Source organism: Stegostoma tigrinum, unplaced genomic scaffold (assembly GCF_030684315.1).
Source record: "Stegostoma tigrinum isolate sSteTig4 unplaced genomic scaffold, sSteTig4.hap1 scaffold_235, whole genome shotgun sequence".
Classification (NCBI taxonomy): Eukaryota; Metazoa; Chordata; class Chondrichthyes; order Orectolobiformes; family Stegostomatidae; genus Stegostoma; species Stegostoma tigrinum.
Window position 1 is genome coordinate 218,440 of NW_026728169.1, and position 140,277 is coordinate 358,716.

The following is a 140,277-nucleotide window of genomic DNA, read 5'->3' on the forward strand; positions in this document are numbered from 1 at the left end:
TCCAGGGGGAGATAGTCAGAAATAGGAAGGATGCAGTAACAATATCGGGGCTGTACTACAGGTCTCCCAACAGCGAGCGTGAGGTAGAGGTACAAATGTGGAAACAGATAATGGAAAGGTGTCGGAGAAACAGGGTGGTGGTGATGGGAGATTTTAATTTTCCCAACATTGACTGGGATTCACTCAGTGTTAGGGGTCAAGACGGAGCATAATTTGTAAAGTGTGTCCAGGAGGGTTTTCTCGAGCAGTATGTATGTAGTCCAACTCGGGAAGGGGCCACACTGGACCTGGTGTTGGGGAATGAACCCGGCCAGGTGGTTGATATTACAGTAGGGGACTACTTTGGAAATATCGACCACAATTCCGTACGTTTTACAATACTCATGGACAAGGGTGGGAGTGGCCCTAAAGGAAGAGTACTAAACTGGGGGAAGGCTGACTATACCAAGATTCTGCAGGATGTGAGGAATGTAAATTGGGAGAAACTGTTTGAAGGTAAATCCACATTTGGTATGTGGGAGGCTTTTAAGGAGAGGTTGATTTGTGTGCAGGAGAGACATGTTCCTGTGAAAATGAGGAATAGAAATGGCAAGATGAAGGAACCATGGATGACAGTTGAAATTGTGAGATTAGCCAAGAGGAAAAAGGAAGCATACAAGAGGTCTAGGCGACTGAAGACAGACGAAGCTTTGCAAGAATATCGGGAATGTAGATCGAATCTGAAACGAAGGATTAAGAGGGCTAAGAGAGGACATGAGATATTGCTGGCAAACATGGTTAAGGAAAATCCCAAAGCCTTTTATTCATACATAAAGAGCAAGAGGGTAACTAGAGAAAGGATTGGCCCACTTAAGGACAAAGAAGGAAAGTTATGTGCTGATTCAGAGAAAATGGTGACATTCTTAACGAGTATTTTGCATCAGTATTCACCAAGGAGACGGACATGCCAGATGTTGAGGTTAGGGATAGATGTTTGCTTACTCTAGGTCAAGTTGACAAACGAAAGGAGGAAGTGTTGGGTATCCTAAAAGTCATTAAGGTGGACAAGTCCCCTGGTCCGGATGGTATCTATCCCAGGTTGCTGAGGGAAGCGAGAGAAGACATAGACGGGGCCCTAACCTGTATCTCTGCAGCATCCTTAGACATGGGTGAGTTCCCAGAGGACTGGAGACTTGCTAATGTTGTACCCTTGTTTAAGAAGAGCAGCAAGGACAATCCAGGTAATTATCGACCGGTGAGCCTGACATCACTGGTAGGGAAGCTACTGGAGAAGATACTGAGGGATAGGATCTATTCCCATTTGGAAGAAAATGGGCATATCAGTGATAGGCAACATGGTTTTGTGCAGAGAAGGTCATGTCTTACCAACTTAATAGTATTCTTTGAGGACGTGACAAAATTGATTGATGAGGGAAAGGCTGTAGATGTCGTGTACATGGACTTCAGTAAGGCGTTTGATAAGGTTCCCCATGGCAGACTGATGGAGAATGTGAAGTCACATGGGGTCCATGTTGTGCTAACTAGATGGATAAAAAAACTGGCTAGGCAACAGGAGACAGAGAGTTGTAGTGGAAGGGAATTTATCAAATTGGAGACCTGTGACCAGTAGTGTTCTACAGGCATCTGTGCTGGGACCACTGTTGTTTGTGATATATGTGAATGATTTGGAGTAAGGAGCAGGTGGTCTGATCAGCAAGTTTGCAGATGACATTAAGATTGGTGGAGTAGCAGATAGTGAAGTGGACTGTCAGAGATTACAGCAGAATATAGATAGACTGTAGAGTTGGGCAGATAAATGGCAGATGGAGTTCAATCCGGGAAAATGCAAGGCGATGCATTTTGGAAGATCAAATTCAAGGGCGAACAATACAGTAAATGGAAAATTCTGAGGGAAAATTAATGAACAGAGAGACTTGGGTGGTTAGGTCCATTGTTCCTTGAAGGTAACAACGCCGGTCAACAGGGTGGTCAAGAAGACATATGGCATGCTTTTCTTCATTGGGTAGGGTATTGATTACAAGAGTTGGCAGGTCATGTTGCAGTCGTATAGGACTTTGGTTCGGCCGCATTTGGAGTACTGTGTACAGCTCTGTTTGCCATATTACCAAATGGATGTGGATGCTTTGGAGAGGGTGCAGAGGAGGTTCACCAGGTTGTTGCCTGGTATGGAGGGTGCTTGCTATGAAGATAGGTTGAGTAGATTAGGATTATTTTCATTAGAAAAACGGAGATTGAGGGGGGACCTGATTGAGGTCTCCAAAAACATGAGGGGTATAGACAGGGTCGAGAGCAAAAAGCTTTTTTCCCAGAGTGGGGGATTCAATTACTAGGGGTCATGAGTTCAAATTGAGCGGAGGAATGTTTAAGGGACACATGTGTGGAAAGTTCTTTACACAGCGGGTGGTGGGTGCCTGGAACGCGTTGCCAGCAAAGGTGGCAGTTGCAGACACGTTAGTGTCTTTTAAGATATATTCGGACAGGTATATGGATGGGCAGGGAAAAAATGGGCCCAGACCGTTAGAAAATAGATGACAGGTTAGACAGAGGATCTTCTGGATGTGAGTTTGCTCGCTGAGCCGAAAGGTTAGTCTACAGATGTTTCATCACCATTCGAGATAACATCATCAGCGAGCCTCCGATGAAGCGCTGGTGTTATGTCCCGCTATCTATTTATCTGTTTGGGTTTCCTTGGATTGGTGATGTCATTTCCTGTTCTTTTTCTCAGAGGATGGTAGATTGGCTCCAAGTCAATGTGTTGGTTGATGGAGTTCCGGTTGGAATGCCATGCTTCTAGGAATTCTCGAGCGTGTCTCTGTTTGGCTGGTCCTCGGATGGATGCATTGTCCCAATCAAACAGGCAAATGGACAATCAAATGGACAAACAGGCAGAAAGCTAGCCACCAGGATACATGAACATCAACTAGCCACAAAAAGACATGACCGACGATCACTGGTATCCTTACATGGAGATGAGGAAGGACACCACTTTGATTGGGACAACACATCCATCCTAGGACAAACCAAACAGAGGCACGCACGAGAATTCCTCGGAGCATGGCATTCCAACCGGAACTCCATCAACAAACACATTGATTTGGAGCCCATCAACCATCCTCTGAGAAAAAGAACAGGACATGGCATCACCAACACAGGAAATGACATCACCATACCAAGGAAAACTAAACAGATAAATAGAAAGCGAGACGTAACACCAGCGCTTCATCGGAGGCTCACTGATGATGTTACCTAGAATGGTGACAAAACGTCTGAAAACTAACCTTCCAGCTCAGCGAGCAAACTCACATCCAGAAACTCAAGTTGAGCTACAAATCTTCACAAAACTCGCTTACAGAGGATCTTGATTGGCATAGGCTTGGAGGGCCGAAGGGCCTGTTCCTGTGCTGTAATTTTCTTTGTTCTTTGTTCTTTGACCCATGGGCAAAGGCTTACAATTAGAGGCAATAAATTTAAAACTGAAATGAGACGACATTTCTGCAGCCAGAGAGTGGTGGGCTTGTGGAATTCATTGCCACGGATTGCAGTGGAGGCCAGGACGTTGGATGCCTTCAAGGCAGAGATCGACAAATTCTTGATCTCACAAGGAATCAAGGGCGACAGGGAGAGTGCAGGGAAGTGGAGTTGAAATGCCCATCAGCCATGATTTAAAAGGCAGAGTGGACTGGATGGAACGAATGGCCTTACTTCCACTCCTATGCCTTATTGTCTTATGGTCTTATACAGTTAATGCTGGGGCTGTGGGGAATGTTGCTGAATAAAGAGACCTTGGGTGCATACACGGAGTTCCTTGAAAGTGGAGGAGCGTGTGAGACAGGGTAGGGAAGGACACATTTGTCATGATTGCCCTAATCAGTCAGAGCATTGGGTATCGGTGTTGGGATGGCATGTTGCCCCTGCACAGGGCATTGATGAGGCCACTTTAAGAATACTGCACACATATCGGTTGGCTCTGCTAAAGGAAGAAATTTGTTATTTTTGAGAGGGTGCAGAAAAAAGATTTACGAAGATGTTCCTCGACAGGAGGGTTTGAATTGTAGGCAGAGGCTGCATAGTTTGAATGGTTTTCCTCTGGAGTGTCAGAGGCTGAGGGGTGATATGACAGATGTTTATAAAATTTCAATTCTATGAATATTCTGAATAACCAAGGTCCATTTCTCAGGGGGAAGGGAGACCAAAAGTCAAGTGTTAAGTTGAAAGCTGAGAGCGGAACAACTTAGAAGGGAACTTACAAAGGTCAAAGAACAAAGAAAATTCGGCCAAACCTGGTCAAGCCCAGGCAGGTGGGAATAGGATAGTTTGGGATTATGTTTGACAAGGGCTGGTTGGACTGAAGAGCTGTCTGACCCAGTAACTCTTTCACTAGCTCCATTCCCACCTCCATGTATTCTCTGGGATGTACCAGAGCAAAGTACCAAACTTCAGGCAGTCCGATTACATTGCACATATTGTAGCTCAAAACTGGGCATTCATGTGGTGATGTAAACCACAGCAGCAGCAGAAGCAGAATTGTGTTCAACCACAATCTGTAACTTTTTGTCCCAGAGAATCCCTCAGTCTATGGTTACCATGAAGCTGATCAATGGTTCAGTGACGAGCGCAGGCAAACACGCCGGGGTCAGAACCATCTGAACCTAAACTGATGCCAGCCCATTATAAATGCCAGATTTGGCTGCTTGCATTCCAAACAGCAGAACCGACACATTACACACAGGGCAAAGTGATTGCAACAGCAACAGACCAGAAGTCCTGCCACAACCAGTCATAAATGGTGATTGACAGTTAAACAACCCCCTGGAGGAGAGGGCTCCACAAATATCCCCATCCGAAACAATGGAACAGTCCTCCACATCAGTACAAAAGTCAAGGATGTAGTATCTGCGCCATCCTCAGCCAGAAGTATTGAGTGGATGACTTAGCTCACCCTCATCATGACCCCCGACAAAATCACAGATACCAGTCTTCAACCAATTCAATTCACTGCACATGATCCCAAGAAAAAGATGATAAACTAAAGACACGAAGAAGGTAACTGGCCCTGTCGCCATTCCTGCAATGGGACTGAAGGCTTGTGCTGCACAACAAGCCGTGCCCCTGGGGAAGCTGTTTCATTCCAGCCCCAACTCTGACACCCACCTGGCAATGTGGACAATTACTCCGCTGAGCCCAGTCCCCTAAGAGGAGAATAGTTACAATCTGACCAACTGCCACACCCTCAGTCTCATCAAGATCGTCGAATTGTTGGAAGTTGTTTTTGACAGAGCTGTCAAGCAGCACAGAAATAACCTGCTCAGTGTGGGTTCTGATGGGTCCCCATGTGGAGATGGTGCTGCTGTGGAAATATCATTAGATTACTAATCCAGACCAGGCTAATGCTTTGGCAGCCAAGGAATGTAAAGACAATTAACAAAATACCAAAATTTCAAATCTGATGTCAGTAAAAGTGGGCCTTGAAGCCAATATCAGTTGTAAAAACCAATGTGCTTCAACAATGTACTTTCAGGATGCAAATCTACTGTGCTTTCCTGGTATGTCCTAAAAGTGACTCCAGACCCGTGTTGAACTCTTCAATGGTCTCTGAGGCAGGACAGGCTGCAACATGACCTGCAAAGTTTTATACTCAATGCCCAGGCCACTGAAGGCTGTCATGCCATATGCCTTATTGACTACCTTTTGCACCTGTGTCGCCACTTTCAGTGATCTGTGTACTTGGACACCCAGATCCCACTGCCTATGAGTGCTCTTCAGGGTTCTGCCATTTACTGGATATTTTCCAGCTGGATGAGACCTTCGAAAATGCATTACCTCACATGTTTCCAGATTGAACTCCATCTGCCATCTCTCTACCCAAGTCACCAACCTATCGATATTCAGCTTTGTCCTTTGACAGTCCTCATCGCTGTCCGCAATTCCAACAACCTTTGTGTCATCAGCAAACTTACTAATCAGACCAGGTATATTCTCCTCCAAATCACTTATATATATGACAGATAGCAAAGGTCCCAACACTGATTCCTGAGGAACGCCACACTTTTGATCTCAATATGACCCAAACTATCTACACACCCTTCCCCAGACTCATCATCCACCACGTCCTTCTCTATGGTAAATACTGACACAAAGTGCTCATTTAATACCTCGCCATATTCCTCTGGCTCCGCATATAAATTCCCTTCCCTGTCCTTGAGTGGGCCATCCCTCTGCCTGGCTACCTTAATTTTCCTTAATCTTGTTGGTCAATGACTTTTCATGACCTCTTTATAGCCGCCCTGACTCCTCGTTTAAATTTCTTTCATCTTTGCTTGTATTCCACCCTCGCTTCGTATATTCCCATCCTCCTTGCCTTAATAAATTCTTCCTTTTTCTTTTTAATTAGGCTCACAATATCTCCCACTATCCAAGGTTCCCTAAACTTGCTGTACTTTCCCTCATCCTTACAGTAGCATACTTGTCCTGAGTCCCCAGCAACTTACACTTGAAAGACTCCCACATATCAGATGTGAATTTGCCCTCAAACATCTGCCCCAATCTACATTCTTCAGTTCCTGCCTAATATTGTTGTAATTAGCCTTTCCCCAATTTAACACCTTTCACTCGATGACTACAACTATCATTATCCATCAGGACCCTTAAGCTTACTGAATTGTGATCACAGTCTTTGAGCTATTCCCTTCTTGAGACACCGACCACCAGGGCAGGTTCATTCCCCAATATTAGGTCCAGTACGGCCCCTTTCCAAGATGGGCTGTCTACATCGTGATTCAAATAGCCCTCCTGGATGCTTTTTACAAACCCTGTCCCATCCGATCCCCAAGCACTAATTGAGTCCCAGTCAATGTATGGGAACTTAAAATCACCCACAACAACAACCTTGTTTCTTTTACATCGTGCCAAAGTCTGGCTACAAACCTGTTCTTCTATCTCCTGCTGACTGTATGGAGGCCAATAGTAAACCCCAAACATTGTGATTGCAGCCTTCCTGTTCCTGAGTTCTACCCATATTGCCTCGCTGTATGAGCCATCCGAGGTGTCCTCCCATGGTACATCTGTGATATTCCCCTTAGCAAGTAGTGCAACTCCCCCACCCATTATCTACCTGCCTCAATCCTGCCTGAAACACCTGTATCCTGGAACGTTAAGCGATCAATCCTGCCCCTCCCTTAACCAAGTCTCTGTAATAGCAACAACATCATAGCTCTGAGTTACAATCCAAGCTCCAAGTTCTTCTGCCCTACCTGGCCTACACTTCTTGCATTGAAGCAGGTGAACTTCAGTCTACTAGATACGCTTTGAACAGCAACCACTCCCAGACTGTTCTTTCTCTGAGCCTTACTGGCCCTATTCTCTAGTTCCCTTTCAGTCCATTCACTTTGCATTGATTCCCACACCGCTGCCAAGCTAATTTCAATCCTCCTGAGTGACACCAGCAAACCTTCCAGCCAGAATATACACCTAATATTTTCAAATCCCAAAACATCAACTTTCCTGAACCTCTGATACTGCCTGGCCTGTTGTGATCATCCAACTCTACACCTTGTTAACTCATATTCCAGCATCGTCAGTTCCTACTATCTCTGAGGAAGTTCTGGAATGAAACCAGTTCACTTGATGACCATTGTCAGTACTGGCCTCTCCCTGGTGCATACATGGCGCGCTCTCTCAGTGTTGAAAATGCCTTCCTCTCCTTAGTTTATTTTCCTGGCTGATAAACTGTTATATCTCTGTGCGGTCACAATGAACTGAAATTTTAATGTGCCCACACTGAATAGAAGTGGTTGACAATGTAATTGCACAATTTTCTGTACCACAGTCACAGTAACAGCAACAACACTATTGCTGCTGGAGGTGACTGGGGATGTTGGGGATGAGATGGCCTTGTGGAATTATTTCTAGACTATTAATCCAAGGACCCAGGTAATGACCCACACCCCAATTCAAATCCTGCCACGGCAGATTGTGGAATTTGAATTCATTGAAATACCTGGAATGATGAAACTATTACACCATCATTGATCATTGGGGAAAAAAACACCTGGCTCACTAATGGCCTTCAGGGAAGGAAATCTGCCATCCTTACTTGTCCTGGCCTACATGTGACTCCAGACCAACAGCAATGTGGTTGACTCTCAACTGCCATTTGGAATGACCAGTCCAGCCACTCAGTTATATCAATCAACACAAAGTCTCACAGAAATGACACAGGGCTGACCTATTTACCAGCAATATACAGCATGTGTACGGTAGGGATGCAAGAAAAAAGCTCACAAACACCTTCTCAAGGGCAACGAGGAAAGGGAAGTAAATGCTGGCCCAGCCAGTCACACTCACAAACCATTAATGCATAAAGAAGATGACCACATTCAGCAAAGACTGAGGTGACACAGCTTACTTTAAGCAGGGACTTAGAAGTATATCTACATGGGCATGATATTCAGGAATATGGGAAAAGGCAAAAAAAAGTAATTAATTTCACATTTTATTTCCATCCCATCTGAGCATCAACAACCCCTTTTTTTGCTTATATTTGTCTCTTGCTGTCTCTTTCTCAATTTATTCAACTCATTCCTTCCCCATTCAAAACAAATATCCCTGTCAACAGCATAAATCACAATACTTGCCAGCAGATTTCAGTTCTGAATTTTTTTCAGTCGACTTGAAATGTTAACTCCATTTTTATTTCATCAGAGACTGCCAAACTGTTCACTTTCCTCAGCACTTTGTTTTATTTTTGTTTCAGATCTCTGACATAATTCTTTCTTTGGTTTTACCATTTTTAAAATAAATTTCACAGGGTGTTGAAATCATTGGCAAAAGAAACATTTAATGCCAGTCATTAATTACCTTTAGCTATGACCATTCTACAAGGCAGTTTGAAGCCAGAAACATTTTGTGGGTCTGAATTCACACTTAATTCACCCCGGGTAATAACGTTAGATTTCTTTACCAGAGGAGATCAGTGAAATGAGATCGGTTTTTTGACAAATTGCTGCTGGTTTTATGGTTGCTACAGGTGAAATTGGCCATGGTTACAATTCTTATCATTAGAATGAAAGTCCGACCACCAATTGTGGTAGGATTTGAAACAATATCTGTTATGTAATAACCAGTGTCTCTGCATTACCTGCTGATTGACTTAACTACTCTAATATGGAGTCCCTATCGTTAGTTAGTTGGAAAACAAGAACAAGGGTGTGATCAAATTATTTGTAACTTGGAAGACTGGTCAGAAGACAGCTGGAAAAATAAAGCCTGAATTTTACCAAGGCACAGATAATGGTTTATCCAGCCACAGCGCAGAGGCAGAGGGGGAGAGTGCAGATATTATGGAGCTGGTGTCGGACAAATTTGGTGATGGAGACAATAGTAAGGCATAAATCAAAAAAGGCCCTCAATGTTGTGAACAAGCCTTGTTCTCAGATGCTTGCGAAGGATGAGTCTGAAATTCATGGACATTAAAGCGAGGTTTTAATTGAAACTGAAGATAATTGTTTAAATCTTTTCCAAATACAGGTAACAGAAACGGCAACAAAGTTGTATATGCCTTGCGGCAGTAGTGACTGGACAGAGATAGTAAGGCTTACCAGGAACACCAACAACAGCGAGAATGGGATAGTAACCAGCCTGAACAATCATCAGTACACCTTCTATTCGAAGTGGCAACGTTGACCAAGATGCGGCAAGATAAATAAGACCTGAGGATAAACCCCTGCCCATTGTTGTAACATTCCAGTCTATTGTTCTCAGATTCTGATCCATTGTTGTAACATTCCAGTCTATTGTTCTCAGATTCTGATCCATTGTTGTAACATTCCAGTCTATTGTTCTCAGATTCTGATCCATTGTTGTAACATTCCAGTCTATTGTTCTCAGATTCTGATCCATTGTTGTAACATTCCAGTCTATTGTTCTCAGATTCTGATCCATTGTTGTAACATTCCAGTCTATTGTTCTCAGATTCTGATCCATTGTTGTAACACTTCAGTCCATTGTTCTCAGATTCTGATCTCTCTGCCCCCTCTCTCTGCAGCTGCCGATCCCTGTTAGTGCTGTCAGTGTTGCCGGGCAGGAATTATCTCCAACAGGAGGCAATCCAAAAGGTCCACCTTGATATTCAATGAGATAATCAACTTCTAGTGAAAAATATCCTGTGTGTAACTATTCATCAGAAATTCACCAAATCATTGAGTCAGAAAGTTGTGAAGAATGGAAGCAGAGGCTTCAGTTCACTTCATCCATACCAATTACATATCCCAAATAAATCTTGTCCCATTTGGTAGCTTTTGACCCATATACTTCAAAACCTTTCCTAGTCACATACCCATCTTTTCAAATGTTGTAATTGTACCAAACTCCATTACTTCCCCTTGCAGCTCATTCCACACACTCACCTCCCTCTGTGTGAAAATGTTACCCCGAGGTTCCTTCTAAATCTTTTCCAGCTCACCCTAAACGCACAACCTCTAATTTTGGACTCATACATCCCGCTGAAAACACCTTGTCTAGATACCCTATCTAATGTCCTCCTGATTTTATAAATCTCAGTGAGGTCACCCCTCAGACTTCGAACCTCCAGGCAAAAGCCTATTCAGTTTCTCCCCGCAGCTCAAACCTTCCAACCCTGGCAACATTCTTACAAGTCTTTTCTGAACCTTTTCAATTTTCACAACATCCTTCCGATAGCAGGGAGACAAGGAGTGCATGCAATATTCCAAAAGTGGCCTAACCAGTGTACAGCCACAACAGGACCTCCCAACAACTACACGCAATGCACTGGCCAATAAAGGCAAGTTGTACCAACTGCAACAGTAGTAGACTCCGAACTTTAAGGGCATTTAAATGGTCATTGGATAAACATGTGGATGATAATGGAATAAAGTCGTTTAGGTGGACTTCAGATTGTTTCACATTTCAGGACAACATCGAGGGCCGAAGGGCCTTCACTGCACTGTAATATTCTATGTTCTATGATAAGTGCTTTCTTTACTATCCTATCTTTCTCTGAATCCACTTTCAAGGAACCAGGCGCCTGCACATCAGGACTTATTGCTCAGCAATACTCCCCAGGGCCTTACCATTTAGAGCACAAGTTCTGCCCTAATTTGATTTCCAAAATGCGACATGTCCGATTTTTTCAAATTAAATCTACCTACCATTCCTTGGTCCATTGTCCCATCTGATCAAGATCCCATTTTACTCTGAAGTAACCTTTTCCAGTGTTCACTACATTTCCAATTTGGTGAACTTCTAGCTGGAAGTTTTCAAGGTCAAATACTGCCGGTCTAGCTCCACTAAAATCCCAAATGAATGAAAACGAAAGTCTGATTTTCCAGAAAAAATATTGATCTATAGAGCTAATTGCTGTATTTGATGTTGTGGGATATATTTGCAAAATGCAGTTCATGCATAACGTGAAAGAAAAAGCCAAATCACAGCTCAAGTCACAGATAATTAAAGACAACGTAGCATTTTTTGAAGCAGCTGGAGGAGCACTCAAAATGCCATGCCTAGTGGGTGTCGACGTCAAGGTAAGTGTGATTAATTTAGTTTTGTTTTTTTTATTGGAACAGACATGTTGAGCTGAAGGTCCTGTTTTTATGCTGAATTGCTCTCTGACCTTAATTTTTGAAAACAGAAAAAACAGTCTCACAATTTCCATAATATGTCAGCTTTTGAGCTCCAGAGAGCCTGTTTGGCCAGCTGTGTTCATCCAGCTTCACACTTTGGTATCTTGGATTCTCCAGCATCTGCAGTTCCCATTATCTCTGATCACAATTTCCATATGTTGTGAGCATCAAGTGATGATGATTACAATCTCCAAGACCAGACAGCATCCTGGCTTGAATCTATATCATTGTCCATACACTGACACTTCTTCAGAATCCTGAACATCTCCATGAAACATATATTAGTGTCCCTGGGTTTCACCATCATATTCTGAATGGAAATTAGACATATGCAATAATTGCTGGTCTTGCCAACAAAAGTCATCTCAACAGTACAAATAAAAGTAATCTGTACTATGAAGGACATATATTCAGCCCAATCTGTTCACTAAAGCAGGTTTATTGAGATTTTAACTTTGTTCTATGTCTCTGATCTTGCTGAAAAACCATGAAACTTTCCTGAGTATTTTCATAGTGTTGTTCAAAAATCGTATTTGCAAGTTGTACACATCATTCTGAAAGGCAGCGCCTTCGTGGCCATGTGAAAACTTGGATCAGGAGTAAGTGATTAGAAAAATCAAACCAAGCCTGGCATGCGGTGAGCTCTTGAATGATGTGGCCTCAAATAAACATTCCTCTCCACCCCTTATAACATTGGTGTGTTATTGTTAGTCAAGAGTCTGTCTGCCTCTCTCTTAAGAATATTCAATGATGTATCCTCCATGTCTCTCTGGAAAGACTTCCATCAACACACAATCCTTTGAAAGTGTAAAAGAAATAAGCCACCATTGTCTAACTGACATATTCTCCAGTTTAACGGTCCATCTTGTGGTGTTAATCTCTTGCACACATGGAAATCATGTTTCAGCACTCAACTTGAAAAGACTGCTCAGAATATTTTGCGTTTAAACAAGATCATGTTTCATTCGCCTGAAGTTCAATAAATCCAGGGCCAGTCTGGTCATGATTTGCTCTGAAGATAAATACTTCTCGAAGGAATCACTTCAGTCAATCATTTCTGGATGGCTTCGGATTTCATCATGCACACAGCCTAATGCAGTTTCACCGTTACTCTGGAAAAGTGTCCAAAAACTGCCCTCTTCAGCCATGAGACTGCTCGACCACATCCTGCAGCAAACCAGGTACTACAGCCACATCACCTTCCTTTGTACCTGCCTATGGAACCAGATCATCCCCATTGGACTACAGTCCACGTTCAAGCCTTCCCAACTTGGCCCCAAACGTGACAATGTCTACATCCAGAACATTACAACACTTCAGAAGTGTTTCTCCCAGCGACTCCTGAAACACATACTCGCAGCAATGCGACAGCATCTCCAGGCACTGCAATCCAGCCTACCTCATCTCAGAGCCTCCCTCTCTCAAACCTACAAAGGACCTCTCCTGTTTTTTATTCTTCATAGGATCCAGAACCTGAACTCACAATTCTACTTAGCTCTGGTGGACACAAAAAACCGTAAGTACAGTAAACTTCCTGGTGCCTACCTTCCAAAACGGGCAGCCTACACCTCCCAAATTCCCAACCCTACCCAAGAACTCCCCCACAATGTGCCCGCAGCATTGGCCATGTGGCCACTGTCGGAGCAACCAGGGATGACTTCACATCCTCCACCGCCGGATACACCGTTTCCGGGACAGCAAATGCCACAGCCGCCATTTCCGAGTCCAACACCACAGACACTGAGAGCACACCGACCATCACCGCTGCTGCCTCCTCCGACCCCGCTCCTCCCACCACCAATGCAAACGGCGCTCCGCCCACCACCGATGCAACTCCGCCCATGCCAATGCAACTCTGCCCACTGCTGACGCAACTCGACACACAACCATCTCCGATGTCCACAGCCAGCACAGCCAGCAGCTCCAGAGGAGACAGAAACACTGAGCCCTGTCGAGTCTTCACCATCCCCACAGACCTCCCCCTTACTGAGGACAAATGATCAGTCCTCAGTAAGGGGCTCACCCTTGTCCCCCTGCACCCACACATCAATCAATACCGGTTATGCTTGGACGTTCAGTAGTTTTTCCATTGCTTCTCCCTCCATGCTTACTTCTCTAACCGTCAGCCTAACACTCCGTCTGCTGACCCCTTCATTCAGCTCTAATGCACTCCCTCCTCCTGGGCACCATCCCAAGGTCTCCGACCCTCCCTCGACCTCTTCATCGCCAAGTGCCACCGTGACATCAAACGCCTCAACTTCTCCACCCCTCGCACTCACTCCAACCTCTTCCCTGCAGAACGTGCAGCCCTCCACTCCAATCCCAACCTCACCATAAAACCCATGGACAAGGAAGTCGCAGTTGTAGTATGACTCACTGACCTCTACAACACTGAGGTTACATGCCAACTCTCCAACAGAACCTCCTACTGCCCTCTTAATCATGACCCCACACCCGACCACCAAACCATCATGTCCCAAACCATCCACAACCTCATCACCTCAGATGACCTCCCACCCACAGCTTCCAACCTCATCATTCCCCAACCCTGCAACGGCCGCTTCTATCTCCTTCCCAAAATCCACAAACCTGCCTGCCCTGGTTGACCCATTATCTCTGCCTGCTCCTGCCCCACTGAACTTATCTCCACCTAACTGGAATTCATTTTTTCACCCTTAGCCCAGGAACTCCCTACCTACATCTGTGACACCACCCACGCTCTCCATCTCCTACAAAACTTACAATTCCCCAGCCCCAACACATCTTTACCATGCACGTCCAGTCCCAATACACCCGCATTCCCCATACAGATGGCCTAAAGGCCATCCGCTTCTTCCTATCCCGCAGGCCCAACCAGTCCCCCTCCGCTGACACCCTCATCCGCCTAGCCAAACTTGCCCTCACCCTTAACAACTTCTCTTTCAATTCCTCCCACTACCTACAAAAGGGGTGGCCATGGATACCTGCAGGGACCCAAGCTGGGCCTGCGTCTTTGTAGGTTATGTGGAACAATCCCTCTTCCATACTTACACAGGCCCTAAACTCCACCTCTTCTTCCGTTACAGTGATGGCTACATCGACGCCACCTCATGCATCCACGAGGAGCTCAAACAGTTCATCCACTTCACTGACACCTTCCGCCCAACCCTTAAGTTCACCTGGACCATCTGTAATGTCTCTCCCTCCTTCCTGGACCTCTCTGTCTCCATCTCCTTCAACCACCCAGAAACCAATATCCATTTCAAGCCCACTGACTCCCACAGCTACCTGGAATACAACTCCTCCCACCCACCTTCGTGCAAATATGCCATTCTCTATTCCCAATCCCGCTGCAACTGCTCCCAGGATGAGGAATTCCGCCCCTGTACATCTCAGATGTCCTCATTTTTCAAGGACCGCAACGTCCCCCGACTCAGTGGTTGAGAACTCCCTCGAACGCGTCTCCCACATTTTGCACAACTCATCCCTCACACCCCGTCCCATCCCTTGTCTGCTTTCCGGATGGACTACTCTCTCCGAGCCTCTCTTGTCCACTCCACACTCTCCTCCAGCCCCACCACACCCGGCACTTTTCCCTGTAACCGCATAAAGTGCTCCACCTGCCCCTACCCCTCCCTCTCCCCCCCACTCATCTCGATCAAAGGCCGCACATCAGCTAATGTGGTAGACTGCATCCACTGTTCCCATTGTGGCTCCGCTACACCGGAGAAACCAAGCGGAGTCTTGGTCACAACTTTGCAGATCACCCATGTTCGGTTCGCACTAAACACTCCCCCTCCCATTGCTCGCCCCATCCCCCTTTTATGAAGAAGGGTCGAGGCCCGAAACACCAGCTTTTGTGCCCCTGAGATGCTGCTTGTCCTGCTGTGTCCATCCAGCTCCACAGCTTGTTATCTCACACTCTCCAGCATCCGCAGCTCCCATTGTCTCCCCCTGATTGGTGGAAGAATAACCCCGCCCACCCGCCGCACGAATGACGTGACCAAAAACAAAGCCCAGCGGGTCTCGCAGCTTCTGTGACGGAGTAAATACAGCTGACGTTTCGGGTCCGGGGATTCTCGCTGAGAAATGGGCCCCGCCCTTGTCCTCTGATTGGTTGGAGGAGAAGCATTTCCGGTGCCTTTTCTGTCCCGCCTCTTGCTTGCTATTGGTCGTTAGATGTCAACCGGCATCTTCAGCTATGGAGCATGCGCACAGCTCATTATGACTGTGAGCATGCGCACTGGGAGAGATATCCCGAATGCAATGGTCCTCCCTGAGAGCCACAAGCGGTGAGGACAGGTTAAAGGGGAGGGCAGCTTCGGTGCTGTATTCCAGCAAGAGGGCTGCAGGGTTGCTCAGTTTAGGTCTCAGGTCCCAAACAGGGGTCTTCTGGTGCTGCGTGTAGGTTGCAGAGAGCCTCAGGCTTCTTCCCTGAAACAGGCCGAGACTGTCCTGTGAGAGGGAACGTCCTGTCAGCTTTTACCCTGTCAAGCCACTTCAGAATGTGATTACAGCAATGAGAGGTGTTCTCTTTAGAGCAGAACTCAAATGTGTACTCATTGGTTAGAGGTCTTTCCACTGTGTCCTGTGTTAGCACCCGCGCTGAGTTTTTTAAAAATCATTTTGGTTTGAATCTGAGAGTTGAACGGTGACGTCTGGACTGTGAGCAGTAGTTGTGCTAAAAATACAATACAAAATCAATTATTGGTTTCTGAGGCCAGGCCTGGAAGTTAATTGGAGGTTGTTTATTATTCAAAAACTGTGTAGACTCTTTTGGCCATCAATAAGATTAGCATCTGAGAACTGGTGCCAGCAAGTTTGGGAGGGAATGTGGTCAAACAGAATGACTTTAAAACTGGGCCAAATGCGCATCTTTGACACTGAGCCTCTGTCACAGCAGCTGGCTGCTGGTCTGACCGAGGCTCAGAGAAAGACCACAGAGTGGAGGGAGAGAGCTGAGCAGGGTGGGGCCCTGTGGTTTGGATATTGGGGTTATTCTTCACCCATCACCCCACCACAAAATCCAGCCAGTTGTTTATCTCATTGTTCCCTTCCCCAAATTTGCCCCCTTTGTACCTGCAGCCCCTATCCCACCCCTTGCTTCCCCCAGTATCAGCAAACTTCCAAAGATATTTCTGACATACTCTCTTACTTTTCTCAGAACATTCAACAACTTGAAAACTGGATGAAAATGAGAGACAGAGCAGCCACTGCAGAAGCTTCCAAAATCACTCTGCACGTTCTTGAACTGCTGCAATCTGCGTAGTGAAGTAGCTCCCATGTTGCAATTTGGTAAGGAGTTACAGGATTTTCATCCAGTGGTGATAAGGTTGTGCTGTTTTTTTGTATCAATTATCGTCATTTTGTTCTTATGTTCCACCCTTCAACAGAATGGAAACATAGAAAATAGGAACAGGTGCAGGCCATTGTAGCTTTCGATCCTTCTCCGCTAGTCACTTTGATCATGACTGATCATTCTACTCAGCCTCTTCCCGCTTGAGAGCCAGACCCTTTGATTCCTTAAGCCCCGACAACTATACATATTATCTTCTTCTTGGAAGCATCCAGTGTTCGGCCTTAACTGCTTTCTGTGGCAGCAAATTTCACAGGGTCACCAGTCTCTGTATTTTTTTTTTGATTTCCTCATTTCAATCCTTTACAGCCTAGCCCATGCCCCTAATCTCTGACTCCCTGGTCATTGACAACATCCTTCCTGTATTTACCTAGAATTTTATTGGTTTCTGTGAAATCTTTCCTCATTCTTCTAAACTCCAGTGAATTTCATCCTAACCAATCCATCCTATTCTTATATGGAAGTCTTGCCATCCCAGGAATCTGTCTAATCAACTGCTGTGAACAGCCTCCAGAGCCAGAAGTTCCTTCCTCAGATAAAATTTAGAAATTTACACATACCATTCCAGGTGTGGTCTCACTAAGATCCTGTACAATTTCAGCAAGACATCCCTGCTCCTGTACTCAAATGCTGTCACTCTGCAGGTCAAAATACCATTTGCCTTCTTCACCCCCTGCTCCACCTGCATGCTTCCTGTCAGTGACTTGTGTTTTCCTAGTTTTGTAATCCAACTTGATAATCTCGAACTGAGACACATTTCTCATTTAAATGACTAATTGATTGTATAAATACCTGGGATCCACCATGGACCACAGTACCACACTGGTCACTGGTCGGCATACAAGAAGTGACTGTTACCTTGTGCCAAACAGTTCTGTATCCCTGTGAATACCCAATCTCTCATGCTTTAAATGTACGTGCTAATCTCTTCTGTGGGACCTTTGAATTCCTTCGCAAAGCCGACATAAGCCACATCCACTGCCTTTTCAACTCTAAATGTTGCATTCTTGAAACATTCCGGCAGTTTTGTCCAACATGATTTCCCTTTCGTAAATCCATACTGACTCTAATTCTGTCACTGTTTTCCAGTGTTATTCTAAGGTTCATAGTTCTCAGGCTTCTCCCACATCCCTTCTAAAACAAAGAGATAATATCAGCCTCTCTCCAGTCATCTCACACCCACCCATATTTATAGATGATACGAATATTTCTGCAATTTCCTCCCTTACTTCCCACAACATCCTCAGATACACTAGATCAGGTACTGGAGATTTGTCAACCTTTATATTTTCTGAGACATTTAGCACTTCGTCTCCTGTAATGTGAACTATTTTCAAAATATCAAAAATTATTTGAGTTCTCTAGCCTCCTTCATTACAACTTGTCCATGCCGACCAGGCTTCCCAAACTGAACGAGTCCCACTTGCTTGAGTTGGGTCCATATCCCTCTAAACCTTTCCTATTCATGTACCTGTCCAAATGTCTTTTAAATATTGGAAGTGTACCTGCATCTACCACTTCCTTTGGCAGTTCATTCCACATAGAAACAACCTTCTGTTTGAAACAGCTTCCCCTGGTTTCCCTTCAAATCTTTCTCCTCTCCTGTTTAAAAAATACCTTCTAGTTTTGGACTCCCCGATCCAATGGAGAAGACCCTTGCTGTTCACATTATACCCCTCACGATTTTATAAACCTCTCGAAAGCCACTGCTCAACCTCCTATTTTCCAGTGAAGTCCCAGTCTCTCCTCATAACTCATACCCTCCAGTACTGGTAACCTGTAGACTGTAAGTGCAGCATGAAGCCACCCAGAGTAGAAAGCTAATCCAGCCACGAGAAGCATCACCTAACCTCCACCTCTTTGGCCCTTCGTCAAATAGTCTGGCAATAAGAACTGCCCAGATTCTGACATGAACAGGGAACGTTTCAGTTTGCTTTCTGCAGCCCCCCAGTCTTGAAATTCCCCTCGCAAATGAAAAGGGATCTTCCAGTCACCTTAGGTGTACTCTTCATGATTTTATAAACATATAAATCACCCCTCCATTCTTAGACTGCAGTGGAAAAATGCCTCAACCAATCAAACCTCTCGTTATGATTCTCAACCTCCATTCCTGGCAACTTCCTGCTAAATCTTTGCTGAATCCTCCCCGGGTTGATGATATCCTTCGAAGAACAGGAGATCTGAAGTGGACACACTACTCCAGAAGAGGCCTCACTGATGTTCTGCACAAGTTCAACATAACGTCCCAACTCCTATACTCAAAAGGTCTGAGCAGTGAAGGCAAGCAGGCTAAACACCGACTTCACCACCCTTTCTACATGTGATGCCAACCTCACAGAATTAAGGGCCTGAACCCTGAGGTCTCTCTGTTCGACAACACTAACCCCAAGGCCCTACGTTTAATTGTACAAGTCCTGATCTTGTTTGTTTTACCAAAATGAAATACCTTGCCTTTATCCAAATTAAACACAACCTCCCATTCCTCAGCCTCTTAACCCTATAAATCAAGATCTCTTTGTAAACTTGGACAGCCTACTTCGCTGTCCACTATCCTGCCTATTTTGGTGTCATCTGCAAACTTACTGACCATGTCTCCACTATTCTCATCTAAATCGCTTTTTTTTATATAAAGTCAAACAAAATTGGAGTGAACACTGACCCCTGTGGAACACTTCTGGTAACAGGCCTCCGGTCTGACAAACAACCCTCTACCACCAGTCCCTGTGCCCTGTCACTAAGCCATATTTGTATCCAGTTGACAAGCTCCCCCGAATCCCATACGATCTAACTTTACTGATTAGTCCACCTTGTTGAACCTTGTCAAAAACTTTACTCTTGTCAAAATAAACTACGTCCACCGTTCTGCCATCAATAATTTTCTTTGCTACTTCTCCAAAAAACTCAATCAACTAATCATTCCTTGACTCTCCAAATGCATAAATCCTACATTTGACAATTACCTTCAACTACATGCCCAAAACCGAAGTCAGACTCAGGTCTACAGCTCCCAGGCTTCTCCTGATATTCCTTAAACAAAGGCACAATTTTAGCCACTCTCCAGTCATCTGGCACCTCACTCGTAATTATAGATGATACAAATATTTCTGCAACGTGGCCCCATGTTTTCTCTTTAACTTCCCACAACATGGTTTGATGCACTAGAGCAGGACCTGGAGGTTTAAAGTCAGAGTGTAATACAGCATGGAAACAGGCCCTTCGGCCCAAACTGGTCTGTGCTAACTATGGTGCCCACTCAGCAATTTCTAACTGCCTGCATTTGGTCCATATCCCCCTCTAAACACTTCCATCCATGTACCTGCCAAAATGTGTTTTAAACGTTGCTATTGTACCTGTCTCAACGACTTCCTCTGGCAGCCCATTCCAAATATGCACCACTGTCTGTGTGAAGAAGTTGCCCCTCACGTCCACCTTAAATCTGTACACTCTAGTTTTCCATTCCCCATCCCTGGGAAAAAGACTACGTGCATTCATTCTATCTATGCCATTCATGATTTTATTCACCTCAATAAGTTCAGCCCTCATTCTCCTCCATTGCAAGGAATAAAGTCCAATCCTGGCCAACCTCTCCTCAGAACTCACCTACTATTCCTAGCAACATCCTTGTAACTCCTCTTTGCACATTTTCCAGTTTAACTTTGCCTTTCCTGTAACAGGGTGACCAAAACTGTACACCACACTGCAAGTGTGGCCTCACCAATGACCTGCACATCTTTAACACAACATCCAAACTCTTATATGCAATGCATCGACTGAAGAAGGCCAGCATGCTAAATGCTTTCTGAACCACCCTGTCTACCTGTGATGCTGCTTTGAACCAACTGTGCACTTGTGTTTCTCGGTCTCTCTGTTTCACAATATTCCTCAGAACTTCACCATTTACTGTATAACTCCTACCTTGGCTGAACTTTCCAAAGGCCAACACCTCACACTTAGCTGCGTTGAATTTCATTTGGCAATCCTCAGCCCACTTCCACATCTGATCACAATCCCCCTGTAATTTTTGATACCTCAGCGATACCTCTTAAATTTGCAGGTGATACAAAATTACTAATCATGGCATATACATTCATATCCAGATCATTTATGTAAGGGACAAATAGCAAAGATCCCAGCATCGACCCCCGTGGCACACCATTAGCCACAGGCCTCCAGTCCGAGAACCAACATTCAGCCATCATGCTATGCTTTCTACCATCGACCCAATTTCGAATCCCATGAGCTAGCTCTCCCTGGATCCCACACAACCGAACCTTCATGACTAGGCTGCCATAACGTACCTTGTTGAAGGCCTTACTAAAGTCCATATAGACAGCATTCGCTGCCCTAACCTCATCAGTCCTCTTGCTTAACTCCTCAAAAAACTTGAATAGATTTGTCAGACATGATTCCTGTGCATAAATCCATGCTGACTATCCCTCATCAGATCTTGAATATCCCAGCTTTGGTTGATTGACTCCCTGAATATCATCTCCAATACCTTGTCTACCACTGGTTCACTGGCCTGTAGTTCCCTGGCTGGTCTTTGCTACCTTTCTTAACCAATGGGACAACATTAGCCACCCTCCAGTCTTCTGGAATTTAAGTCGTGAGAAAAGATGAAGGGAAAAATCTCTGCAAGGGTCTCTGCAATTTCTTTCCCAGCCTCCCACAGTGTCTAAAGATGGACTTCATCAGATCCAGTGGAATAATCAACCTTAATGTGCTTTAAGGCTGCAAACGCCACCTCGATGGTCCAAAACATACCCACTTGCTTCCCTTGTTTCCTTAGCATCCATGATTCTCTGCTTAGTAAATACTGAGGAGAAATATTCATTGAAAATCTCCCCCATCTCCATGAACAGTTTTCAAACCAAAATATTTCCACCCCTGACTTGTCCCCCGTCAATTTCTTTCTCAACAGTGAAAACTGATGAAATATATTCCTTTCAAATCTCTCTCCTCTCCTGATGCTCAACACAGAGTTAATCTCTTTCATCTTTATGGAGCCCTGCTTGCTCTTTCGGTGCTCACTTGCTTTTAATGCACTTGTAGAAACTCTTTGAATTATTCTTAAGCTTATCAACCAAGGCAGTTTCATGTTTCCTTTTTGCCATCCTGATCTCCTGTTTAAGAATGCCCCTAACACTGTTTACACTTTCAAGAGATTCATTTGAGCCAAGTTTTTTTTATATATCTACTAATTCATATATTTTTTTATTCTTGACTAAAACCCGAGTATCTTTTTTCACCATTGTTCTCTAATCCAACCAACCTTACCTTTCACTCTTTCAGAGACATAATGACTCTGAATTGTCACCTTTTTGAAAGCCCTCCCCGCACTTATCAGACATCCTTATACCTGCCGTCTACTCATGTCAACTTTTGAAAGTTATAAAAACAGAAGCTGCTGGAAAAGCTTAGCAGGTCTGGCAGCATCTGTGACGGACAAATCAGAGTTAATGTTGCGGGTCTGTTAATCCTTCTTCAGAAGTGTTGAAAGTTCTTTTCTTATAGCATTAAAATTTGCCTTACTCCAATTAAAGCTTTTACTTTTTCTGGAAGGCATATCCTGTTCCAAAATTGTTTTAAAACTGATAGTAATTCTGTCACAAGACTCAAAGTTTCCCTGTACTGTCACTTCAGTCACTTGCTATGCCTTATTTTTTTTCCCATAGGAACATCGATTTATTGATAAAGAAAAATTTCTTGATCGCATTTCAGAAAATACTCCCCATCTAAACCTTTAACACAATGGCAGTCCCAGTAAATGTTTGGAAACTGAAAATCACCAACTATTATAACCTTGTTATTCTTACACATATCTGAGATCCCTCTGCATATTTGTTCCTCAGTTTCCCTCTGACTATTCGGACACCTATGGTACAATCCAATTAGATGATTGTTCCTTTCTTATTTCTTATTTCTAATTTCAACATATGTTTTCATGGGATGATTTTTCAGAAACATCTCTTCTAGTGATAGCAGCAATGTTTTCCTTATTTTTAAAAAAAATCCCTGCGATTGGCCCATATTCGCTCCAAACCATTCAAATTCATGTCCTTATCTGAATGTTTTTCAAACATCGTTACTACCCACATCCATCACTTCCTCTGGCAGTTCGTTCCACACACTGAGCACTCTATATAAAACAAAAAAATGCCCGTCATGTCTTTTTTAAAATCTTTCTCCTGTCATTTTAAAAATATGCCCCTGGTTTTGAAATCCCCAACCTGAGGGAAACGACCTTTGCTATTCTTTATCTGTGTCTCTCATTATTTTTTTTAAACCTACATAAGGTCATCCCTCAACCTCTTACCTTCCCGTGAAAGAAGTTCCCGCCAATCTAGCGTATGTTTATAACTCAACGCCTTCATTCCTGGCAATATCCTGGTAAGTGTTTTTCCAAACCCAATCCAGTTTAACAATATTCTTCCCACAACAGGATAACCAGAGCAGCACGCAGTCCTCCAGAAGAGGACTCGCCAACATCACTTCCCAACTCCTGTACTCAAAGGACTGAGCAATGAAGACAAGTGTACTAAATGCCTTCCTCACCACCCTGTCTACCTGTGATGCAAATTTCAAAGAAAGATGTACCTGAAACCCGAGGTTTTTTTTTTCTGATTTGCAACACTACCCAGAGCCCAACCGTTAATTGTGCAAGTCCTGCCCTTGTGAAGTATTGCGTTGTGGTAAAACAAACATTTATCCAAATAAAATTCAATCTGCCATTCCTCAGCCCATTGCCCCAATTGATTAAGATCTCTCTGAAATCCAGAAAACCACGAGGCCATCTCCCTTGTTATGACAACAAATAATCATCAATGAAAAGATGTTCTGCTTCATTTGTACAAGGAAGGTGTCAAACCAAATCTCGAATACTGTCTGCAGGTTTTGGTCTTCCGTTCGTTTATTCAAAGTGGCTCAGAGGAGGTTTACAAGATTGAAACCTGGAATCAGTGGGTTGTCTGAGGAAGATGGATTGGGCAGGAAAGAAGGAAAAGGATTTGTCAGGAGCTGCTGATTAAAACAGGAAACTGATGTGAGCCAGGATATAGGGTGTATTGAAGTAGAGTCTGTTTGGGTTCAGCTGAGAAACACCAATGGGCAGAAAATGACCTTAGTGCTGCATATGGACCCCAAGCTGCAGTAATATTGGGGAAGGCATTAGGGTGGAATTGAGAGATACAAGGCATAAAGTTATGGCTTTAATTACAGGTGACTGCAACCTACTTATCAATTGCCCAAATCACACTGTAGCAGTACAGTGCAGGAGGGATCCTTATTGTCTATATGGTACAATTTTATGAATCAACATGTTGAAGAATCAGATGGGTATTGTATGATGAGGATGGAATAATTGACAATTCAGTTGAGTATGGGCCCTTAAGGATGGATGAGTGACCACAATAGGATAGAATTCTTCACAAAGCTGGAGAGTGATCATGGGATGTGCGGGAGTGGAATGTCTTATCGTGGGAGCAGATGCGACGGAGGCGGAGGAATTGGGAATAGGGGTTGGAATTTTTTGCAGGAGGGTGGGTGGGGGGGTGGTGTATTCTAGGTAGCTGTGGGGGTCAGTGTGCTTGAAATGGACATCAGTTACAAGCTGGTTGCCTGAGATGGCGACTGAGAGGTCCAGGAAGGTGAGGGATGTGCTGGAGATGGCCCAGGTGAACTGAAGGTTAGGGTGGAAGGTGTTGGTGAAGTGGATGAACTGTTCGAGCCCTCTGGGGAGCAAGACGCGGCGCTGATACAGTCATCAATGTACCGGAGGAAGAGGTGGGGTTTGGGGCCTGTGTCGGTGTGGAAGAGCGACTGTTCCACGTAACCTACAAAGAGGCAGGCATAGCTGTGGACCATGCGGGTGCCCATGGCCACCCCCTTAGTCTGTAGGAAGTGGGAGGAGTCAAAAGAGAAGTTGTTGAGGGTGAGGACGAGTTCAGCTAGGCAGGTGAGAGTGTTGGTGGAGGGGGACTGGTCGGGCCTGCGGGACAGGAAGAAGCGGAGGGCCTTGAGGCCATCTGCATGCGGAATGCAGGTGGAAAGGGACTGGACGTCCGTGGTGAATATGAGCTGTTGGGGGTCAGGGAATTGGAATTCCTGGAGGAGGTGGAGGGCGTTGGTGGTTTCACGGACGTAGGTGGGGAGTTCCTGGACCAAAGGGGAGAAAATGGAGTCCAGATAGGTGGAGATGAGTTCGGTGAGGCAGGAGCAGGCTGAGACGATGGGTCGACCAGGACAGGCAGGTTTGTGGATTTTGGGAAGGAGATAGAAACGGGCCGTGCTTTCCCTGAAGGATAGCCGTGAGCCAGATGATTTTTTTTTCCTGACGATTGACAACGGTTTCATGATCATCATTAAACTCTTCGTTGAAGATTGGTAGTGAAAGACTGGTCACGAAGAATATGGGCTCTCCTTACAAGCAGAAACAATGAATTTATAATGGGGTGCAAAGTGATGGCAGACCAATTAAATATAACTGAGGTTTTCAAGAAGGAGGATACAAATAATGTCCCAAAATTAAGGGGATCTCAGGGTCTAATAGGAAGGTGGAATCAGTATTAGTAGGAAAATGATATTGGAAAAACTAATGGGATAACAGGCAGATAAATCTCCAGAGACTGATAACCTTCATCTCAAAGTACCTTAGGAAGTGGCTGTAGAAATAATAGATGCACAAGTGGTTATCCTCCAAATTCTATACACCGTCAGTTTTTTATGGATTGGAGGATTGCTAATGTAACCCCAGTATGTAAGAAGGTAGTCAGAAAGAAAACAGGGAATTTGCATAAAATTGTTGGTTGGAAAAATATGTTAGGGTCAGCTATAAAAGATGGAATAACAGAGTCCTTGGAAGATAGTGTCAAGGGCAGACAGAGCCAGAAGAGCCTTTTTCCGTGCTGTAGACTGTGTTGGGCGTGAATTCCCTCCACGCCACTCACCATCCTGACTTGGAAATGTATTGCTACACCTTCAGTACTGCTGGTTCAAAATCCTGAATTCTCTGCCTAACAGCATTGTGTCCACCTACCACTCATGGGCTACTGTGGTTTATGCAGGCAGATCACTGCCACCTTCTCCATGACAACTAAACTCAGCCAGCAATGCCCACAGGGTGTTTTTTTTTAATTATTAAGGCCAAGTGGGAATGTGGAATCGAAGCGTAAATAGATCAGCTTTGACCTTCTTGAGGCTCGAGGGACAGAATGGACAACTCTGATTCCTAATTTGTGTGTTCTCTACTCCGATTTAAAATGCATCATCCCACTAGGAATGATGTTTTCCCTGTAAGTTAGAAGGATGACGGCTGATGTGATTAAATTTTTTCCAATGTTAATTGAAGCTGTTTGGGGTGTAGAGAGGAACTAATCCACTGGGTGAGTGAAGTGGGAATACAAACCCTGAACCCCCTCACCCACAGTAATCAGACAAGACTCGAGTTTCTTTGTCTTGCGGTTTATTCAAACAAAGGAATGAGGAACAAGTGTAGGCCACTCGGCCCCTCGACCCTGCTCTGCGACTCTATAAAATCACTGCTGATCTAATTTCAACCTCAGCTCTATGTGCCTGCATATCTCAGAATATCTTTCATCGTCTTGGTCAGCAAGAATCTGCATCCACTGCCTTTTGACGAAGGGAGTCACAAAGGTTCTCAGCCCTCTGAGAGAAAAGAAATGTTCCTCACTATTTCAAATGGACTCACCCTTACCTTTAAACAATGACCCTCAGTTCTAGATCCTTCCAGAAGAGGGACCACGTTTTCACCATGCATCTGGTCAGGTCCCCTCAGGAACTTTCATGTTCCAATTTAGTCTCCTCTTTCTTTTCTCACCTCCAGAGGACACAGGCGAGCCTGTCTCGATTTTCCTCTAGATTTTCTTTTAAGGCAATCCACTCATTCCAGGTATTAGTCCACTGAATTTGCCCCGAAATGTTTCATAACCTTCTTTAAGTTGGGTGACCAGAACTGAACACAAGTACTCAAAATGCAAATCTCACCAGTGCAAAAGGGGAATTAATTATCGAAAGGAGGACCATGAATTCCGACTTGCTTACAGGAATGCATTTTCAGCAAGCCTCGGTCATTTACACGTATCCAGTTACAGAGTGACACAGGTTATGGTCAGATAGGTGTACGGTTTGTATTGTTACACCGACAGCATTGTTGTGGTCTCACTCAAACCTCCCACTCTGGCTCTGCACAAATAATGATTGGCTCTGCAGCCAGTTCCCACAGCCTGATTTGTCCTGTATTTTTCATCTTCTGTCCTTTCAAAGATATCAAATGATCCAAGTGGAATAGCTCAACAAGACTGACAACATCGTGAAGGAAAAAAAAACAGAATTTCTGTTTCGTGTCTGGTGACCCTTACTCTCAACTTGAGAAAGGGTCACCAGACCTGAAACATTCACTCTGTTTTTTTTCATTCACAGATGTTGTCAGTCCTGCTGAGCTTTTCCAGCAACTTTTATTTTCATTCCTGACTTGCAACACCCCGCAGTTTCTTGTGAGCCAGGTGACAATCCGGCAGCTTTCATTCTACTTTTACTGTATTAAATTTATTTTCCAGGAAATTTGAAAGGGAACATTTACTGACAGGCAGCTCAACTCAAACACGGGATCAAAAACTGCCAGGGACACGTAATTCTCAGGAGCTTTGAACATGGAAGGAACAAGCATCGTTTACAGTGAAGAGAAACCATACATGTGGTCTGTGTGGACAAGCCTTCAGTCAGTTGTCTGGCCTGTCAGTACGTAAATGCAGTCAAAACAGGGTGACAACAATGACATCAAGCAGCACTTGCTTTGTAATATCATAGTGATGGATCTCAGTTTGAGTTAAGCAAGGGCCACTCATCTCCTCTCCTCCCTACATTCTTGGTGCAAACATGGACCAAACAGCTGAATTCCAAATGTGAGAGTGACTATCCACTATCTTAAGGCTCCATTTGACAGAGCATTGTATTAAGGAATCATGACAAAGTTAAGTTCAATAGGAACCAGAGAATATTATTCTTCCATGGATAGCTGGTTTTTAAAAAACATTGTGTCTTCAGACCTCACTGGATTGAAACAAGGTGAGTTTATTCAAACTTGTACCACATACACGCGGAAGAGGTCTATCAGCCGAGCTCGGAGACACTTCCATTTACAGCTACTCAGAAACAGCATATTAAGGCATTTTCACGTCAGAAGGGTTGCATGTAACATTGATATAAAATAAATGTATATGTAAGTTCTTACAACAAAACAGGATGCTGTTCAGTTTCTGACAAAGTTCTGAGTCCTCTAATTTCAACAGGACTGCCACTTCCATACTATCTTCAGAGCTTCTCTACCCCACTATCAGCTCACAGCTGGGCGAGTAATATTTACATGACTGTTATACAGATAGTTTCAGAGCCCTAAGTAACTGTTGATGTTTCGCTGTTATGGACCTTCAGTTAAACTGTCTGAGGCATGTGAATGTGAAAACATCCCATTCATTTATATACTTCTATAAATTAAAATCTTTTGTCTGCATTTGATTCCTGCACAGAGACTTTAATTTATAGAAGTAAACTCTTATCCACCTACACATTGATATGCAGGCACTACCCTGAAGCTTCCTGCCCAGTTAGGAATTCAGTGTAAAGCTTTTGTAACTCCTTTTCTTCTCACACATCGGTCTGCAGACACTGTCTTAAGATTCCTGACTGAATTAAAATCCGAATCAAACTGTTTCAATAGGGTTAGCTGGGGAAGTTTTGTAAAGGTGTGAAACCTCTGAAGCATGTAACTTCTATCGCTGACAAAGGGACCAGGGCACTGACTTTGTTCTAGTCAGACACACTGGCAACTTGAAATCAGAATCTGTCCCGGCCAACAATTCGAAATCGCCTCCTGCCATTAGCAGCTGCTTCACTAGCAATCGATACTATATCCTGGTCTTTTATATTGTTGATGGAATAACTGTTTGGTATCCTGTTTTTGTCTGTTGTAGTAATTGTTTTATGTATCATGTCACTGTAAGTTGTGAAATCGTTTTATGTATCATGTCTTTTGTAAACTATAAAAAGCGGGGACTGTCCGCTGCTCGGGGAGAATTACTTGAGACTGTGCACTCTGTGCTGGGTTGAGTACAGTAATTCTCCACAGCTTGCACTTAGCTGGTTATAAAAGGATTTGTGTTTTTCTAAACAGGCCAGTGTCTTGTTATTGCAGTAAGTCCATGAGGGTCTCCGAAAACGAACTTGACAACATCACAGCTCCGGAACTCAATCCCTCTACCAATAAAACCTAACACACCGTAAGCCGCCTTGACAGCACTATCAACCTGGGTGGCAACTTTCAGGGGTCTATGTAGATGGACACCAAGATCCCTCTGCACATCCACACTACCAATATTTGTTTTCCAATGACCCAGTCTTCTGCCTTCCTATTATTCCTCCCAAAGTGAATCACCTCAAGAGTTTTGAGAAGATTTGTAGCTCAGGTTGAGGTTCTGGATGTGAGTTTGCTCGCTGAGCTGGAAGGTTTGTTTTCAGACATTTCGTCACCATTCTAGGTAACATCATCACTGATGATGTTACCTAGAATGGTGACGAAACGTCTGAAAATGAATCACCTCGCATTTATCCGTATTAAACTCCATTTGCCAAGTTTCAGCCAAATTCTGCAGTTTATCCAAGTCTCCCTGCAACCTGCAACATTCTTCCACACTGTCCACCACTCCACCGACTTTAGTGTCATCTTACTCACCCATCCACCTATGCTGGCGGCCAAGTCATTTATCAAAATGACAAACAGCAGTGGTCCCAAAACAGATCCTTGAGGCACACCACTAGTGACCTGACTCCAGGCTGAATATGGTTATGGGGAAGTCTGTGCTATGATGGAAGGATAATATAACAGTAAAGTACATGAAAGCGATTGCAGAACATGGTGGTGCTGATGTATCTGTGAGTCCTGGCACATGAATCCTATAATTTTAGTCTGCGCATGTAGCCACTGATTAAGAAAGTATATGGAATGGTGCTGTTTTATGCAAAACCTATCTCTATAATCATTGGATTGTTATACTACACCTGTACTGGGCTTTACTAAGACCACTCCCGATATATTCCGAGCAGTTACAATTCCCGAAACTGAAAACAAAATGCAATTGCTTCAGAAGCTTATCAAATTTATTTCATGTTACCCATTCCTGGAAGGAAAGTCTTGTCGAGCCACAGAGTCATACAGTTCAGGAACAGACCCTTTGGTCCAACCCGTCCATGCTGACCAGAATTTCCAAACTGATGTATTTCCATTTGCTAGCATTAGGCCCATAACCCTCTAAACCCTTCCTATTCATGTATCCATCGTGGTGCTTTTTAAATGTTGTGACTGTACCAGCCTCAACCACTTCCTCTGGCAGCTTATTGCTTACACACAGCACCCTCTGCATGCAACAGTTACCCTTCAGGTCTCTTTAAAATCTCCTCCGTCTTTCAATATCTCTATGCACTCTATTTTTGCACACCCTCACCTGAGAAAAAATGACCTTGGCTGTTCCCTGTATCACGCAATATTCAGAGAAAAATTGCCATCTTTCAGCCCCCCGAAGCAGTCTGTGTACATGTGTGGGATGACAACAGTCAAGCTTATGCTGTTGAAGTGTCGGTAATATTCATGTAACAGTACAAAGTTATACACTGCTCATGTCCACGGTAATAATGGAGCAGTTTTTCCAGCTCTTCAAGCTGGTTTCAAAGGAAGGGGATGAAGCCATTTAGCTCATCAAAACTATTGGGAAATAAGGGGCACAGCCCATTCACTCTCTCCTGCCTATTACACATGAAGGCAAGGAGTCTCGACAGCACATCGAGCTGTTAAACAGGTACCGGGGTCATCCGATCAGGTCCTTGAACCTTGTCCCTGGGACCAGGAGCCGGCCATTCCGACCCTCAAGCCACATAAACAGAAACAGAAGGATGTCATTGATGCTCCAGCATGACAAACCAATGAAGCAGAGAATGCACAGACTGCTCCATGTGGTTTCTCCTGGTGCCATTGCTCATGGTACACACATGTGACTTTAACGTCAGAACAAAAACAAAGTCACTGGAAAAACTCAGCAGCTCTGGCAGGATCTGTGAAGGAGAAAACAGAGTTAATGTTTCGAGTCCGGTGACTCTCTCTCAGAACGGTTACTTTAATGTCACTTGCTGATGGTTAGGAGGGACAGTGGATGATAACGGAATAGTGTAGGTTAGATGGGCTTCGGTTTGTTTTCACAGGACGGTGCAACATCGAGGGCTGAAGGTTCTGTACTGCACTGTAATGTTCTATGAATCATATCAGATCGCATGGATCAGTTACAGCAATAGCTGGAGGCAAAGAAGAATTTACAGGAGCGAGGGAATGTGATGAATATCTGTTCCGGGGGTGGAAATACTGCAGATGCAGTGAGGTTGATGGGTTACTTGTAGGAAATGTAGGATGGGTTGACAGGCAATGCAGGAGTCTCCTGTAGCCATCTCAATCTCAAACGATTATGCTGTTTTGGGGAATTCGGGCGTGACAGACTCTCGGAGGCATATAGCACTCAGAGCCAAGTTTCTGGTAGCCATACTGTCTCTACTGTAATGAGGATTACATCAGGTTCCAAGTGATTGATTTCAGGGAACTGTCAAGGCAGAAACACAGGCAGACGTTTCTGCAGCCAACAGCAAGACAGCAGGATAGTGTGTTGCCTACAGAGTGCGAGGGTTAAGGATGTCTTGGACAGGGTAAATAATATTCTCAATGGCTCGACAGACGAACAGGAGATTGTTGTACACTTTGGAACTAACAACATAGGACGAGAAAATGGATGAGATTTTGAGGGTAGCACATGGGAAATTAGGGAAGGATGTATGAAAGTTGGTTGCTGAGTACAGTAATACCTGGATTACTTCTGGTGACACGAACTAGTGAGGTTTGGAATAGAGAAGATCGAGCAGATGGACTCGGGGCTGAGGAGCTGATATGGGGGAAAGGATACACATTTCTGGATATTTGGAATCTCTTCCGGGTTGAAGTGAACTTTACAAAGAGGATGGATTGCAGTTGAATGGGAAGTGGCCTAATATTCTGGCATTGAGAATTGTTCTAGCCATCCAGGAGGATTTAAACTGGTAAGATGGTGAGGGTGGGATGCAGGGTTGGTGCAGATGGATATGCTGGAGGGATCAAGTGACATTGTGAGAAAAGGGAGCAGTCTGAGTCTGTTGCAGTAGTTTTTTTTTTAAAAAAGCAAGTCAAGTAGGCAAAGCAGGCTGGAGCAAAGCAGAGAATGAGGTAGGTATGATAAGTTAAACTGCATTTATATCAATGCACGTGGCCTGATAGTATTGCAGCTTAACTCGGCACGGTTAGTGACTTGAGACTGGGATAACATAGCTATCAGAAATGTGGCTCCTGGATGGACAGTCATGGCAGCTTAACGTTCAAGCAGATAGCTGCTGTCAGACAGGTCGAAAACGTTGCAAAGGAGGTGGGGAAGAAGGGCGATGACATTTTTGATTTGGGATAACATTCTGGCTGTACTTAGGGAGGATATTCCTATGAGTATGATCAATGAAGTTATTTGGGTGCAATTGAGAAATAAGAAAGAGTTGACCACATTGTAGGAATTGTACTCCCCACCACAAAAATAAACAGTCAGTAGTTCAACTGAGAAGCAAATTTGTTAGGATATGATAGTTATGTGTTAAAATAATAAGGTGGCCACGGTAGGGGATTTTAACTTTCCAAAAATAGACTGAGCTTGCCATAGTGTGAAAGAATCAGATAGAAGGAGGGTTCTTCTGTGTATGTTCATGAATTTTTTTTGTTCAGCATGTGGATTTACCTCCAAGAGAAGGTTAAAGAATGAATTAGACGTACTCTTGGGGAATAAGGCAGGGAAAGTAACCGAGTTGTCAGTGGGGTAGCACTCTGGGGCAAAGAAAATCCATAATTTTATTCATTTTAAAATAAGTATGAAAAAGAATTGACCTGACCTAAAAGCTAAAGTTCTAAACTTCAGCAAGGTCATTTTGAACGATATTAGCCGTGAACTGTCAAAAGTTGATATGAATGATATTCGCAAGTAAAGGGATGGCTTGCAATGGGAAATCGTCACAAATTTATAACGAAATTCCAGCGACAGTACACTTGGTTAGGATGAAAGGCAAGGCTGATAGGTGTAGGGAATGCTGGATGACTCGAGAAATTGAGTTTCGGATCAAGAAAAAGAAGGAGGCATGTATCAGGTATCGACAGCGGGGATTGCATGCATCCCTACAGGAGACGAAGGAAAGTTGGAGTATACTTAAGAAGGGAATCATGAGGGCAAAAAGTGGTCATGAGAGAGTTTCAGTAAATAGGGTTAAGGAGAAGTCAAAGGATTTATGCAAATACATTTTGGAGAAAAGAGTATATAAGGAGAGAATGGGGCCCCTTAAAAATCAGCAAGGTTGCCTATGTGTGGAACCGCAGGAGATGAGTGAGTTACTAAAATGAACAAATTGTATCTGTGCTTTCTGTTCAAAGCATACGAACCTGAGGGAACTCGGGGAAATAAACAGCAAGAAGTGTCCACGTTACGGAGGTAGTGGTGCTGGCCCCTTAAAATGTATAAAGATGAATAAATCATCAGGATCTGATCAAATATATCCTCAGCATTTATGGGAACCTAGGGAACTGACTTATGGGCACCTTGCTGAGATATTTGTATCATCGATAGCCACCGATGATGTGATGGAAGGCTGAAAGTTGGCTATCATGGTCCCACTATTTAAGAAAGGTGATCAGGGAAAGATAGGGAACTGTAGACTGGTGAGGATGACATCAGTGATGGGCATATTGTTGGAGGGGATTTTCAGGACAGGATTTACATGTATTTGGAAAGGGAAGGGCTGATTGAGGACTGTCAGCATGGCTTTGCGCTGGGAAATTGTGTCTCAATAACTTGATTAAATTTGAAGAAATGATGAGAAGGATTGATGGAGGCAGAGTGTTAGATGTTGTCTATATAGGTTTCAGTCAGGCATTCAACAAGGTTCCACATGGTGGACTGGTTAGCAATGTCACATCACATGGAATACAGGGAGAACGAACAATTTGAATAAAAATTAGCTTAAAGGAAGAAGACAAAGCACAGTGACAGAGTGCTTTTCGAAATGCAAACCTGCGGCCAATGGTGTCCTACAACGACCAGTAATGGGCCATTGTTTTTGTCATTCTACAATGATTTCACTTTTAAAACAGGAGGTATAGTTGGTAAGTTTGCAGATGACACTAAAATTGGTGATGTAATGAACAATGAAGCAAGTTATCTCAGGAAAAAATTGATTTGAATTTCCCACAGTTCCTCATTTTCACTATTCACCATGTTCCCTGCTATTTCTGGAAGAGTTTCTGTTCCTCCCTTCATGGAAACAGAACATCACATTCACTACACCAGGCAGGGCTGGCGTTTGTCATGTTGTGAATATATTGGAGGTCGGCACTCTGGCACATGATGGATAAGTCACCCACTGCTGCAAAGAAAGTTCTAGAATGAGATAACAATGTGAAGAGCTGGATGAAGCGCCCAGACCCGAAACATCAGCTTTCCTGCTTCTCTGGTGCTGTCTGGCCTCCTGTGTTCATCCAGCTCTATACCTAATCTCATATTCCAGTATCAGCAGTTCCTACTATCTCTGAGTAAGTTCTAGAATGAAACCAGTTCACTTGATGCTCTTTGTCAGTACTGCCCTCTCCCTGATGCATACATTGTGTACTCTCCCACTGTTGGAAATGCCTTTCTCTCCTTAGTTTATTTTCCTGGCTGATAAATAGACATATCTCTACACAGTCGCAGTGGCCTGAAATATTAATGAGTCTGCTCTTCATAGAAGCAGTGGACAATGTAATTGCACAATTTTCTGTATCACAGTCGCGATAGCAGCAACATGTGAACCATCGTCAATTACCTTTAACTGTGACCATTCCACAAGGCAGTTTGGAGCCAAACACATTGTTATGGGTTTGAATTCACACTGAATCCAGACCAGTAAAACGTTAGATTTCTTTATCAGAGGAGATCAGTGGAATGAGATCGGTTTTTTAGTCAAAATGCTGCTGATTTTATGGTTGTTATTACTGAAATTCACTTTCGTTACAATTCTTATCATTAGAATTTAAGTTCTACCACCAACTGTGGTGTGATTTGAAACAATATCTTTAGAGTAATAACCTGTGTCTCTGGAATTACCTGCTGAGTGACTTAATTGATCTGACATGATGTTCCTATCGTTGATTACTTCAGAAACAAGAACAAGGGTGTGATCAAATTAATTGTAACTTGGAAGACAGGTCAGAAATGAGCTGGAACTATCAAGTCTGAATTTTACCACGTCATAGATAATGGTTTATTCAGTAACAGTACAGAGGCAGAGGGGGAGAGTGGGGACATTATGGAGCTGGTGTTGGACAGGTTTGGCGATGGAGACAATAGCGAAACATAAATCAATAAAGGCCCTCAATGATGTGAACAAGTCTTCTTCTCAGATGCCTTTGAAGGATGAGTCTGAAATTCATGAACAATGAAGTGAGGTTTTAGTTAAACTGAAGATAATAGATTCCATCTTTTCCAAATGTCGGCAACAGAAACAACAATAAAGTTGAATATACTTTGTGGAAGTAATGACTGGACAGAGATAGAGAGACTTACCAGGAACACCAACAATAGCGAGAATGGGATAGTAACCAACTTGAATAACCCACAGTACACCAAGTATCCGCTCTGGTAATGTCGACCTATAGTTAGTAAGATAGTAAAGACCCGAGGATAAACTCCTGCCCATTGTTGTAACATTCCAGTCTATTGTTCTCAGATTCTGATCCATTGTTGTAACATCCCAGTCTATTGTTCTCAGATTCTGATCCATTGTTGTAACATCCCAGTCTATTGTTCTCAGATTCTGATCCATTGTTGTAACATCCCAGTCTATTGTTCTCAGATTCTGATCCATTGTTGTAACATTCCAGTCTATTGTTCTCAGATTCTGATCCATTGTTGTAACATTCCAGTCTATTGTTCTCAGATTCTGATTCATTGTTGTAACATTCCAGTCTATTGTTCTCAGATTCTGATCCATTGTTGTAACATCCCAGTCTATTGTTCTCAGATTCTGATCCATTGTTGTAACATTCCAGTCTATTGTTCTCAGATTCTGATCTCTCCGCCCCCTCTCTCTGCAGCTGCTGATCCCTGTTAGTGTGTTTGCTGATGTCTCACTTGTACTGTGGGATAACACACTGAATGGAGCCCCTTAGTAATAGGAGAGGGAAAGCCTCCTGTGACACAGTTCGAATCTGTGGAGACTGACATCAATCACAGTCACCGAACAAACAGTTCCAGATAACGCCTTTCAATACACCTTCAGTGAATCTTCAGTTCACAATTAAAACTGGACTGGATTGCACGTTAACATCGTTGGCTGTAGGTCTTATATACCATTAGCTATTGCTCTAATGACGTCTGTCGTGGGGGAGAATGATGGATGTTTTCATTTTTCAGGCTAAATGGCTCTGCCCTGTTGTCCATGTGCAATGCTGTAACCACCTGCACCAACACCCTCCCCCTCCAAAAAAGAACACAATCAAAATGTTATTACTGTGCTGATTACTCTGACACAGCCAACCACAACAAAAAATAATCGCTGGGCATAGTCGGGCTGACCTTGCAGAGTAAGTGTGGTTTCCTCGCTGCTGTAATAAAACAACAATGTATCTTCAACATGCAAAGTTCTTCATTGCAGTTTATGTGCTTTAACACACTAACATTTACATTTCTTGATTCAATTGACCAAAACTAAAATCAAATGCAGCGTGTACAATGACATTGTCATTAAACATCATGGACGAAATAGTCAGGGACAAAATGAATGTGACATTGGTTCAGAGACGAGTGGAATGGTGGCAGTGGCTGTAGTGACTGGAGCGGAAGACAGTAATATCCCAATGTCACCAGTATTTAACTAGCACTTATTCTGACAGACAGAATGAAATGCAAAGCAGAGCAAGTCAATACGTTATACTTGGGAGATGGAGTGCCAAACAACAATATGATCATAGTATGATAACTTTAAATGTGATGTAGGAAATTACGTATTATGTATACACTTTTTAATCATGGGGTATCCCCAGGATATTCAAAATTAAAAGCAGATCAAGATTTCAAAATGTTAGGTGTATCTCGAGATGACAGAATAATAATAGTAGGAATACAGTTCATCCCCAGCCGGTACAGAGATGATGGGCTGAGTGACCACAGCTTTGCTGTAAATATTCTGAGATTTGTATGAAAAGTTTTCAGAGCCTGAGGGGAGATGCTTTCAGTGAAGGGCACGGATTGTGCTGTCATGAGTCATCTATTTCTGTTGTCTCATGAAGTGCAGCCACCTCTAAAATTACTTTTAATCAAAATTGATTTCCAGATATTCATGCATTTAGGATGATATTCGCATTTTTTTGGAACTTAAAAGAAGAAACAGACACTGGGGCATGATGGGTGTAATCGGCAGAATAACGCTAATGGAAACAGGAATGGATGATATTGTCAAAATCCGACCAAGCTGGGCCAGTCCAGAAAAGCAAAATGCTGGAGATTATGGAAATTTGAAACAGAAACAGAAATTGGTGGAGATGAGGCAACATCTGGAGACAGACTTTGAGTTAACATATCTAGTCTGTTATGAACCTGTTCTGAAAAAGTCATATTACAGATGCTGCTGGACTGGATAAGTTACATTCCAGAATTTCTTTTCTTTCTTTTGGACTGTCACAATTTGTCTGATCTGGATCAGAACAATAAAGCTGCCATTTGAGTTGACCTTCAAGTATTTGTGAATGATCATTAAATGAGTCATTGCAAAGTTTCCGCATTAAAGATCCCTAATATTGATGCCATGTCGCATTGAGATAAATTGCCAAGAATGGATTGAACTCAGTGCCACTGATATCGCATGGTCAGTCCTCTGATTGAAAACGATGAGGATCCTTACCACAATGTCATGCCATGCTCCTGATGTTGCTGGGCTTATACTCATTTGGCAAAGTCTTACCTTCCAAGACTTTAGACTCAACTTTGAAACCATAAAGTATCTTGATATTCTTAATAAGACACACTCATCCATGCATTTTAGCAGGCACGAGCAAGGACAATGTTTATTTTTCATCAAGAGCTCTAGAGAACGTAACATGAAGCTGCCTTCCTGAAACGCTTCCAATCCAAGTGGTGCAGAAGTACACACAGAACTGTTTATAAGGGGTTCCAAGATTGTGCAGGATTGTCTCCAATTTGCATTGATCACGTTTTTACTTCGGGTCCATGATGCCATAATGAGTGAAGTAGCATGGGCGGCATGGGAAGTTACTCTGATCTCACTTCAAATGATATTGGAACACCAGCTGAAACAATAAAGAGTGAAAGTACAGAACACTGTGCTCACTGTCCTCACAAAATTCCGAAGAATTTTCAGTATAGACTTGCAATTCTGTCAGGTGATGTTTGTCCTATTTGTGACGAGGCTATTTGGTGTCTGAAATGTACTGCTTAGGAGGATAGCTGAGGCAGGTAACATGCCAAACTATAAAAAGCATTTGGATCACCTGGTAGTGCAGTCTCAATGAGATTTTTCTCAATTGTCTGATTCTATGTGGTAGCAGCCATGAAAGGCCTGATATATTCCAAAGTACTAGCCAATGGCACTTGTTTGTCTGTTCCATCAACTGTGTTCAGAAAGTTTTTTTCAAAACCGCATCTCTCATAAAGTATCAGCACTCACTCAACCTGGGACTGCCCAGCTGTCTCTGAAAACATCCAGCTTTTTTCAAATGGTCAGTGCCAGATTATTCCAGCTGTTAATCACCGTTATTTTAATGAAGCTAATAAAATGGATACAGCTTTCCCTTCATTAGAATAATGTATTTTAGCTGTTATGTTGTCATTCCTCAAAAGAACAATAAACTCCTTGTTCCCAAATGCACATTTTGATGATGTATTTGTTTTCCTGCCAGTTCTTAACCTCCACTCCCTTCCAGTGCTGTTTCCATGATCCGGTTCCATGTTTGTGTCACTCGAATATGCATTGTCAAAGAGACTGTTTCTGTTTGAGCCAGGATTGTGAATGCTCACAAACTAACAGAACATATTGACAGGAGATTAAAACATCAGCAACCCAACTGTACTGAAACCGAGTCCTCAGCACCATTTCATGGTCCTCAGTTACTGCAGTCATCTGTGTCGTTATTCCAAAAGATGTGGGCACCATTCAGGTTTAGCTGATGAATGGCTAACAAGAGTAGTCCTTCAGTGCTGTCTGGCAGGAATTATCTCCAACAGGAGGCAAACCAAAAGCCCTCCCTTGATATTCAATGAAATAATCAACTTCCAGAAACAAATATCCTGCATGTAACTATTCATCAGAAATTCACCAAATCATAGAGTCAGAAAGTTGTGAAGAACGGAAACAGAGGCTTCAGTTTCACCTCGTCCGTGCCAACTACATATTCCAAATAAATCTTCTCCCATTTGCCACCATTTGGCCCATATCCCTCTAAACCCTTTCGAATCACATACCCATCCTTTCAAATGTTGTAATTGTACCAAAATCTAGCACTTCCCCTTGCAACTCATTCCACACACACTCACACCACCCTCTGTGTGAAAAAGTTACCCCTGACGTCCCTTCTCAATATTTTCCAGCTTACCTTAAACCCACACCGTGTAATTTTAGACTTCCCGACCCCAGTGAAAACACCTTGTCTGGATGCCCTATCTATTCCCCTCCTGACTTTACAAACATCAGTAAGGTCACCCCTCAGCCTCCGAATCTCCAGGAAAAAGTTTATTCAGTTGCCCCCTGCAGCTAAAACCTTCCAACCCTGGCAACACCGTTATAAATCTTCTCTGAACCCTTTCAAGTTTCACAACATCCTTCCGATAACAGGGAGAGAGAATTGCATGCAATATTCCAAAAGTGGCCTAACTAGTGTACAGCTGCAACAGGACCTCCCTACTACGATACACAATGTACTGGCCAATAAAAGCAAGTTGTACCAAATTCTTTCTTCACTATCCTAGCTGCCTCTGAATCCACTTTCATGGAACTATGCGCCCACTAACAGGACACGTTTTCCAGCAATACTCTCCAAGGGCTTACCATTTAGAGTACAAGTCCTGCCCTAATTTGAATTCCAAAACACAGCACATCACATTTATTCAAAATAAACTCTATCTACCACCTCGTGGCCCAGTGTCCCATCTGAACAAGATCCCATTGTACTCTGAAGTAACCTTTTTAAGTGTCCACGACATTTCCAATTTGGTGAAATTCGGGCTGGAAGTTTTCAAGGTCAATTAGGGCTGATCTAGCTACATTAAAATCCCAAATGAATTCAAAAGAAAGTCTGATTTTCCCGAAGATTATAAAACAATGTAGACATTTGTAATGATCTATCGAGCTAATCACTGTCTTTGATGTTGTGGGATATATTTGCAAAACGCAGTTCAAGCATAAAGTGAAAGAAAAAAGCAAAATCTCAGGTCACAGATAATTTAGATAACTCAGCATTTGAGAAGCAGCTGGAGGAGCATTCAAAATGCCAGAGCCTAGTGGCTGTAGACTTCTAGGTAAGTGTGATTAATGCAGTTTTGTTTGTTTGACTGGAATAGACATGCTGAGCTGAAGGTCCTGTTTGTCAACTGAATGACTCTCTGACCTTAATTTTTGAAAACAGAAAATACAGTCTTACAATTTCCATATGTTGTGAGCATCAAATGTTGAGGATTACGCTGTCCAAGGCCACACAGCATCCTGGTTTGGATATATATCATTGTCCATTCACTGTCACTTGCTCAGAATCCTGTACTTCTCCATGAAACATATCTGTTAGTGTCCCTGGGTTTCATCATCATATTCTGAATGGGAATTAGACAGAGGCAATAAATGCTGCTCTTGTCAATGAAACTCATCTCACCAGAACAAATAAAAGTAATCTGTTCTATTAAAGACATATATTCAGCCCAATCTGTTTACTAAAGCAGTTTTAATGAGAATTTAACTTTGTTCTATTCCTCTGTTCTTTCTGGAAAACCATGAAACTTTCCCGAATATTTTCATAGTGCTGTTTAAAAATCGGATTTGGAAGTTGTACCCATTGTTCTGAAAGGGAGAGCCTTCGTGGCCACATGAATTCTTTCCTTATTTTCCAGTTTATGAAGACAATAGACGTACAAACTTGGATCAGAAGTAAGTGATCAGAAAAATCAAACCCAGTCTGCCATGCCATGAGTTCTTGAAAGATCTGGATGTGGCCTCAAATAAACATTCCTCTCCACCCCTTATAACATTAGTGTGCCATTCTTAGTCAAGAATCTTTCTGCCTCTCCCTTAAGAATATTCAATTTTTTATCCTCCATCTCTCTCTGGAAAGACTTCCATAAGCACACAATCCTTTGAAAGGGTAAAAGAAATAAGTCACCATTGTCTAACTGAGATATTCTCCATTTTACAGTCCATCCACTGTTCACAAATGGAAATATTGTTTCAGCATTCAACTTGAAAAGACTGCTCAGAATATTTTGGGTTTAAACAAGACCATGTGTCATTCGCCTAAAGTCCAATAAATCCAGGGCCAGTCTGGTTATGATTTCCTCTGAAGATAAATATTTCTCACAGGAATCAGTTCAGCCAATCATCTCTGGATAGCTTCTGATTTCATCGTGCCCACAGTGCTCTCAATGCAGTCTCACCATTACCCTGGAAAAGCTTCCAAAAACTTCCCTCTTCAGCCTTGAAACTGCTCGACCACATCCTGAACAAACCAGGTACTACTGCCACATCACCTTTCTGCGTCCCTGCCTATGGAACCAGATCATCCCCGTTGGACTACAGTCCACATTCAAGCCTTCCCAATTTGACCCCGAACGTGACAATGTCTACATCCAGAACTTCAGAAGCGTTCAGTACATTAAGACATTTCAGAAGTGTTTCTCCCTGTGCCTCCTGAAACACACACTCGCAACAATGCGCCGGCATCTCCAGGCACTGCAATCCAGCCTTCCCCAGCTCAGAGCCTCCCTCTCTCAGACCTGCAAAGGAGCTCTGTTTTCTTTTATTCTTCGTAGGATCCACAACCTGAACTCACAATTCTACTCAGCTTTAGTGGACACAAAAAACCATAAGTACAGTAAACTTACTGGTGCCTACCATCCAAAACGGGCTTCCTCCACCACCCAAATCGCCAACCCTACCCAGGAACTCCCCCACAATGTGCCCGCCACCATTGGCCATGTGGCCACTGTCGGAGCCACCAGGAAAGATGTCACATCCTCCGCCGCCGGATACACCGTTTCCAGGACAGTGAATGCCACTGCCTCCATTTCCGAGTCCAACACCATAGACACTGAGGACACACCTACCGTCACCGCGGCTGCCACCTCTTACCATGCTCCGCCCACCGCCGATGCAACTCCACCCACTGCCACCGTACGTAATTCTGCCCACTGCTGACGCTGACGCAACTCCACCCGCCATTGCCGAAGCAACTCTGCCCACCGCCTCCACAGCCAGCAGCTCCAGAGGAAACAGAAAAACTGAGCCCTGCCAAGTCTACACCTTCCCTTCCTTACTACCCCCCTTACTGAGGACGAACGGTCAGTCCTCAGTAAAGGGCTCACCTTTGTCCCCCTCCACCCACAATTCAACGAGAACCGCTCATGCTTGGACGCTGAGTAGTTTTTCCACCGCATCCGCCTCCACGCTTACTTCTTCAGTCGTGAGCCTAACCCTCCCTCTACTGGCCCCTTCTCCCTCCTCCAACGCACCCACCCCTCCTGCACACCATCCCAAGACCCCCGACCCTCCCTCAACCGCTTCATCATTAACTGCCGTCATGACATCAATCGCCTCGACCTCTCCGCCCCTCCCACTCACTCCAACCTCTCCCCTGCAGAACGTGCAGACCTCTGCTCCAATCCCAACCTCACCACAAAACCCAAGGACAAGGGAGGCGTAGTTGTAGTATGGTGCACTGACCTCTACATCGCTGAGGCTGTATGCCGACACTCCTACACCACCTCCTACTGTCTCCTTGATCATGACCCCACGCCCGATCACCAAACCATCGTCTCCCAAACCATCCACAACCTCATCAACTCAGATGACCTCCCACCCACAGCCTCCAACCTCATCATTCCCCAACCCCAAACTGCCCACTTCCATCTCCAACCCAAAATCCACAAACCTGCCTGCCCTGGTTGACCCATTCTCTCCGCCAGCTCCTGCCCCACCGAACTCATCTCCACCTATCTGGACTTCATTTTCTCCTCCTTTGTCCAGGAACTCCCTACCTGCATCCGTGACACCACCCACACTCTCCACCTCTTCCAGAACTTACAATTCCCTGGTCCCCAAAACCTCATTCTTACCATGGACACCCAGTCCCTGTGCACCTGCATTCCCCATACAGATGGCCTAAAGGACCTCTGCTTCTTCCTGTCCCACAGGCCTGACCAGACCCCCTCCACTAACACTCTCATCTGCTTAGCCAAACTCGACCTCACACTCGACAACTTCTCTTTCAATTCCTCCAACTTCCTACAGATGAAGGGGATGACCATGGGTAACCGCTTGGGCCCAAGCTATGCCGCCCTCTTTGTAGGTTACGTGGAACAATCCCGCTTCCGTACCTACACTGGCCCTAAATCCCTTTTCTTCCTCTGTTACATTGACGACTGTATCAACGCCGCCTCATGCTTCCAGGAAGAGCTCAAACAGTTCATCCACTTCACCAACACCTTCCACCCCAACTTTAAGTTCACGTGGACAATTTCTAATACCTCTCTCTCCTTCCTTGGCCTCTCTATCTCCATCTTCAGCAACCACCTAGAAATCGATATCCATTTCAAGCTCACCAACTCCAACAGCTACCTAGAATACACCTCCTCCCACCTACCTTCCTGCAAAAATGCCATCCTCTATTCCCAATTCCGCCACATCTGCTCCCAGGACGAGGCATTCCACCACTGTGCATCTCAGATGTCTTCATTTTTCAAGGACCACAACCACCTCTCTCAGTGATCGAGAACGCCCTCAACCATGTCTCCTGCATTTCCCACAACTCATCCCTCACACCCCCTCCCCGCAATAACAACCAAAACAGAATCCCCCTCCTCCTCACGTACCACCCCACCAACCTCCAATCCAACGCATCATCCTTCGACACTTCAGCCATCTGCAATCCAACCCCACCATGAAAGACATTTTTCCCTCCCCACCCTTATCTGCTTTCTGGAGGGACCACTCTCTCCATGACTCCCTTGCCTGCTCCACACTCCCCTCCAGCCCCACCACACTCGGCACTTTTCCCTGCAACCGCAGGAAGAGCTACACGTGCACCTATACCTCCCCTGTCCCCCCCATCCCAGACCCCACATCTGTTATTGCGGTATACTGCATCCGCTGTTCCCGTTGTGTCACCCTCTACATCGCGGAAACCAAGTGGCGGTTTGGGGACCACTGTGCAGAACACCTATGCTGGCTTCACACTCAACAACTGCACCTCCCAGTCGCAAAACATTTCAAACCCCCCTCCCATTCCTTCGACGACATGTCCATCCTGGGCCTCCTGCAGTGCCACAACGATTCCACCTGAAGGATGCAGGAACAGCAACTCATATTGGGAAACCTGCAGCCCAATGGTATCAATGAGGACTTCACAAGCTTCAAGATCTTCCTACCCTACCGCATCCCAAAACCAGCCCAGATTGTCCCCACCTCACTAAACCTGTTCTTGCCCCAACCTATCCCTTCCACCCACCCCATTTCCTACCTCCTAACCTCATCCCGCCCCTTGACCTGTCTGTCCTCTATGGACTGACCTATCACCTCCCTAACTCCCTACCTACACTCACCTTTCCTGGCTCCATCCCCGCCCCTTTAACTTGTCTGTCTCCCCTCCATCTATCTTCTCCTCTCTCCAACGTCTATCCACCTCCCCATCTCGCCCGATTTATTTAAGCCCCCTTCCCCTCCCCAACATCTGATGAAGGGTCTAGGCCCCAAACGTTGGCCTTCCTGCTCCTCTGATGCTGCTTGGCCTGCTGTGTCCATCCAGCCCCACACCTTGTTATCTCAGATCCTCCAACATCTGCAGTTCCTACCATCTCTGTTGGAAAAGCTCAGAGGTCATGGGAACTGCATTAAAACTGCCCGAAACACCAGCTTTTGTGCCCCTGAGATGCTGCTTGTCCTGCTGCGTCCATCCAGCCCCTCACTTTGTTTTGGTGGAAAAGCTCAGCCTGTCTGCAGCATCTGTGAAGGATCAGGCAGAGTTTAACGTTTCGGATCCGGGGACCCGCCCCCAGAATTGTGGCCTCGTCCTCTGATTGGTTGGAGAACAAGCACATCCGGGGCCTTCTTCCTGTTCCGCCTCTTGCTTGTTATTGGTCGTTAGATGTTTTGGTCAGCTATGGAGCATGCGTATTGGGAGGGATATCCGGAATGAAATGGTCCTCCATGAGAGCCACAAGCGGTGAGTACAGGTTGAAGGGGAGGGCAGCTTCGGTGCTGTATTCGAGTAAGAGGGCTGCATGACAGCTCAGTTTAGGTCTCAAGTCTCAAACAGGGGTCTTCTGGTGCTGCGTGTAGATTGCAGAGAGCCTCCGGCTTCCTCCCTGAAACAGGCCCAGACTGTCCTGTGAGAGGGAAAGCCCTGTCAGGTTTTACCCTGTCAAGCCACTTCAGAATGTGATTACAGCAATGAGAGGTGTTCTCAGTAAAGCAGAACTCCAATGTGCACTCATTGGTTAGAGGTCTTTCCACTGTGACCTGTGTTAGCACCCTCGCTGAGTTTTTAAAAGTCATTTTGGCTTGAACCTGTGAGTTGAACGGTGACGTCTGGGCTGTGAGCAGCAGTTGTGCTTAAAAAATACAAAATCAATTATTGGTTTCTGAGGCCAGGCCTGAAAGTTAATTGCTGGATGTTTCTTATTCAAAAACTGTGTAGACTCTTGGCCATTAATAAGGTCAGCATCTGAGAACAGGTGCCAGCAAGTCTGGGAGGGAACATGGTCAAACAGAAGGACTTTACAACAGGGGCTTTCTGAGAAAAGGTATTTATCTGCTGATGTGACAGGGTAAAGATTTGACAATCCTCTGTCCATGTGAAACAGTGCATCATGGAAACTGCTTATGTAATGTGGTCAGTTTTGTTTTTTTTTAATTTATCTTGTGACTGTCTTTGGTGTGAATGGGGCTGGTATCAAAAGCTAATGATTTAAATCATTGCTGTGTACACTGAAGACTGTTTGCAATATGCTTGTCCTCGTGCCTGAGACTGATGGAAAAGTGTCCGTCTTCATGCACATCTTTGCTGAGCTGACTGCTGGTGTGGCAGAGGCTCAGAGAAAGACCAGAGTGGAGGGAGAGAGCTGCACAGGGTGTGGCTGTGTGGTTTGCATATTGGGGTTATTCTTCGCCCATCACCCCAACACAAAATCCAGCCAGTTGTTTCTCTCATTGTCCCTCTTCCCCAACTTTACCCCCTCCTGTACCCCCAGCCACTGTCCCACCCCACAGGTCCCCCAGTATCAGCAAACGTCCAAAGATATTTCTGACATACTATGTTGCTTTTCTCAGGGCATTCAACAACTTGAAAACTGGATTGAAAATGAGAGACAGAGCAGCCACTCCAGAAGCTTCCAAAATCACGCTGCACCTTCTTGAACTGCTGCGATCCATGTGGTGACGTAGCTCCCATGTTGCAATTTGGTAAGGAGTTATAGGATTTTCATCCAGTGGTGATAAGGTTGTGCTGATATTTGTGTCAGTTGTAATCATTTTGTTCTTATTCCACCTTCACCATATTAGAAACATAGAAAATAGGAACAGTTGCAGGCCATTGTAGCTTTTGATCCTTCTCCGATAGTCACTTTGATCATGGCTGATCATTCTACTCAGCCTCTTCCCACGTGATAGTCATACCCTTTGATCCCTTAAGCCCTCACAACTATAATATCGTCGTCGTCGTCATCATCATCAGCATCAGTGTTTGGCCTTAACTGCTTTCTGTGGCAGCAAATTTCACAGGGTCACCAGTCTCTGTTTTTTTTAAAAAAGGTTTCCTCATTTCAGCCGTTAACAGCTTAGCCCATGCCCCTAAGATCTGACTCCCTGGTCATTGACAACATCCGTCCTGAATTTAGGCTTGTTAGAATGTTATTGGCTTCTGTGAAATCTTTCCTCATCCTTCTAAACTAGGGCGGCACGGTGGCTCCGTGGTTAGCACGGCAGCCTCACCGCACCAGGGACCCAGGTTCGATTCCAGCCTCGGGCAACTGTCTGTGGAGTTTACACATGCTCCCTGTGTCTGCGTGGGTTTCCTCTGGGTGCTCCGGTTTCCTCCCACAGTCAAAAGATGTGTAGGCTAGGTGGATTGGCCATGCTAAATTGCCCGTAGTGTTCGGGGGTACGTGGGTTGGAGGGGGATGGGTCTGTGTGCGATACTTCAAGGGGTGGTGTGGACTTGTTGGGCCGAAGGACTGTTTCCACACTGTAGGGAATCTAATCTAATCTAAACTCCCGTGAATTTCATCCTAACCAATCAGTGCTGGACTTATACGTAAGTCTTGCCATTCCAGGAATCAGTCTCATCAACTTTGTGAATAGCGTCCATAGACAGAACATCCTTCTCCAGATAAGAATTCCAAATTTGCACATACCATCCCAGGTGTGGTCTCACTAAGATCCTGTACAATTTCAGCAAGACATCCCTGCTCCTGTACTCAAATGCTGTCACTCTGAGGGTCAAAATACCATTAGCCCTCTTTGCCCCCCGTTGCACCTGCATGCTTACTGTCAGTGACTTGTGTTTTCCTAGTTTTGTAATCCAACTGGATAGTCTTGAACTTATCCACATTATATTTCATCTGCCTTGCATTTTTGCCCCACTCACTCAACTCCAAGTCACACTGAAGCATGCTTGCATCTTCCTCACAGATCACTGTCCTAATCCTACAAGCTTGCAGATACGATATTCAAGTTTTCTCATTTAAATAGCTAATAGACGATGTGAGTACCTGGCGTCCATCACTGACCCCTACACTATCACACTGGTCACTGGCTGGCACACAGAAGCAATCAGATCTCATATGCTTTAACTTTATTTGCTAATCTCTTCTGTGGGACCTTTTGAACGCCTTCTCAAAGCGCACATGAGCATCATCCACTGGATTTTCAACTCCAAATGAAACTTTCCAGCAGTTTTGTCCAGCATGACTTCCCTTTCATAAATCCATACTGACTCTAATTCTGTTACTGTCTTCCAGTGTTACATTAAGGTCTATAATTCTCAGGCTTCTCCCGACATCCCTTCTAAAACAAAGGCATAATATTAGCCATTTCTGGCCATCTGGCGCCTCACCCATATTTATAGATGATACCAACATTTTTGCAATTTCTTCCCTTCCCATAATGTCTTGGGATACATTAGATCAGGTGCTGAAGATTTATCCATCTTCATATTTCCAAGACATTTAACTCTTCCTCTCCTGCAACATGAACTGTTTCCAAAATGTCAAAAATTATTTGAGTTCTGCAGCCTCCTTCGTTCCAACTTGTCCATGCCGACCAGTTTCCCAAACTGAACGAGTCCCACTTGCTTGTGTTTGGTCCATATCCCTCTCAACCTTTCATATTCATGTACCTGTATAAATGTCTTTTAAATATTGGAAGTGTACCTACATCTGCCACTTCCGTTGGCGGTTCATTCCACATAGAAACAACCTTCTGTTTGAAAGAGCTCCCACTTGTCTACCTTTAAATCTTTCTCCGCTCCCTTTAAAAATATACCCTCCAGTTTGGACTCCCCTCTACAAGGGAGAAGACCCTTGCTGTACACATTATACCCCTCATGATTTTATAAACCTCTCTAAAGTCATCCCTCAACCTCCTATTTTCAAGTGAAATCCTAGTCTCTCCTCATAACTCATACCCTCCAGTACTGGTAAACTATGGACTGTAAGTGTGGCATGAAGCCACCCAGAGTAGAAAGTTAATCCAACCACGAGAAGCATCACATAGTCTCCATCTGTTTGGCCCTTCGTCAAATAGTTTGGCAAAAGGGACTGTCCAACTTCATACATAGAGAGTGAACGTTTCAGCTGGTTTTCTCCAGCCCCCTAGTCTTGAAATACCTCACGTGAATGAAAAGGGAACTTCCATTCACCTTATCTGTACTCTTCATGATTTTATAAACATATAAGTCCACGCCTCCAATTCTTAGACTGCAGTGGAAAAAGATCCCAAGCGATCAAGCCTCTCCTTAGGACTCAAAGCCTCCATTCCTGGCAACATCCTGATAATTTTTTTCTGAACCCTTCCAAGCATGATGATATTCTTCGTATGACAGGAGATCCGAAGTAGACACATTATTCCAGAAGAGGCCTCACTGATGTTCTGCACAACTTCAACATCACATCCCAACTCCTATACACAAAAGATCTGAGCAGTGAAGGCAAGCAGGCTAAACACCGACTTAACCACCCTTTCTACATGTGATGCCAACCTCACAGAATTAAGGGCCTGAACCCTGAGGTCTCTCTGTTCGACAACACTAACCCCAAGACCCTACGTTTAATTGTCTACGTCCTGATCTTGTTTGTTTTACCAAAATGAAATAACTCGCCTTTATCCAAATTAAACACCACCTGCCATTCTTCAGCCTGTTGACCCTATAAATCAAGATCTCTTTGTAATCTTGGACAGCCTACTTCGCTGTCCACTATCCTGCTTATTCTGGTGTCATCTGCAAACTTACTGACCATGTCTCCACTATTCTCATCTAAATCGCTTTTTTATATAAAGTCAAACAAAATTAGAGCGAGCACTGAACCCTGTGCAACACCTCTGGGAACAGGCCTCCGGTCTGATAAACAACCCTCCACCACCAGTGTCTGTGTCCTGTCACTAAGCCATATTTGTATCCAGTTGACAAGCTCCCCCCGAGTCCCATATGATCTAACTTTACTAATTAGTCCTCCTTGTGGAACATTGTCAAAGGATTTAGTCTTCTCAATATAAACTACTTCCACCACTCCGCCCTCAATTATCTTCTTTGTTACTTCTCCAAGAAAATCAATCAACTAATCATTCCTATCTCTCCAAATACATAAATCCTACATTTCACAATTACCTTCAACTACATACCCAAAACCGAAGTCAGACTCTCAGCTCGATAGTTCCCAGGCTTCTCCTTATGTCCCTTAAACGAAGGCACAATTTTAGCCACTCTCCAGTGATCTGGCACCTCACTCGTAATTATAGATGATACAAATATTTCTGCAAGGGGGCCCCATGTTTTCTCTTTAACTTCCCACAACATGGTTTGATGCACTAGAGCAGGACCTAAAGGTTTAAAGTCAGAGTGTAACACAGCACGGAAACAGGCCCTTCGGCCCAAACTGGTCCATGCTGACTCTGTTGCCCACTCAACAAGTTCTAATTGCCTGCATTTGGTCCACGTCCCCCTACAAACACTTTCCATCTATGTACCTGCCCAAATGTTTTTTTTTTAATTGTTCTTTTTGAGCCTGTCTCAACCACTTTCTCTGGCAGCCCGTTCCAAATATGCACCACTCTCTATGTGAAGAAGTTGCTCCTCGCATCCTCCTTAAATCTGCCCCCTCTCACCTTAAATCTGTACACTCCAGTTTCCCATTCCCCATCCCTGGGAAAAAGACTACATGCATTCTTCCTATCTAAGCCCCTCATGATTTTATCCACCTCAGTAAGGTCAGCTCTCATTCTCCTACATTCCAAGGAATAAAATCCAATCCTGGCCAACCTCTCCTCAGAACCCAGGCCTACTATTCCTAGCAACATCCTTGTAACTCCTCTTTGCACATTTTCCAGTTTAGCTATGCCTTTCCTGTAACAGTATGACCAAAACTGTGCACCGCACTGCAAATGTGGCCTCTCCAATGACTTGTACATCTTTAATGTCCCAACTCTTATAAGCACTGCCTTGACCGAAGAAGGCCGGCCTGCTAAATGCTTTGCTCACCACCCTGTCTACCTGTGATGCTGCTTTCAACCAACTATGTACTTGTACTCCTCAGTGTCTCTGTCCCACAATACTCCTCAGAACTTACGATTCACTGTATGGCTCTGACCTCGGTTGAACTTTCCAAAGGCCAACACCTCACACTTAGCTGTATTGAATTTCATTTGGCAATCCTCAGCCCACTTCCCGCTGTAATTTTTGATAACTTTCACTGCAATCAGTGATACCTCTTAATGTTGTATCATCCGCAAACTTACTAATCATGCTGTGTACATTCACATCCAGATCGTTTATGAAAGTGAAAAATAACAAAGGTCCCAGTACTGACCCGTGTTACACCATGAGCCACAGGACTCCCGTCCAAGAACCAACCTTCAGCCATCAGGCTCTTATTCCTACCATCGAAAACATGAGCTAGCTCTCCCTGGATCCCGCACAACCGAACCTTCATGACTAGCCTGCTGTACAGGTCCTTGTTAAAGGCCTGACTAAAGTCCACATAGACAGCATTCTCTGCCTTACTCTCATCAATCCTCTTGCTTACCTCTTCGAAAAGCATGAATAGATTTGTCAGACATGATTCTTGTGCACAAAGCCATGATGACTATCCCAAATCAGACCTTGAATATCCAAGCATTTGTGCACCCACTCTCTGAATATCTTCTTCAATGCCGTGTCTACCACTAGTTCAATGGACTGTAGTCCCCTGGCTGGTTTTTGCTACCTTTCTTAAACAATGAGACAACACTAGGCACCTTCCAGTCTTCTGGAATTTCAGCAATGGCAAAAGATGAAGCAAAAATCTCTGCAATTTCTTCCGCAGCCTCCCGCAGTGTCCGAAGCTGGACTTCATCAGGTCCAGTGGATTTATCAACCTTAAAGTGCTTTAAGGCTGTAAACACCTCCGCGATGGTCCAGAACATCCCCACTTACTTCCCTTTTTTTCCTTAGCATCCATGATTCTCTACTTAATAAACACTGAGAAGAAATTCATTAAAATCTCCCCCATCTCGGTGAACTGTTTTCAAACCAAAATATTTCTACTCCTGACTTGTCTAGCCTCCATTTCTTTCTCAACAGTAAAAACTGATGCAATATATTCCTTTACGATCCCTCTCTCCTCCTGTGGTTCAACACAAAGTTGACCTTTTTCAACTTTATGGAGCCCTGCTTGCTCTCTCGGTGCTCTCTTCCTCTAAATGCACTTGCAAAAACTCTGAATTATTCTGAAGCTTATTTACCATGGCAGTTTCAAGTTGCTTTTTTGCCGTCCTGACGTCCTGTTTAAGAATTCCCCTAACACTATTTACACTGTTCAAGATATTCATTTGAGCCAAGTTGTTTGCATCTAATAATTTATTATTATTATTTTCTTGACTGAAACCTGAGTATCTTTTTCACCCATTGTTCTCTAATCCTACCAGCTGTACCTTTCACTCGAAAAGGGACATAATGACTCTGAATTATCACACTTTTGAAAGCCTCCCACTTATCAGACATCCTTATACCTGCAGTCTACTCCTGATACCTTTTGAAAGTTACAAGAACAGAAGTTGCTGGAACAGCTTACCAAGTCTGCCAGCATCTGTGAGGAAAAATCAGAGTTAACATTTCGGGTCAGTTGATCCTTCCTCGGAACTTTTGAAAGTTCTTGTCTTATATCATTAAAATTTGCCTTCCTCCAATTGAAAACTTGTAATTTTTTTCTGGAAGACACATCCTTTTCAACAACTGTTTTAAAACTGATAGAATTACTATCACAAGATTCAAAGTTTCTCTGTTCTGCCACTTCAGTCACTTGCTGTGCCTTATTAACCAAGAAAAGCTTTTTATTTTCATAGGAACATTGATTTATTGGTAAAGAAAACTTTATTGAACACATTTCACAAATTACTCACCATCCAAATCTTTAACACTCTGTCAACCCATTTAAATGTTTGGAAACTGTAGATCACTAACTATTATAATCTTATTATTCTTACACCTATCTGAGATCTCTCGGCACATTTGTTCCTCAATTTCCCTCTGACTATTAGGAAGCCTATGGTACAATCCCATGAGATGATCGTTCCTTTTTATTTCTAATTTCAACATATGTTTTCATTGGATGGTGTTTCTAAAATATCTCTTCTGGTGATAGCAGCAATGTTTTCCTTATTAATAAAAGCTACTCCCTCACCTGTTTTGCCCCCCTTTCGATCTTTCCTCTGAAATCTGGAACATTATTACAGGAAAAATATCTTGCAGGAGTTGGATGAAGTGGAAAAATTCTTCCTACCAAAATGAATGGAGCAAAATATTCATTAAATGGAATTCTGAAGTGCAGAAGAATTTAAATTAAGAAATTGAGTTTCAGAGTTAGTGTGCAGATATAGAATGTTATCAGAGGGTCATACAGCATGGAAACAGGCCCATCGATACAACTAGTTCATGCCGACCATGTTCCCAAACTAAACTAGTTCCATCTTCCTGCGTTTGGCCCATATTCGCACTCAACCTTTCAAATTCATGTACTTATCTGAATGTTTTTTGAACATTGTAACTGTACCCACATCCACCACACTGAGCACTCTGTGTAAAACAAAAAGTTGTCCGTCATGTCCTTTTTAAATCTTTCTCCCCTCATCTTAAAAAAATGCCCCTGGTTTTGAAACCCCCCACCTGAGGGAAAATACCTTTGCTATTCCTTATCTGTGTCTCTCATTATTTTATTAACCTATATAAGGCCATCTCTCAACCCCTTAGCTTCCAGTGAAAGAAGTCCCAGCCAATCCAGCGTATTTTTATAACTCAAACCCTCCATTCCCAGCAATATCCTGGTAATTTTGACCAAACCCACTCCAGTTTAATAATAATCTTCCCATAACAGGACGACCAGAGCAGCACACAGTCCGACCGAAGAGGACTAGCCAACATAACTTCCCAAGTCCTGTACTCAGACCTGAGCAATGAAGACAAGTGTGCTAAACGCCTTCTTAACCACCCTGTCTACCTGTGATGCAAATTTCAAAGAATGATGTACCTGAAACCCGAGGTTTTTTTCTGTTCTGCAACACTACCGAGAGCCCAACCATTAATTGTGTAAGTCCTGCCTTTGTGAAGTATTGTGTTGTGGTAAAACAAACATTTATGCAGATAAAATTCAATCTGCCATTTATCAGCCCATTGCTCCAATTGATCAAGATCTCTCTGAAATCCAGAAAGCCACGAGGCCATCTCCCTTGTTATGACAACAAGTAATAATCAATTAAAAGATGTTCTGCTTCATTTGTACAAGGAAGGGGTCAGACCAAATCTCAAATACCGTATCAGGTTTTGGCCTTCCGTTCTTTTATTCAAAGTGTCTCAGAGGAGGTTTACAAGATTGAAACCTGCAATCAGTGGGTTGTCTGAGGAAGATGGACTGGGCAGGAAAGATGGTAAAGGATTTGTCAGGAGCTGCTGATTAAAACAGGAAACTCATGTGAGCCAGGATATAGGGTGTAGTGAAGTAGAGTCTGTTTGGGTTGAGCTGAGAAACACCAATGGACAGAAAATGACCTTAGTGCTGCATATGGACCCCAAGCTGCAGTAATATTGGGGAAGGCATTAGGGTGGAATTGAGAGATACAAGGCATAAAGTTATGGCTTTAATTACAGGTGACTGCAACCTACTTATAAATTGCCCAAATCACACTGTACCAGTACAGTGCAGGAGGAATCCTTAGTGTCTATACGGTACAATTTTATGAATCAACATGTTGAAGAAGCAGATGGGTTTTGTACAATGAGGATGGAATAATTGACAATCCAGTTGAGTATGGGCCCTTAAGGTTGGATGAGTGACCACAATAGGATAGAATTCTTCACAAAGCTGGAGAGTGATCATGGGATGTGCGGGAGTGGAATGTCTTATCGTGGGAGCAGATGCAACGGAGGCGGAGGAATTGGGAATAGGGGATGGAATTTTTTGCAGGAGCGTGGGTGGGGGGGAGGTGTATTCTAGGTAGCTGTGGGGGTCCTGCACTTTGTAACAGTACAGTGCAGGAGGAATCTTTAGTGTCTATATGGTACAATTTTATGAATCAACATGTTGAAGAAGCAGATGGGTTTTGTACAATGAGGATGGAATAATTGACAATGCAGTTGAGTATGGGCCCTTAAGGATGAGTGACCACAATAGGATAGAATTCTTCACAAAGCTGGAGAGTGATATTGTAGTTTCTGAGACTCAGGTCCTGTAATTAAATGAAAGAAGTTAAAATGGTATGAGACACGAGCTAGTTGTGATAAATGGTGAATCAGTGTTTAAATGGATGATGGGAAATGGGTAATGACAAACATTGAAAGAGGACAATGACAAGCTGTGGAAGTTATTCATCGCAGCCTGGCATAATAACAAAATGGGAAACATGATCAAACCACAGCACAGAAATGGAAATGAACAGGTATTAAATTTAAGGAAGCAGCATACACAATTAGGCCAATAAAACAACTGACAACAGGATTGGGAGCAGTTTAGATTTCTGCAAAGGGAAACAAAGGGATTCAATCAGAGTGACAAAACAGAACATGAGTGCATGCTTGCAGGGACCATACACCCAATAAAATGTTGTTTTATATTCATTTACAGGACATGGACTTTGCTGGCTTGGCCAGAATTTATTGCCCATCTGTGATTGCACAGAGGGCTATCAAGTGTCAGCTGCATTGCTGTACGGCTGGAGGCACTCACAGACCAAACCAGGTAAGGATAACAGTTCCTTTCCCTGAAGGATATTAGTGAGCCAGATGGGTTTTTCCTGACGATCAACAACGGTTTCATGATCATCATTAAACTCTTAGTTGAAGATTGGCAGTGAAAGACTGGTCAAGAAGAATATAGGGTCTCCTTACAAGCAGAAACAAGGAATTTATAATGGGGTGCAAAGTGATTGCAGACCAATTAGATATGTCTGACGTTTTCAATAAGGAGGATACAAATAACGTCCCAAAATTAAGGGGGATCACAGGGTCTAATAGGAAGGTGGAATCAGTATTAGTAGGAAAATGATATTGGGACAACTAATGGGATAACAGGCAGATAAATCCCCAGACACTGATAACCTTCATCTCAAAGTACCTTAGGAAGTGGCTGTAGAAATAGCAGATTCACAAATGGTTTTCCTCCAAATTCTCTAGACTCAGTTTTTATGGATTGGAGGATCGCTAATGTAACCCTAATATGTAAGAAGGGAGTGAGAAAGAAAACAGGGAATGTGCATAAAATTGATAGTTGAAAAAATATTTTCGGGTCAGCTATAAAAGATGGAATAACAGTGCACTTGGAAGGTAGTGTCAAGATCAGCCAGAGCCAGTGGAGCCTTTTTCCGTGCTGTAGACTCTGCGTTGGACGTGAATTCCCTCTACACCACTCACCATCCTGACTTGGAAATGTATTGCTGGGTCAAAATCCTGAATTCTCTCCCTCAGAGCATTATGCGTCCACCTACCATTCATGGGCTACAGTGGTTCATGGACACAGAACACTGCCACCTTCTTAATGACAATTAAACACAGCCAGCAATGCCCACAGGATTTTGTTTAAAAAAAAACTATCGAGGCCAAGTGGGAAGGTTGAATTGAAGACTAAATAGATCAACTTTGACCTTTTTGAAGCTCGAGAGGCAGAATGGATAACTGATTCCTAATTTGTGTGTTCTCTACTCCTATTAAAATGCATCATCTCACCAGGAATGATGTATTCCCTGTAAGTTGGAAGGATGACAGCTGATGTGATTAAAACTTTTCAAATGTAAATTGAAGCTGGTCGGGGTGTAGAGAGGAACTAATCCACTGGGTGAGTGAAGTGGGAGCACAAACACCCTCCTCACCCACAGTAATCAGACAAGACTTGAGCTTCTTTGTCCTGCGGTTTATTCAAACGTAGGAATGAGGAACAAGTGTGGGTCACTCGGCCCCTCGAGCCTGCTCTGCGACTCAATAAAATCACTGCTGATCTAATTTCAACCTCTGCTCTATGTGCCTATATATCTCAGAATATCTTTCATTGTCTTGGTCAACAAGAATCTGTCTCTGCCTTTAAAAAAAAATAGATGCTGCATCCACTACCTTTTTACGAAGGGAGTCACAAAGATTCTCAGCCCTCAGAGAAAATAAATGTTCCTCACTATTTCAAATGGACTCACCCTTACCTTTCAACAATGACCCTCAGTTCTAGATCCTTCCACAAGAGGGACCATGTTTTCACCATGCATCTGGTCAGGTCCCCTCAGGATCTTTCATGTTTCAATTTAGTCTCCTCTTTCTTTTCTAAACTCCAGACAATACAGGCCGAGCCTGTATTTTCCTCTAGATCATTCCAGATATTAGTCCATTGAATCTTCCCTGAAATGTTTCATAACAACCTTCTTTAAGTCGGGTGACCAGAACTGAACACAGTACTCCAAATACAAATCCCACCAGTGCAAAAGGGGAATTAATTATCGAAAGGAGGACCATGAATTCCGACTTGCTTACAGGAATGCATTTTCAGCAAGCCTCGGTCATTTACACGTATCCAGTTACAGAGTGACACAGGTTATGGTCAGATAGGTGTACGGTTTGTATTGTTACACCGACAGCATTGTTGTGGTCTCACTGAAACCTCCCACTCTGGCTCTGCACAAATAATGATTGGCTCTGCAGCCAGTTCCCACAGCCTGATTTGTCCTGTATTTTTCATCTTCTGTCCTTTCAAAGATATCAAATGATCCAAGTGAAATAGCTCAGCAGGACTGACAACATCTGTGAAGGAAAGAACAGAGTTAATGTTTTGAGTTCGGTGACCCTTCCTCTGAACTTCAGAAAGGATCATCAGACCTGAAACATTAACCTGTTTTTTTCATTCACAGATGTTGCCAGACCTGCTGAGCTTTACTAGCAAATTATTTTTCACTCCTGATCTACAGCATCTGCAGTTTCTAATGATCCAGGTGACAATCTAGCAGCTTTCATTCTACTTTTAACTGTTGTAAATTTATTTTTCCAGGGAATTGGAAAGGAAGTATTTACTGACAGGCTGCTCAACTCAAACTTTGGATCAAGAACTGTCAGATTCACTTCATTCTCAGGAGCTTTGAACATTTAAGGAACAAGTGTCATTCACAGTGAAGAGAAACCATACAGGTGGTCTGTGTGGACAAGCCTTCAGTCAATTGTCTGGCCTGTCGATACGTAAATGCAGTTCCCTGGTTTCTCTGTGCTGTGCGTGTCCTTGTCTTTGTCCAGATTGGGCGATCAGGTGAAATTGAGACAATGCAGAGAGAAGGCCTATTTTTTTTTTCTTGTTGTGAATGTGTTTTTGTTCTTCCTTATTCTCCCGTAGAATGTGGGTATTGCTGGTCAGGACAGCATTTGCTGTTCATCCCTAATTTACCTTGAACTGATGTCAGAGGGCAGATAGGGATCAACCATGTTGTTGTGGGCCTCAAGTCACTTGTATGTCTGACCAGGCAAGGACTTCCCTTCCAAAGGGACATGAATGAATGGGATTTCAGGAAATTAAAGTCATGGCCTCTGTTCCTGAAATTCAGGTTTACTTTCCAGATTTTATTCATTGAATTCAAACTCCAGCAGCTGCTGTGTCTCAGTCCCCAGGGATTATCACCACTGCACTGCTATCTCTCCGCTGTATTGCCTTACTGTAGAGGATAATGTTCACTGTTCAGATCATCCCAGAGTGACAGAACAGGAGAAGGCCATTTGGACCATCACACCGGTGTTGGTTCTTGTTGAGAAAGGGATTGAGTGAAAGGAAAAAGTACCAGCTGATGCATGTTTGCAACATTTACAATGTGTGTCCATGTCAGGATAAATGTGGTTTAATGTAGATTGAAGTGGTTACTGAGAGCAAGAAGCTGATGCAGAGACAATGTGAGCAAAATTAACTTAGCTGCTAACAAACATCAATTTGTTGGTGACGACAGCAGAGAATGGTTTCAATCCAGTGACCTTCTGGGTAATGGGCCCAGCATGCTCCCTTTACACCACGCCCTGCCAGGTAACTCAACTGGAACACATTTGACTTCCTTCTTGCTTTCGAATGGCAGTGCGCACACACACACACACAAACACACACACAAACACACACAGACTCACACACACCAATGTATGATTAACTTACACACAATGTCACAAAGCTGCATTAGAACATTATTCAAACGAGCCACCACACACTGCAGCGCAGAGCAGAAGAAAATCACCTATACAGCGTATTCAAAAAGAATGGGAACCCTATGAACACAGTCTGCCGATTCCGCAGCAATAAACCCAAACAAACAGGCAAAACGGGCTCAGAAACCATAACCACGCTCCCCTACATCAAAGACATTTCCGAAATGACTGCCAGACTACTCGGACCTCTTGGCATCAGGGCAGCCCACAAACCCACCAGCACACTAAAACAGCAGCTAATGAACTTAAAAGACCCTAAACAGACAACAAACAAAACAAACGTCATCTACAAAATACCTTGCAAGAACTGTGACAAACACTACATTGGACAAACTGGCAGAAAGCTAGCCACCAGGATACATGAACATCAACTAGCCACAAAACGACATGACCCACTATCATTCGTATCCTTACATACAGATAAGGAAGGACACCACTTTGATTGGGACAACACATCCATCCTAGGGCAAGCCAAACAGAGACACGCACAAGAATTCCTAGAGGCATGGCATTCCAACCGGAACTCCATCAACAAACACATTGGCTCCAAATCAATCTACCATCCCCTGAGAAAAAGAACAGGAAATGACATCACCAACCCAAGGAAACCTAACCGGATAAATAGAACGCGGGACATAACGCCAGTGCTTCATCGGAGGCTCACTGATGATGTTACCTAGAATGATGACGCAACGTCTGAAAAATAACCTTCCAGCTCAGCGAGCAAACTCACATCCAGAACAGTTCAAGATCCAACAAAAGAAGCTAGTCTTTTTACAAATTCTGTTCATACCAACATCGCTCTGTGATATTTCCCACAGCCTGATGACCTAATATTCCCTGCTCCATGTTAATAAAAGCAGCTCTGGGTGAGGTTCAAGTTCACAGCCTTGGCATTTTACGCACCTCTGTACCATCACAGAAGGACCGCACGCTCACCGATTGTGTGATAGGAACCACAAAGTAGCCCAGAGCGCTCATTGCCATTCCCCATTTCCCGTTGTATCCTCGTATCTGGGCCACTGCGGCTCTGATTCCAGGCCTGGGAACTGGGATTATCTGGTCTTCTGCAGCAGTACCTTGTGCGAGGGAATTTTGGTGAGGTTGCTGATGTGAAACAGACAACAATAGAAGGACACAGTACGGCCTCACACACTGGCCACACTGTCATACATCAAGAATATATTAGAAGTGACAACAAGACCCCTCAGACCACTGAGAGTCATGGTGGCCAGACACACCCACAGCCGCTCAATGACAAACACGTACAAGAATTAAAGATCCCATTCCCACGACATGCAGAACCAATGCAGTTTACAAAATACCATGCAATTACAACTGTAAACATTACATCGGACAGACAAGAATAAAACTAGACATCGGAATTCAAAAACTTCAACCAGCAGCAAAACGGAATGACAAACTCTCCTCAATATTGAGACACGCAGACAATGAAGGCCATCAGTTCAACTGGGACAAGATAACCATAGTAGCCGAAGCCAAACATAGACACACACAGGAATTCCTCGAGGCATTGTTCTCCATCCGTCATGCAATCGTCAAACATAAAGAATTGGACCCCATTTACAAACCCACACAGATCAAAACCAGAAATGACACTCCTCACCATAACAGAGCAAACAGTATAAATTCCAAGTGGAGGAGAAAAACATTGTTTCAACGGAGGCTCTACTGATGATGTCATGTAGCATGGTGATGAACCATCTGAACAAGAACAAGCCAGCTCGGCGAACAAGTCAACAACTCACCCACAAACTGAGCTATAAATCTTTGCCAAAACTTTGAGCCGAGTTCAGCGTGAGAGCTGAAGACCAGTTTTCCTGTTTACCCTGGTACACAGATCACTCCGGATCAATCACCCACATTGACAATCATTTGTGTGTTGCCCTTTCCATGTCTCACCTTGGTTCAGCTTTCTGAGGGGTTCCATGCAATTTTCATTTTGCACATTTTACTGCGGAGAGTTTTGCAGCCTCATTTCAAGACCATTGAGTTTACAAACAGAAAGAGACCATTCAGACCATCACCTCTGCTCTGCCATTCAATGAGATCCTGTCTGATCTGCACTTTGTTGCCTTTCCCCATAATCCTTGATACTTTTATTGCTTAAAGATCTGTCAATCTCAGCCTTAAATATACTTATTGGCCCAGCCACAACAAACCTCTGCTGCAAAGAATTCCACCAATTCACAACTGTCTGAGAGAAAATTTCTTCCTCATGTCTGGTTTAAATATGAAACCCCACTCTGACATGAGATATTCTGGTCCTAGACTGTCCTAGAACGGAACCAACCTTTCTGCAACCAAACCGTTAATTCTCCAAAAAACCTGCATGTTTCAATAAGGAGCAAGGTTTTTACTTTGCAGTACAGTGTTTGGGCAGATGAAGGAAATGAATTCCAGAGCTTCAGAGCGTTAGAAAAGGATTTGCAGATCAGAAACTTGCTTAGATACAGCAAGATCTAAGCGTGCCACTTGATTCTTTAATCATTCATCACTGGATAATATTGGTCTTTGAATGTCAGTATTGAGAAAAATAAAAGTAACATTAAGTTACTTCCTTTCATCTCCCAGTAACTATTGCCCAATATCTTAAATCTCTGTTTCTAATAATTTTACGATCAGTGAAGAGGAACAGCTGCTCTTTACCTACCTGATCTAAATCTATCATAAACCTAGACACCTTTGTCAAAGATCACCTCAGTCTCCTTCGCTTTATGCAGAAAAGCTTCAGTTTCTCCAACCTGACCTTACAACTAATATCCCTCAGTTCCTGAATCATTCTGATCAATCTCCTTTCAATCACTCCACAGACCCTCACATCCTTGGTGCACACCACCCGTTTGTGCAGACGCGAATGCTCTGTGTTCAAGTGGGTGATGTTATCACACACGGGCAATTGCTTAGTGACATCACCCCAATTCATGGGCATTTCATGAACTGTGGGTTTCCTCTGACCCCAATGGTTCTGATGCCTTTTGAGCTGCAGACTCCAGCATTTGGTTTTAAAGTTGAAGACAATGAATTTATTTCAGTATTTTTAACCAGTAATGTACACATTTTGTATCAGAGATAATGGGAACTGCAGATGCTAGAGAATCTGAGATAACAAAGTGTGGAGCTGGATGAACACAGCAGGGCAAGCAGCAGATTAGGAGCACAAACCCTGACGTTTCGGGCCTAGTCCCTTCATCAGAAAAGGGGAATGGGGAGAGGATTCGGAAATAAAAAGGGAGAGGCGGATCAAAGAGGGAGAGTGGAGAAGATAGGTGGAGCGGTGAAGGCAACGGAAAAACTGCTCGATGTCCAAACATGTTTGGTATTCGTTGATGTGTGTGTAGAGGGGGATAAAGGTGAGTCCCTGACTGAGGACTGACCATTTGACCTCAGTCAGTGGGAGGTCTAGGGGTGACGGTGAAAACTCGGCAGGGTTCAGCGTGGCTGTCTCCTCTGGGGCTGCTGGCTGTGGAGGCGGTGGGCTTTTTGGCCTGCTGTGTTCATCCAGCTCCATGCTTTGTTATCTCATGTACATATTTTGCTTCACGTGCTGTTCTCAGTTATCTGACTCTGGTGTTGGTGTGATGTAAATCACGTCCCACTAACTTGAGTATTTTGCAGAGGTGACTAAGAAGATTGATGAAGGCAGAGAGGGTAAACATTGTTTGGATGCACTTCAGAAAGGTGTGTGAAAAGGTTCCTCATGGTAGACTGGTTAGATCACATGGAATACAGTGGAAGCTAGTGGTTTGGTTCCAAGACTGGCTTGAAGGCAGGAGGCACAGAGTGATCGTAGAGTGTTATATATCGGACTGGAGACCTGTGACCTGTGGTTTGTCACAAGAATCAGTGCTGGGACACTGCTTATCCATAATTTTATATAAATCATTTAGATGGAAGCATAGGAGGGATGGTTAGTAAGTTTGCAGATGGCCCCAAAATTCATGTTGTTGTGGACAGTGAGGAATGTTATCGCAGAGTACAACGCGACCTTGATCAGATGGGCCAATGGGCCGAGGAGTGGCAGATAGAGTTTAGTTTAGATAAATGTGAGGTGTTGCGAATTCGTAAGGCAAACTAGGGCAGGACTTATAAGTTAATGGTAGGGCCTTGGGGAGTGTCACCAAACAGAGACATTGGGGTGCAGATGCATAGTTCCTTGAAAGCGGAGCCACAGTTAGACAGGGTGGCAAAGAAGGCATTTGGCATGCTGGCTTTTATTGATCAATGTATTGACTATCGGAGTTTGGACGTTCCAATGCAGATGTACAGATACTGCACTCAGTTATAATATCCCTGCTACAGGGAAGTTGTTGAACTGAAAGGTTTCAGAGAAAAAAAAGATTTACAAGTATGGGACATGGATTGAATGGTTCGAGCTACTGGGAGAGGAGGCTGAATAGGCCGGGACTGATTCCCTGGTACGTCATAGGCTGACGCGTGACCTTACAGAGGTTAATAAAATCATGAGGGGCTTGGATGGGGTGAATTGGCAATATCTTTTCCTTAGGGAAAGGAATCCAAACCTGAGAGCATGGGTTTAAGTTGAGAGGTGCAAGGTTTAAAAGGGACCTGAGGGACAGTTTTACATGTAGAGAATGCTGCATGTATGGAGGAGGTGGTACAATCCCAGCTCTTAAACAGCATCAGGATTGGGAAATGAATAGGAAGGGGACAGAGGGATATGAGACAAATACTGGCAAGTGGAACTAAAATTATTTTGGATATCTGGTTCGAATTGACAAGTTGCAGCATTCAGTCTGTTTCCATCCTTTATATCTCTACAGCTCTTGGATCTTAATTTGCAATTCTAAATTAGCAGATTGTAATTGGAATGTTTGGAGTCGAAGCCAAACCATTTGTGACTTATTCAATGTACTGAATTTCATATCCACCATCCATGAAGGGATGGGAGTGATGTTAGGGATGTTGGAGTGGCTTGGGAACCAGAGTTCAATATATTCCAGATAAGATGGATTAGTCTAAGAAAATCTATTTATAATTGTGACCCAGTACTTCCTGACAGTGATATTACTTGATCAGAATTAGAATTTGTTTCAAGTATTTGATTTGATTTGGGAAGAGGCAGGCATTTTTTGCATTGCTAACAGTTCAGTTTGTTTAGTGTGCAAAATAGAACAGCACAAAATCAGACCCTTTCAGCAACTGCAGGCACATTGACACTGCAGGCAGTTGCACATTCCAAAGAAACAGATGGGGTGGGATCGGTTTGGAGGGAGGGGGTGGTGATTTGCCTTTTTTGCAACAAAGCGTCATATTTAATCGAGGGAGATAGACCCAATGTCTTCAGCGAGTGGTTCCTGCCGGCTGTGCACTGCCTGAGAGGGTGCTGGAAGCAGAATCATTCGTGACACTCAGGAGAGAGTTGAATGATGAGAGATTTAATAGGGCATCGGTAAGAGCATGGTGGGTGGGATTGGTGAAGTTGCCCACACAGACAGCTGATGCAGACAGTGACAGGCTGAAGCACCTTCCTCTGTGCTGGGACATTCTCTGAGTGTGCGGTTCTGTACCGATTGTTGCTGCAATCTCACTGACCCTCTGCTAGGCAGGGAGCTGGTTGATGAGGCTTGTTAGTGACATGCCCCACCTGATCTGATTGGTACATTTCCAATGATCTACACTCATTGCGAAGAGATTTTTATCGAAAAAGGTCTTGAAAAAGTACTGGTGTAAACTGACTATCGGTTTCCCCCGCTTCGGAAACCCAGGAGTACAGGAACAACAGTAAAAACTGTCAGCAGTGATTTACAAATCTTTGCACTCACTCAGGCTGATGGAAAATATGGAAGGTAACTGGGATCTAAGATATTCCAGTATTACAATGGCATTGCTTCTTGCCTTTTTTTGGCTAAGATCAAGGGTGTGTTTTTACCTGTTCTTATAATTGTGGACTAAGATAAGGTTAGAGCGAGTGTGTTGGAGGTGGAAGGAAGTTGTCAGGTTGATTGCAAGGGTGCACAATCGGTGCATCTTAATGCTGGTTTTGGCCTAACGCTGGTTCAGGGGAGCAGCAAACCTGCAACGATGGCTGCAGCAAGTGCTCGGGCCCCAGGTCAGGGGGTCCGGAACACCATCCATGTTTCCGTGAAGAAGGTGGATGAAGGTGTGGACTGCATCTTCTGTGTGAAGCGGGTTCTTTTGGACAGTTGTGGGTTTGCTGCTGCAGACATTTACTGCCTGCAGGATTTCCCTGGAGGAGGTTTTTAACCATGTAACCTTCAGGAATGCCAAGCTCTGCGAGCGCTTCCTGGAGGTTTTCAAGGAGAAAGGAGGTGAGGGGCCCCCACTCTGCATTGACCGCTGTCCTACTGTTTGTGATGCCTGCGCCGAGGAGCCATATCGTGACTGTACACATGTACAATCCGTATGTGCCAGCAGCTGATGTCCTGGCCTTCCTTGGAAGGTACGTGAAGGTGGAAGGGGACCTAACCAACATCCTGGACCCCTTTGGGATCTGGACAAGTAAGAGGCAGGTCAGGGTGATGCTGAGGATGAGCATGGACGGGAACATCATACATCCATCAGCCAGCTTCGCGATTGGCGGGAGCAAGGACTACCTGACTTTCGCAGGGCAACCCAAAGTCTGCCATGCCTGTGGTAGGTCAGGTCACGTGGCGGCCGACTGCAAAGTCACCATCTGATGGAACTGCAAGGAGGAGGGACCCCTTGCAAAGGATTGCCCAAAGGAAAAAAAGCTGCAACCTTTGTAGGGAAGCAGGCTACATCTGCAGGCCATGACCGCGGCGGGGGACCACCTACGTCCAGGTCGCTAGCAGGGGCAATGCGGGGCAAGTCCCCGCCGCCCCCGTAGGAGAGGCATGCACCAGGCCCATGCAAGGACCTTTGTCCTACTGCGCAGGAGGGACCAGCCCCACAGGATGGAACCGAGGCAAGCAAAGCGCCCCTGCATGTTCCACTTTCTCCGCCCCACCCCTCCGACAACCCGGAGTCGATGGAGGCGGCGACAGGTGACCCAGGGGAGTGGACAACGGTCCGGAAGCCGAGGAGGAAGGCGCGCTGGAGGGCCCCAGCGGGTCCAGAGTGAGAGGTTGGCCGTCCTGCAGCAGCTTCCACCCCTGCTGGCTAAGTCTAGGCCAGTCATTCTAGGTGGAGACTTCAACTGCATCATTGATGCAGATGGAAGATCCAGCGTGGGGACAGTGGGTGGGGAGAGTAAACTAGACGCCACGTCCAGATTCCTGCTGTGAAGGACGCCAAGCTCCGACGTCTTCGGCACCCCTGCAGATGGAGCACAGAGAAGATACACCTGGTCGCGGACAGACGGGTCTATCTGCTCAAGGGTAGACTTCCTCTTTGTGTCACGAGCGTTCCTCGGTCAGGTCCACTGGCATCGAGCCGGTGTTCTTCTCTGACCACTGCCTCCTGCTAGCCGAGTGTCACATACTGGGCGACCAGCAGGCCGGCAATGGGGCGTGGAACATCAACACAACTCTGTTGACGACAGAGAACGTTGAGGAGCTTAAGAGGGAGTACGCCGGTTGGAGAACCGTGAAACCCCTCTTTGAGTGTCCGGGCAACTGGTGGGATAAGGTGGAGGAGACCATCAAGAGGTTCTTTGTGCTCAAGGGTGTTCGGAAGGTGAGAGAAAGGCGGGGAAAGCTGTCGCGACTCCAGAAAAGGACGCAGAACCCGCTCCTTCTGCAGTCGATGGGGGTCAATGTCACGGAGGACGTCTGCAAGGTGAGGGGCCAGCAAGCCTCCCCCTTTGCCACGGAGGCCTCCAGGTTAATATTCCGGTCCAGGGTCCGCTCCGTGGAGCAGGACGAGATGTGCTCACGTTTCTTCTTTCAGGGGGTGCACAAAGAGCTCTGTGCTCAGCCGGCTGAAGGAGACCGATGGCTCGGTGACGTCGTCTTGGCCTGACATTTTGAGGATCAGCAGATCCTTCTATGCCAGACTGCGTGACGCGAAGTCCACGGCCAGCACAGCCTCCGACTTGCTCCTGTAATCTATCACGGAGGTCTTAGACGGCGGCACGCGGGAGTGGCTGGACCGGCAGTTATCCCTGGACGAGCTGAGCAGAGCCCTCAAGTCCTTTGAGAGGAATAAGACTCCCGGGAGCAACGGCTTACCAGTGGAGCTGTATTCCGCTCCGTGGGACCTGGTCGGCCAGAACCTGCTGGAGCTGTACGATTGTGCGCTTCAGGCAGGGGAAACGTGCAAGTCCATGAGGAAGGGCATCATCACCCTCATTTACAAGAGGAAGGGGGAGAGGGAAGAAATTAAGAATTGGCGTCCCATTTCACTATTGAACGTGGACTACAAAATCCTGGCCAAGGTCATAGCCAACCGGGTCAGGTCTGTCCTGGAGTTGCTGATTCACCCTGACGCAACCTGTGCTGTGCCGGGCAGGAAGAGCGCTGAGAGCCTCGCGTTCATCGGAGATACAATCGCCTACGTGCAGGACAGGCGGGTGGACACCTGCCTCGTCAGCCTGGACCAGGAGAAGGCCTTCGACAGGGTCTCTCAGGCTTACATGAGGGACGTCCTCTCCAAATTGGGATTCGGGGAGGGCATCCACAATTGGATCTGGCTGCTCTACACCAACATCATTAGTGCAGTCTCGATCAACAGGTGGGAATCGGACAGTTTTCCCGTCAGATCTGGAGTCAGGCAGGGCTGTCCGCTCTCTCCTGCCTTGTTCGTGTGCTGTGTGGAGCCCTTCGCCGCATCCATCAGGAAGGACGTGAGCCTGAAGGACGTGACTATCCCAGGCTGCGGAGGCCTTCAGGTCAAGACCTCCCTGTACATGGACCATGTCACCGTCTTCTGCATCGATCGTCTGTCGGTGAGTAGGTTGTTGGAAATCTGCGGCCAAAGTCAATCGGGGTAAGAGCGAGGCCATGTTCTTCAGGAACTAGGATGACCACTCTTTCATCCCCTTAACCGTAGGGACAGACTACCTGAAGGTGCTGGGTGTTTGGTTTGGTGGAGCTGGGGCGTGCACTAAGAATTGGGAGGATTGTATCACCAAACTGAAGCAGAAACTGGGCAGGTGGACGTTCCGGTCCCTCTCCAAAAATGATAAGAACCTGGTTGTCAGGTGCGAGGGGCTTTTGGTACTGTTGTATGTGGCGCAAGCCTGGCCTATTCCCTGGACCTGTGCCGCTGTGGTCACCCGGGCCATCTTCCACTTCATTTGGGTGTCGAGGATGGACCGGGTCCGCAGGGACACCATGTACAAAGACCTGGAAAATGGGGAGAAAGGGTGTACCAAACGCGAACCCTCACCGTGATGGCTACCTTTTGTGTGCGGCTGCATCAAGCTGTGCGTAGATCCTCAGTACGCAAACGCCAAGTGTCACTCCTTACTGAGGTTCTACCTGTCCGTCCTCGGTGTGGCAAAGGATGGGCATGGCCTCATTGCCGCAGAACACTCCAAGTAGTTGGACCGTCCTCTACCACCTGTCGTTCGTAGAGAAATTTTTGAAAGGATACACCTTTTTGACTACAAGGCTGTCAGGCAGTGGTCAGCACGTAGTATCCTCGAGACCCTTCGGGAAAAGGAGAGGGTGGATCCCGTCGTGTGGGTCCCCACGCAGACTGCCAAAGTCATTTGGCAGAATGCCTCATCGCCAGAACTTTCAAACAAGCACAAGGACATTGTTTGGCTGGCGGTGAGAGGGGATCTGCCAGTGAGATCCTTAATGCATGCCCAGAATCTCTGCGCCACTGCGCGCTGCCCTCGAGGTGGCTGCGGGGGCGACAAGACTGTCTATCACCTCCTTCTGGAGTGTGCCTATGCACAGGAGGTCTGTAGGGGGATGCAGTGGTATTTGTCGAGGTTCATTCCGAGCAGCTCCGTGACGTGGGACTCCGTGCTCTAAGGGCTGTTTCCCGGGACGGACACCGAGACCGACATCAACAGCGCCTGGAGGACCATCAATGTGGTGAAAGACGCTCTTTGGTCTGCCTGCAACTTGCTGGTATGTCAGCTGAAAGAACTGACCCCGACCGAAAGTTGCAGACTGGCGCACTCCAAGGTCCAGGACTACGTGCTGAGGGACGCACTAAAGCCTGGGGCAGCCGCTGCCAAGGCACGGTGGGGAAAGACCACCGTATGAAGCCCCTCGTCCAGAATAGAAAAAAGGGCCCTATCTGGTAACTGTGCCCAGCTGGCGCCTTCCACAACTGGTCAGGGGGGCAACTGGGACCATGCGGGGTGACGACTGCCGGGGTATTTTCTTTGCTTTGTTTTTTTTCTTCTTTGTTTTGTTTTTTCTTCCTTTATTTGGAGTACGTACCACCTGGGTAACCCGGTGCGGCTTGCATGACTGGGTAGGTGTATAAATATGGTGGCCATGGGCACCCGCATGGGCCACAGCTATGCCTGCCTCTTTGTAGGTTAAGTGGAACAGTCCGTCTTCTGCACCTACACAGGCCCCAAACCCCACCTCTTCGTCCGTTACATTGATGACTGTATCGGCCCGCCTCTTGCTCCCCAGAGAAGCTCGAACAGTTGATCCACTTCACCAACACCTTCGACCCCAACCTTCAGTTCACCTGGGCCATCTCCAGCACATCCCTCACCTTCCTGGATCTCTCAGTCTCCATCTCAGGCAACCAGCTTGTAACTGATATCCATTTCAAGAAAACAGCTACCTAGAATACACCTCCTCCCACCCACCCTCCTGCAAAAATTCCATCCCCTATTCCCAATTCCTCCGCCTCCGCCGCATCTGCTCCCACGATAAGGCATTCCACTCCCGCACATCCCAGATGTCCAAGTTCTTCAAGGACCGCAACTTTCCCCACAGTGATCGAGAACGCCCTTGACCGCGTCTCCCGCAACACATCCCTCACACCCCGCTCCCGCAACAACTGCCCAAAGAGGATCCCCCTCGTTCTCACACACCACCCCACCAACCTCCGGATACAACGCATCATCCTCCGGCACTTCCGCCATCTACAATCCGATCCCACCACCCAAGACATTTTTCCATCCCCACCCGTCTGCTTTCCTGAGAGACCACTCTCTCCATGACTCCCTTGTTCGTTCCACAATGCCCTCCAACCCCACCACACCCGGCACCTTCCCCTGCAACCGCAGGAAATGCTACACTTGCCCCCACACCTCCTCCTTCACCCCTATCCCAGGGCCCAAGATGACATTCCACATTAAGCAGAGGTTCACCTGCACATCTGCCAATGTGGTATACTGCATCAACTGCACCCGGTGTGGCTTCCTCTGCATTGGGGAAACCAAGCGGAGGCTTGGGGACCGCTTTGCGGAACACCTCCGCTCAGTTCGCAAAAAAACAACTGCACCTCCCAGTCGCAAACCATTTCCACTCCTCCTCCCATTCTTTATAATGACATGTCCATCATGGGCCTCCTGCAGTGCCACAATGATGCCACCCGAAGGTTGAAGGAACAGCAACTCATATTCCGCTTGGGAACCCTGCAGCCTCATGGTATCAATATGGACTTCACCAGCTTCAAAATCTCCCCTTCCCCCATCGCATCCCGAAACCAGCCCAGTTCGTCCCCTCCCCCGACTGCACCACACCTCCAGCCCAGCTCTTCCCTTCCACCCACTGCATCCCAAAACCAGTCCAACCTGTCTCTGCCTCCCTAACCTGTTCTTCCTCTCAGCCATCCCTTCCTCCCACCCCAAGCCGCACCTCCATCTCCTACCTACTAACCTCATCCCACCTCCTTGACTTGTCCGTCTTCCCTGGACTGACCTATCCCCTCCCGACCTATACTCTTTCCACCTATCTTCTTTTCTCTCCATCTCGGTCTGCCTCCCCCTCTCTCCCTATTTATTCCAGAATCCTCACCCCATCCCCCTCTCTAATGAAGGATCTAGGCCCGAAACGTCAGCTTTTGTGCTCCTGAGATGCTGCTGGGCCTGCTGTGTTCATTCAGCCTCACATTTTATTACCTAGGTGTATAAATATGTTTTTTTTGTACATCTTATGAATAAAGTACATTTTTTTCAAATAAAAAAAGCGACGAAACTTGTGAAAATGAACCTTCCAGCTCAGTGAGCAAATTTAGATCCAGTCTTGTTGTCTATTCCAAAACATAATACCATGCCACAACTACCATAAAACATGGCATTGGACAGACCGAAAGGAAATTAGCCATCAGAATATGTGAACATCAGCTAGCAGCAAAATGGCACAATGAATTCTCCTCAATATCTGTGCATTGAGACAATGAAGGCCGTCAATTTAACTGAGGCTAAGTGGCCACAGTAGCCCACGCCAAACACAGACATGCATGGGAATTCCTGGAGGCATGATTCTCCATCCATACTTCAATCAACAAATATATAGAATTGGACCCTATTTACAAACCCACACAGATCACAACTGAAAATGACAGTACTCACCATAATGGACCGGACAGCATAAATTCCCAGCGGAGTAGAATAACATCGCTTCAAAGGCTGTCTCCAGGCACGCTGACAGAACGCCTGAACAAATACAAGCCAGCTCGGTGAGCAAGTCAACAGTCTTATCCACAACCCGAGCTATTGATCTTTGCCAAAATTTTAGACTACATTTTTCATTCTGTCCCATTGGAGAACAATTCTTTGTAGCTCACAAAACTGCTACTTCAAAGTAACATCAAAAAAAAAGTCCAAATGAATGCGTTGATGAGGGGAGTTCTGGCCAGTCCTGTCGATGTGGGGATCACCTGACGCATGCAGAGTGCTTTCTGACTAGAGCTGTACCAGATGAGTGTCAGATACACAGACAGACTGGGCAAATAGATTTACATCACAGCTCACATCTCCCAGCCTGGGAATCTGAGGCGGTGCTCAGACATTTAAGTAATCAGCCTCAATATCAGCTCAGCAAGATCTCACAATTGCATTTGCAGATACAAACCATTTTGTTTTACAATTTCATGATGCAATCAGGAAAATCCATGATACAAAAAGTAACCTCCTTCTCACTCCACACCCTTTCTACCTTGGTACCATCCTACAGGTAATAAACATCCCCCAATCTCTAACATTCTGCAGGATCCCACCTTTTCCTACATTTGCACTATTCTCCCATGTCTGCAAATGTCCCTTTCTCTGGAACATGTCCAGGTTCTATAACATTCCTATCTCTGAAACATCCCGAGAACAGCATCGGAGGTAAATGGAGGTGACTGAGATCAGGATGATTTTGTGCACGTGAGAATTTTACATAAATACGGAGGGTTGCAATCACAAGAAGGGGTTTCAGGGAGCTAAAAAGCATATGATCTGAATGTGGTAATACAAATAGGAAGGGTTGTCAGGAGTAGAGGAGATTACACAGACGTCAATAGATGTCAAGATTGGGAGGGCTGTGCTCAGTGGATGAGATTTCATACGTAGACAGGACCTTAGAACTAAGAGGAGTTCACATCAAGACAGAGATGTAGGAGCTGCATGAGTTCATTGTTGGAGGTTAGGAGGGCTGGAGCAGTTTGCAGGGGTAAGGATGCTTATAGGATGGGGGTGCTTTACAAAAAACAGGGAATGTTTTATGGAATGGTGCATTGTACACAGAAAATAGGATCCAAAACAGAAATGGACGCCATTAGCGACTGAAGAAATGTGATGAAACTCGGACAATTCATGTCCCTTCAACATCTTTGTATTCTCTATGCAACTCACAATCCCATCTATGTTTATGCCATTAACAAACATGGAAAAATTTTATTTGATCTGTGCGTCGAACTGATTGATAGATACTGTGAATAGCTGGAGCCCAAACATGAATCCTTCCTCTAACTCAAAAGGTACAGCCTGCAAACACACAAATCAACAAAATTATAAGCACATGCTTTCCCATCTGTTAAACAATTTTCAACACATGCCAGCACATCACCTCCAAGTCCACGTGGTCCAAATTTATTAATTTGCTTTTCCAGTGGGAACCTTTAATATACATCTGAAAAAGCAAATAAAGTTTCCTCCTACCATCATTTTTTAGGAGATAGATATAATAATTCTACGTTTGGATGTCATAATGGAAAATGACAATTTAGTACTGAAGTTAAGTGTCTAAATTTGAGGAATGCAGCTTATTATTAGATTACCTCTACCATTAGGCATTATCACTTTCATTAGACAGGACCTGGCACATATAGATGTGGGGAGGAACTACTTGCATTTGAGTCTATATTCGGAAAGTGGAACTGTTATAAAGTGATACAATGAGAATGCTTGATAAAATAACAAGGTGTAGGGCTCGATGAACACAGCAGGCCAGGGAGCATCATAGGAACAGGAAAGCTGGCGTTTCGAGTCTGGAACCTTCTTCAGAAAAAGGGGGGGGGGGGGGAGAGGAATGGGATTCTGAAATAAATTGGGGGGAGGTGGTGGTGGTGGATGGCTAAAAAAGCAGATTAGTGGAGAGGAGATGGACAGGCCATGGAGGCAGATCTGGAGCCAGTCAAGGTGAGTGTCGGCAGGGAGTTGGGATGGGGACGGTCAGTTGTGGGAAGATCGACAGGTCACAGAGGCGTGGATGTGGCTGGTAGGTAGGAGGTGGGAGTGGGGAGTGGTCAGTGAGGTTGGAGGAGCAGGAAGTTGGGAGAAGGGACGGAGAGGTCAAGGAAGAGGGGACAAGCTTCGCTGGTTTTGGGATGAGGTCAGAGGTGGGGAGATTTTTAAGCTTGCAAAGTCCACACTGAGACCATTGGGCTGCGGGGCTCCCAAGCAAAATATGAGGTACTGTCCCTGCCGCCTTCAGGTGGCATTGTTGTGGCTCAGGATGGTGAGGATCTCCAACATGTTCCAATTAATAAGGAGCAAGAATTAAATGCTTTTCAAGCATACTGGTGGATAAATTACCAGCGCCCATTAAAATTTATCCCAGGCTACTATAAGAGGCAAGAAAGGAGATTGCAGAGGCCTTGCAGATATATTTAATCGCTTAGTGGCCACCAGTGTCGTGCTGAATGACTGGAGGATAGTTAATGTGTTTAATTTGTTCAAGAAGGGGAGCAAAGATTGGCCAAGTAATTGCAGAAAAGATAGCCTGACATCGGTCGCAACAAAATTACTGGAAGAAATTCTGAGGGAAAGGACAAATCAACACTTGCAAAGGAAGGAATCATTGGGCTCATCAGCAGAGATTTCTTCAAGAGAGATCCTGTCTGATGAATTCAGTTGAGTTCTTTCAAATTTTGCCGAAAAATATTGATGAGGTCAGTGCAAATGGAATGGTTTGAATGAAAATCAGTGAAGCCTTTGACAATGTTTCACATGGAAGGCTGATTCAAAAGGTAGGAACCCATGAGATTGAGACAAGTCGGCAAAAATAGATCCTACACTGGTGGAGAGTATTTTTTTGTGATTGACAGCCTTTGACCATCAGCAGACTGCAGGGATCGCTGCAAGGCCCACTACTGTTTATTCTGTACATTAATGTCTTTGTTGTGAAAGTAGATGGTATCATCAGTAGGGCTGTAGATGACAAAAGTTGGACGCGCTGTCCATCGTGAGGTGGATGGTCTCAGACAAACGTCTGATATTGATCAGCTGATAAACTGAGCAGCGCAATGGCAGATGGAACTTATTTCTAATAAGTTTGAAATAATACACTGTGCGAGGTATGGCAAGTGAAGGACATACATAATGAACAGTAGGTACAGGCAGAGTACTGAGAAACAAAAAGGACCTTGGTACACAGCGTGACAGGGTGGTGAAGACACATGAACTGGGGCCACGTCCTCACAAGGTGAATTAGTAGAGGTACCCGAAAGGATCTATCCAGCCTAGGAGGGGTGTTGGACCCGAAACAGCAGAGACGGGCAAAGACGTTGAAGACAGCAATTTAAATAGACAAGACAGGCAAAAGCATGGCAAGAAATGAAGTAAAAGTGATTAATTGAACTGTACTTATTTCCATGCAATGGACTTGACAGGAAAGGCAGATAAACTCAGAGAATGGATGAGGACATGGGATTGGGACAGCTAACGTATTACAGAAAAAAAAAAGCTGAGGGAAAGAAAAGGCGAGCAGCTCAATGTACCAGGGTACAGACACCACAGGAAGGTTCGAAGGGGAGGCAAGTTAGGAGGGGAAGAGGTATTTTTGAATTGGAGAAACATGACGGCAGCGTTTAGAGAGAATATTCCAGGGGTTTGCCCAGCAAAACTATTTTTGTGGAACTGAGAAATAAGAGTGGGCAATTGCTTTGGTATAATTGGACAACCCAACAATTGGTGTGAAATTGAAGAGCAAATATGTTCAGAGGTCTGAGCTATCTATCAGAACAATGGGGGTGTAATGGTAGGGGATTATAATTTTCCAAATTGAGACTGATACCACACAGTGTTATGTGCTTTCAGTGGGTGGAATTTGTTAAGTGTGTTTAAAAATAACTCCCTCAAACAATACTTAGATAGCCCGACTGAAGAAGGGGCAAAATCAGACCTCCGCATGAGAAACAAGGTTGGGCAAGGGACTGATGTGGTATTGTGGCAGCACTTTGGCAAAGAGATCACAATTTTATTAGTTTGAAAACAGCAATGGAAAAAGATTGGCCTGGTGCACAAAATAAAGTTATAAAGTAGGTCAAGAGCAATTATGATGGTATTTGACGGGAATTTTCAAAAGACGGTTGGGGAGGCTTTTTGCAGGGGCATCTGGCAAGTTGGAAGCTTTCAAAAATGAGAGGTCAGAGCCGGCATATTCCTGTTAGTGTGATGGACGATGCTGACAGAAGTAGGAAACTCTGAATGACTTGTGATATAGAGGCTCTGATCAAGAAAAATGGGACACTGCTGGATCAAATGAATCCCTTGAGGACTATGGGAGTGTAGGGATAAACTTTATGAAGGAAATCGGGAGAGCAAAGATGGGGTATGAGATAACTTTGGCCGATAAGGTTAAGGAGAATCCGAAGAAATTCAATAAGGATATTAAGGGCAAAAGAGCGACTGGGCAGAAAATGGGGATTTGTACAGATCAAAGAGGCCACCAACATGGGCAACCACAGGAGATGGGTGAGACGCTAAACAGTATTTCATATCAGTACTCACTGTGGGGACAAACTAGTAAATTCAGGTAAATAAAGAGTAATATCCTGAAAAGAGTCTACACGACAGAACAGTGATGTTAATGTCTTAAAAAGCTTGATCAAGTGTACCTGATGTCTTTTGGGGAACCAGGGACGAATCTGTTGGACCCCGAGCACAGATATTTCACTCAAGCACAGGAGGTTGTGGGGTGACCATTTACAAGTTAATTAATGCCTGAGGAGCATCAATAAGATGAATAGCCAACATCTCTCCCCCAGGGTAAGGGCGCCCAAAACTAGAGGCCATAGGTTTGAGTTGAGAGGGGAAAGGTTTAAGGAGACATGAGGGGTAACATTTGCCACACAGTGAATGGTGCATATATGGAACGAGCTGCCAGAGAAAGCTACAACATTGAAAAGATAATGGGGCAGGTACATAGACAGCAAAGTTTTGAAAGGATATGGGCCAAACTCAGGCAAATGTGACTTATTCCATTCAGGAAACCTGGCACTTATGGATGAATTGGGTCACATAGTCTGTTTCTGTGCTGCAAAATTCTATGACTCCAATTACTGGAGAAAGAGACGACTAAGACGAGACAAGTTGCAGACATTGAAGCAAGTTATAGAGATAGGGATAGTAGTCAGGATTGGAGTATATTTCAAATGTATGGAGGGACTGTCGAGCGGGGAGGTGGTCACAGAAATAGGAGCAGTTAGTGGAGTTGGTACAGTTGAAGACTCTGGTCCACAAGAGTCTACATTTGACCACATAGACACAGTCATAGAGGAGGAACACAGAGCAGAAAGATCAGAGGCAGCATTACCGCCCTCTTGTTGGAAATTTGCTTTCACTTTTATGTTGATCCTCACAAAGACAGCACAGGCCTGCAATGATAACTGAACTTCCTATGCTATCTTTGGAAGGCATACTACAAAAATGCTTAAAGTAGGCCTCCCATGACAGTAGTGAACGAGTTTGGCTCAGTAATTAGGGAAAGAAGTCTGCCATTCTCACTTGGTCAGGTCAGACCCACAGGGATGTGGCAGATTCTCAACTACCTTCTGGCTTGCTGTGCCATTTCATTCAGTTCAAAGCAGTTTAGGCTGTGTAATAAGTGCTCTCCAGGCAGAGACACGCACATCTCATGAGTGAATAAATAATAACTGGAACCACTGTCCTGGTCAATCAAGTCGGCAGATTTATGGACAGGCCTGTAAACTGACAGAGAGGATGCTGAGACTGGGGTCAGGTGAAAGGAGATTCCCAGACCAAAGCAAAAGCTGAAGAATTACAGCAGCACGGTGATGTTGGTGAAGACAAGCAGATCGGGATAGGAAGCAACAAAACTGTACATTTGTGAATTGGTATGTGTTGGGGAATGTTGGTAAAATGTACCTCACAATGTTCCTTTTGGGAAGGGCAAGTATATGCAGTAAGATAGTGTCATTCGAAGGGGAGCTCGGAGATTGTTTGTGTCAGCGTTCCTTTGAATAACACGTTGTGCAACAGGCTAGGGACGTAGCTGTCCCAGATCGTCCGCTGTATCATGAAGTTGAGCAAATGAGTAATGTCACACCGAGAGATCCTCAGGGAAATAGTGAAAAAGTGGAATTCAAAGGAAGTATGAAGTTTTGAAGTGATCATACAAATTACAAACAAAAAGAAACAAGGCCAATTACATGAGTTTTGTGGCGGGTGGGGGGGGGGGGGGGAGAGAACCGGCCAAGTTAAACAGTGTAAAGAGACTGTAATGTATGGCCGCAAATGAACACAGAAACACATTTGAAGGAACAGTGTAAAATATTAAAAAGATATTCCACTGAAACAGGCAAAATCTCAGCAAGAAATTCCTATGTGCATGTCACTCGGAGTAAATGATCAGATGCAATTAATACAGGCTGAGAAGACAACCAAAAAATACCCTAAAATTCTGAAGAGGAACAATGTGGTTCAAAAAATGACAGCAGACTACCAAAGTATAGAAGTCGGTGTTAAACAGATTGTAAGGGGTCTCTTCGCAGGAGGAACATGGTAGGAAGTGGAATCATTGTTGGGGTTCCATGAGATGACAGGATCAAGGAGTGTTGAAGGTAGTGAGAGCGTTGCAGAGTGTGGCATTGGCCTGAACAATGTCACAAACCTAGTACGAATTGCTGCACTGTTTGCAAAGGTTGTGGAGGGAAATACACCCTTTTATTTCTTCATTCCTGGGACTCGGCTATCACTGGATGGGCCAGTATTCAGTGCCTATTGCACTTTTGAGTTAAGAGTCAGCCATTTTGTTATGGATCTGCAGTCACATGTCGGCCAGGCCTGTTCAGATGCTGTTCCCCAAAGGGCATTCGTCATTGAGTTGAGATTACTTTTTCTTTTACAAAAAGATGATCAACAACGGACATACCATTCATGATTATTTTTATTGAATTCTAATTCCACAATCTGCCCAGGTCCCCAGAACATTATCTATGTCTCTGGATGAACAGCCCAGTGGTATTATCACTAGACTGTGGCCGACCCCATAATGGAGTTGGTTGAGGTGATATGGAGTGTTACAGAACATGGAGACCATTACAACTGCAAAGCACGTTGTGTAATCCATAACAGGCTTCAAAAATGGAAACTGTCAAAGCGGTATGAGATATACCAGAGGCCAACAGGGCAGGTGGCGATGAAACAGGTTCGATATTGTGAGGAGATGTCACAACAGGATGATGTTAGGGCTTCTGTCATTTACAGACATAAGGAATGCTGTGGGGACTGGATGAAGTCACAGTAATGAGGGTGTGTTTGTTATTTGAGGAGGAGGTGCCAACATATATGCAAAAATGGAACATTCACCGAGCACACAAAGACACACGTATGAATAATCACAATAAAGATCAGCTCCACATTCATGACAGTTGTGTGTGATCTTACTACTCCAAACTCCACAGCATAAAACCTGCTCTCCACACAACACTGACTATTTACAATTCATTTGATGAAAATTAGATCATAAAAATCGGCCATTTGAAGTCCACAGGATAAATAAAAGCTCCCCACAGATCATGCACAATTTGTAATTCACAACATATGAACCAGCAGTCCACACAGAATTACCGAGACGCAGGCGTGAAAGGATGGGGAGGATTTAAAGAGGAGGGAAGAAGAGCTGAACGAGATGTTAAATGGGTGAGAGTGTATGAGCGGAAAGAACAGGGTGGATAGACTTGGATTGTTTCTGCTTGAGGGTCAGTGGCTGAGCGGGCAACTTGTCGAAATATATAAAACTGAGAAGCAAGGATAGTGAATAATCGGAGTCTTTTCCCTCAGGTGAAAAATATCAAATACAACGGTCATAAGTTTAGGCTGAGAGGGGAAAGTTTAAAGCAGACATGAGAGTTTTTATAGAGGTGAGTAAGTGCCTGGAACAGATTGCCAGGGTATTTGGTCAAAGCAGAGATGAGAGTAATGTTTAAGAGACATTTGGACAGATACATCAATGGGCAGGGAAGAGCGGAATATGGATTATGTGCAGCCAGATAGCATTATTTTCAAATAGTATCATGGTCATCGCAGAAATGATAGGCTGAAGGACCTGTTCTGGTTCATGACTGTTGTATGCCCTATACCCTAACAGGTGAAATTAAAGCTTTAAAATTAAACAAAGAACTGTGAAATCTGAAGATCTGAAACAGAACAGAAGTTGGTGCACAAAGTACGTAGGTTGGCAGCATCTGTGTAGAGAATTGAGCTCTTCAGAAATGAGAGACATACAGATGCACACACACAGAGACATGTCTAGCCATTAAAAAAAACAAAGAATAAACTCAGTTCCCCGCAGAGAAATTAAAACCAGCTCTGCACACACAACTGACCAGAGTCCACAAGGTCAATTGCAGCCTTCAAACAGAAATGACCACAGTCCACAGAATAAAATCAAGCTCTACAGGCAGAACTGACCATTTACAATGTGTAGGATTAACCAATGCCATACACAAAACTACCTGCTTACAGTCCGCAAGATAAATAAAAGCTTCCCAGACAGTATTGACCATTCTCAGGTCACCAGTTGAGAACCAGCTCAATTGATCCACCTAACCATTCAAAATCCAGGGATTAAACCCAAACCCTAGACACAATTAGTGAAACACAATTTGTTGGTGTGAATCCACTCCACACTTCTGCAGTGTTGGGGAAAACAAACAAAGAAGGAAAAAAGAAATTAAAAAAAAGAAAAAAGATAGCAAAAAGAAACCAGCACTTTTATAATCTCCTGAGTGCTGGAGAATGACTGAGAGCTGGCTGGGCACAGGCAAAGTTCTGTGCAGGAGTGAATAAAGGGTGACTTAGTAATGGCATACCGGCCTCGGTGCAGTTGTATAGAACATAACAGCACAGTACAGGCCCTTCGGACCTCGATGTTGTGCCGACCTGTCATACCGATCTCAAGCCCATCTAACTTACACTATTCCATGTACGTCCATATGCTTATCCAATGACGACTTAAATGTACCGAAAGTTGGCGAATGTACTACCATTGTGGGCAAAGCGTTCCATTCCCTTACTACTCTGAGATAAGAAACTACCTCTGGCATCTGTCCGATATCTTTTACCCCTCAATTTAAAGCTATGCCTCCTCGTGCTCGCCATCACCATCCTAGGAAAAATGCTCTCCCTATTCACGCTATCTAACCCTCCGATTATTTTATGTTTCAATTAGGTCACCTCTCAACCTTCTTCTCTATAATGAAAACAGCCTCAAGTCCCTCAGCCTTTCCCCGTAAGACCTTCCCTCCAGACCAGGCAACATCCTAGGAAATCTCCTCTGCACCCTTTCCAAAGCTTTCACATCCTTCTTATAATGCGATGACCAGAACTGTACACAATACTCCAAGTGCGGCCGCACCAAAGTTTTGTACAGCTTCACCATAACCTCTTGGTTCCGGAACTCGATCCCCCTATTAATAAAAGCTAAAACACTGTATGCCTTCTTAACAGCCCTGTCAACCTGGGTGGCAACTTTCAAGGATCTGTGCACATGGACACCGAGATCTCTCTGCTCATCTACACTACTCTGAATCTTACCATTAGCCCTGTACTTTGCCTTCCGGTTACTCCTACCAAAGTACATCACCTCACATTTGTCTGCATTAAAGTCCATTTGCCACCTCTCAGCCAAGCTCTGCCACTTATCTATGTCTCTCTGCAACCTGCAGCATCCTTCGTCACTATCCACAACTCCACCGACCTTAGTGTTGTCTGCAAATTTACGAACCCATCCTTCTACGCCCTAATCCAGGTCATTTATAAAAATGACAAACAGCAGTGGACCCAACACCGACCCTTGAGGTACACCACTAGTAACTGGTCTCCAGGATGAACATTTCCCATCAACTACCACCCTCTGGCTTCTTTCAGCAAGCCAATTTCTGATCCAAACTGCGATATCTCCCACAATTCCATTCCTCCGCATTTTGTACAATAGCCTATTGTGGGGAACCTTATCGAACGCCTTGCTGAAAGCCATTTACACCACATCAACCGGTTTACTCTCATCTAGCTGTTGGGTCACCTTCTCAAAAGAACTCAATAAGGTTCGTGAGGCACGACCTTCCCTTCACAAAACCGTGCTGACTATCCCTAATCAATTTATTCTTTTCTAGATGATTATAAATCATATCCCTTATAACCTTTTCCAACACTTTACCAACAACTGAGGTGAGGCTCACTGGTCTATAATTACCAGGGTTGTCTCGACTCCCCTTCTTGAACTGGGGAACCACATTTGCTATCCTCCAGTCATCTGGCACTATTCCTGTAGACAATGACGAGTTAAGTATCAATGCCAAAGGCTCGGATACACACAATAGCAGTTTACAACACAGGACTGACCAATGGCAGCCCACAGGTTGGAAACAAGTCCTCTCGCAGGACTGACCATATGCAGTCTGCAGACACACAAGAGCGAAAAATCAGTGTACAGCACTAAAAAAAACTTGTTCTGCTAGGAAATGAACTGTTTGCTCTCCAAATACTTCTATCAAAAAAAAGTAACACTTCACACTTGAACAACTGCTGGCAGTCCACAGAATGAAAACAATCACAACCGAACAAGCAGAGACCTGGGCACTCACAATCAACAAGAAAATAACAGACTGCTCCGTGTACAGAACTGGCCATTCATCATTCACAGGATAAAATAAATCTTCCCAAACACAGGACTGATATTTTGCAACGAAAAGGAATTTTAGAAACAACAACATTTCATAGAATGTATGCTGCCCATCTACATTGCACAGGTCATCAATGTCAAAGAATATTCTCCTCCTGCCTGGGTGAATGCAGCTCCAACAATACTCACTGAGCTTGACACTAACCAGCACAAAGCAGCCTCATGTTTGGAATGATATTTACTCACTTCACGCGTAACACACTGTGACAGCAGTGGCTACAAGCTACAAGGTTCAGCAGCTGCAGCTTTTCACAAGACCACAAACAGCCTGGAAGAAAAACAACAGGTGTACGACATGAGCAGTATTTCCAAGTGCTCCTCCAAGCCATGCTCCTTCCTCCCAGCGCCTGTGGCTGTCTGCACTGCCAACGGATTGCAGTGGGTCAATCAAGGCAGCTCACAAATAAAAACAGAAGTTGCTGGAAAAGCTCAACATGTGAAAAGAAATCAAAGTTAACATTGCTCAGAAGCACCACCACCTTCTCCAGGCAATTAGAGATGGGAAGTAAATGTTGGCCAAGCCACGTATGTCCACATCACATGCATGAATGTGTGCCAAAACTCAGACAATTCATGTCTCCCTTCATCCCCTTTGCATTCTCTGCACAGCTCACAATCCCATCTATGGTTTGGCCATCAATAAACACAGAAACATTAGTTTTGATCTGTACATCTCATTGATCGAGCGATTACGAATAGCTGGAACCGAAACATGAATCCTTCCTCAAATTCACAAAGTACAACCTGCAAATTCACAAATCAACAATTCATTAGCATGTGCTTTTCTGTCTGGTAAACAATTCTCAACGCATGCCAGCACATCACTTCCAAGTCCATGTGGTCAAATATGCTGATTTGGTTCTTCAGTGGGACTCTGTTAAAATGGATCTGAAAAGTCAAACAAAGTTTCCTCCTACCTCCAATTTTTTGGGGATAGAGATAATAACTCCAAGTTTGAATGTCATTATGGAAAGCGAAAAGGATAGTGCAGAAGTGTCTAAATTTGAGGAAAACAACCTATCATTACACCACTTCTATCACTCGACATTATCACACACGAGGCAGGAGCTGGCACGTATAGACTGGGGGAGGAACTGCTTGCAGTGATTCTATTTTGGAAAGTGAGACTATTTTCAAGAGATACAATGAGAATCCAGGATCACTGTGTTCCATGAATGAATGACTTGAGGATGAATGAGCATGAACGACAAAGGCAGCAATATCATGAGTTTCATAAAGAAAATATAGCACAACGAAAAAGGGTAAAGCCCTTCAAAATTATAGTTTACAAAAGGAGGTCCTTAAAATTGGAGAGCAAACTATGGCCATGAAATGTCTTTGGCAGGTACTGTTCAGGAGAAAAGCCACAAGGTGTTTTATATGTATACTTAGAGTAAGAGAATTACCAAGGAGAGTGGAGCCTGTTAGAAACCAAAGGGGCAAATTGCCATAGAGTCAGAAGTAAGTGAGGTCTTGAATGAACACTTCTCATCTGTGCTCACAAAGGAGAAACATGTTGTAGCTGTGGATTTCAGTTAGGATGCTGAGGATCTAGAACGTGTTCAGACAAAAGTTGGGGGTGTTGTCCATAGTGAGGTGAATGGTCTCTCACTACAGTCTGATATTGATCAACTGATAAACTGAGCACAGTAATGGTGGATGGACATTACTTCTAAGAAGCATGAGGTAATACACTGTGGGAGGTATGCTCAGTGAAGGACATACATAATGGGCAGTAGGTACACACAGAATACTGAAAAAACAAAAAAAGGACCTTGGCACAAAAGTCCAGAGATCACTGAAGGTGTCAGCACAGAGACGGTGTCGGGGCAGGGGGTGAAAGCACCTGTACGGGGTGCGGGGATCACATGTTCTGGCAAGGTGAATAGTTTGAGGCATTGAAAGTATTTAAACCAGCCTGTCAGGGGTGTGGGAGCCTAAAGAGCAGTGAGGCAAAAGAGAGGCTGGCACAGAAGTTCAGCAAAACAATTTAAATAGACAAGGTAGGGAAGAGCAGGGCAGGATATGAGGGAAAATTGATGAATTAAACTGCATTTAGATCAACACAATGGACCTGACAGGCAAGGCAGATCAACTAAGGGCATGGATGGGGGCATATGACTGGGATATCAAACATCTTACAGAAACACAGCTGAGGGAAAGAAAGGACAAGCAGCTCAATGCTGCAGGGGGCAGGCGCTACAGGAAGGATAGAAGAGGAGACAAGATAGGAGGAATCAGGAAAACATGATGGCTGTGCTTAGAGAATATTTCTAGGGTTTGCCCAGTGCAGTTATACTAGCAAAACAGAAAAATTAGAACGGGTGATCACTTTGGTGCAATTGTCCTACAGGCCCCCAACAGTCGGTGAGAAATTGAGGAGCAAATATATTGAGAGATCTTAGATAATTCTGAGAATAATAAGGGTGAAATGGTCAGGGATTCTGAATTTTCCAGACCTAGACTGGTACTGCCAAAGTGTGAAGCGCTTCGATGGGAGGAATTTGTTAAGTGTGTTCAAGAAAACTCTCTCAAACAATATGGAGATGGCCCGATTGGAGAAGGGACCAAACCTGACCTGCACGTGTGAAACACGGTCGGGCAAGGACTGTGGTGTTATTAGGGAAACACTTTGGAAACTGACCACAATTTTATCAATTTGAAAATAGCTATGGAAAACGATTGGTCTGGTTCACAAGTTAAAGTTATAAGCTGGGGTTAGACCAATCTTAATGGTATTTGATAGGAATTTTCAAAAGATGATTGGGGAGGCTGTTGACAGATAAAAAGGACATCTGGCAAGTTGGAAGCGTTTAAAAAGTGAGATAAAACGAGAGATCAGGGCCAGCATGTTCTTGTTCGTGTGATGGGCAATGCTGACAGTAATAGGAAACACTGGATGACTGGTGATAGAGAGGCTCTGGTCAAGAAAGAGGGGACACAACTGGATCAACGCATCCCTTGAGGAGTATGTAAGTTTAGAAATACACTTTATGAAGGAAATCCGGAGGGCAAAAACAGGACACGAGATAACAATGTTGTGCCAACCTGTTATCCAACTAAGATCAATCTACCCTGCATACGTTTCATTTTACAATCCTCCATGTGTCTATCCAAGAGTTGCCGAACAGTCTCTAAATTATCTGACTCCACGACCATTGCCAACAGCGCATTGTACACGCCCACCACACTCTGTGTGAAGAATCTACCTCTGACATCACCCCCTGTACCTTCCTCCAATCACGTTAAAATCATGCCCCCTCATAATAGTCATTTCTGCCTTGGGAAAATGTCTCTGACTATCCATTCTCTCTCTTGCCTTTCATCATCTTGCACACTTCTTTCAAGTCAACTCTCATCCTTCTTCACGCCAATGAAAAAAGCCCTAGCTCCATCAATCCTTCCTCAGGAGACCTGGCCCCCAGTCCAGGCAGAATGCCGAATTCTCTTCTGCACCCTCTCTGAAGCTTCTACACCTTTCAACTGATGAGGTGACCGGAACTGAACACCACATTCCAAGTGTGATCTAACCAGAGTTTTATCGACCTGCAGCATAACGTCACGGCTCTTAAGCTCAATTAAAGCCAACACTCTATATGCCACCTTTACAACCTTATCAACTTGGGTAGCCACTTTGGGGGAATCTATGGACGTGGACCCCAAGATCCCTCTATGCCCCCACACTGCCAGGAATCCTGCCATTTGGCCTGCATTCTGCACTCTGCATTCAAATTCGACCTTAAAAATGAATCAGTTTGTACTTTTCTGGATTGAAGCCCATCTGCTACTTCTTTCTCCAGCTCTGAATCCTGTCAATGTCCTGTTACAACCTCCAACAGCCCTCGATGCTGTCCACAACTCCACCAACCTTCGTATCATCGAGAGACTGACTGACCCACACTTCCACTTACTCACTCAAATCATTCATAAAGTGCACAGGTCCCAGAAAAGATATGGAGAAGCAAGGTGTTTGAGATTCTAAACAGTTTCTCATCAGTACTTACTGTGCAGAAACAAACAAACAAACAAAGAAACCTACAGCACAGGAACAGGCCCTTCGGCCCTCCAAGCCTGCATCCTCTGTCTAACCTGTCATCTATTTTCTAACGGTCTGTGTCCATTTGCTTCCTGCCCATCCATGTACCTGTCCAAATATATCTTAAAAGGTGCTAACGTGTCTGCGTCCACCACCTCCGCTGGCAACACGTTCCAGGCGCCCACCACCCTCTGCCTTATCTAGACAGAAGGACTAGTAAATTCAGGGAAATAAAGAGCGATGCATTGAAAAGAGTCCAAACGACAGAAGAGTGCTGTTGGAGGTCAAGAAAAGCTTGAAGAAGTGTATCGGAGGACATTGAGGAAACCAGGGCTGAAATTGTGGGAACCCGAGCACAGATATGACCCTCAAGCAGAGAGGCTGTGGAGTGACATTTTAGAGGTTCATGAATGCCTGAACTGCATATAAATGGTGAATAGACAAGGTCTTTGCTCCCAGGGTAGGGGAGTCCAAAAGTACAGAGTATCGGCTTGAAGTGAGAGTGGAAAGTTTTAAAACAGACCCGAGGGGTAACGTTTCCCACACAGAGTCGTGCAAATATGGAACGAGGTGCCAGAGGAGGTGTTGGAGGTAAGTACAATCACAACAGTGAAGAGACATTGGGGCAGGTACACAGACAGGAAAGGTTTGTAAGGATGCAGGCTCAACGCAGACAAATGTGACTTGTTCAGTTTGGGAAACCCGGTCAGCATGGACGAGTTGGGCCAAAGGGTCTCTTTCCATGCTTCACAACTCGATGACTCCAGTTACTGGAGGAGGAGATTCCCGAGATAAGGCATATTGCACAGACTGAAGCAATTTACAGAGATCAGGATGGTGGTCAGGATTGGAATATGTTTCAAATTTATGGAGGCATTGCAGAGAGGAGAGGTGGTGACAGAAATAGGAGTTAGAATGATTGAAGACACTGGTCCACAAGACATGACACAGACACAGTCATGGAGGGAAAGCACAGAACAGGAAAATCAGAGACAGCATTACCGTCCTATCGTGGGAGATTTGCTTTCACTTCTGTTGGGCTGATCCTCACAAAGACAGCACAGGCCTGGATTGATAACTGTGAACTTCCTCTGTCGTCTTTGGAAGGTACAGTATCTCAAAGCTGAAAGTAGGCCTCCCATGATGACGTGTGATTGAGTCTGACTGTAATTAGGGGAGAAAATCTGCCACCCTCACTTGGTCAGGCCTACATGTGACTTCAGACCCACAGGAACATGGTTGACTCACAACTACCCACTGAAATGGCACAGCAAGCCATTCAGTTCAAGGGTAGCTCGGGGTGGGTAATAAACGTTGGCCAGCCAGAGACACCCACATTTCGTGAGTGAATAAATAATAACTGGAACCGTGCTGGGACCAGTGTCCTGGCCAATCATGTTATAATGTTTGTGGAGAGAGCTTTAAACTGACAGAGAGGATGCAGGGACAGGGTTCAGGGGAAAGGAGATGTCCAAATCCAAACAGAAAATGTGATTGGAACAGCATGGTGATGTGGCTGAAGACAAGCAGAAAGGGACAGGAAGCACAGAGCTTCACAGAAACCATACATCAGTTTGTGACAGGAACTTGTAGTATAAAGTACATGATAATGTTACTTTTTGGAATGTTCAAAGTATGTGCAATAAAATGGTGGCATTCGAAAAGGAGCTTGGAGAATATTTTTGTCAGTGTTTCTTTGAATAACATGTTGTGCAATTGGCTAGGGACGGAACTATCCCAGGTCGACTCTTGTGTGATGAAGCTGAATAAATGAGTCATGTCACACAGAGATCCAAAGGGAAATTATGAAAAAAGTGGAATTCAAAGGTATAATGAAGTTTTAATGTGACCAGACAAAGAACAAGCAACAATTAAACAGAAACAAAGCCAACTGTATGACATTGAGAGGGGAAGTGACCAGTGTAGACAGAGTAAACTAACTGAAATGCAAATGAACAGTGGAAACATTTGAAAGAACATTGTAAAATATCCAACAAAAAGGGCATTCCATTGACAAAAGCTCAGCAAGAAATTCCTAGCTGTGTCTCACTCAGGGTGTAAAGGAATATATTCAATTGAAAGAGCCCCAGAAGACGACAAAAAAAAAGAACAAAATCAGAAGAAAGAGACTGTTCAGCAAAAGACAGCTACCAAAGTATGGAGATAATGGGAACTGCAGATGCTGGAGAATTCCAAGATAATAAAATGTGAGGCTGGATGAACACAGCAGGCCAAGCAGCATCTCAGGAGCACAAAAGCTGACATTTCGGGCCTAGCCCGAAACGTCAGCTTTTGTGCTCCTGAGATGCTGCTTGGCCTGCTGTGTTCATCCAGCCTCACATTTTATTACCAAAGTATGGACGCAGGTATTAAAGGGATTTACTAGCAGAGGAATGTATTAGGAACATGAAACATTGTCGGGATTTATTGAGATGATAGGAACAGGGAAAGTTGAAGGTGCTGGAGGTGATGAGTGTGTTACGGAAAGTGGCAAGGGCCTGAACAATGTTACAAATCCAGGAGGAATTGCAGATCTGGAGGTGTCTGTAGAGGTAGGGAGGGAAATATGTACTTTTATTTAAATCATTCATGGCATGAGGATGTCACCAGCTGGTCGAGCAATCATAGCCCAACACTAACTGCCACAGCACAGCTCAGAGTCAGCCATGTTGCTGTGGGTCTGAAATCACATGTCAGCTGGAGCAGCTAAGAATGTCAGATGACCTTCACTAAAGGACACAAGTGAACCAGTTAAGTGTTTCCTGATAATTAAGAATGCTTTTATGGTGACCTCATGGATATCCTGTACAGCCACAGCACGACATCCCAATCTCCTATTCCCAATGCTCTGGCCAATGAAAGCAAGCATGCCAAATGTCACCTTCATCACCCCATCTATCTGTGACACCGCTTTCAGGGAACTATGTATCCGTGCCCCTAAGTCTCCCTGCTTGACAACACCGTCTAGGGCCTGAACATTAGCTGTTTGTGTTCTGCACTGGTTTGTTTTTGCAAGATTCAACACTTCACATTTATCCACCTCAATCTCCATCTGCTATTCCTCATCCAATCAACGTGATAGATCATGATCTCACTGAATTCTTAGATAACCTCCTTCGCTGTCCATGATACCACCAATTTTACTGTCACCCACAAACTTACTAAACATGACTCCTATATTCTCATTCAAATCATCAATATAAATGACACATAACATAACCGAACCTGGTGGCACACGCATAGGCCTCCAGGAAGAACAAATCTCTGCCAGCACCCACTGTCAAGCCAATCTTGTACACAACTGGCAAGCTTTCATAGGACGCCATGTGATCTAAACTTGCTGAGAACCAAGTACCACTCTGCCTTCATCTATCTCCTGGCTACCTCCTCAAAGCAAAATCAATCAACTTTCTGAGCCATGATTTTCCACACACAAAGCCGTGCTGACGAGCCCTAATCAATCCTTGCCTTTCCAAATGCACGAAGAGCCAGTCTCTCAGGATCTCCCCCAACAAACTACCCACCACTGACGTCAGTGTCACTGGTTTGTAGTTTCCAGGCTTTGCCTTGCAGCCCCTTGAGTGATGCAACAACATTACCCACCCTCCAGTCTTCTGACATCTCACCATGGCTGTTGATGATATAAATATCTTGCTGGAGCAGCTCACAATTTCTTACCTAGCCTTCCACAATGTCCTGGGATAAACCTGATCAAGGCCTGAGGATTTATCTGCCTTTGTGCATTTTAAGACTCCTAACACCTCATGCTCTCAATTGTGGACTCTTTTCTTGTGATCACAATTTATTTCACCAAGTTCCTGAGGTGCTATATTTTTCTACACAGTAAATACTGAAGTGGAATACTTGTTTAGGATTGTATCCATCTCTAGTTATCCCACATATAATGGCTTTGTTGATCGTCAAGAGGCCCTATTCAGTCCCTACATGCTCTCCAGCCCCTGTTCAAACTCGTCAAAATGATTTTGAAAATTCAAGTTAACCATATCTCCCTAATGCCAATCCCCTCCCTCCCCTTACTTATTCTGCAATTGATAGCTACACCTAAAAAAATGCAATCGAACAGGATCATCAAAAAATTCCCTTTCATAAACTCATGTATCTTCTGTTGTTTCAAAGGGTGCAATTATTGTTTATTGTCATATTCTTTACAAATACAGTCCAGTACATTTCTAACTTACTGTCAGGCTCAGTGTTGGCTTCAGACTGACTGCACAAAGCTTTTCGGGAATTTATAAGTATCAATCTGAAAAAGGGCGCTTACAGGTTCAGCAGGTCATAGAGAAGGCAAATCAAATTCTGACAATTATTAAAAAGGGAATGAAGTTTAAAAATAGGGAGTCCTTGCTAAAATAAATAAGTTGTGTCAAACTATACCAAGAATATTATGAACAGTATGACAGCCCTTTGGAAAGATATCCTTGAATTAGCGACAGGCCAGATAAGGTTCACTGGGCTTATCTTGGGAATGGAGGGATTTTCTAACGAAGACAGGTTAAGTCGTCTGAGCTTGTCGCATTGTCATTTAGAAGAAGGAGGGAGAAATATAATGAAATATTTGAGATTCTTAGTGTTTCTTTTCCCCAACGGCATTAAAAATAAAACGGTATAGCTCAGCACCAGGCCCTTCAGGCTACCACGGCTGTGCCTACCACAATGTTATTCTAAACTAATGCCATCTGCCTGCACATTGTCCATATCCCTCGATCCTCTGCCTGTTTATTGCATTTGTCTCAATCCCACACAACTTCATTCATGCGCCCCACAGATCTCATTTGAAATTTCCTCCATGCCGGGCACCCAAGTATTTGACATTTTTTTCACTGGAGAAAGAGATTTTGACTATCCACATTATCTGCTAGGGTGATTCTTTTCTTTCCTCCTTCCTCTGCTTTTAACCAGAATCCAGGCTGTTTGAGTTCTTTTTCCTGTCCAAGCTGCTTCATCTGCAACTGAATCCTAGCCATTTCCAAAGAGTGTTGTCAGTCCCTTCCCTTTCCTCACAGACGAGGGTAACCCCAACTCCAGCCTGTCTGCCAATTCCAACAGCTTTGCCGTGGTCACTTTTTGCAAAGACCCCAAAGTCACTGCTTCCACCCCCAGAAATCTGAGTGATGACTGAAAGAGCCATTCCTACACAAGGCACCCCCTGTTTAAACCAAGGGAATGCAACACCCGAACCAAAAGACACTGACAACAACCACTCACCACCCTGGAGTCAATTAACCCGAAACCCAAAGTGGAATTGTAGAATTATTGTGGCAAGAGCGCCCAATCTGTTATGGGCCAGGCGGGAATTTCCTCACAAGATTTTAACAAAGGAGCCGAAACCCTAATTTTGAGATAGTCAGAAGGATAACCAAGTGTGGGGCTGGATGAACATAGCAGGCCAAGCAGCATCTTAGGAGCACAAAAGCTGACGTTTCAGGCCGAGAAACTTCATCAGAAAAGGGGCCATTTCTGATGAAGGGTCGAGGCCCAAAACGTCAGCTTTTGTGCTCCTAAGATGCTGCTTGGCCTGCTATGTTCATCCAGCCCCACACTTGGTTATCTTGGATTCTCCAGCATTTGCAGTTCCCATTATTCCAACCTGAAATGCCAACTTTTCTGCTCCTCTGATGTTGCCTGGCCTGCTGTGTTCTTCCAACTCCACACTTACCTTTCGACCCTAACTTTCTTATTTTAAGAGGCAGATGTCATGTGGGTGTTCCAGGTATGATGCACTTGGTTTGAAGCAAAACAAATTTATTTAAACACGACAATTAAAACATGAACAGAAGAAAGTGGAATTTAGAATAACAAAATATCGGAAAGCCTAACACACCCAATACAGTAACTATTACAAATTAACTGCTCCAATCTTGTCACATCCCATAAACACACCCGTTGGCTAAAAGGTAATTTCAAACACAGATTCTTAAAGGCAGAAGGGAACAACATCCAGAGAGAGATTTCCGAGAAAGCCAGTTAGGAATTATTTACTGAAGCTTGCAAACCTTCTGGACGCACAAACCTCATGGCTGCTCCAGCTGAAATATAACTAGAGAGCCTGAACTGGCCACTCCTCTTTCATTGTTAAGTTTCTTTTAAAACAAAAAACCTAAAGGCCTCCTAAAACCCCTGAAACACTTCCCACTTCTGCCTTTACAAGCAATCTTCAAAAAATAAATGACAAAATAACCTTTTTAAAGTCACACACTACACCCGCCTACCACGAGCTGAGACCCTTGTAAAAGTGGAAGCAGCTTCAGTTCATCCAGTATGGTGCTACACTCTGTACATACCCATGAAAGACCGATGCATCCCCTGGGACCCGCCATAAATACTGATGCAATCCCCAGGACCCCTGGAACCCACTGGAAACACCAACACACTCGCTGAGACCCACAGTAAAAACTGATGCAATCCCCAGGACACCATGGGACCCCACCGTAAATACTAACACATTCCCCATGGTCCCTTTAACATCCTGGCCTGCTCACTGGGGCCCCTTAACATACGTAAGAACATAAATATGAATAAGGAGTAAAAGTAGAAGATATCTGCCCACTCAAACTTGTGCTACCAATAACTATGACCATGGCTGGTTCTCGAACTCGGGCCTCTGATCCAGCTGACTCCCTAATATCATGTGCTCTCTTTATTCCCGTAATTCGATTAAACTTCTTCTTGGAAACATTGAATGGTTTGGCCTCAACCACTTTCTGTGGCAGTGAATTCCACAGACACAGAGGCAATGGCCCAGTGGCATTATTACTGAACTATTAAACAACAGAGCCAGATAATATTCTGGTGAATATAGGTTCTGGGGACCTGGATTCAAATCCCACCATGGCACAGGGTGGAATTTGAATTCAACAAATACCTGGAATTTGGGGTTTAATGATGACCATGAATCCAGTGTTGATTATTGACAAAACCCATCAGGTTCATTAATGTCCTTCAGGGAAGGACACTGCCATCCTTACTTGTGCTGGCCTACATGTGATTCCAAGCCACAACAAAGTGGTTGACTCTTAACTGCCCTCTGGGCAATTAGGGACGAGCAATAAATGCTGCCTAGCCAGAGACGTCTTCATCCCATGAATGAGTGAAAAATAAATCTCTGGCAAAGACATTTTTCCTCATTTCAGTTCTAAGTGGCCTATCCTGTGTCCTCAGACTGTAAGCCCTGCTTCCAGATTCTTTAGTCATCGGGAATATTGCTCTTACTGTTATTATGTCTAGACCTGTCAGAATTTTGTACATTTTCATGAGATCCACCCTCATTTTCATAAACATTGAATACTCTCCTAATCAATCCAACGTCTCTTCATGTGTCAGTCCAACCTGGTATCAGTCTGGTAAGCATTGCCTCTATGGTCAGGACATCCTTCTTCAGATAACAGAAGCCAAAACTGTACATCGTACTCCAGATACAGTCTCACAACGGCCCTGCACAAATACAGCAAGATCTCCCCGAATCCTCTCCCTATTAAGGCCAACATACCATTTGCCTTCTTCAACCCCTGCTGCACCTGCACCCACTGTGTAAATACGAACACGCTCACTGGGGAATCTCTATACACACTGACTCATTACCCCACAAATCCTTTATAATTATGAACACACTCCCAAAGGCACAAATTCCTGAAACTGTCCTTGGACACACCTGAAAATTACCGTCAGTCACTGGAGACTCACTGTGGTCTCTCTGTGGAAGCCTATTACGCAGACACACCACCACCGGACCCATGTAAACATGGACACCATCTTATGTAAACGATGACACACTGTCAACAACATTCTGTGAAATACACCCTGTGAGAATCCTGGCAAATACTAACAATTTCCTTATGAGAAGCCTCTACAAACTGACACCCTTCTTGGTGATTCCTTGTGAACTCTACCTCATTACATTGGAACACTTTTTAAAATACTGACACGCACACAAAGATCGCCTGTAAATACTGACAGTCCCACTGAACTCAAGTAAACAACATCAGAAGAAGGGTCCCAACCTGAAATGTCAAGCTTTCCTGCTCCTCGGATGCAGCTGGGCCTGCTGTGTTCATCCAGCCTCACACCACGTTATCACCAGAGTCACCCTAGACCGGCTGTAAATGCTGACAGACTTCCCTGGAGACGCACTGTACAGACTGTTGTATTCCATCTGGAACACCCAGTAATTATTGACACGTTCCCTTTGGATTCGCTGCAGATACTGATATACTGCCCAGAGACCCCTCAACATACTAACACATCGTGCACAAATTCCCTGTCAACATTACTCACTCCCCAGTCCCTCCTGTAGATACTGAAACACTCCCAGTCAGGTTCCCAGAAATTGTTAACACACTCCCAATGGATTTGTTGTAAATATTGATGCACTCTCCTGGGATTTCCTGTAAAAGTCCGTCACACTTCTCAGGAATGCCCTTTAAATATTAAGGCCCTCCCCAGAAACACCCAGGAAATGCTGAAAATCCTCCCAGGACATGCTGTAAATACTGATGCATCCCCTCTGGAACCCCTGTAAATATTAACACACTCATCCTGACTTCCCTGAGGATACTGCTTTTAGAGATACAGAACCATATTGCCTAGAATCAGATCCTTCAGTCCAACCAGTCCATGCCAACCATAAACCCAAACTGAACTGTGACCAAGCACAGGAATGTGGGACGTGCCCCTCTGAATATTTCTTATTCATGTACTTACCCAACTGCCTTTTAAATGCTGTAACTGTACCCGCACCCAGTACTTCCTCCGGAAGGCCATCCCGTACATGAACCCTGTGTAAACAAAAATAAAATTCCATGCATTTATTAAAATCTTTCTCCTCTCCCCTGGTAAGTATGACCCAGCCTTGAAATCCCCACCCTCTTGAATTGCAATCTGCCATTCACTTTATCAATACCGCTCAGGACTTTTAAACCTGTCGGGTTACCCCTCAATCTCCTCTGCATGGGATCCATCAAAATGCTGTCACGATTCCCTGTAAATACTGACGCACTCCCCAGGGATACTGTATTAACATCAGAATCTCCCCGAACACCCCCGCTGTAAATAGTGATACACTACCAGGGACCCCCAAGTAAATAATGACAAAGTCCCTCTGGACCCACTGTATATATTGAATGAATACCCCAGACACACTGCCAATACTGTCACACTCCCCAAGGATACCTTAAATACCTTTCACTCACTGCAGTGAGGACAAACTCCCCAGCAACTCCCTGGGGTACTGAGATAGTTCCAAGTGATCATTCTGTAAATAGCACCCCACACAATCACTGGAAAAATTCTATAGATATTGACTCATTAACCACAGGCTCACTGTGAATATTGACACACTCACTGGGAAACCTGCACAAGTGCTGATTCAAGCAGGACCCAGTTTAAAAATCGACAACAGTAAAACATTTCGACCAATCCTGCGTTTCTGGGCAGAATCCTAGACTTCCAAACTTTTCAAAGAGACAGTTGGACTGAATCTGCGAGAAAGACACAACACAATAATCATGCCTGGGAACGGAGATTGCTGTGTGGGTTTATTGAGATAACAGGGTGTGGAGCTGGATGAACACAGCAGGCCAAGCAGCATTAAAGGAGCAGGAAAACTGACGTTTCGGGCCTAGACCCTTCTTCAGAAAATTATTGTTCGGCCTGGAATCCCATGTTGCACCTCCTCACTTAAAGGACAATTAACCGAAACCAACAGACCCTGATCCAAAAGGAACTGATCCAAGACAGCTTTTACACCTCGGGCTATGCAGCACAGATAGTACGGAGCCTACAGAGATACTTGACATTCCAATCCATTCACACACGCTCTAACCATCGGAAAGCTAATTAACCTCAGAAAAGAACATCAAGAGCAGAGTGAAAACTACAAATCTGGTGTGAAGTTAATGGGACTCTCAGTCAGTATAACTGCCAGCCCCGATCTTATGGGAGGAGGAAACTGAACAAAGAGCTTCCGAACACGGGATCCAAACTTTCTGAACTGAGAACACCATCAGCAAAAACCTGACCCAGGCCATCCAAACCAGACACTGACCAGCACAAGCAATCATTGACTTCACCGAAGCCACGAGTCCTCAGTCACAACCTGAGGTGAGAACCCAAAAGGTGAACAGAAATGGCTACTCACCAAAACACACCTTTGCGCATCAGCCGACTCAACCCAAACGTACAAACCCACACAGTCCCAAGTCTTCATCCAGGCTCTAGGTGTGGTAATCCAGAGGGACCACTGGGACTTGAAAAATCACATTCTGGGATGGGAGCAGAAACCCTGAGATCCCAAATTCCAACATCGGTGGCAGTGCATTGGGACCCTATTGGGAGCAATTCAGGCAGACAGTGTAAATGCTTGTTTTCTGTGTGTCAGTAAATAATGTCTAATAGTGGTGGTCTCTTTCCATAGTGTATTGTATTAACTTCATAGAATTTACTGAGATACCCATTTCTTAAATTCTAATTACCTTTATGCTACTAAATAAAGAGAGATTCCTTTGCCCTTAAATACTTGTCTAAAGTCTCCTCATTCACATCCCCATAAATAAATCTAGTGTTCAGAATCACAGGTTTGGGAGCCGCTTAGACATCAGGAAAGTTCTGCAAACCAGAATCCGATACTCATTCCCCACAGACACTCTGTAAATAATCATACACTCACCGGAGGTTCTCAATAAACACTGACACCTTTCCACAGGCACATTTTGATCGTCCCCATAAACACTGACATTCTCCCCCCCCGCACCGCCCCCCCACCCCGAGAAAACACTGATACATTTCCCAAGGAGCTCCCTGAAAACAGTGACATGTTTCCTCAGAAACACCTCTAAGGACTGATACATTCTAGATCTCACTTGAAATGAAAACTACAGGCACATCCATAAATGATTAAAATGAACTATCGAGACAACACAGTTCAATTACTTCTGTGAGAACAGTGACGACACTTCAAGCAGTCTAACCTTCACTATAACTAAATATTTTGTCAGGAATGTGTTCTGAGGGAAAATGTGGATAGTCGATCTATGCCGGTTTGTCCCATATATAGGGAATGTGTCTACATTGAGATCCTCTTACTCAGAATCATGAAGCTGGGGCGTGGGGAAAGACAGGACTGTTTGAGTACGGTCGAGCACATCTGACTGTGTTAATCACAAAAAATAGCCTCTAGGTTTGAGTCCTGTCATGGTCAGCGAAGATCAGTGATCGTGCCCTGATTCCCTGCGTAGGAGAAAGCCTTCCTGATCTTCAACAAAAAAAAACAGAATTTTCAATTGAAGATTCCAGTGTATCAGAACTCCCGTCCAGTCTCAGCAATGAACAACAGACACTATACCCAGACATCACCGAGACACAGAAAGCGTCTTTTCTGTTTCAGTAGTGCACTCTCAGTGCCACAATCAAACAAACGGGAAGATTGCTTCTCTGAAAAAGAACTTCAGGAGATAGAGATAACAAGGTGTAGACCTGGATGAACACAGCAGGCCAAGCAGCATCAGATGAGCAGGAAGGCTGACGGTTCGGACCTCGACCCTTCTTCAGAGACTGAGTCAGATTTACATTATTTCACACCTGGAGCCTGACTTGCAGTTTAACATTGATAATGGGAACTGCAGATTTGGAGAATCCAAGATAATAAAATGTGAGGCTGGATGAACACAGCAGGCCCAGCAGCATCTCAGGAGCACAAAAGCTGACGTTTTGGGCCTAGACCCTCTCTGATGAAGGGTCTAGGCCCAAAACGTCAGCTTTTGTGCTCCTGAGATGCTGCTGGGCCTGCTGTGTTCATCCAGCCTCACATTTTATTATCCTGCAGTTTAACATTGTTTGTTCCAAAGGAGAATCACATCAGACCTGAAACCTGAACTCTGTTTCTCTCTCCACATGTGCTGCCAGATTGGCGAGGTTTCTGCAGCATTTTCTGTTTTGTTTCAATTTGCCAGCATCCACACTTCATGTGAGTCACATCACTGTTGACTTCTCAGCACTCATCCAGTTTTTGCAACGTGTTTTGATCCCCTTAGCATCACAAACATTGCAAACCATTTTTTGGAATGTGGTCAGATTCACTTCTTGAGGTGGACATGATCACAGATTCACAGGTATTTGAGTGAAGATATTTCTGCTTATCTCAGGCACTCAGGCTGTTCTACCACTTTCAGACTGATCCATAACGTTACATTCCTATCAGCAAAGATAGCTGCCAACATGTATCCTGTCACTGTCTTTGGTAATAACATACAGTGCAAACAGAACACCTCTTTATTCACATGCAATACAGGATATCCAGATTTAGCCTACTCAGTCGCACCTCATTATAATCTCCAGTTGCAAGAATGAGTCTGGTGCCCCTGTGTTACAATCACTCAAATGCTAATGATTGCTTCCTTAAGTGTGGAAAACAAATCTACACACATTTGTGTATCTCTGGCTTCAGAAGGTTCTACAAAGTACATTGATGGAATTCACACTGCAATGAACACATCCTTTTTCCAGGTGCTCCAGTAACATCATGTGTAATTTGGAGACAAAAGAACACTGTGTTCTAGGGAACGTAATCCCATAAATGACAGGCTGTTGCACACAGCAATATCACCCCCTCACAAATACAAACCATTGTCTTATGTTTTAAATCAAAATGCTAAACAGAAAAAAAAAGTCACGTAAAAAAAAAAATCACTCCTCGTCACTTTAATGAAAGAATTTGCTGATAAGATAATGCTAAAAAAAGTACAATACAGACAGACGGGGTAAGTTAGTGTGGCGAACTGGTGAAACCGGCTCATAACGACTTCAGACTCCACAGTGAAGCAATAGATTTACCGAATCATTTACAAAAATAGCTCAGCAACAAAGGGTTGAATTCTCATAAAACTGACAAGTACCATCAGATCGACAGGTAGAGATTGGAATTGTTCAGAAAAAAAAACTTTCCAGATACACTGGTGGATGGTGTGTGCTAGAAACCATTCTGAGTGAAATAACTTTATGATCGAACACTTATTCACTGAGAAATGAATCTCTGCTGCGCCAAAGAAAAGCCGGTGCATAGTTTACTGGCCGCCTGATTTGCAGGCAAAGGAAACCTGATCCCAGGACTCTCGGGTAAATTACACTGTTAGTGACAGCCCATCATGCACAAGAAGAGCCTCTTACACTGAGAACAGAACAGATTATAGTTAAACAGACAAGAATCCCAACATGAAAATCTGCCACTTATTCTGATGTCATCTGCAAACCTACCTCCGACATTCACAGTCAAACCATTGATGTAAATGACAAAAAGCAGCATCCTTTTGTCCCCGACTGTCCATCCAGGTTTAACTTTGATCCACATGTTGCCTCTATGAACAACATGAACATGTAGCCAAAATACTTGGACTTTTAAACTGTCAGTTATAACTATGTAATCTTTTTCAATTCAATGATCATTTGGCTTCTATATATTTTTCAAGCTACTTTGAGCTGTGTATTTACAATTAGTTCCTGGGGAAAACTCTCTCTTGTGTATTCTGTTGAATAAACACATTTTCAACCTGTATGCTCCTTGGTCCGATTATCTTAGCAAAATGTAAATATTTTTAGCCAATTACAGTAATGATCTTTTAAATGGCTAATTCATAATCACAATTAATTTCTAATTATTCCGAGTACAGAACACCTTGTAAACCAAATTATTTTTCTCAGAGCCGATATTATATATCTTTACAGTTTACAGTGCAGTCATCCAATTATTGCATTGGTCCATTATCACAGTGAAGCTAAAATTAAAGTCTTCTTTTTAATTGACATCATTGTTACTGTATTCTTGAATTACAATGACTAGCGTAGTATTTTAGAAACATTAAACAAGGCTGGATTTTCAATACAAGAATTAGTGCAAATAATCATATTGCTTATTTTGTTAATTATTGTTAGCTCCTAATGATTTTTTTTGCTGTGATCACATTAATATCACTTTAATAATCAGTCTACTTTCAGCTCTGTAGATATATAAAATGAATGTCAAGTTATTATTAAGTGAAGTTTAAAATGTCACACTTTGTTCTTCTGTATTCTAATAATCACAGAATATGTTTCATTATTATCAAATCCATGAATCAAAGTAAATATATTTCACTGTACAGTTTAACAGGCACCATGAATATCGACTAATTGTCTCTCGGCCCCTCTTTTATATTTCTCCTCCAACATTCTGCTCTGTGAGCAGAATATTAAACCAGTCAGTGATCAGCTGTGGATCCTAATCACGTAAGTATCTTCAATATTTACCACACTTTAGGCAGACAGTAAACCCCAGAATCGCTCTTGGCAATATAATAAGAACAATGAGGGAGAAGGGAGCTGTGCTGAATTCAGTGGACAATTGACAGACCTCATCCACACCTGGGAGGGGTTGAACCGCACAGCAGGACATCGTGGTGGAAAAGTGGGGCACGAGGGGAAGCATAAGCCCAAGGTGGCCAAAACGGATTCTGAATGGGCCCTATCTAAGGACAACAACAAAAAAAAAAGGCCTCGAGGGGTGGTTGTTACAAATTGTATTAGATTGCAAAAAGAAACTGATCATGAAGATGATCAGGAAGGGTTAAGACCTGGGCGCCCTAAAACCAGAGCAGAGACCCTGGTGGAATAGACAAGAAAAATATGTCAATATGAGAAGGCAGCTGTAACTCTGACAGCCTCCATCAGAAATATGACCAATGAGAAATGGGAACAAGCAAAGGTGGCAGCTCTTACACGAGGGCTTAAAGCAAAAGGTCAAGATGGTTGTTATAGGAAGGGAAGGACGATAACACTGACTCAAATGGGTTGGATGACAAAACACCCATTTATGGGCAGAGGGACAACAATGTGTGGGATGACCTGGAAGTGTGAGAAGGCAGTGCCTATGGCACCGTTGTGGATCAAAGTTAAACCTTGGACAGACAGTGACGGACAAAAGGACGTTGTTTATTGTCATTTACGCAAATGATTTGCATGTGAATATAGGAGGTAAAGTTTGCAGATAACATCAAAAGCAGTGGTGTAGTGAATAGTGAAGGAGGTGATCTCCAGAGTACAATCACATCCTTACCACATGGGCCAATAAGCTGAGGAGTGGCAGATGGAGGTTAATTTAGATTAATGTGAGGTGTTGCATTTTAGGAAGGCAAATCAGTGCAGAAGTTATGGATTTAATGGGAAGTCCCTGGGAGTGTTGCTGCACAAAGAGATCTTGGAGTGCAAGTTCATAGTTTCTTGAAAGTGGAGTTGCAGGTCGACAAGGGAGGGAGGAAGGCATTTGGTACGTGTGCCTTCATAGGTCAGAGTCTTGAATCTAGGAGTTAGTGTGTCACGGTGCAGACATATTGGGCATTGCTTAGGCCACTTTTAGAATAGTGCATTGAATTCTGATCTCATTGTTACAGGAAGGATGTTGTGAAACTTGAAAGGTTCAGAAAATATTTACAAGGACGTTGCCATGATTGGTGGGTTTGATCAGAAGGGAGAAGCTGAATAGGTTGGGGCTATTTTCCCTGCAATGTTGTCGGCTGGGGCTGGGGGGCACGAGGAGGGGGGGGAGAAAAGAGGTGGGGAGTCAGTGCTTACAGAGGCTTCTATGTCATGATGGGCATGGATTGGGGTGAATGGTCAAGATCTTTTTCCCAGGGTTGGGAGTCCAAAACCGGAGGGTATCGGTTTAAGATGAGAGGAAAAGAGTTAAAAGGGATTTAAAGGAGCAATGTTTTCACACAGAGGGTGGTGTATGTATGTAATGAGCTGCCAGAGGAAGCAGTCGATGAAAGTAGAATTACAACATTTAAAAGTCATCTGGATGGGTATATGAACAAGAACGGTTTAAAGTGATGTGGGCCAAATGCTGGCACATGGGACTGAATGAATTTAGGATGTTTGCTCGGCATAGAAGACTTGGACTGAAGGGTCCATTTCCATGCGGCACATCTCGATGACTCAGTGATAGATGAAGTGAACCTTTTCAGATGCAGATTGGGAACGTGACATTCTGGGGGTTGATTTCTGAAAACAATGAGGAGCATCTCACGTTGTAGATTCCCGAACTACGACGGGGGACCCTCCAAGCAGGACATGGGAAGGAGGAAAAAGAAGGCTGCATCTCCAGAGTAGCGACACTGTAGGGAGACTGGGACAGTCAGGCAATCTGGGAAGTTACACTTGGGACCCAATCACAAGCAGGAACATGGGTTATTATCTGTAAACCCTGGAAAAGATCAAGGGCCCTCTCATTCCACCACAAAAACAATACCCCATCAAAGCTGGGGCTGAGGAGGCAGCAATTGTGATCATGAACAATTGGCCGAAGCAGGTAATTGTCAGACCGACAGCATCCCAAACTAAGATAATAAAATGTCAGGCTGGATGAACACAGCAGGCCAAGCAGCATCTCAGGAGCACAAAAGCTGACGTTTCGGGCCTTACCCTTCATCAGAGAGGGGCATGGGGTGAGGGTTCTGGAATAAATAGGGAGAGATGGGGAGGCGGACCGAAGGTGGAGAGAAAAGAAGATAGGTGGAGAGAGTATAGGTGGGGAGCTAGGGAGGTGATAGGTCAGTCCAGGGAAGACGGACAGGTCAAGGAGGTGGGATGAGGTTTGTAGTTAGATGGGGGTGCGGCTTGGGGTGGGAGGAAGGGATGGCTGAGAGGAAGAACAGGTTGGGGAGGCAGAGACAGGTTGGACTGGTTTTGGGATGCAGTGGGTGGAGGGGAAGAGCTGGGCTGGTTGTGTGGTGCAGTGGGGGGAGGGGACGAATTGGGCTGGTTTTGGGATGCGTTGGGGGAAGGGGAGATTTTGAAGCTGGTGAAGTCCACATTGATACCATTAGGCTGCAGGGTTCCCAAGCGGAATATGAGTTGCTGTTCCTGCAACCTTCGGGTGGCATCATTGTGGCACTGCAGGAGGCCCATGATGGACATGTCATCTAAAGAGTGGGAGGGGGAGTGGAAAAGGTTGGCGACTGGGAGGTGCAGTTGTTTGTTGCGAACCGAGCGGAGGTGTTCTGCAAAGCGGTCCCCAAGCCTCCGCTTGGTTTCTCCAATGTAGAGAAAGCCACACCGGGTACAGTGGATGCAGTATACCACATTGGCAGATGTGCAGGTGAACCTCTGCTTAATGTGGAATGTCATCTTGGGGCCTGGGATAGGGGTGAGGGAGGAGGTGTCGGGGCAAGTGTAGCATTTCCTGCGGTTGCAGGGGAAGGTGCCGGGTGTGGTGGGGTTGGAGGGCAGTGTGGAGCGAACAAAGGAGTCACGGAGAGAGTGGTCTCTCCGGAAAGCAGATGGGGTGGGGATGGAAAAATGTCTTGGGTGGTGGGGTCGGATTGTAGATGGCGGAAGTGTCGGAGGATGATGCGTTGTATCCGGAGGTTGGTGGGGTGGTGTGAGAGAACGAGGGGGATCCTCTTTGGGCGGTTGTGGCGGGGGCGGGGTGTGAGGGATGTGTTGCAGGAAATACGGGAGACGCGGTCAAGGGCGTTCTCGATTACTGTGGGGATAAGTTGCGGTCCTTGAAGAACTTGGACATCTGGGATGTGCGGGAGTGGAATGTCTTATCGTGGGAGCAGATGCGGTGGAGGCGGAGGAATTGAGAACAGGGGATCATCTGCCAATGTGGTATACTGCATCCACTGTACCCGGTGTGGCTTCCTCTACATTGGGGAAACCAAGCGCAGGCTTGGGGACCGCTTTGCAGAACACCTCCGCTCAGTTCGCAACAAACAACTGCACCTTCCAGTCACCAAACGTTTCCACTCCCCCTCCCATTCTTTAGATGACATGTCCATCATGGGCCTCCTGCAGTGCCACAATGATGCCACCCGAAGGTTGCAGGAACAGCAACTCATATTCCGCTTGGGAACCCTGCAGCCCAATGGTATCAACATGGACTCCACCAGCTTCAAAATCTCCCCTTCCCCCACCGCATCCCTAAACCAGCCGAGTTCGTCCCCTCCCGCAACTGCACCGCACAACCAGCCCAGCTCTTCCCCTCCACCCACTGCATTCCAAAACCAGTCCAACCTGTCTCTGCCTCCCTAACATGTTCTTCCTCTCACCCATCTCTTCCTCCCACCCCAAGCCGCACCCCCATCTACCTACTAACCTCATCCCACCTCCTTGACCTGTCCGTCTTCCCTGGACTGACCTATCCCCTCCCTACCTAAACTCTGTCGACCTATCTTCTTTTCTCTCCATCTTCGGTCCGCCTCCCCATCTCTCCCTATTTATTCCAGAACCCTCACCCCATCCCCCTCTCTGATGAAGGGTCTAGGCCCAAAACGTCAGCTTTTGTGCTCCTGAGATGCTGCTTGGCCTGCTGTGTTCATCCAGCCTCACATTTTATGACCTTGGATTCTCCAGCATCTGCAGTTCCCATTATCACTGATACTATAGCATCCCAAACTAATTCACTGAAGCCTGATGACTCAGATTGCCTCCCTATTGATTATACCTCCCTGAACACATCTGTCTCTGAACAGTATCCTACAGTAGCAAAAGCACACTGTACTTAACAGGCTGAAATCGCAACAGGATACTATCTCAGTCCAGATCTGTACCTGTGGACCTGGAATCCCAGAATAAGAATACTCTGAGGAAAACAGCACACATGTTCCCAGTTGTTCTGGCAATTCCACAATATTCCAGCCATATTCCACTGACGTATGGTTCACGGAATTAGCCAAACTGATCTTACCAAGACCTCATCACCTCAGTCAGTCAGAAAGAGCATATCTGGATCTTCAATAGAGTATTGAGTCACATGTGCCAGGCAGGGCTTAAAATTAAACCACAGAAAGCAAATTGGAATGACAGGGAGTGATTTGTCTGGGATATCAGTCAGGTAGGGACACAGGATAGTCCCGCAAAAACAAAAGAATGCGATTTTCAACTACCCAGTCACACACCGTGAAAGGAAAAAGGCAAACTTGAGGGTTGTTTAATTATTGTAGGAATTATGCGGAAAATGTTCAGAACTGGCACAACTACTAAAAGCCCTGACATCAGTCAGGAGCCAGAGAGTCAACATATACACAGACAGTCCTGATGACTTTGGTATAGTTCACGACCATATATTGGCCAGGCCTCAGCACGGGTACGTCACCTTGTCTGGAGGCCACATACAGCACGAAGACCAGATTAAAGAGTTGATGGAAGCAGCTAATTTTGTGACTGAAGCAGCAGTAATGAAGATTAGAGCTCACAGGAAAGTAGAAACCCCACAACAACAGGGCAATGAGTATGCGGGTCAGGCAGCTAAAATACTTACTGAAACAGTACAGATATTTGAGGAAGTGGCAGTGGCAGCAGTTACTGGAGGAAGAAAAGTAAGTTTGAAGACATTTCAAGAAACAGCCCCACAACACGAGAAATGTGAATGGGAAAAGGGTGGGGCAATGAGAGGACAAGATGGAATCAGGAAGACATAGGATGAGACAGTGCCACCACATTACCATCGGCTGGCCCATGCTGGGTGGTATAAAATGCAATATCAGATGCCTCATTGCTGGTGGTGGCCTGGAGTAGGGGATGATATAATAAAGTGTTATCGAAGACTCTGCACACAGTGTCAGGGAAAAGATTAAATGCAGACAGTAGCCATAACCCAGGGGGCTAATGGGAACAATTGCAGATGGATTCAACGGGTTCCCGACCCCAGAAAAATAAATGCTGAATGTCTAAACATATAGAAACAGAAAAGTAGATGCAGGAGTTGGCTATTTGACCCTTTGAGCCTGCACAACCATTCAGTATGATCATGACTGATTGTGTAATCTCAGCATAACATTCCTACCCTCTCTCCATACTCCTTCCTTCCTTAAGCCATAAGGGGAAACAACCAGCTCCCTCTCGAATATATCTAATTCATTTGCCCCAATAGCTTTCTGTGGGAGAGAATTCCACAGGTTCACATTCTTGGTGAAGGGATTGCTCTGCATCTCAGTCCCAAAGGCTTTATTCTTAGACTGTGACCCCCAGTTTGAGATTTCCACATCATCCGGAATACTCTTCCTACGCCTAGCCCATCCAGGCTCATTAGAATTTTATGTTTCTATGCCATACCCTCCTCATTCTACTAAATTCCAATGAGTACACACCCAGTCGATCCGGTCTCTAACCCAGCTGATCCAGTCTTTTCTTAGATCATAGATTGTAGAATCCCGACATTTGGGATGGGTCATTCAGCCCATCAAGTCCACACAGACCCTTTGAAGAGGGACCCAGTCCACCCTATCCCTGTAACCCCACAACTACCATGGTTAACAGATTGAGCCTGCACATCCCCGCACGCTATCAGTAATTTTACATGGCCGCCTCACCCGAGATTTACTGGGTGCGTGGAAGCATTCCCCTGCAAATTCTCAAAAAGGGACACATTTACAGGGAAAGTAATTAAACAGTACGTGTGCTGTTAGGTACTAAATGGAGATTCCATCTCCCGTACCAGCCCCAAAGTTCACGTCGAACAAATTAACCAAACACTGGAAACTGGTCTAAGACCCTGAAAGAGACAAGGCAAGGATGGTTTAGAGTACACCCCACTATTCGAATGAAACTGAGGTTGACCCCCTTTTGAATTTGTGACTAGACAGGCTATTCAGCTGCGGGAGGGTGTGGTAGGAGAACAACTGGAAACGTGCGATGGAAATAATAGGGTGAAACAATCTGAGAGAGAACTGGCAAAACAGCTGCATGAGCGGTGAGGGGAAGTTGGAGACGGACAGAGAATCAGAGATTTAGAAAGGGAGCATAGCAACATCTGAGCTGGCATTCCTAATCCAGGAGATCAGGTCCTGGTGAAAGTATTATCCCATCATGTGCCACTGTGACCACGATGGGTCAGCCCCTACTAGGTGATTATTACAGTGAGATATGCGCTCTTGTAGATATGAAAAAGTGGGGGCCAAAGTGGAAGCAGTGGTCCCAAGTGAAGACATACAAAGTCCAAACACAACCATTCACCCTTATGGCAAGTTGTGTTGGGTTCCTGTTCTTTACAGGCTGGTGGCCACCGCCATCACCCGCTTTGGGAATTATTCATATTCAAACCTCACTGGCCTTTGTCCTAAGCCCATAATTCAGGCTTGATTATATGTAATACTTATTGGGGTCCATATTAATCAATTCACTCTCATTCTTATTTCAGTCTGCTGCATGCCTGCCACAGCCAGCTTCACCCCTTCCCTTTCCATACTGCCACGAAGCCCATTTCTATCACTATCACTCCTAGAGTCATGTGCTGCACACAATTCACAATTTAACCTTCTCATTACAGAGCCAGGAGCGGGGACAAAAGATGGCTGTAAAAACGCAGTAATTAGGACTGCAGAAGGGCCACCCAGTGATCAACGGAAAAGTGGCAGAAACAGATTACAAAATAGAGTGAAGATGCGGTTATGGCGCCTAGAAATTTGAAGAATATAAACAAGTTTCTTTTAATGACATGGTAAATTTGTGAAGAGATTGAATTCCACAGATGAGAGTGAAATTCAAATTGATGCTGTCTCACTAAGTAAAGAAAATTAGTGATGCAGAGTGTTTAGAGAAGAGGCAGTAAAGATTTATCCATGAGTTAAATACTGATTCAAAACTCACTGGCCACATCTGAGTGCTGGAGTGTGTAACTGGAACTGCAATTCAGAGAGACTGTTTGTTTGATTTCTCAGGTCAAGTGAGAGAGCCGCTGTTCCCAATCTGTCAGCTGTCACAGAACTGTAGTAACGTTAGAGTTTATTTTAAAGAACTTACAATAAGTAGTAGAAATTAATATCATTTCTAATCTTATGAATTTGGGTTAACAGCGAAAATAAAGCCCAACCAAATTTGGAAGAGCCCTCAGTGATAACGGAGCATTGAGGTTATTCGTAATTAATGTGGTGCAGCTGGTAAATGTTTGGGAAGGAGTACAAAACTGTCAGGATTGAAATGTGATTTAACAACAGGTATTCTAAAGGCAAATAATAAAGGAAACAGTTAAACATCAACAGACTGTGGGAGCACCAAGTTCTGTAGAGCCATTAACCATGCGTTTACTGGACTGGATGTATCGCTTAGGCAAATATGGCTAACAATTACATTATAACATTGCGTGTCATTGCTGTAATGTGAAATGCATAAAAATGTTACACTTGGTTGGGTGGAGTGAGACAGCACCAGAAAATCTCCCACAATGAATTGCTAAGGAGCTCCGCATAAAGGTTGCTCATGCTGCTGAACACAGAACACAAGACTCCTGTTTGATATTTCACCCGTCAACAGTTGTGGAGTGTGTTTTTCTGACTGGAGGTCAGGGCTAGCGCTGTCCCACAAGGATCAGACCTGAGACCATACACACACGCACACGTAACTGTGAGGTGATGCATCCTGGGAGGCCAATTGCAAGGGGAGCGTAAACAATAAATGGAAGAACCCTGAGTAGCACTGATATACAGATGGATCTGTAGGTCCAAGTCCATAGGTCTCTGATAGTGGCAACACCTATGCATAAAGTGGTAAAGGAGGACTATGGCATGCTGGCTTTCTTCTGTCAGGGGGCTGAATAGAAAGTTGTAATTCGGCCACCTTTGGAGTGATGTGTGCAGTTTCGATCACTACATTACAGGAAGAGGGTGGAGGCTTCGGAAAGGTTGCAGAAGAGGTTTACCAGGATTTTGCCTGGCTTGGACAAACTTGGATCGTTATCATTACACAGAGCGAGGGGCTGAGGGGCGACCTGAAAGGGAGACAGTGGACACTGAGCCTTTTTCCTCAGGTGAAAATGACAAATTCTAGGGGCAAATGGATTAAGGTTAGAGGGGGAAAGTTTAAAAAAAAAGAGTTGTATGAGGCACGTTTCTTATACAGGAAGTGATAGGCGGCCACAATGTACTCTCTTGGGAGGTGATAGAGGCAGAAACGATCAATCACGACATTTAAGAGGCACTTGGGCAGACATATGAACAGGCAGGGAAGAGAGGGATATAGATCCTGTACAGGCAGATTGTATCACTTCAGAGTGGCATCAATATTAGAACAGATGTGGTGGGCCAAAGGGCTTCTTCCGGTGCTGTACTGTCCTGTTTTCCAAGTGGCAGGAATAGTGGAGCCACAGTTAATATTTTGAATAAACATCTCTTCTTTAGAACACACAGTGAGTTTATGCATCTTGAGGGAAACAACGTGGAAGGGGAATATATATTTGAATGGCACAGACGCAAAGTGCATGGAGCGGGGAGTTACTATGTACAAATCTTTATCGAAGAGAGAACATAACTAAAATGCATTGAGGAGACTGTGTGGGATCTTGGGCTTCATTAATGGAACCTGCAGTTTCATCAGAGTTCGACATATGTTCAGCTGTACGACCCAGCACTGTTAGGAGAGATGTGTGACTGTTAGGATAAGTAAGAATGTCTCCAGTGGTATCCCTCTGCCAGATATTCAGCTTTTGGAACTGTTGAAGGACGTGGTCTCTCTGAGGAAAACGGAATGGCCAGTCACTTTTTCGACACTTGGAATGATTCTTATGTTATGCAGAATTTCGGGAGATTTAATAGAATTATTTTTGTAGGGGACTCTCCTGTCAGAGGCTTAAACAGGAAATTCTATAGCAGTGAGTGTAAATTTAGGATGGTTTGTTAATTGCCTTGTGCTCAGATTAAGGACGTCTCGAAACATGTCAAATCTCTTGTCAAAGGTGAGATTGAGAGGCCAGAAATTATTGTACACATTGATAGCAATGACATTTTTAGGGAAAAGATTAAAAGCACGACAAAGTGAATTTGATCAGTTAGGTAAAATATTTAAAGAAAAAACTTGATGAGTCGTGCTTTCTTGTTTACTCCCAATGCCAAACGAGGTAGGGAGAACAAGGTTAAAGGAGACAAATCGATGGTGAAGATCTCGTGAATTGTTCAGGGATTCAGGTTTTTGGACAATTGGAATGTCTTTCGGGGTAGAAAAGACAAAGAATGGTCTAATGTAAACTGGAAAGGGATCAAGATCTCAGCAGGGAGCTTTGCTCATTCCATTAAAGGAGACTTTATATTGACAGAGATGGGGAGTGGGGGAATTATACGTAGCAGCGTAAACAGAAGGATTGATGAGGAACGTTCTGAATGTGAGGAGAGCACAGCAATTACAAAAGAAAGATGAGAGAATCAGAATATGTAGTAACTCTGAAGAACTTTTCTTTTCAATGCAACGAGTCTTAAAGTTAAAGCTGATGAACTCATAGCTATGACAGAAACTTGTCTGTGAGATGGACAAAACGGCAGCTCACTGTTCTAGGTTTTAGGTGATGTAGGAACAATAGAAAGGGTGTGTGTCTGTGTGCATGTGTGTGCTTAACAGCAGGAGCCAGAGAGTAATGGCAGAGGGTTGCTTTTCAGACTGGGGGCCTGTGACCAGCAGGGTTCCAGCAGGATCAATTCTGGATCCTCTTTTGTCATTTTATATAAATGATTTGGATGAGAATATAGAAGGTACAGTTCGTAAGTTTATGGGTTACACCAAAATAGGGGCATAATAGACAGTGAAGAAGGTTACCTAAGATTACAAAGGGATCTTGATCAAATGGGCTCAAAAAAAACCATATTGTATTCAATCTGAATAAATGTGAGGCGTTGAATTTTGGTGTAACAAACAAGGGCAGGACTTATACAATTAATGGTAGGGCCTTAGGTAGTGTTTGAGAACAGGGGACCTATGGGTGCAGGTACATTTCTTTCTAAAAGATTGCATCACATATACCCACAGGGTGGTTAAAAGGCATTTGGCATTCTTACCTTCATTGCTCAGTCCTTGGAGTATAAAGAGTTGGGATGTTATCTTGAGGTTGTACAGGACATTGGTGAGGCCTTTTCTGGAATACTGTGTCCAGTTATAGGAAGGATATTATCAAACTGTGCATTGTTCTGAACACTTACCAGGATGTCGCCTGGCATGGAACAATTCAACTATAAAGATAGGCTGGAACTTTCTTCATTGCAGTGTAGCAGGTTGAAAGGCAATCTGATAGAAGTTTATAAAATAATGAGAGCAAAAGATAAAGTTGATGGTAGTTGTTTTTAGGTGGGGAATTTCAAAACTAGGGGACATATTTTTAAGGTGAGAGGAGAAACATTTAAAAAAGTCACGAGGCTTTTTTTTTAAAACACAAAGGGTGGTTTGTGTGTGGAATGAACTTCATAAGGGTGTGGTGGATGCAAGTATAATTACAATATTGAAAAAGCATTTGGATAGCTACATGAATGGGAAAAGTTTGAAGGGTCAGGAGCAGGCAGATGGAACTAGTTCAGTTTGGGATTATGTTCAGCTTGGACTGAAGGGTCTGTTTCTAGAGGGTCTGAAGGCTCTATGACTCTGGCTTTAAGAAATAATAGAGGTAATGAGAACACACTCACGGAAAAGATGCTGAACCTTGATAAAGATCTGGTGAGGTCACAGTCAATCATTGCATCCAATTCTGATCAGAAAAGATACGAGAGCCCTTTAAGTTGTGGAGTACAGATTTACTGTGGTAGTTCATTGAGAAAGAAAACGCTTCCAACCCCCAGGTCCTCAGTGCAAAGCAGGGACCATTCTGTCCGAAACACGCGGGGCTTTGGGGCCAATAAATATTCTGGCGGTAACCTGGGCCTCTCGCGGCCTGAAGCCTGCAGCCCTTTTCAGTTTACTGAAAACGCATGACCAAGAAGCTGTAATTCGGATCTACAGTTGTACACAAACGGTGATAAAGTCTCCCAGACCACACTAACCTTCACTGTTTCCCAAATAGCTTATTCTTTGTTCCTTTACCAGCTCCGACAAAACCGGCAATCACCAGCGTACGGCGGTCAGAATGACGCTGCGCCTGCGTGCAAACACCGGCCGGAACGTTGCTGTTCTGAGGAAGGGTCACCGGACACGAAACGTTAACTCTGATTTTTTTTTCACAGATGCGGCCAGAGCTGTTGAGCTGTTCCAGTAACTTCTGTTTTTGTTCCTGATTTACAGTATCCGCAGTTGTTTCGGTTAAGATTGATCACGTGTCGTCGCACGCCCCCACCCCGCCGCACCAGATCTGTCCTCCAGTCCCACCCCTTCCTTTCTATTGGCCGAGCCCGCTGCCAATCACACGTGCGCTGGGCTTGGGGAGGGGAGAAGAATGTTTCGAGTTTCCCGTTTTCCCTGCTGCAGCTCAGCTTCAGGAGTGAGGGTAACAAAGTGTGGAGCTGGATGAACGCAGCGGGCCAAACAGCATCTCAGGAGCACAAAAGCTGGTGTTTCGGGCCTAGACCCTTCATCAGAAAAGGGGGATGGGGAGAGGGTTCTGGAATAAATAGGGAGCGAGAGGGAGGCGGACTGAAGATGGAGAGAAAAGAAGATAGGTGGAGAGGAGAGTACAGGTGGGGAGGGGATAGGTCAGTCCAGGGAAGACGGACAGGTCAAGGAGGTGGGATGAGATTACTAGGTAGGAAATGGGGGTGTGGCTTGAGGTGGGAGCACGGGATGGGTGAGAGGAAGAACAGGTTAGGGAGGCAGAGACAGGCTGGGCTGGTTTTGGGGTTCAGTGTAGGGAGGGGACGAGCTGGGCTGATTTTGGGATGCTTGGTATTCCGCTTGGGAACCCTGCATCCCAACAAGCTTCAAAATCTTCCCTTCCTCCACTGCATCCCAAAACCAGCCCAGCACGTCCTCTCCCCACACTGCATCCCAAAACCAGCCCAGCTCGTCCCCGCCTCCCTAACCTGTTCTTCCTCTCATCTATCCCCTCCTCCCACCTCAAGCCGCACCTCCATTTCACATCTACTAACCTCATCCCACCACCTTGACCTGTTCTCCAGATCGACCTCTCCCCTCCCCACCTCCACTTTCCCCTCTCCACCTGTCTTCTCCTCTATTCATCTTCGGTCCGCCTTCCCCCTCTCTTTATTTATTTCAGAACCGTCTCCCCATCCCCCTCTGTGAGGGGTCTAGGCCCAAAACGTCAGCTTTTGTGCTCCTAAGATGCTGCTTGGCTGCTGTGTTCATCCAGCTTCACACTTTGTTATCTTGGATTCTCCAGCATCTGCAGTTCCCATTATCTCTGTTCAGGAGTGATGGTTCATTGTGAGTTCGGGAAGAAATGTGTCTCAGCTGCTCTCGTCCATGGTTCACAGCTCCTAGACTCGGAACACTGCAGTCAGTTAGAACAACGGGAATGCTGAAAACGGGCTGTCAAGATTAAGTTTCCAGTTTGAAAATGATTGTGGCCATGATGGTCCGAGAATGTAAAGCCTTTGAGTGATCATCCTGTTCCTCTCAGTGTAAGCCAATAACAGCAACGATTTGCATTATTATGGAAAGTTTCAGATATTTATCAAACTAAAATGTTTCAAGCATTGAATAAAAAGGTTTATTTTACATTGTCTATCTTAAAGAAGTTTTAAGAGATTTAAGGAGGGAATTCCAGAGCTTGTAGTCTCCACAGCTGAAAATGGTGAATGTTGTGTTAGAATGGGGTTTCGGAAAATGTTTGTAGTAAGTGTGCTTGGAGGGGTGCCAGGAACTCATTGGGTCTTAAGGCCGGAGGAGTTTAGAGAAACTGCAACAGACGCCACAGCTGTGCAGGAGGTGTCTGCTGCCTGAAACAATGTGATGGATACTGTTCGGAGGACAAGTCAGTCAAACCGAAACTTTAGGCATGATTTCTCTCTACAGATGTTGTCAGACCTGCTGAGGTTTTCCAGCAAATTCTGTTTATGTGTTAATAACAGGTACTGTATTATGCCCTACAAATTGTCACTGATTTCTGGCAAAGAGGTCTTGGTCTGATTGGTACTTACTGGTGTTCCAGAAGAGGGTGTTGACCTCCACACAACGTTGTAGACTGGCACATTCAAAGTCTAGGACGTCATGATGAGGACTCACTAAAGCTTGGGGAGAACTGCTGCCAAGGTGCAGTGGGCAGCAGCCACTGTACAGGGCTACCTGCCAAAGTTAAATGGGTGTCCATTCAGGTAGTGGACCCTCCTGGTGCCTGGAATGCATGTAAATACAGGTTGGGTGAAGTAAATAATGCCTTTGGTTTGTTTGGATGCAGACATGGAGTTGTGCTGCATGGACACACACCCTTCAATCAACCCATCCATGCCAATCAGATATCCTAAATTAAACTACCCCCATTTGGCCCACAACAAAACCCTTACTCCTTATGTACCCATCCAGATGCCTTTGAATGTACTTGCCTCAGCTTCTACCATGTCCATGCTATCTCATTTCATACGCTCAGACCTTCTGCAAGAAAAATTGCCCCATATGTACCTTTTATTTCTTTTCCCATCACCTTTAGCGTATACATTCTAGTTTTGTACTCCCTCAGCCCATGGAAAAGACCTTGTTTATTTACCATATCCATACGCCTGATGATTTTATAGACCTCGATAAGGTCACCCCTCAGTCTTTGATGCCTCTCTGACAAAGATACCCCACCAACCAGGCTATTCAGCCTCTCCCTATAGCTTAAACCTAGACACTCTGGCAACATCATTGCAATTTTTTTTTCTCAACCCTTTCAATATCCTGCCTGTAGCAGGGAGAACAAAAGTGCACACCGTATTCCAAAAGTGGACTAACCAATGTGCTGTGAAGCAACAACATGACCTCCCAAATCTTCTACTCAAGGCAATGACAATTAGAAGCAAGCGTAGCAAACACCTTCCTCACTCTACTGCCCTTAGGTTCATCTGAAGCAATTGTTTCAGGCAATTGGTCTTCAAAATTACGAACCTCATCTTTAATGTCCAGTATGGACCAGCCACTTGTTAGTTTAATCCTGTATTATCATTCATTTCAGTTTTACTAGTGTTCCCTGATGCCACACAAATTCAAGTGAGTCCCATTTTGTGATATCACACCACAGCCTCGTGCCAAACATCAACATGATTCAAAGTTTGAGTTTCTGGTTAATTTCAGTATGGCACCTTGGAATTCAAATGGCTTTTGTAAGGTTAGTTGTAATTCAGAATTCACAGAGAAAGTAAAAAGAATGTGAATAATATGATTGGTATCCAACAATCATAATTACTAAAAACTCACATTCCAATTTTTCACGCTATTTTATCAAATGTATTATCAGGTATGAAGATGCAACATGAATGTTGGAAATTTGTCAAATTCAGAGCCTGACTAAAGTCTGAGTCTTTATAAAAAGTGAATGCAGTCTGAAAATTAGATCAGTTTCTGGCTCAACCTTCACATAAATTGAAGTTGCATCATTTGAATGGGCTGTATATCCCACAGTCACTAGTTTAGTGAAAGTTTTAGTCTCCGTTTGTTGGGTAATGTATGTTTGGTTGATGTGCTGCTGTGTATATACATATACACACACATACATACACACAAGACTTTTTTTTAGAATAAAGTATATTTTTGGAAAAGGAAAAGGTCTGCAGCAGAGTGGGGACATTGAGGTAACTGCTTCCCAAGGGAGGAGTGATGGAGGACACAGGGAATTCGGTTCTCTCTACAACCAAACCAACTGAGTGCAGTTTGGTTTCGGGAAGTGGTGTTGAAAGATCCTAGAGAAGTTACTTCAGTGCATATTGGTCTTGGTCAAAACTATTGCTGCTTTCCACCAATGTTGAAGGGTGAGAATGTTGAAGGTTGTCATTGGAGTTTGATTCACATAATTGATGCAGCACACAAGGAAACCATTTGACCATACTATCTGCACTAGCCTTCAGAATGAGAATATCTCACCCAATACCATTCTCCTGCCTCTGCCTCTAAACCTGTACATTGTTCCTTTGCAGCTAATAGACTAATTCCCTTATTGAATCATTTGATTCATGGACAAAGATTATGGTCTGCTTTGTGCAGGATGAATTTGAGTTGCTTAGTATGTTTGAAGCTGCACTAATCCAGGCAAGTGGGGAGTATTCCATCACATTGCTGACACATGCCTTGTCGATGGTGGGCGGACTGTGAAGTCACTGTAAATTTCCTAGCCTCTGACCTATTGTAGTCACAAAGTTTATATGACTGGTTACGTTCAGTATGTGGCCAAAGAAAACTCCAAAATGTTGATCGTGCAGGACGCAATGATGAAAATTCCCTTGATTGTCATTGCAAGTTCCTTAGATTCATTCCTGTTGCAGATGACCGTTGCCTGGCAATTGCCTGTAATCATTCCAAGACTGGATCTTGTAAAAGTCTTGCTCGACATGGATATAGACCATTTCAGTGATTGAGGCAAACTGAATAGCCTGGAATATTGTACAATCATCAGGGAATATCTCCATTTCTGACCATCTGAAAAAGGCAAGCTCGTTGATAATGCAGCTGAAGGCGTGAAAGGCTGAAGACACCACCCTGAGGAATTCTTGCAGAGATGCCCTAGGGCTGAGATGATTGGACTCCAATAAGCACAATCATCCTCTTTTTTTGATCAGGAGTACTCCAACCAATGTAATATTTTCACACTCATTCAAATTTTGGTCCTGGATACGACACTCCATCCAATGCTTCCTTCAGATCACAGGTTTCTCTGAGTCAACAGTACATTTATGTTCTGATCGGCTGAATCCTTGTCCAAACGTAGAACATGTGTATAGCTTCTCTCCAAAGTGAACAGTGATATTTCCTTTAATGTTCAAAATCCAGGAAAATTCAGGTTACCATGAATTGGTTGTCTGTCAGATTCTGATCTGCTGTTTGGATTGAGTTTCCCAACTGCACATCCAATCATGTATTCCTTACAATGCAGAAAGAGGTCATTTGGCCAATCAAGTTTGCAACAACCCGTCGAGAGTCATCCGACCCAGATCTACCTCCTATCCCATTCACATAGCCCTACATTTCCCATGGTTAAACCACCTAACCTGTACACTCCTGGGATTAATATGCAATTTAGCATGGTCAATCCACTGGCCTGCACATTTTTGATCTGTGGGAAGAACCCACGCAGACACGGGGTGAGTGTGACAACCCACACGGTCAGCCAAGTCAGGAATCGAAGCCGGTTCCCTGGCTGTCTGAGGTAGCAAGGCGAAACATTGAAACACCGTGCTGCCTTCCTCTAATATTGTCTGTAGCTTATTAATCTGAAATTTAATAAAAAACTAGAAAATAGAATGCAAGAGAGCACACAAAAGCAAAGGGCAGGTTGTGAAATGGAGCTGAATGAAACGATATTTGCGGGGCTGGTCGTCGTGAAATTTGTCGTGAAAGCTGTTGGATTGTCATTCAAAACACAGCTCGTTCACTCCCATTGGTTGAAGGACCAGCCGCTCCCGCGCGGCCATACAGTCCCGCCTCTCCTTCACTCCCATTGGTTGTGCTAATTGATTGATAACCTTCTCTGCAGATCCAGCCGCACGGTTTGCAATCGCTTTGAGCATGTGCTGCCCACACAGGAAGCCGACTATTGTACTGAGATAACAAAATGTGAGGCTGGATGAACACAGCAGGCCAAGCAGCATCTCAGGAGCACAAAAGCTGACGTTTCGGGCCTAGACCCTTCATCAGAGAGGGGGATGGGGGGAGGGAACTGGAATAAATAGGGAGAGAGGGGGAGGCGGACCGAAGATGGAGAGTAAAGAAGATAGGTGGAGAGAGTGTAGGTGGGGAGGTAGGGAGGGGATAGGTCAGTCCAGGGAAGACGGACAGGTCAAGGAGGTGGGATGAGGTTAGTAGGTAGCTGGGGGTGCGGCTTGGGGTGGGAGGAAGGGATGGGTGAGAGGAAGAACCGGTTAGGGAGGCAGAGACAGGTTGGACTGGTTTTGGGATGCAGTGGGTGGGGGGGAAGAGCTGGGCTGGTTGTGTGGTGCAGTGGGGGGAGGGGATGAACTGGGCTGGTTTAGGGATGCAGTAGGGGAAGGGGAGATTTTGAAACTGGTGAAGTCCACATTGATACCATATGGCTGCAGGGTTCCCAGGCAGAATATGAGTTGCTGTTCCTGCAACCTTCGGGTGGCATCATTGTGGCAGTGCAGGAGGCCCATGATGGACATGTCATCAAGAGAATGGGAGGGGGAGTGGAAATGGTTTGCGACTGGGAGGTGCAGTTGTTTGTTGCGAACTGAGCGGAGGTGTTCTGCAAAGCGGTGCCCAAGCCTCCGCTTGGTTTCCCCAATGTAGAGGAAGCCGCACTGGGTACAGTGGATGCAGTATACCACATTGGCAGATGTGCAGGTGAACCTCTGCTTGATGTGGAATGTCATCTTGGGGCCTGGGATGGGGGTGAGGGAGGAGGTGTGGGGACAAGTGTAGCATTTCCTGCGGTTGCAGGGGAAGGTGCCGGGTGTGGTGGGGTTGGAGGGCAGTGTGGAGCGAACAAGGGAGTCACGGAGAGAGTGGTCTCTCCGGAAAGCAGACAGGGGAGGGGATGGAAAAATGTCTTGGGTGGTGGGGTCGGATTGTAAATGGCGGAAGTGTCGGAGGATAATGCGTTGTATCCGGAGGTTGGTAGGGTGGTGTGTGAGAACGAGGGGGATCCTCTTGGGGCGGTTGTGGTGGGGGCGGGGTGTGAGGGATGTGTCGCGGGAAATGCGGGAGACGCGGTCAAGGGCGTTCTCGATCACCGTGGGGGGAAAGTTGCGGTCCTTAAAGAACTTGGACATCTGGGATGTGCGGGAGTGGAATGTCTTATCGTGGGAGCAGATGCGGCGGAGGCGGAGGAATTGGGAATAGGGGATGGAATTTTTGCAGGAGGGTGGGTGGGAGGAGGTGTATTCTAGGTAGCTGTGGGAGTCGGTGGGCTTGAAATGGACATCAGTTACAAGCTGGTTGCCTGAGATGGAGACTGAGAGGTCCAGGAAGGTGAGGGATGTGCTGGAGATGGCCCAGGTGAACTGAAGGTTGGGGTGGAAGGTGTTGGTGAAGTGGATGAACTGTTCGAGCTCCTCTGGGGAGCAAGAGGCGGCGCCGATACAGTCATCAATGTACCGGAGGAAGAGGTGGGGTTTGGGGCCTGTGTAGGTGCGGAAGAGGGACTGTTCCACGTAACCTACAAAGAGGCAGGCATAGCTGGGGCCCATGCGGGTGCCCATGGCCACCCCCTTAGTCTGTAGGAAGTGGGAGGAGTCAAAAGAGAAGTTGTTGAGTGTGAGGACGAGTTCAGCTAGGCGGATGAGAGTGTCGGTGGAGGGGGCCAGGTCGGGCCTGCGGGACAGGAAGAAGCGGAGGGCCTTGAGGCCATCTCCATGCGGAATGCAGGTGTACAGGGACTGGACGTCCATGGTGAATATGAGGTGTTGGGGGCCAGGGAATTGGAAGTCGTGGAGGGCGTGGGTGGTGTCACGGACGTAGGTGGGGAGTTCCTGGACCAAAGGGGAGAAAATGGAGTCCAGATAGGTGGAGATGTGTTCGGTGGGGCAGGAGCAGGCTGAGACGATGGGTCGACCAGGGCAGACAGGTTTGTGGATTTTGGGAAGGAGATAGAAACGGGCGTGCGGGGTTGGGGAACAATGAGGTTGGAGGCTGTGGGTGGGAGGTCCCCTGAGGTGATGAGGTCGTGAATGGTGTTGGAGATGATGGTTTGGTACTCGGGTGTGGGGTCATGATCGAGGAGGCGGTAGAAGGTGGTGTCGGAGAGTTGGCGTCTGGCCTCGGCGATGTAGAGGTCAGTGCGCCATACTACCACTGCGCCACACTTGTCTGCGGGTTTGATGGTGAGGTTGGGGTTGGAGCGGAGGGAGCGGAGGGCTGGGCCATCTCCAGCACATCCCTCACCTTCCTGGACCTCTCAGTCTCCATCTCAGGCAACCAGCTTGTAACTGATGTCCATTTCAAGCCCACCGACTCCCACAGCTACCTAGAATACACCTCCTCCCACCCACCCTCCTGCAAAAATTCTATCCCCTATTCCCAATTCCTCCGCCTCCGCCGCATCTGCTCCCACGATAAGACATTCCACTCCCGCACATCCCAGATGTCCAAGTTCTTTAAGGACCGCAACTTTCCCCCCACGGTGATCGAGAACGCCCTTGACCGCGTCTCCCGCGACACATCCCTCACACCCCGCCCCCACCACAACCGCCCCAAGAGGATCCCCCTCGTTCTCACACACCACCCTACCAACCTCCGGATACAACGCATTATCCTCCGACACTTCCGCCATTTACAATCCGACCCCACCACCCAAGACATTTTTCCATCCCTTCCCCTGTCTGCTTTCCGGAGAGACCACTCTCTCCGTGACTCCCTTGTTCGCTCCACACTGCCCTCCAACCCCACCACACCCGGCACCTTCCCCTGCAACCGCAGGAAATGCTACACTTGTCCCCACACCTCCTCCCTTACCCCCATCCCAGGCCCCAAGATGACATTCCACATCAAGCAGAGGTTCACCTGCACATCTGCCAATGTGGTATACTGCATCCACTGTACCCGGTGCGGCTTCCTCTACATTGGGGAAACCAAGCGGAGGCTTGGGGACCGCTTTGCAGAACACCTCCGCTCAGTTCGCAACAAACAACTGCACCTCCCAGTCGCAAACCATTTCCACTCCCCCTCCCGTTCTCTTGATGACATGTCCATCATGGGCCTCCTGCACTGCCACAATGATGCCACCCGAAGGTTGCAGGAACAGCAACTCATATTCCGCCTGGGAACCCTGCAGCCATATGGTATCAATGTGGACTTCACCAGTTTCAAAATCTCCCCTTCCCCTACTGCATCCCTAAACCAGCCCAGTTCATCCCCTCCCCCCACTGCACCACACAACCAGCCCAGCTCTTCCCCCCCCCACCCACTGCATCCCAAAACCAGTCCAACCTGTCTCTGCCTCCCTAACCGGTTCTTCCTCTCACCCATCCCTTCCTCCCACCCCAAGCCGCACCCCCAGCTACCTACTAACCTCATCCCACCTCCTTGACCTGTCCGTCTTCCCTGGACTGACCTATCCCCTCCCTACCTCCCCACCTACACTCTCTCCACCTATCTTCTTTTCTCTCCATCTTCGGTCCGCCTCCCCCTCTCTCCCTATTTATTCCAGTTCCCTCCCCTCATCCCCCTCTCTGATGAAGGGTCTAGGCCCGAAACGTCAGCTTTTGTGCTCCTGAGATGCTGCTTGGCCTGCTGTGTTCATCCAGCCTCACATTTTGTTATCTTGGAATCTCCAGCATCTGCAGTTCCCATTATCTCTGTTGTACTGAGAGCGGTTTCTGTGCCTTTTGGAACTGTGGGTTTTTCTGCATCCATCAGCTAGTAGGAATTGGTATTTGCATCTTAGCTAGAAAATGGATCGATAGCGTTACAGCGTTATTCAGGTGAAGGTGTCTCGCCAACCAAAGGCATTTATGAAGGTGTTGGCCAATTATCAATAACAGAGCAAACGTTTTGCTGGAACAGAAAAAGAAATTGCCAGGGAAATGCTGGAGGTGTGGCAGCATCAGAACAGAGAAAGAAGTTACAATTTCAAATTCAGTGGAAGTTACAATTTCAAATTCAGTGGCTCTTTGTCAGAAATGAAATTGTTTCAGTTTATTACAGTAGCTGTTCTGCTCCAGCTCGTATTTTGGTCAGAGCTTGATTTTTGACCCAGAATTCCACACGAGTCAGGATGCTGTTGATCTTCATTAGCACGATACCAAGCCACTTAGATATTTCACATTTTGAAAAGCATTGTCCATCCATACTCACCCTTTCTCTGGTCAACAGACTCAGAACGTTTACTCTGACTCTTCTTCACAGAGGCTGCCAAACCTGGTCAGCTTTTCCAGCAACTTGTTTTTGTTCCTGATTTATGGCATCTGCAGTTCTTTAGATTTTTGCGAAGGGTCACTGGACCTAAAATGTTAGCTCTGATTTGGTTTTCTTCTTCACAGATGCTGCCAGGCTTGCTGAACTATTCCAGCAACATTTTCTTTTTGTTCCTGATTTACAGCATCCACAGTTCCTCCAGTTTTTTAAAAAATTATTTTGCATTATATCTGTTCTCTATCTATCTTCTACCCTCCACACAGTTTCCATTTATGTTTACTGAGGATTTCCTATTACTACCAAGGACTGTGATCGAATCGGGGAGGTGGTTACATTCCAACGACATCGGAATCATCTCCCAACTGAGAAAGAGCTCGAAAATTAATCACAGTTTCTGAGGAGGCTAACAATTACAGACAAATTAAATGATTTAGGCCATTTTTAGGATGAGAGAACTGGAAAACACTGCCGATGGTTTTAATCTGAAAGACTAATCGTGAATTTGAGTGACAATCAGCAAATCAGGACACAGTCTGATGCAGCTCTCCCCCCACTCCAACAAGATCACCAGAGGAATGGGGAGGATTTTCTTTCATTAAACTGCGAGACAGGGACCACTGCAGGAGGTTGGAATCACTAGGAAGGGAGCAACGGGAAAAAAAGTATATGATTGGGTCAGTGAAAGAAGATCTCAGTGAGGTATTGAGGTACTCACTTTGAACTATCCCACTCCTCGGCATGGCTGCATTAAGGATCTGGAAGCTGTGAGATGGAGGTTTGCTCTGAACTGGGCAGGAATTCAGGTGTGAGTGACAGGCCTGTGGGGATATTGAGCCTGGGATTTCGAATTGGTGAGCGTTTCTGAACTGTCTGGCCCTGTATTGGTCGGGTTGATGGATTTCAGTTCTCTGCAAGTGTTAGATTTATTTCGTTCCCCATTTTTCTTGCCGTTTCTCCCATTCCCACTTACAGGATGCAGACTTGGGGTCTCTAGCGAATGAGGGACTATGGCCTACCTCAGCGTTGATTTGGGTGTGCAGGAAGTATTTGTTGGCAATGGCAGATCCTCCTCCCCAGAATGTCTGGCAGGGTAGAATCGAATCACTCTCCATCAGCAGGGAACCACACAGCCCACAAAGTTTGGGGTTAGTTTCTTTGGAGCAGAGAGAAGTGAGAGGGGACATAATTGAGATGTGTAAAAGTGATGAGGGACATAGACAGAAGAGGCAGCACGAATAGCTCCCCTTGTTGGAGGCATCAATGACTGGGGGCATGAACTGAAGTAAAGGACTGAAAGTTTAGCAAAAATGGGAGACTTTTTTTCACCGAAGTGCAATGAGAATCTGGAACTCATTGCCTGCAAGTGTGGTAAGTGCAGAAATCCTCAGTACACTTAAGAAGTATTCAGGTATATACCTGAAATGCCAAAGAATTGGAAGCGGGTCAGGTGCTGGAAAAGGGATTACAGCAGTTAGTCTGTTGGTGTTTTGATTGGGACAGACTCAATGGGTCGAAGGGTCCCTTTTGTGGCTCTGGATATGTGGACCATGAATCCAGCCACGTCTGTGGGAACAGAAACTGAGTGAATGTTCAGGCCAGTGAGCAAGGAGTGGAGGGTGACAGTGAACAAAAGGAATGAGTGGGTGAAGAGCAGGAATTATTGACTGACAAAAGGGTTCACGTTGCAAAATCAGAGGGGATGATGGTGCAGAAGTAAAGAGATAAAAGAAGTGTCCAGATGAAGGCCGTGACTAGGCCGTTAGCAACCCCGAATGCAAAGTAAAGACAATCGGTGAAAAAAACAGAAAGAAAAGGACCAGATGAAAACCATTTGGACTGAGGTGAGAAGATTTTCTTTTAACTCAGAAAATGCCGAGTGCGTGAAATTGTTTGCAACAGGACATGGCTGAGTCGAATACACTCACTATTTTCCAGGAGGAGTTAGGTATAGTTCTGAAGGCCAAAGGAATCGAAGGATATGGGGTTCCTGACCTGGACAATCAGCCGTAATCATACTGGTGAGCAGAACAGGCATGAAGGGACGAGTGGTCTGTACTTGCTGCTAGTTTTGAAGTTTCTATGACTACCACAGAAATGGAGAAGAGCGGCCAGAATAAGTAGCGGGGGCGGGAGCAACAGCATAATGTATAACTCACTGGGAATGGAGAAATGGGAACAATCCAGAGAATGAGTACAGAACAATTGTTGTTGTTCTGTACCAGAAATGCCCAGACTGAGTCTGCACACCAAGGCCCATCAGGTATCTACAGTCTGTGTTTACAGGGCCATCGGGATGGTGAGGGAGGGTCAATTTGGGATAAGAAACAGGGCAGGAGATCATCCAACACCGATTCCCCCCCACTCCTCCGTCCCACCTAACTGGTTACAGAGGCTCATCTTGGTCTGACCCACTCCTGAACAGGACTGGGTCAAGCTTCAGGAAGTTGCCAGCTGATAAATGGCTCTGTCAGCTGGGCGGGGTTGAAGTGGGTCCAGGAACAGGTTTTGAGTGATATAAGAGTTGGCATCTTCCCTGCTCCTCTTCCTCCTCCTCTCATGGCTCTTTTACTGGAGCTGTGTTGGTAAGCGTTTCTAAACTCTTTTCTCCCTGCATCCTTCTAATGTACCTGTAGGTGGTCACTGTGAGTAATAGAATTTTAAACGGGTGATGTTTTATCAATGTTTCTTCTGCAGTTATTGTAACAAATCTTTAAAAATAAAAGAACTGCTAACTCCATTTTGCTCCACCAGTTCATTTTTTAAATAAAATTCCATTCTTGAATGTGGACAAGTTTAAGGAGCAAGAGACCAGGGAATATGGTCAATCACCAGGAGTCTGTTGAGCAGGTAAGAGCAGGCCACGTGAACGATGAGCATCCATATACATTCTTTTGAGAATTCTCACACCGTAATGATGAACGAACACTGATAGGTGTATAAGTTACCCAACAAAATTGACATTTATGTAGCAATCTCAGTACAACGAAATGCTCGCTGGAATTTCACAGACATATGATATCGCAGGATTTGCCACCAAGAGACATAAAGCTGATGATCAAGAACTTTGTTCCATGTATCAGCTTTTGAAGGGCAATTTTGAAAAGGAGGGAGAGTTGGAGATGTTTAAGGAGGCAACTACAGAACTTGAGACTGAAGCTCGAGGTTATTAATCGATGGAAAAGGACAATTTCAGATGCTGCCAGAACTACTGAGTATTTACAGCATTTTGTTTCTCCATTTGTTCTTAGTTCTGAGGAGTAAAGGGATCAAATTTTTGGGGAGAAAGCTCGTTGACTTCCGAATCTCCCACCTCTGTAGTTTTCTGTAAATACTGACTGATTTTTATGGTACTCATACAGTTTAAATTTTAATTTTTTCCCCAAGTCTTGGTTTCACAAATGGCCAGATTAATTTCTCTCAATTTCGCAACCCGTGTGTGTTCTTCTGTTTTCTCCTGTCTTTTTCTTTTCTGTTTGAAAGGTTGGTTTGCAATTTAAGATGCAGATGAAACCATATCCAGATCTGACAGTCTCTGTCTTTATCATAACCAAATTGTTAAAAGATTTTGAACACTGAAGGAAGAAACACCATTCATACTGGGGAGAAGCACACGTTTTCTCTCTGTGTGGAAGAGTCTGTGAAGATTCGTCTAAAATGTCAAAACACCAATGCAGCCACAGTGGAGAGAGTGTGGATTTTTTTTTCCACTCATCACAGCTGAAAGCTCACCAACTCAAATCGTGAATTTGAAGGCAGGCATCTGGAATTTGTTGTAAAATAATGGATGGGTCAAGTGTGCATGGCCTCATTAAGAGGTAAAGTGCTTTTCTTAGCTTAGGGATATATCCAGAGAGAGAAAAAAATGTGTCTGCATGTAGCTGATGATGCACAGCCAGTTCTAAAACGGAAACGTGTATCAATTAACTGTGTGATAGGAAACCTTAGGCTTGTTTTGATGTTTTGGCAACGAGCTGGAATCAGCCAATTAGTTCGAACCAATGGGGAGTGCTGTCCATTTTAACCTTTGCATTACTGCTTCTGCAATCAGTCCTGATTGTTTTTTTTGCATATGTTGTCATTGACGGTGAAGTGTGTTGTGAGGCACAGATCTAGTAGTTTCATGTTGGCTTCTTTATTGAGGTTGTCGGTCTCTGGGGTGCCTGCCTACTTTATCATCTTCTCTCCTGCTGTCCTTAATGATATTGAGGAATTCCTGGGATGAGTGAATGTGAGTGGGTAGCATTGCCCACAAAGTATTTCAATTTGTTGTAGTTCATTGGCAAGTCTATATGTTGGTGTGCCTGATAGTGGGACAATGGGTCTGAGAGGGACCCCTGGTTTGTGTACCTTGGGGTGTCCATAGAATCGGGATGTATTGGATCCCTCTGGCTTCAATTTTTTTTTGGTAGTATGCCTTGTTGATGTCTCCAAAGTTGTGTAATTCGTTCAGAGTAATTGCAATCCAGTTCCTGAACGGTGATGCAATTGTATTACTGTTTAAAGTGGACATGCACATATTATTGATGAAAGATACTAACTCATGCATGATAGAATCTACGTGTGGATAATTGAGAAACAAGGAAGTAAGAGTGTTATATGGAGCACCAAACTGTAGTGATGATGTTGAGATGGCTTTAAGCAGGAAATCAGAGATGCATGTGGTAAAACAATATCTATCGTTGTGAGAGATGTTACTCTTCACACAGATATGGTGAATAAAAATAGCCACAATACCATGGATGGGCAATTAGTATAGTGTGTACAGGATGGTTTTCTTGATGAATAGTTTGTGGAACCAACGAGTGAAAAGTACATTTAGATTGGGGTATTTAAGGAATGAGAAATGAATAATCGACAATGTCATTGTGAAAGACCATTTGGGGATGAATGACCATAAAATAACAGAATTCTTCATGAGGTTGGGTATAATGGATTGAGAAATGTTTCTCACATGATAGTGATACAACAATGGCAAACATTCAAAGAGTGAATCAGTGAACGACAAAAAAATGTCATTCCTGTATGCTGCAAGAGGACAAGGAAAAAGAACAGCCAAACCATGGCGTAAGTGGCAAGTTAAAGTCAATGTTAGATGCAAAAAAAGGCATTCAGATTGGCAAGCAAACAAATAGATCTCAGAATTGGGACCGGGCTAGAAGTTAGCAAAGGAAGACCAAGAGATTAAATAAAAAGGGGAAGTTGAGTATGAGAGTAAACTTGCAGGCATGTAACAACTGACTGGAAACATTCTGTGTGTATATAAAGGGGAAAGGATTGGTTGTAACTAATATAGGTCTATTCCAGTCAGAAACGGGGGAATTTATAATGGCACAAGAAATGATTTTAGACAAATTGATGGGATCAAAAGCTCATACATTCCCAGTTGACTGAAAGAAGGGGTCTTCAAAATAATGGATGCATTGCTGGCTCTCTTCCACAATTTCTTTGACACTTTGACAGTCCCTCCAGACGACAGGGTAGTTACTGTAATCATAAGATTTAAAAGGGAAGAGAAAAACCCTTTAATTATGGACCAGTGAGTTTGAGATAAATCTTATGGAAGATGCACGATTCCATTGCCAAGAATTTTGGAGCACAGTACGCAGAATACAATAACAGAAGCAAACAGTCTCCATAGATTTGCAAAAGGCAAATCATTCTTGACAAATCTGATGACTGCCTTTCAGGATGTCACAAGTGGAGTTGATCATGGTGACCCAGTAGATGTGTTTCTTAGGTTTTATGAAGACCTTTGAAGAAGCGATTAGAGATTAATGTGTACGGTTGAAATGCAGGGGATTGGGGTGAGTGTAATGAGTTGGTTATGAAACTGGTCAGCACGTAGTCAACGTGGATTCAAAGTAAATGTGTCTTTTGCCCAATGGCAGACAGTAACTAGTGGGGTATAACAGGGGTCTGTTCTTGAACCCCAGCTGTTCACAATGTCAGACAGTAACTAGTGGGGTATAACAGGGGTCTGTTCTTGAACCCCAGCTGTTCACAATGTCAGACAGTAACTCGTGGGGTATAACAGGGGTCTGTTCTTGAACCCCAGCTGTTCACAATGTCAGACAGTAACTAGTGGGGTATAACAGGGGTCTGTTCTTGAACCCCAGCTGTTCACAATGTCAGACAGTAACTAGTGGGGTATAACAGGGGTCTGTTCTTGAACCCCAGCTGTTCACAATGTCAGACAGTAACTAGTGGGGTATAACAGGGGTCTGTTCTTGAACCCCAGCTGTTCACAATGTCAGACAGTAACTAGTGGGGTATAACAGGGGCCTGTTCTTGAACCCCAGCTGTTCACAATGTCAGACAGTAACTCGTGGGGTATAACAGGGATCTGTTCTTGAACCCCAGCTGTTCACAATGTGCGTTGCTGATTTAGATGAGGAAACTAAATATAATTTTTCAAACTTTTTAGATGGCACAAAGCTGGGTGCATGCATGTTGCAGTGTGATTTGGAGAAGCTTTGTAAGTGAAAATTAATATTGGTTACGTTATATTTGGATAAATGTAAGCTTATCCATCTTGTAGCAATAAAAAAAACAAGGCAGATTATCGTTTGAATGGCACATGGGAGTGTCAATGAGACCAGAGGATCCTTGCGCACCAGTTGCTGACAGTAAGTGCACAAGTGCAGCAGGCAGTAAGGAAACAAATTATCTGTTGGCCTTCACAGAGTGAGGATCCAAATAAAGGAACAAGAATGCTTTGCTGCAGTTACACAGGGCCTAAGTAAGTCCACACCTGTTATATTGTGTACAGTTTTGGCATGCCTATCTGAAAAAAAGTGTTCTTCCTTTCGACGGCGTTCAGCACGTGTTTACCAACTTGACTCCTGGGATGGTAGGAATAACGTATGAAGAGAGATTGAGTCAGTTAAAATTGTATTCAACGGAGTATAGAAGAATGAGGGGATCACATTGAAATCTCCAAATTCCAAACAGGACTGGACAAGTTAGATGCAGGAAGGATGTTCCAATGGTGGGGAATTACAGAACAAGGGGCTACAGTTTAAGGATATGGGGTAAATATTTTAGGACTGAGATGAGGAGAAACACCATCACCTGGAGAATGCCGGGAAGTGCATTCCTTTTTTCTCTCCCTTTCAAAATAAATTGATCTCCAGCTCTTGTTTTCACGGTCTCTTCCTGACACCACACTTGCTTAACAGGGACCCATTTAGGAAAAGCATCCCAAGCAGATAACAGACGTCTCATTTCATTCAGTCAAATGTCTCAGCTTTTACTTAAATTTTGATCTTTTGAGCTTACACCCGAATGTCTGTGAATAGCTTCAATATGACTATACATGTACATGTCAGCACTAGGAGCAGATATGTGCCATTTAGCCACTCTCGCCTGCTTGGTCATTAAATAAAATCATGTCTGAACTGAGTGTAGCTTCAACTCCACAAGCTATTTATCATAATAACCTTTTGACTCTCTTGTTGACCATCAATATATTTAGCATTCATATAAAAAAACTACCTCCTTCATCTTAGATAGCAGCCCACCAATGTTTTTTTGTTAATTTGTTTGTGGGATGTGAATGTTGGTAGCTAGCCAGCATTTATTGCCCATCCCTCATTGTCCTTGAGGGAGTGGTGGTGAGCTGGCTTCTTGAACTGCAGCAGTCTTAGTTTTATAATTCGCCCCACTATGTTGTTTGGGAGGGAATTCCAGAATTTTGACACAGCAACTGTGAAAGAATTGCGATACATTTCCAAGTCAGGATACTGAGCGATCAGCAGGGGGAATGGTGGTCATTGGTTTTCCTGTGTATCAGCTGACCCAAAACCCATTGGTGTAACTGAAGGTTGGTGGTGGAGGGGGTGGATGTTTATGGGTGTAGTGCCAGTGATGTGGTTTGCATTGTCTTGGATGGTCTCAAGCTTCTTCAGTCTTAACGCAGTTACACCCATCCAGTGGGAAGTTATTCCATTTCACTTTTATGGAAGATGGACAGGCTTTGGGAAGTCAGCAGGTGAGTTACTCACAGCAGTATTTCATCGGTTTTGACTCACACTTGTATTCACTGTGTATAACTGGTAAGTCTAGTTGAGTTTCTGGTAAATGGGATCCACCTGCATGTTAACAGTGGGGCATTTAGTGACGGTAATGCCATTGAATGTCAAAGAAATGTGATTATATTTTGTCTTATTTGAGAATGTCATTGCTTGCCATTTATATGTAGCAAATGATACCTGTCACTTGTTCGCCCAAGCCACGATAGTGTCCAGTTCTTTGGACTTGTATTCCTTTACTGTGTCTCCGAAATCTTCTCTCCCCACAAGGCAAGCATCATTTCTGGACGCTCTTTCTCTTTGCAGAGAAAAGAAAAGTAACATCTTAAAACAAAGGATAGCCGTGCTGATTTGATTTGTTCTTGGAGCTGTCATCTAACTCCTGTGCTAAGCCTGACGGACAGATTAAACACGGAAGATGTTTCCACTAATGTGTGGACACAAAAAAAAGATACGAGTCACAAATGAATTGATTGTACAATTCAGAAATCAGTTCTTTGACTGAGTATAAAACAAGAAGATATTGGAAATATTCAGTCTTGATGATAAGTCCCTGGCTTGAGAAAAAGAGTTAATTTTCCCTTTCTGTGGACTGATGCAGAGAAGTCATGTAATATAAAGTGCATTTCTCTTTCAACTGTTGCTGAATATTTCGAGTTGATTGAGTCTGCTTTTGTTTATTCAAAGAGTGCTGAGACAATGAAACTCATTACAGGAAGTGATTGACATCTCAGTCTCTTCTGAAGCTCGTGTGTAACATTTCACGCTTGCCTGAACATCTTAAACTACTGACGTATCAGCACAGTCACCGCACAGGAAGACTCTTCACACTTCAGTGTGAGAACGGATTTATTTAGTTTTCCTACCTGACATCGTTCAGCTTTGAAATTTGAAATGATTTTATCACCAATAAATGAATTCTTCTTGCGGCGAAATTCAAATATTCTACACAGGAAAGGTGTATATTTTGTTCACTTTATCCGTTGAGTGTGTGTTCATATCTCTTTGTTCTGCTGTTTATTAGAACCAGGACAGACAGGGACCATGCACTTGTATCAATGAATTCCTGTATCTTTCGTCCTGGCATATTCCTTCATATCTTCGTTGTATCAATATTGCTGCTCAATGGCAGCGTGTTTTTCCCAGCATTCTGGGTGGGAATGCATTTGCCCAGATGACAAAGTGTGGAGCTGGATGAACACAGCAGGCCAAGAAGCATCTGAGGAGCACAAGAGCTAATATTTCAGACCCACACGAGTTATCTCGGATTCACCAGCATCTGCAGTCCCCATTATCTCTGAATGTATACGCCCACTGGTGCGCGCGCAATCTGAAGCGTTTCAAACATGCGCAGTACCGGAGGCAAAGGAGAGCCGGAGGAATCGGATGAGGAGCAGGCGCGGTAAGGATTTGAAAGGTGAAAATTAGAAATCGAGTGAGTGAGTATTCCACGAAGTGGGCGGAGAGGCTTTATAAAATCTGACAGTAGCTACCGTCACTGAATTGAAAAATACCGACCCCGGTTTTGTCACGAATAGATTGGAATTGCTGAATTCCTTTGTTAGCCGAGGCAGGGCTGGGCGCCGCGAATGTTTTCTGAGCCGTGTGAGCCCGCCATCTTTATCCGGGGCCAACTGGAAGCGGAGAGTGCGCATGTCCTTTACTTGTTGGGAACGGGGCGAGGGGAAGGCGAGCAGGATTTACGAACAGCAACTTCAAACCAAGAGAAATGCTTTTCTTTTTCTGTTCTGAATCTCTGTCCTGGATTGATCGTGATGGATTTTACACTCTTACAGATCAATGTCAGCAGAGGAATTTGGCCGACTTGAACCTCAGAAAGAGTGAAAGAGTAACTCGATTGATGAGTATCTGAATGCTATCAGCATCTGAATGTGGTAGCGTTCAGGTATGAATGTGTGTGTGTGTGCCTGTGGGAAAAGATTTGAGATATCAGAAAATGAGATACACTATCTGTGGTTAGATTACAGTTGATTAGCTGTTTTTAGTTCTCGGACTTGCTGTCAGGAACGGTCTAACAACTATGGAGTGGATGGAGCACAGATTCACCTGATTGATAACTGAATCTGTAGGTTTGGAATACAAGAAGGCCCATATTAAAAAAAATCAAAAAGTGCAAACCATTTAGCCCATGCCAAATGTCTGGAGCAATCCAGTCAGTCCTATTCCCTTGTTTTATCCCTGCACCTTTGCATTTTTCTCTCAAATGCTGATTCAGTATTTTTTTGAAATCAATCAACATCAAATTTGCTTTGACGAATTAATCTATTTATTACTTTCAAATATCTGTGCATGTGAATCCCTCAGACTCTGCACACTCTTTAGTGTTGTGTTATTGCCTCTTCCTATCCCTTCTGCTAAAACACATCACTTCATTCTGAGAGAGGTATCCCTGGAAATTGATTAATAAGAAATATTTTTGATCAAAGTCTTGGGAATATGATTAGTGACTGTCAGGGGAGTTACAGAGAAACTATTTCCACTGAGTGGGGAATTGACGACGAGCAGTAACAATCTGAACATGACATCAGTACCAGCATATTTCCAGGTCAAGTTTTCCAGATCCTTATAACTGTTTGATGGTTCAGGGACTGCAGAATTCCACATTCAATCTGGAAGATTGGAAAGTGTCAAATTGAAAGAAAGCTGCTGTGCGTTCAAGTCGTGCAAGCTTCATTAGAATGGCGCACTAGTCTATCAGGGCAAACTGGTACAAAGGATGATGTCACATGAGCTGGAGAGATAGCTACATCGAAGACAGGGTGTAGCAGTGGAAAGATACTTTTCAGAATGGAGGGTTTTGATTAGTGGTGTTCCACAGGAATCAGTGCTGGGACCTCTGCTGTTTCTGGTCTATATAAATAACTTGGAAGAACACGTGGCTGGTCGAATCAATAAGTTTGCGGACAATACAAAGGTTGGTAGAGTTGCAGATAGTGAGAAGGATTGTCAGATGATACAGCAGAGTATAGATAAATTGGAGTTATGGGCAGAAAGATGACATGTAGTTTAATCTGGACAGATATGAGGGGATGTAATTTGGAAAGTCAGGTACAGGTTTAAATTATAGAGTAAATGGCAGAACTCTTAGGAACATTGATATGCAGAAGGATCTGGGTGTGCAGGTCCACAGGCTACTGAAAGTGATGGTGCAGGTAGATAATTTAGTATAAAAGGCCTTTGGGATGACTGCCTTCATTGGAAGGTGCAATGGCGATATGGACAGGCAAGTTATGCTGCTGCTTTGTAGAACTCTAGTCAGGCCACACTTAGAATATTGCATTCAGTTCTGGACACCACATGTGGATTTGGATGCTTTGGAGAGGGTATAGAATAGGTTTCCCAGGATGTTGCATGGTTATGGGGGAGTTTAGCATTGAAGAAAGGTTGGAAAGACTTGGTTTGTTTACACTGGGACGCAGCAGGTTGAGAGGGTGGCCTGAGAGAAGTTTATAAGATTGTGAATGGCATGGATAGAGCGGAATGTATGAGACTTTTTTCCCCCAGGGCAGAGGGATAAATTACTAGAGGACACAAGTTCAAGCTGCAGGGGGAATGTGTGAAAGAGATAAGCAAGGCAAGCTTTTCACACAAAAGTTGCTGAGTTCCTGAAATGTGTTGCCACAGGAGGCAATGGAAGCAGACGCAGCAGCAGCAGTCAAGAAGCACCTGGCTGAATACATGAACAGGAAGGGAAGAGAGGAATGTGGATCCTGTGAATCAAGGCATTTTTAGCATGGAGCGTTAGAATGTGCAGGCATAGGCTTGGAGTGCTGAAGGGCTGGTTCCTGTGCTATGTTGTTCTTTGTTCTTAACAGAGGATTTTGTCTGGGTTGGGAAGCTAAAATGAAAGTCATGGCGCAGCTTGCAAACGGAATGGATTTTTTTTCTGCAGAATAATAGCCCAATCTGTATTTTCTATTCACTATGTGGTACAGTCCCCGTCATAAGCAGTGAGGACAGTAATTAAAATGTGTAAGGTACAAATGATTCATCATTTATTTTCTTCTTGCAAAACCTTGAAGATAGCCTGAAGAAAGATGTTATTTGCAGAGTAGGTTATATGATACAGAAAATCATTGGCAAAGTATTACATTCTAACTGAACTAGAGGCTAAAATAAACTCTGACTGTCAGAGTCCCTATTTTTTCAGCAGGTTTAATTTTTAATAAAATGCATTCTGACATATTGAGCAAGTCAATAATCTTTTCCAGTCTGAATCTGCTGCTCAGAGTCCTGGAAGTGATGGTTTTCCCATGCACCACCTGATCTTGTGTTTCTGTCTGGTGAGTTTGGGAGGTTGTTAGAATTACTGGCAGATGAATTAGATTACCTACAGTGTGGAAACAGGTCCTTCGGTCCAACAAGTCCACACCGCCCCTTGAAGCATCCCACCCAGACCCAGACCCATCCCCCAATAACCCACACACCCCTGAACACTATGGGCAGTTTAGCATGGCCAATCCACCGAGCCTGCACATCTTTTGACTGTGGGAGAAAACCGACACAGACAGAGGGAGAATGTGCAAACTCCACAGACAGTCGCCCAAGGCTGGAATCGAACCCAGGTCCCTGGTGCTGTGAGGCTGCAGTGCTAACGACCGATCCACCGTGCTGCCCATATGAAGCCCATCTCCATTAATGCTCTCCGTATTTCTCAGTTTTCCCACAAAGAACACCTTTATGCAGCCCCAGATTTGGCAGCCAGTTCCTTTCACTGAAGCTTAATACTGAACCAGTCCTATTGTTATAACAATCCAAGAGCTTTCATGGTCGCATTGTCCACTGTCTATCGCACAAATGATCAGATGTATTCAGTCCAGTTTTAAAGTTCTGCCTTTTTCTCTCTGGGCCACATTTCGTTCTTACTGTCTGTCATTCATTTTACAGGAAGTTGGAGCATTTGCAGTCAGTGAACTCAAATCTCGCTGCAGATTCTAACGAAATGTTGAATTCATCATGTCTTGAATATCATCAGGCTTTGATCATGGAAGCCAAAACCAGTGTTCGCACTGAGAAACCATGGAAATGTGAGGACTGTGAGAAGGAATTCAAATATCCATCTTCCCTGGAAAGTCATCAGTGTGGTCACACTGGAGAGAGACCGTTCACCAGCCCTGACTGTGGAAAGGGATTCATTTGATCATCCAGTCTGCTGACACACCAGCAAGTTCATATAAGAGAGAGGCAGTTCATCTCCTCTGAGTGTGCGAAAGGATTCACTCACTCATCCCATCTGCTGACTCACCGGCACGTTCACACTGGGGAGAGACCTTTAAAATATCCACACTCTAGGAATTGCGAGAAAAGTTCGAGAGAACTAATATCTCACATTAGTGAGAAACCATTCAGGTGCTCTCACTGTGCGACTCGGCTCAAGCGATCATCTAAACTCCCAATACACCAGCACATTCACACTGGGGAGAGACCGTTCGTCTATTCCATATGTAGGAAGTGTTTCATTCACTCATCTGACCTGGTGAAACACCAGAAAGTTCATTCTAATGAGAGACCTTTTTCAATGTTCAGACTGCAGGAAATGCTGTAAATGTTCTGGAGAACTGATGTCCCATCAACATGTTCACACTGTTGAGAGCCCAATAAGATACTCTCATGATGGGACTGGGTACAGATGAATATGTAACCTCGCTGTACACCAATGCATCCACACAGGGGAGATACCGTTCACTTGCTTCATGTGCAGGAAGAGATTCGTCAGATCATTGTACCTGCTGAAACACGAGCAAGTTAATTCTGACCAGAGAATGTGGGAAATGGTATAAAGATTCTGAACAATTAGCCTCCATTAACTTGCTCACATTATTGAAATAACTTTGAATGTTCAGATTGCAGAAAATGCTTTAAAAGTCCTCAACAATTGATGATCCATCAATGTGTTGACACAGGTGAGAGACCGTTCCAGTGCTTTCACTTTCAAACTGGGTTCAGGTGATCATTTCACCTCATTGTATGCCAGTGATGTCAGACTGGAGGGAGGTCGTTCGCCTGCATTGAATGTGGGAAGGGATTCACTCAAACACCCGACAACCCCCCCCCCCCCCCCCCCAAAAACATGAGTGAATTCACAAATAACCACAGTGGTTGCATTTTGCTATTAATTATGTTCAGTAATGAACACATTTCATTGTTGTCTGTTTCTACTGATGTTAAATTGACTTTCCTGAAAATATAGGTTTTTATTTTCTGAGTAAAAGGCAAATAAATTAGCTTTGTATTTAACACAAAACTTACACTTTGTTTTCAAATGTCCCAAGCACAAGTTAGTTTCTTTTGGCCTTCTTAACAAGAGGATTCAGATACAGGAGCAGGAACGTCCTTCTGTGATTCCACAGGTCTCAGTGAGCCCATAGCTGGATTCTTGTGTGCAATTTTGGTCTCATTATTCTTGTGGAAGAATGCTTTGGCTGTGAATGGAGTACAATGAAGGTTGACCAGAATGATTCCTGGGATGACAGGACTGACATGTGAAGAAAGACTGGATCAGTTAGGACTATATTCACTCGAGTTCAGAAGAGTGGTCTTTCATAGAAACAAAAGAATTCCGACAGGGCTCCACAGGATAAACAGAGGAAGGCTGTTCTCAATAAACAGGGTGTCCAGAACCATGACTTTTAGGATATGGGCATACATGGGAGCATAAAGATGGGATCCTAGTGTCTCTTTAACCTGTCATCGACAAGCTATTTAGGACTGAGATAAGAAGAAATTTCCTCACCTCTGGAATTATCTGCCACAGAAAGCACCTGAAGCCAAAACATTGAATGTATTTAAGAAGGATTTGGATATAATCCTTGGGGTGAAAGGAATCCAAGTATGGAGAGAAAGCAGGAACAGATGGATGATCAGCCACGATCGTGTTAAATGTTGGAGCAGGCTTGAATGACCAAACGGCCGACCTCTATTTTCTTTGTCAATGGTTATTATTTTCCCAAATACTTTTTCTCTTCTGATCAATATTATGGTTCTTTCCTCCCCTTTTGTGCTGCTGAACTACTTCATTTTTTTGTAATGTTGTAAGTGTTCCCTACTGTGAAGATTGATTAAAATTATTTGTTTAACTCCCCTGCTCTTTCCTGGCTCCTCATTATCACTGACAAATCTCATTCTCTAAGGGGCCGATGTTCACAGTTCTCTTCTCTTTTTATCTTTTGAAATACTTCATTGACCACAGTATGTTTTCTCCTGTTATGGTTATTTCCTCCCCTTTTTGCTGCTTGTCTATTTTTGTGTATTTTAAAGTTGCAAGAATGCCCTAATGTGAATATTGTTGGAAAGTATTTGTTTAACTCTCCTGCCCTTTCCTAGCTCCTCAATGTTACCCTTTACAAAGCTCATTTTATAAGGGGCCGATGCTCACAGTTCTGTCCTCTCTTTATTTATTGAAATAATTAATCAACCACAATACACATTGTTCCTCCATAATCATCTATAAGGCCTTGTGTGGTGGCATTGTGAGAGAGGCCGAGCCACAACAATGTACAACAGTTCAATAATGTCCAACTGTATGCAAAAAAGGCAAGTTTCATCAAAGCTTTTTGTCTTGCACATTTCGGTTCATTCACAATAAGCACCAATGGAAAGGGAGCAAATGTTTTATACTGTACTGACCTGGGCGAATAATAGACTCTGATTGGTCAAGGCATTGCAAAGGAAAATGCACCAGTTAGATGATGACCAAACTTTGTTTAAATTTCATGCAGACAGATTGACTCTGATTTTTCAAAGCATCACTGGAGACCTCAACTAAAGAAGGGCTGGCCCCTGTCTGGTTGAGTGGAAGGAGGTGTTATTAATATTAATTGGGCACTATTAATATTTGAGCACTGTAAGCACAAACTGGTTGGCTGTGGCTAATGCGTTATCTATTGTGAAGAGACAAAAGAAAATGCTGTTTGCCAAAATCTCCCAACCTTTAGGTGGAGGTGAGGAATGCTGCAGAATGTGATTGTTAATATTGTCTCCGAAGTGGAAAACAGGTGAACTGTTGCACTTAAGAAACAATTCCTGTGAAAGATAATGTGGGAACATCATGCTGGTAAGCCAGTCGCACATAGTGAGGGGATGGGCAGTGGGAGAAGACACAGTAAATGTATAGCCTGCAACAGAATCTAAAATACATGCATGATTGGAGGCAGTGGAAGTTTGACAATGGCAGAGAGGTGATCAAGGAAAGCAAGGGTCATAAAGCCATACAGATGGACCGAGTTATACAGATTTACAGCACAGAGTGTGCCGTCTGCCCACCGTTCCGATGCTAGTCATCAAACATCAGTGAAAGAGAGCAATAGATGAACATGGATTCAGATCCCACAGCAAAGGTGTCACTCCAGATGCAGAGACATTGAACCTCTCCCAAATAACACAGGACAACAATAAAATCCTTAAATTATTAATGACTCATTAAAAAATATTTAGCCCTGAAACAGTCTTATTGATTACAATATTAAAATCTGCTGGAACCTGCAGCTGGAAAGATTTCAAAAGTTCCATGTCAGAGAATAGTTTCAAAATTAAGGAAATCCCTTGGAATCGGGTGATGTAACTGAGGTTACTCCGTGGAAATTCTATGAGTTAGTTTGTAAAATCAATCTCCATCAGCCAGAGCGAGCCATTCAGAAGAGATAATCATTTCAATTGATTTGAGTTTTGCTGTGTGTACCAGCCACTCTGAGCTCTGATAAAAGGAGTTTCAAAAATCCATCCATCAGTCCAGTACAGATGTTCACAACATCCCCTCTTCATAGCTCATGATGACTGACTATTCTCCCTGCTGTACAATGTCCCTCAGCGTGGCCAGCAGTCACTCAATTTGAGGATAGCGTCTCCTCAGGGCCATAAGTTTCTATCCTAGGTTTTCATATGAATGAATCAGTCTTCTCCATCCACCCAACCAGAAATTGGCCACTTGCTCGTGCTGCAATCCTAATGTGCCTGAATGAAACCTAGAAACAAAACCCAGGTCATTGCCGTTGAGAAAAAATAAGTAAATTAATAAACCATGTAATTAATAAATAATTAAATAATATAATATTGTAGATTCTATTAAGTTCTCTTCTAATCTGTCCTTCTATGTTCAATTACTTATGCACATATATACCCAGGTCATTCTATCCTTGCAACCCCTTTAGAGATGTACCCTTTATTTTATATTGCTGATGTACATTCATCCCATTAAAATGTGTGACCTGACACTTCTCCACATTGAAATTCATCCACCTCTGATCCACACACCCCACTAACTTTACACAAGTTTCCAGAAAATTACGAGAGGCATTGATTGAATGGAGAGTGAAGTATTTTCTCAGGTGAAAATGTCAATTACTATGGGACCTAAGTTTAAGCCAAAAGGGTGTATGTTTAAAGGAGATGTAAGAGGCAAGCGTTTAGACAGTGGGTTGTAAGTGCTTGGAATACACTAGTCGAGGGGGTGGTAAAGGTGGATATGAGAGATAGGTGAATAGGCAGAGAATAAAGTGATATGGATTGCACAGAAACAAAAGGTTTTTAGTTTCGAAAGGCATCATGTATCAGCACAGTCTTGGTGGCCCAAAGTACCTGTTCCTTTGCTGTGTTGTTCTTCTTTGTACCATTCTGCTCACATTTTTCTCTGTTTCCAAATCCTAACGTATGCACAAATATTGATCCTGTTCCCTGTAGTCCTATGTTTAGAGCATTAATATATATTTGGAAAACACAAGGGTCTCAACATTGCCACCGAGGGAATTTCAATAGATTCATTCAACTATCCCAAAAAATATCCAAAGCCACTGTTGTATTTCCTTTCTCTCAGCCAATTTTGTACATGTATTGTTATTGTAGTTATTTTCCCCAAATACATAAACTCACGGGTCAGCTCAATAACATTGAATCACATACTTTCTGGAAGTCTTGGACAAACATGAACTGTATTCCTCTGATCAACCCCATATTTCACACGTTGAAAAGAAAACGTAGGTCATTAACAGCAAGTTAACTAAC

The 140,277-nt window shown here is 44.5% G+C and overlaps 3 long non-coding RNA genes across 5 annotated transcripts; all 3 read left to right on the forward strand.

Moving 5' to 3' along the window:
• Positions 1–15,800: 15,800 nt before the first annotated feature.
• On the forward strand, positions 15,801–29,158 carry LOC132207974 (uncharacterized). The gene is made up of 3 exons (XR_009444057.1): positions 15,801–15,910; positions 16,783–16,913; positions 27,549–29,158. It is a non-coding gene; the product is annotated as an uncharacterized LOC132207974 (long non-coding RNA).
• A 16,204-nt stretch (positions 29,159–45,362) lies between these two features.
• LOC132207975 (uncharacterized) lies at positions 45,363–108,810 on the forward strand. Of its 3 annotated transcripts, XR_009444060.1 has the most exons (5): positions 45,363–45,550; positions 46,657–46,788; positions 53,949–54,160; positions 55,692–55,805; positions 107,862–108,810. It is a non-coding gene; the product is annotated as an uncharacterized LOC132207975 (long non-coding RNA). The 3 variants fall into 3 exon arrangements; XR_009444059.1 differs by lacking the exons at positions 53,949–54,160; positions 107,862–108,810 and adding an exon at positions 58,089–58,517 and having other exon boundaries at positions 45,376–45,550; XR_009444058.1 differs by lacking the exon at positions 53,949–54,160 and having other exon boundaries at positions 45,378–45,550.
• Positions 108,811–131,603: 22,793 nt separating this feature from the next.
• Positions 131,604–137,362, forward strand: LOC132207973 (uncharacterized). The gene is made up of 2 exons (XR_009444056.1): positions 131,604–131,695; positions 135,169–137,362. It is a non-coding gene; the product is annotated as an uncharacterized LOC132207973 (long non-coding RNA).
• The last annotated feature ends 2,915 nt before the right edge of the window (positions 137,363–140,277 follow it).